Source organism: Glandiceps talaboti, chromosome 16 (genome assembly GCF_964340395.1).
Source record: "Glandiceps talaboti chromosome 16, keGlaTala1.1, whole genome shotgun sequence".
In the NCBI taxonomy this organism is placed as follows: domain Eukaryota; kingdom Metazoa; phylum Hemichordata; class Enteropneusta; family Spengelidae; genus Glandiceps; species Glandiceps talaboti.
The window spans coordinates 1,335,894-1,467,500 of record NC_135564.1 but is presented as its reverse complement, the minus strand read 5'-3'; the positions used below and the strand labels follow the sequence as shown (position 1 = coordinate 1,467,500).

Here is a 131,607-nt window from a genome sequence, read left to right as displayed (position 1 = left end):
TGCTTGTATGTCGAGCAAAAATATCGGTGTTGCAGTTCATCGTCAGGATATATGTGCATACGATTTAAAGTCTGACGAGGACAATATCTACCGTTATCTATCATATGTATCTAACGTCTACCGTGGGATTAATGTCCGCCGTGAATCTTGTAATGTAAACGTTGGATGTCTCTTTCTTCCCCGACTCAAAGGACAGACACAGAACGTTCCAAAGGGTAAACATAGCAAATTGATTCCATTTCTTCGCAAGAAAGTTTATTTATTATATAATATATCTGGTGTATACGTTGTACATAGTGACGTTATTTCATCCTAATTACAGATAAATCTTCGACGAAATAATGGCAAGTGAAAATAAGCAAGTAATATCAAGTCTTTATGGTGAGTGAAATTTATCAAACATCTACGGATATGTTACGTGATATGACGATTTTGACACATTTTGATTCAACAGCCGACAACTCAAAATTGTGGTTTCATTTTTCGACGAGATAAGAAAAAAACATTAATTTGTTAATAATTTCATAATTCGTAAGTAATAAAAAGAGTATTAAAGGTAAAATCTGTCATTGCAATGAAGAGAATATCGAGATGCCGACTCTGGTAATTGAAAGCTTAGATTGTCAAATTACCTGTAAGAACTTTTCATTAAGAATGTCTTTTAAAATCCAGATGAGGCAGTCAACTGTGTCGATTTGGATGATAATGACACGAAAAAAGAATTTACAAAAGATCAACGATTTCTCAGAGATGCAACAGATATGATATTTGACGTAGGTGTTGTCAAAGCAACGGATCGTAGATCGAAAGGTAAGCACGTCATCGTAAAGATTAGTTAAGTTTTGCAAGTCTCTCTCTCCTCTATCTCTCTCTCTCTCTCTCTCTCTCTCTCTCTCTCTCTCTCTCTCTCTCTCTCTCTCTCTCTCTCTCAGGCTCTCTCTATCTATCTAAGATATATCGCTGAATCACAAAACATTGAATATACATTTGGGCTTCGTAAGAAGATAAAATTAAAAAAAAAACGTTTCAAACCTTGATTCCAATAGATATATGTACAAAGTAAAATAAACTGCGTTACAGCTGAAGCTGTAGTGTTGTTTGCCAAGTACGGTTCCAAGTTTTTTTTTTGTATGTTTGATCTTCGAACACGAAGCTTTGAACATAAACTTGGCGGACATTGTTGACCAGGTCGAACAATAACACTAAGATTGCTCACATTCGTATATTATATTATATTCATACATGCTTATATCCATATCCGTCCATACAATTTTTTAATATATTTATTAATTAATTTGTTTATGTATTTATTTATCGGTTTGTTTATTTGTTTATATATTTATTGATTTCTTAACTTGTCTCATCGTTTCTTCGTTCCTAATAGTTGTCGATTTCTACCATCCCCATGAATTGAAAGATATGATTGACCTCGAAATCAAGGACAAAGGAGACAGTTCAGACAAATTACTATCACTGTTAAAGGATACATTTAAATACAGTGTATTACCAGGTATGATAACATTGAATAATTTCATAATTGTTGACATCATTAATCTGACCACAGTTCCAAGGTCTGTGATCTGACTGTATTCATCAAAGGATCAGGTTTATAAATGGCGATATATTGCAATTGTTGTCAATGATAACGACATGAATTTCCAATATGGCCAATTTTAAATTGTTGCATGGTGTCATACAGAAGGCTTAATTCTGTCATTCCAATCTTGAATGCAATTGAAATGTTAAAAATTGGCGAAAAGGAAGAATTTTCCATATTATGGTAATGACTTGATAGTCGGCATTCATGATCATTCCAATTCAGGCGAACAATCAGGTCTGACAGCCAAGTTACTGGGCTAATGAAGAATCGGGAAATTACTAAGTTATGGAGAGATTGGGCTAGAAATGGTGTTATTTAAATTTGGTGCTGCAAAAAACGTGGCATTGTAAGGAAATCAAGGTCGTAGATGAAAGACGACAATCGTCTACTTTATAATAAAACCTCGAATCTTTTAGTTTTTAGAGGTATAGTTCGATAATTTCTGACAAATGTAGTACATAGCAACAAACTCTCAATATTGTTTTCAGCAAACCCAAGATTTTTCAATGCGTTATTCGCTGGTCAAGACGTCCATGGTCTAGTCGGTCAATGGCTGACGGATTGCATCAACGTACCAGCGTAAGTAATTTAAAAAGTAATTTTTTACTTTTTAAAATTAATTCCACCTTTTTTTATTTTTTTATTTTTTTGGAGGGTGGGGGAAGTATGCTATGATGGCTACATCGCTTTCTCACGAAGATGCAATTTCGGTATATACCCGATTTACGCAAACGAGGGCATTACAGTCTTGTCGTATTTGATATTGTTGTAAACTCCTATTCTCCTAAAAAGGAGTTTTAGTGGCAACTATCACTAACTCCATTGCTAGAGCCAGAGAAAATACTTCACAACAAATACACACGACACTCCATCGTCGTAATGCACACAATTATACTCCATCGTCGTAATGCACACAATTATACTCCATCGTCGTAAAATACTAGCCTCTTTTATGGCAACGTCTAATTCACTTGAAGGGTCTTTTTCGTTTCATCAACATACCGTAAACAGTGTGTTCAGACTTGCGAGGATGACGATACTGTAATTATAATAGTGATCCAGTTATCGACAGCTTGAGTATTCGTCAAAATTCAAACTTGTATTATTGTATTTATTGTATCTCATGACAGGTTAACGATATAGCTGTATTTTCTTTCTTTTCATATTTTTCACCTCTAGGTACACATATGAAGTAGCCCCTGTGTTTGTACTTATGGAAAATGAAGTTATCAAACGATTACGTGAAAGTATTGGTTATGTCAACGGAGATGGAGTTTTCACCCCAGGTAGATAAAATAATGGTTACCGAGCATAATATTGGTACTTGGCAATAACCTGGAGAATCATATTTGGTAAAGAAAAGACTCCTTAAGTATGTGAGAAATAAAGACGGGTTTGGTGAGAGACTCGACTATATAGTTGAACGCACAGAATTATCAAGTTTGTTCTATACGACGTTTATACTGTCATGTGCCAGTGGATCAACAACCAATGTAATATTGCTAATGTACAGGTGGATTACCGAACAATATGATAATACAACTGTGTTTGTCTACACAGGTGGATCAACAGTTAATATGATGATATTGTATTTCTTTGTACAGGTGAAAACACAACTAATATGCTAATATCATGTTTATATGCACAGGTGGATCAACAGCCAATATGTATGCAATGAACGTGGCCAGGTATAGGAAGTATGGAGAAGAAATAAAAATGAAAGGGATGCATGGTCTACCAAGGATGGCTTTATTCACCTCAGAACATGTAAAGTGATAGGTTTGAAATTCTGACACGGAAATATACGAAATTTAGTTGGTAATTTATATAACACTCAACCATTCAAAGGTAAAAGATTATTGACTGTAATATAGCGATTACACTGGCAATATCTGTCTCGGACCAAAGATAATTAAGAATAGGGTTATTAATACGATATACACCGCAATATTAAAGCTTAATACAGACACTCTTATGTTCTTCAACATGGTATAAGAAACACTTCAAACGTTTTACTAACAACAGTCACATTATATTCTGCTGACATATGAACATGTTCATCTTTTTCATTATCAGTCCCATTACTGGATCAAAAAGGGAGCTGCCTATCTTGGTTTTGGAACGGATAGTGTTACCATGGTGAAATGTGATGAAAGGTACAAAGAAATACAGTTACAACTTCGATATCGTAGAATTGTTCGCGTTTGGCTGAATACTGGTGTGGATGTGTGGGAGGGGGTATGTGTGTGTGCATGTATGTGTGTGTGTGTGTGTGTGTGTGTGTGTGTGTGTGTGTTATTTGGTATATGAGTGTCTTTGAAAGTTGGCAAGATAGTATGCTTGGTTTTTTGTTTGTTAGCGATTTTCTTTGTTGGTTGGTTGGTTGGTTGGTTGGTTGGTTGGTTGGTTGGTTGGTTGGATCAAACGTGGATACCATCGTTGGCCAACTTCTCAGCCACTGTCAGTACAGTTTCTATCAATCTATTGGTAGTTTGACGTTCTTTATCGACATTTACAGAGGGAAGATGCTTGTCAAAGATTTAGAGAAAAAGATTATTGAAGCCAAAGAAAGGGTAAGAATGCAAATGGTAACATTACGAAATTATTCATATTAAGTCACGTGACGAGCTCTCTGGGTATGCACCAATCGCATTCATTAAAATAGTCACATAACCCCCAATGTATTTAATAATGAATTTACTGATCTGTTTTATTGTGTACTTCATCACACAATTAATCAAGATTGTTACCATTGTAATTGACTTGGTCACTTTTTTTTCAAATTCAATCATTGATGTGAAGAGTTTTCAAACCACAGGTCCCCACAGATTTAAACATCGACAATTTCGAAGCATTAAACTTATAATAATACGAGAGAGCTTTTTACGTAGGTGTTGTAGAACATAAACACATATAAATCAATGTTTGGAATAAAACTTGAATGAAGAATTCAAAGACTTTAATTCTTGACTGAGTAGAAATTATAGATTCATGAGTGTTCTGGTTCTGTCGATATTATTAAGTATTTGGTGATGAATCGTAAAACATAAAATATTTGTTGTAGCTATGATGACTGTGGCATTTCTTTCATAAGATGAATTTAGTTACAAATTGATGTAAGTTAGAAATTATCAATAAAACCCGTTTATTTCTAAACAGGGCGACGTCCCTCTCTTCGTAAACGCAACTGGAGGTACGACCGTATTTGGTGCCTTTGATCCAATTGACGACATAGCTGATATATGCGAGAAGTATGAACTATGGCTTCATGTTGATGTAAGTACGTTGGGTGGGATAGGGTTATGTATAACTTGGACTGTCATGAATGATTTAAGGATGTATTTATAAATTATTTAACAGAACTATAGTACGCAGTCGCAGTTGCAGACGACATTCATTCGCTACTGTAACACTGTTTATGTCAACATTTTATGTCTCGATTTTTGGAACTTTAATAACATATCATCATCATCATCATCATCATCATCATCATCATCATCATCATCATCATCATCATCATCATCATCATCATCATCATCATCATCATCATCATCCGTCGACCGCAGTCGAGATCTCAGACACTCTGATATGCCACCCTGATTTATCTGCCATTGCTCCTTTCAGTTCCTCCAAACTCAGCCCAGTGTCTCTGCAAATTGTATCTTGGTATGTGAGTGGTTTCCTCCCTTTAGCTGGGCATGGGCAATAACATATACGTTTGTTTATGATGGGTTATGGTATAGTTGTACACAAAATACATTAATATTTTCCCATGAAACTTAAAAAGCATAAATAAAAAAATAGATATACAAAAGTCTGTGGCTGAGATATCAACTAAAAGATCTTCTGTCTAATAAATCATACTGCAGCTATAAATGGAATGGTACCAGTACAGTGGTAAGGTTTAGAATCTGGGTCATTTACAGAGACGTGAACCAACTAAAGGCAGTCTTTTAAAATACTCACGTAAACCTTATTTAGTATCACATATGTATGTATATTGAAATGACTACTAACGTCAACACATCATAGCATAGATAGGTTTATGAATGTCCATTCTCCACAATTACGATTTTGACTGTGCCCTGTAGCTGTAGTTGTCATTCAATTGTTATGCCACTGACCTCAGGGTTACTTGTGTTTCAGTTACTACTGTCAATAAAGCAAAATTAACACAGAAAATTGTCCTGTATTCCTTAAACACCGACTTGTTTGTGTTTGTCCATGTTATCACGACACTTTATTTTAATAGTTTGTCTGTATCATTTCTCTGTTAGGGGTGCTGGGGTGGTTCTGTGTCGTTGTCCAGAAAATGGCGACATCTGTTGAAAGGTGTTGAAAGATCGAACTCCATGTCATGGGACCAACATAAAATGATGGGTGTCCCATTCCAGTGTTCAGTATTACTGCTTCGAGACAATGTAAGTTATCACGACTTTTGCTTAAAAAGAATAAAGTAATATTAGTTATACATATGAATTTAGGAATGAAGGGCATCGCGTGAATTTGCAAGTCGCTCTGACAAAATTGCATTTAATTTCGAAGAGAGAGTGCAGACCGTTTACAGTATAACTGGATTATTTTTTTATAAAACTCCAATATAATGTAATTGGGACTTTAAAAACATCCACATGTGTCTGAAATGTCCCATTAAAAAAAGGTTCAGGATTAAACAAAACTAAATATACAGAATCTCTCTCTCTCTCTCTCTCTCTCTCTCTCTCTCTCTCTCTCTCTCTCTCTCTCTCTCTCTCTCTCTCTCTCCTCTCCCTCCCTCCCCCCTCCCTCCCTCCCTCCCTCCCTCCCTCCCTCCCTCCCTCCTCCTCCCTCCCTCCCCCTCCCTCCCTCCCTCCCTCCCTCCCTCTCTCTCTCTCCCTCTCTCTCTCTCTCTCTCTCTCTCTCTCTCTCTCTCTCTCTCTCTCTCTTCTCTCTCTCTATCTCTCTCTCTCTCTCTCATTCATATTAGATTGGACTATTGCATAACACACATTGTGTAGGTGCTCGTTCTTCTAGCTACATCTTCCAACAGGACAAGTTCTATGACGTTTCCTACGATACAGGTGATAAGGTGGTACAGTGTAATCGTAAAGTTGATGCATGCAAACTCTGGTTGATGTTCAAGGCCAAGGGAAATCTTGGATTTGAAGAAGAAACAAACACTAAGTTTGATAATTCAAGGTACAGCCACAATTAAAATAGCGTTTGGATTTGATAATTCAAATTATTTAACTCGATCTTAAAATCTTGTCGAGGTGGGCTAGTCACCATTATGGTCAAATTATTGTTTTCTTCCAGGTATTTCACACAACTTGTTCGGGAGAGGGAAGGTTTCAAGCTTGTGATAGAAGTAAGTGATTTCCTTTATCTTCTTCTAATTGAATGATTTGTTATTTCGAGTAGTGGTTGATATATTGCCGTATTCTCTTCTACATCCGCATTTTCATGCTTTCTCTCTACAGCCTGAATGTATCAATGTATCATTTTGGTATATTCCACCATGTATACGAGAACTACCCGAGGATGATGATTTCAAAAAGTTACTTGAAAAGGTACGTCTTTATTTGCATTACTTTCTTTCCGTAACAGTCATCTTTTCGGAAAAGACAACAGCAAAGGATCAAGGTGTAGAGAGAGACAAATTATCAAAATGTGGAGGGAGAAAATACTATCAACGAATGATTTGGAACACGTTCCCTGAATTTCACCGAAAATTACCTCAATGAAGCGAACCTCTTGACATTTATTTATTGTTCGACGTAGGTGGCGCCAGTCATCAAGGAGAGAATGGTAAAAGCGGGAACTCTTCTGATCGGCTATCAGCCTCTGCTGGATATCCCAAACTTTTTTAGGATTATCTTTAGTAATCCTAAAACGACGCGACAAGATTTAGAATTTGTCATCGATGAAATTGTACGCCTTGGAAATGATATTACGGTGTCAGATTTACTAAACTATTAGGGCGTGTTACTGATGTCACAAGAGTTGGATACGGACAGAATGGTTGATGAAAGAAATATATTTTTGAATTCGCAAGAAAGAACTAATTATTGATATCCCTGCAATGACCTGGTGTCATTTGATGTTATTAGTTGAGAGAGCACGAAATAGTCTTAAAATGCAACAACAAATCTTGGTATTTTTCATACTAGATAGCATTCGCCGCAGTTTACGGTGCCGTAAAAAGGTTAGTAGTATTACGATGATAGGTACGCAGTGAAAATTATCAATACCGTAAAAAGGTCAGTAGTTTTACGACGATAGGTACACAGTGAAAATTAACAATACCGTAAAAGGGTCAGTAGTTTTACGACGATAGGTACTCTGTGAAAATTAACAATACCGTAAAAGGGCTATAGTTTTACGACGAATACTGGTGAATATTATATAAATATAAATGTAAAACTATGTTTGTTGGAGGAGAGGCGAGAAAAAAGTGTGAGTGTGTTATAATTGAGAAAAATAGGATGAAGTACAAAAGGTATCCGATATATATATATATGTACACGAAAACTGCCATGCAGGGTTGAATCGAGGATTTCATCAACTAATGAGTTGATTTTACTTGTGATCAGTGATTTTCAATGTCAGCTTCAAATGAAATAGTAAGTCACATTTGAAATGTGTTTCAAATAAAAACATAATGTTAGAAAATACCGATGGTTTGTTTTGTCTTGATTGTATAACGTGTCCGAATGATGTATTTTATATGGGTATATGATAATGTCAAACTATACTAAGCTACCTCATGTTATCATGAAAGTAAACGTGTTACTGTGGCAACCAGAGCGGTTTCCTGCATTTGCGAAATATTTTATGTGGTCACATTGCATAGCATTGATGACATATATCTGGATTAGCAAAAGCGAGTACGTTATCTTCCCTTGAAATCGAATTGTATTCTTATACTTTGCCATCATGCCAATCCAAGAGAAGTACATGCACGTGCATTGTAGGCGGTATATAATTACTATACATTGGATGTGAAACACAGAATTGACTACTCCAGAAAGGGAATATTAATTTCACGACTTGAAATCATTTTATACCATGTTGTTGTGTGTTCCTTTCCGTCGAGTGAGTTACCTAATGTAACTGGTGACACGTTCAAACAGGTAAGGACAGTTTATATGTTAAGTTGTGTGGATTTTAAAATAGGGGCGTGTAATATTTCATAGATTTTTGCCTTGAATACCTGGTCTACAGACTAAATATAACAACCTTTTGACTATATATTCCTACCTGTAAAGAAAAAGCTCTTTTTTCAACAACAATCTATGAAATATTACACGCCCCTATGGATTTTAAAGTCGGTTTGATTAGGTTTTTTACCATATGAAATCCCTTTGAAATTACTCGAGATTTTATCTTCATTTACATCACATCACCTTTAATCGAATGGTACTATGGTATAACACTAATTACATTTGGTATACGATGTACCTAATGGTACCTGACAAGTTTGGACAAGCATAAACAACTACGTTTTTTAGTCAGGTAGATATCAAACTTGACTAAGATACGCGCACGTCGTGTCGTTCCGTTCTCTCCTTAGACTGTAAGATACGTCGTGACGTTTCACCCTCACCGGCCTCCTCTAGGGGTTGGCCGATGTTTGAGGGCGCCCCGTCACGGCGTACCTTTATTACAGACTACTCCCTCCTCTGTGGGAGGGGTTGACCGATGTGTGAGGGCGCCCCATTACGGCGTAACTTACAGACTGCATTACAGACCATTACCAAATCTTTTCACTATACGAATGCATCTTTCCTTGATCTTGTGACTAATGGTAAATCATCTATAGGCAAGCTAGCACAAACTAAAACTTTTGATTTCGATCTGTTGGCTATCAAAAACGTTGCCTGTATATACATGTATTCACAAATGCAATATTTCAAACGAATTAAAAGAATGAGGAATTTAACAACAATAAAAGGATTATTCCAGAAAGATCAGCTTTTTATAAACTTTTCGGCCAAGAACTTCATTCTATTGTTGTCTAGCTTTGATCGTCATAGTTTCAGTAATTCAACAATTCATCTGATAAAGATTGTAGATCAATGCATGTGAAGAGAGAGAGAGAGAGAGAGAGAGAGAGAGAGAGAGAGAGAGAGAGAGAGAGAGAGAGAGAGAGAGAGAGAGAGAGAGAGAGAGAGAGAGAGAGAGAGAGAGGGGGGAGAGAAAGGAAGGGAGACAAAATTTGTTTCTGAATTTTTTCACGATAAACAGCTCAGAAAAAATACGTTGCAATTATTACAGAAAGTGACCCAATTGCTTTATCAGGGGTTGAAATGACCCGTACAGCAGATGACTTGTGGACTGGGCCAGGTACTTATAGCCTATAGGTACGCAAGTCTCATTGACGTGATGGTGACAAGGTAATCAATTTGCGCATGCGTACAATTGTCTTTAAAATGATAAATATTCATTAGTACGACCCTATCATTTCGCACGAAAGGTCACCTTTCTATCAGCTGGGTGTAGTGGAATATTCCATAGTTCTTTCCCATTCATTAGCATAGGATTTCCTATTGTGATGACTTCAGTGTTGCCACAAGGTCTTTATAGAACGGTGCGTTCATTACCCTCACGTCTATGTCCCATACTGTCCCAATCTGCTGTCAAATTTGGTAGGTTATATTTTCGTCTCTTTTTCCAAGATATTTAAAGAATTTTCGATGGAGGGGTAAATTTTCACTTCACCATTACTGGCATTGACTTTCTCCTGATATCACCCCTATTATTTAACACTATTAGTGCCATCGAAGTTCCGTTGTAGCGTACGCATGAACGTACACACTTTTAGTAACTGAGCGATAGTGGAAATTTCCGTGTGTACATGCACTATCTATCGTGTAGTTTCTATGCCTAACATACCATACTCCCGATTTCTATCATATATATATTAGTACTTGGTTGTCTTTACTAAGGGATTGTAAACATGCGTGTTGCAGCTTCAAGTCCAAAGTGGGGTCCAAAGAGTACGAGTAATCACAAAAAAATCTGGAAAGTTACATCATGGTCAACCAGCTGATGGCGAGATGGCGTCGTCACGGTCAAAACTCTAGTTCCTGTGTAGTAAAATTCACGTCTCCCCCCAAACGAAATTACTGGAAGTCATATTTCCATTCTATTTCAATTCCCTTCTCTAAATTACTTAGCATTTAATACTGTTACAACACTTCGTTGGCGTAATGGATTGCTAACAGAATTGTATGTACCCGATTTTCAACATCTACCAAAGGTTCGCTCTTTTCTTTCTCTGTGCATATCGCATGTCGTACTACTAGTGCTACTGGAAGTATAAACTTATTATTTATTGGTTACACAGTATGCAAAACAAAAATTAATTCCATTCTCTATATTCCAGAAATTATTTTTCAAAGGTTTCCCCCTGAAAGTTCAGCATTTTTAGCCAATATTTTTCCCTCAGCCAACATGTCCACAGGTCACAACGTTCAAAAATTTTACAAGAAAGTTGCAAGTTGGACATTTTTCTTAATATTTTGTATCACTTTCTTTCACTTTTTCATTCTAACTACTGTAAATGACAAAGGGTTTGAAAATATGCTTCGATTTGATGTGCTCAAATAAAATACCGATCTCACGAAGCGCTACCGTATGTTGAGGCCTCGATGAGTAAATACCAACGCATGATCATTTCCTTGGACGCATGTGAATCCCTTGGACGCATGTGAATCATAACACGGCGCAGATATCATATTGCATCATCTGTGTACCCATTTGCCGTCCGTGCTCTATCCAACAACCGAATCATAGTAGGCACTCGTTTAAGTTAACTTTTCGCCAAACCCATAATTGAATTTCACCCAGCAAATGTGTTTTTTTTTGGCATATAATTTTATATTCATTGAGATTGGAGGGGGAGGGTGGGGGTGGGGGGGGGGGTGGGGGTGGAAACCCGCACCGACTCCCATTGCTTAATAATTCTTTATGTATGTATGTATGTATTATTAGCTTTCATAGCTTGCTGTTTTTTGATGATCTTGACAGTGTCATCCACAGACACTTGTGACCCAAAATATGTTTAAAAATATAATGAATTATCTACAATATTGACATATTTGGCAATATTAAGTGACACTGAAAGGGGGTAAAAATTACTGTTTTTTTTACTGTTTGGTTATATCACAACATATAACCATTCATGGAATTTAGTAGGCTTAGAAACAAGCATTATTTACCTTTTTCATGTATCAGTCAAATGCATAATATTGATGATCAATATTATCAATAATTGTATTTTGAAACATACAGGTGTCTGTGGAGTCATCTTATCCCATCATAAGTCGTCATGTAAGGATTTTGACCCCCCCCCCCCCCCCCCCCCCCCGACTTTATTGTAGCAAAAATCATGCAGCGTCAAGGAAAAATTCCAGGGTATTGAAACTCAGTACTGATACTAAATCAACTGAAGGAAAACTTTTGGAAATAAACTTGATGTGATAATATTCAGAGTAAAATATTTCATTTCAAAGGTTAATCTTTATAGATGAAGATAAAATGAAGTAAATTACATGCATGTATGAGGTTAGTATGTATGTAGTCTATAATATTTTATTCTGATTATTTTGTCAACAGGTTTATTTTCATCGACTAAAACAACAATCATGGCTACTGATGTGAAACGAATGAAATCAACCAATCCGTCTATCTATGGTGAGTTGTAGACAAATACATTTCACAAGAAACTACCACATGTTGGTATCATTTCTCTTCTCAAATAAATTGTTAATGCTGTTTTCACGATCGTACCGTGATAGTGTCTACCTGTGAGAGTAATACAGGAATTGAGTATTGTTAAAATATTGTATGATATTTTAAGGAACCTAATTCTATCCCATGACATGATGTTCTCACATTGGTGTTATCAGTGGAGCCCCGTGGATCAGAAATGATAACATTATTCTTTTGGCCTTGGCCAATATTCTTCTATAAAGCTCTGCCAAACAACCTTTTCTTGTCCATATTTTCAATCTGATATGGGCCTTAGAAACAAAAAGCATAACAAAACTCCCACATAAATGGGTGATTTGAATGATTGTTCATTATATAAAATTAATGCAATATAATTTCAGAAATAAATATGTTTTTTCCACAAAAATTGTGCTAGCTCTTTGAAGAATGGGAAATATTTCTGGGTCATTATTCTATAGTGACTTGACAGCTGTTATTTGAGGTCAAAGGTCATATGACAAAAATGATCATCATAGACAATTAGAATAAAGAAAAAAGTCCTTGAAATGTCAGCTTTAGAATTTCATTTTATTGATCATGCTAGAATTTGTGAAAAAGGTGAAATGGCTGTCCATAGACCTGTCTAAACCTTATTTTGTTAACTATTATTACTCTAGTTTATATACATGTATTTATTAATTTGTTTTAGCACCAATACTTATTGCAAAAAATCCAATGAAGAAATGTAGTTTTCTTGACGGATGCTATAAACATTCTTTTCTCGTATACATAAATCATCGTTGCAAACCACAGCCTGTTTTACGGCACTGTTCTTAATGTGCTGCCCCACTTTATTTTGAAGTGTAGCGGAAAAAATAACAGCTCTGGTTTGCAAGAATAACATAAATGTATATAGCCAAACTAGCATCTTATAGTGTATACATTTATAATTATCACATCCAGAATATGAATAGGTAGAATGTACCTCTGGCAAATTTCTTCCATTCTCTCCAGTCTTTGCCATATGAAAGCTAACTTGTTCCTAGTTCTGTAGAAATTACAAAGGAAATTGGTGGTTGCTGTCTTGTTTTCAAAGAAATAGTCAATCTGGTTTTTTCCATAGAATTTTTAACACAGGCACCCAATTCGAGATCTATGAATAAATGGATATTCAATAAAATGATACACAGTTAACAAACTAAATGTCTAATGTTTCCTGTGTATGCATGCCATGTTGTGCACCATAAGAATGCAGTGTTTTATGTGACTTGCAAATGTACACACTGCACTGTGTACGCTATACTCAGCATTTACATAAATTATGCTCCGTAACGAATGAAAATGTATTACCTGAGTGCATGTATATATACTGTAAGCCTTACTAAATGTAGAGTATTGAGTTTTGTATTGTGTTTTTACATGTTCTGCATGTTGTATGTTTATTTACTCCATACCCTATTCACCCTGTCTATATTATGACAGAGTAAAGGTGAGCTATTCATATTATTTGATACCCGGTGGAACTCGTCTGCATAAACTTCAATAACAAAAATTTCTAGACAAAATTCTTCAACTATGACCATAAAACCATCATCGATTAATCAGATAAACAATATATTCAATAACACCCACCATCAACTGACAAGAGTTCAATAACAAGGTATTAAAATAGCAAAGATTTCAGCTACGCTGACCCTGGTGAACGGGTAAAATCGAAATTAGACATGCTATCTTTGACCTCTGAAATCCCTTGCCTGTGATTGGCCAATGACACAAATGTGATCATTATGATTGACACATGGTTGTCAGACTGTTGATACATGTCAATCATAATGATGACCGTGAGTTATTGAATATATTGTTTGATTAATCGATGAACTGGGTACTGAATAATTTGAATAGCTCACCTTTACTCAATGTATATAGACAGGGTGAATAGGGTATTCAATAAATAAACATACAACATGCAGAACATGTAAAAACACAACACAAAACTCAATAGTGTACACTGAGTAAGGGTTATAGTATATATACATGCACTCACACTCAGGTAATACATTTTCATTCGTTACAGAGCATATGTAAATGCTGAGACATTTGCAAGTCACATAAAACACTGAATTCTTATGGCGCACAACATAGCATCCATATACAGGAAACATTAGACATTTAGTTTGTAAACTGTATCATTTTATTCAATATCCATTTATTCATAGATCTCTAGTCAAGTGCCTGTGAGTCTTAATAAACAGTAGTTGGCTGAATTCTAAATTGACTATTAAAATTATGATATGACTGACTTATTTTAAAATATTTGAGAGTGACATCAGATGTTTTTTTATTGATTTTAACTGAAAAGAGGTAGAATTTTTCTTGAATAAATAAAGTTTGAAGAGTTTATCACTGAGGCACATTCTTTGATAAAAATCAATAATTGTTAATACCTATAAATGCAATCCTAATGTTAAAAATCAAAAGGTTGGCCATAACTCAATGTATTATATAACATATAAACAAATAAAAAGATCATCTGTCTAATCTATGTCATTGAACATACAGTAATAGTTCAGAAAAATAATTACTGTACTAGGTATTATTTAATACTCTCTGAGGGCAGGGAAAACCTCCAAAAAACTTATAAAAAGATAATATTATTTTACTACAATTATTAAATAAAACATACACCCATGTCAAACAAGAGCCATATTTTAATTCAAATTTATTACTTATTTTTCCCCAGGGGACATAAGAAAAGTATAGAATTAACCTCTCGCCATACAGTTTATGATAACAAATTTTAGTTTAATTATTATTTGAATCTTAACCATATTTCTATACCTTGGCCATACCTGTAATCCTGGGACTCAGAGTACAAATTTGTATCTGTTATCAGCTATACCGATATCAGCTGTCAGACCTTCCATGCTTGTACCTGAAAGTATTACTGTGTTGAAAGTGATATTGTGCCAGGCTAATATTGTCACTCTTGTCATGATGAGTTGTCAGTTTCTCATTGCTAAAACAACCTGAAATAATGAAAATGAAAATTTAATGATATATTTTTGAAGTTACTATTGCTGATTGTTTTATAAGAATTCAATGGCAGTATTAAATAGTAATCATGCATCACTTCATTTGTACAACAACACGATATGTTAAATCACAATGAATATTGCATCATAGTATGTCATGAAAATTAAGTGGAGATTGCCAACTTGGTGTTCTTGACATCCTAATCTCGAATTATGAAGAGTAATGAATAGTAATGGCTTTTCTGTACGAGTAACAAACATGCCCCAGTTTCTTGTTTTGTCCAAAATTGTATATGTTTATACATATAAACTTTTTGTAACAACACATGCATTCCCAATACATCACACATACCAAATTTATTACCAATATCACCAGCTGCTCATTGTTGTCATGGGTTTTCATAGTATTCAAGGAATCACTGCCTTGTTCACTGTATGCATTAAGTTTGACAATAACCCCCATGAAGTTAGGGGACCTTTAGTCTAGTTCCTACATGTATGCGGTATCGTTACCATTACACCTCCACTAGTTGGAGACCATGTTGGCATCCAGACTAGGGGACCTTTCCCCTGTCTTGCCTTAATAATCATAGGTCACAGGTAGAATGTAAGTAACATAATGTTGTTCAGCCCAGGCTTCAATGAGCACTGGCTGATAGTGTGCCATGAATGTCTGTATTTTACAGACTACATAAGGTTTTAGGATACGGTAACTTACGTAATCGATATAAAGTGAAAAATTAACTCTTTTAAACTTGCCAGTTACAACAATGATATTCCTTTCTGATCTTTAAGTTTCCATTTAGTTGGTGGATAGTTCCATCATTTCAAAACATCTGTGATAATTAAAGAAAGACAAACTTTATCATTAGTATTTGAATGCTACATGATTTTATGACAAAATCCAATATGCCCCCAATGTCCCTACTGAATGCAGTGGTGTGTGGAAAGTTAGACCAGAAGTAATGGAGGTGGGCTTTTTATGGCAATGCTGCAAAGGGGCTTGATGTCTTGAATAAATGCTTGTCATTGGGGCTACACCCATTTCTGCCTGGGCAGAGATTAATTGTATACCTTCTTCAGTGCTTAGGTCAACTTATTTTATAGTACCCCTTAACTATATGAAAATAGTAAACAGCTAAAGTATAAAAGGAATAGTGTTAACTCTTAGAGTACTCAGTTGGTCACACAGTGCATGTCAACAATAACAAAAACCTACTAACAAAATGGAAATTGGTGAGTTTGGTTTATTTGGTTTTAATAATTGTACATATGTAACAGATAAAAAGTGCATTTTATTTTTGTTGGGAGTTTGAATTTAGTAGTGTAAACTGCCATTTAATAGGTAAACTTTGTTCTTATATGAGGCTCAGTGTTTGGAATTCTGTGATAGAACAAGTTATATCATTTGCATAACAAAAGATGTGTTGCAATATAAAAGCAGGATCCTGCATGAGATGCCAATCAGAAAGTGCAGTGGCTGATACATTTGTATCATGTACTGTCTTTTTTCTGTCAGTGCAATTTTTAACCTGAAAATATTTCAGAATGAATTCAGAATATCTCTATAGCAAGATTCTCAGACAGTCAATAGATGGTTCAGTTTAATTTTGTTATGTTTGATGCATGCATTAAAAGTTAACAGACCATAGAGGTGAAAGTATACTGACCTGAGTTTATCCATCATAGTTTCAATATGGAAGTGAAAGTTTTGAAATAAGAAAAGTCTTGCATATTTTAGTACACGTATTCTACACCTACAAAACACCCATTTCCGTCTGGGCTAGCTCCAAATGTGTAGTTTAGCAAATAAGGAAGCTGCTTTAATAAAATTCATACTGTATTACCAATCATAAGTACAACAGTTTTGATCAAAGTTTTTGTGAAATTTTGCAATGTTTGCAGATAGTACATTTATATCCCTCCATTAGGACTATGAATAAATGCTTACTGACTTGTCCTGTTTACTGACCATGACTGAATTTTGACAACATTGTTGATGCAACTGACTAATTCAGTTTGAAAGTACATGTGTTTGTGGGGTAGAAAGCTTTTTTCAAGACTTGTTCGACTGCATATTTTCATGATTTCAGACTTTTAAAGAAAATAGTGTAGGAATTTTTAAGATAATCAAGCTTATAATTTGCTGAGTCATTGTGTATAAAAAAGGAACAGATCAATGATCAACTATTGTCTGAAATTTGAACAGAGTAAAGCAAACAAGCCTTAGGATTAGATTGCTTATTAGATGCTTTGGCCAACCAAAAGAGTTTGGTTACCCCCAAAAGAGAATTGCCCTGTAATTTGACACCTGCAAAAACCCTGAGAATGCCATTTTTAGGTTCTACGGACCAATGAACTAGCCTGACCCACTTTAATACAGTAACATTGTATGCAAATTATATGAAAAGAGAAGAATATACTCATATTGTCATCAGGTGGAAAGGCGTCTCACTTACCATGCAAATTATTGGTGAATATAGGGAAAGTTTTGTCATGATTAGCTGATTGCAAGAGTATTATTACACTGTCATCGTGTAGAAAGGTGTCTCACCTACCATATCAATTATTGCAAGAGTATTATTACGCTGTCGTCGTGTACAAGGTGCATCACCTACATGTACCATATCAATTATTGCAAGAGTGTTACACACTGTCATCGTGTAGAAAGGTGCCTCACCTACCGTATCAATTATTGCAAGAGTGTTAGTACACTGTCATCGTGTAGAAAGGTGCCTCACCTTCCATCAATAAAACATTTAAACATAACTTACTGATAATAAGGAAAAGTTCTGTCATAAGCTTGATTGCAAAGTCATAGTTTTAATTGTTGTGTTGTAATTTTATGTCTATGTATATAATAGATTACTACCCTAACATCGGGGTTAGGTTCAGTTCAAATTTGGGTCAAAATTTGCATGTGAAAACAGATGTCTTTTGGAGCTTAACAAATGTTGGCTGAGAAGAAAGAGAATAATCCTATGTACTTCTTATAGCTCCACTGATCGTTAACTTTAATGCAATGACCTGGTATTGAATCTCCTCACCTTGACCATAGACCCTCCACGTTGGTGGAGGGTCTATGCCTTGACATTGACACTATATACATCATACATGACTGAAATACAATTTCATTTATGTATTTTTAAAAAGTATAGATGAAGTAGTAAACTTATCAATGTTTTACAAACTGGCATTCAATGTACACATTAACAGAAACAGGAAAAGCACATTTTGTCAGACATACATAGAGGACAGGATGTTTCTTTTTGCATAACAATAAAATTTCACCCTTTCTTTGTCCACACAATTTCAAAAACCACATCTGGAGAGGACTTGGCAATATTAAACTATACACCATTTATAGTTGAATAGAATAATAAAAGACATCCAGAAAATTTCAAGTAATTAGGAGTCCATTCTGATGACAATTGTTTGAAAGTCAAACTTTAAAGAGGAAATTATGGTTCATATTTCTTTGTAGTAGCTTGATCAAAATCGTGTGCAAAGAATTTAAAAAGATTCTTTGGTTCTGGTTACCCGACCACACCTAGTTTTTCATGCCAACCCTAAACTTTTTTTCACATAGTCGAGAAAAAATGATAAAATCACGAAAATTGTGTCTTGCAAGAAATAGTGGATGTGGAAACTGACAGTGACATCAACGTAAAAAGACAATATAAAATTTGTTCTTCCAACCAATAACACAGAGACCATATGGAAAACAATGGAAAACATAACTACCTGAACTACACACTCGCATATGAAAAAAATATTATATATATATAAAAAATAAAATAAAAAATCTGCCTACCCCACCTATTCTAAAATGGAACTACATAATTTGTTTTTGTTAGGCCTTACTTATGTACCAGAGATTACTTGCACTGGTGCACATGCATACTAGTGGTATTGCACTGCAGTGCAATACCGCAAGCATTATTATATACCTGTATGCAAATGATATGTAAATGAAGACATTCATTCGTTCTACACAATAGTCCATGATCGTATAGTATAATTTTTATGGAAATTTGTTGTTTTGGATAAACATATGCAATAATAACAGAACCCCCATGCCACGAATCCTGCAAGTGAGAACCATGTATTCTTAGTGTTTTGCAGCAAGATTCACTGGAACACAACAGAAATAATGTTCAATATCTGAATGTGAATCTGATGCTATTTTCTCTTGTTATTCTACTTACAGAACACGGTAAACTTTCTGATGATAGCGTCAACACCCTCAATGTAAGTGACATTGATTTGATGCAGGAATTGACAGTTGACCAAAAATTCCTCAAAGATGCCGTGGATGTCATCTTCAAAGAAGGAGTGATCAAAGCAAGAGATCATAAAACAAAAGGTAGATATAAACATACATCTTGTCCTGTAGGTCCTAGATTGTGTCTGTAATCTCTACAAAGTAAACACCTAAATCAATGCTTAGTTGTTTTTGGCTGTATGGTTACATGTTCTGAGTAGGAGTGCTGGTTGGTGCTGCCAGCATGGCTACAACTCTTCTGTCTGCAATATCATTATTGTACCACATACGGGTCAGCAAGAGGCTTGAGCTACACATATCTTTTTGGCTAAGTTAATGTACAAAGTTAATGTACCAAATTAATGTACAAAGTTAATGTACAAAGTTAATGTACAAAGTTAATGTACAAAATTAATATACAAAATTAATGTACAAAGTTAATGTACAAAATTAATGTACAAAGTTAATGTACAAAATTAATATACAAAATTAATGTACAAAATTAATGTACAAAATTAATGTACAAAGTTAATATACAAAATTAATGTACAAAATTAATGTACAAAGTTAATGTACAAAATTAATATACAAAGTTAATGTACAAAGACTTTGTACATTAACTTTGTACATTAATTTTGTACATTAACATTGTACATTAACTTAGCCAAAAATACAAAATTAATGTACAAAGTTAATATACAAAACTAATGTACAAAATTAATGTACAAAGTTAATGTACAAAATTAATATACGAAAATACCATGAGAAACATGGATATATAGGAATAGATGACCATGAAATTTGTATTCTTGACCCAATTAATGCAACAGAACAGAATAATAATTATTTTAGAAATGTATCCATAACATTATGAATTTAGAGAAATTGCAGATACTTTGGATTACACAGATTATTAGCTACATGTACAGTTCACAGACATTTTCGTTTATAATTACGATATCCTAAAAAATAGAATATAAAGATTATGAAAACTAGGTAGAGACTAAATGTTCAGGAAGCTAATTGATGAAGCAGGAAATAGTTAGTACAGCTTATTAAGTCACTTATTCTAATGTTGTAGACACTGCTATCCTTGAAACTTTAGAAGAAATCAACTTCTGAATGTCTTCAATTCTTAAGTTAAATATACTTATGAGAAATTGAAAGTAGACAAATAATGAAAATGTTTACCCTTTCTGGAATTTCTAGCAGTATGGCTGTCATCAGTAGCCTTCTGTTTGCTAGTGCTGTGTTGAATTCTTAATTTGTTATGAGGCCAACAATAAGGGCTTATTATAGTGTATGTATTTTTCATTGTAATTCCATGGGACTTTGAATATGGAGTAGTCCGTGAAGTGATATCACGATTCATTGACAACAAGCATAATAAAACGGCATTGATAATAGATCACTTTTGAAGGCATCAAGAGTAGTGTGAAAGGAATATGAAATTGAAAATTGGAAAGTTCATGTTTTAATGTCCATAATGTTTCCTTTACTTTGGGTTTTTAAAACTACTTATCAATATGGAACATGCAAACCTGCTATTTTGAATATCTTGAATGGTGCATTATGGGAAATGTAGTGTCAATATCAAATTGATCACTTTCAGACAATGTGTCAATTGTTTGTAACTACAATGATCTCCATGTCGTCTTGGTTACCCAGACCCGTGCAGCAGGCATGTTCTGATTATCCCAGATGAAGTATTGCATTAATTAGAAATAATCCCAAGGTTTTTTGCATCTGAGCATGCTCAGTTTAGAAAATCTCCCAGTCAGGAACTGGTACCAGCTACATGTAGTATATTGATTTTTGTTGAAAACGGTTACACTATCTGATTTGTACAATGTAAATATTTAGTAACAAACCTTTCTACATTTTCTTATTTTCATGTTAGTTGTGGATTACTATGAACCAGACCAACTTCGACAACTCTTTGACTTCAAGATCAAAGATGATGGAGAAAATTCAGAAACATTACTACAGTTGCTGAGAGACACATTCAAATATAGTGTCTTACCAGGTAAAGAGGACTTCTAAGTAATCATACTACAGTCACTACATTTTAGTTTTTTATTTGGAAAAAAGGGAAAGATGGTGATGTTATTTCTGCAATTGTTGTACACGAAGTGTGAACACAAAAAATGAAGTATGCACATGGTTCCGTATAACTTCAACAAACTATCTTTGTCTAGATTTAGAAAAACATATTTTGCATATGAGTTGGAAGAACAGGAAACCATTAAAAAAATTATGTAAATGAGATAGGATGGAATGTTGGTTGCAGAGGTCTCCTTTTTATGACTGTAGATGACATGCCTTCAATAAGTACAACACGTGTATGTAGAACACACTGTAACTTTTTAAAAGCCCAATGTTGAATTCCATGTTCTTGAATTAGTACTCATATCAGTGGCACCATGAAGATAGTAGATAGAATCATTCATTTGTTCAGGACCAAATTCTATATCTCTGCCAGAAAACTGTTTTCGCACCCAAAGTATCATCCTAATCTGACACAAACTTTTAACAAGTGTACACCAGAAGATGATGAAGAATAGTTTTAATTCCAAAAAAACTTGTCAACCAGTTAAGCTTGAATAAATCCCGCCAAGGCTATAGAAAAAGAGTTGTTTGGCAGAGCTATAGAAAATGGTTGTCTATAAGAAAAGAATAGTTTCAACTGTAGGGCTCCACTCACTGATAAGTTAGCACTATCTGAGAACCTGGCCTTGAATCATGGGCCTTTAACTGAGTTGTTTCATCCACATATGAACAAGAAAATTTGGTTACTGCCATGATTGAATTCATCCAGAGGGTCACAGTGACATAAATGTAATAAAATGCAGCCCTGAATGCTCGATACTGTCTAGATTTATCTTGCATAAATTTTTATCTGTCAGAAAGTTGGACACAATGTCCTACGTGCAAAACAGTTCAGTTAATGAAAACATTACAACAGGCCATTCTTGAATTTTTGGTACTAGAGTATATACAAATCATATTGTGCTGTACGTGTAATAGTAAATATTACCAACTTAATTGAGACACAATCTTTTTCTTTTTCAGCAAATCCAAGATTTTTTAATCAGCTATTTTCAGGTCAGGACTCCTATGGTCTTGTTGGTCAGTGGTTGACAGATTGCATTAATTCATCAGCGTAAGTAAACAAAATATCACTCAATCACTCTTACAGTCTTGTACGTAATCCTCTTTCAAGGGGAGGAGGGTATTTATTTGTACACAACAAACAAAGTGGGGAAAAACAGGATTGAGACACCATTTTGAATGACAATAAGTACTTAGTATGTTAAACTAATCTGGTTTTCTTGTTATTTTTGGCTTGAGAGGAGTATAGAATTAGCTCACAGTATTGTTTTGTTTAGTTTTGCTGCCAATAGCAAATATCTCAGTACACCCAAAGAAATAATGTCATCAAATTGTTCGTTTTGATTGACTAAATGCTATTCTACTTTGTTTATGGCTGCATTTACAAAACTTCGTTCAGATATCATCACAGCCTAGTCTATTTAAAGTATACTTAAAATGTACTTGCCATTGACAAGTATACTTTTAGTGTAGAATAAGTATACATTCAGTATACTTTTTACCATACTAGTATTTGTTATCTGCCAATATTTTTCAGGTATTAGATAACACAAGTAATTTATCATATGAAATATAAATGCAGACAAACTTTGGACTTTGCCCCTTTTGATGAAATAGTATCATGAACAAAGCAGTACTTCTTAGCTAGACTGTTGGTCGTCATAACTACAGATGTACAATATATAATTGCTAGACTCAAACAGTCCACCTAATACAATAGTCAGTAGTCATAAAATACTAACATAGAAATATGCACATTTTAAATAAAATACTAACATAGAAATATGCACATTTTAAATAAAATACTAACATAGAAATATGCACATTTTAAATAAAATACTAACATAGAAATATGCACATTTTAAATAAAATACTAACATAGAAATATGCACATTTTAAATAAAATACTAACATAGAAATATGCACATTTTAAATAAAATACTAACATAGAAATATGCACATTTTAAATAAAATAGTAACATAGAAATATGCACATTTTAAATAAAATACTAACATAGAAATATGCACATTTTAAATAAAATACTAACATAGAAATATGCACATTTTAAATAAAATACTAACATAGAAATATGCACATTTTAAATAAAATACTAACATAGAAATATGCACATTTTAAATAAAATACTAACATAGAAATATGCACATTTTAAATAAAATACTAACATAGAAATATGCACATTTTAAATAAAATACTAACATAGAAATATGCACATTTTAAATAAAATACTAACATAGAAATATGCACATTTTAAATAAAATACTAACATAGAAATATGCACATTTTAAATAAAATACTAACATAGAAATATGCACATTTTAAATAAAATACTAACATAGAAATATGCACATTTTAAATAAAATACTAACATAGAAATATGCACATTTTAAATAAAATACTAACATAGAAATATGCACATTTTAAATAAAATACTAACATAGAAATATGCACATTTTAAATAAAATAGTAACATAGAAATATGCACATTTTAAATAAAATAGTAACATAGAAATATGCACATTTTAAATAAAATAGTAACACAGAAATATGCACATTTTAAATAAAATACTAACATAGAAATATGCACATTTTAAATAAAATACTAACATAGAAATATGCACATTTTAAATAAAATAGTAACATAGAAATATGCACATTTTAAATAAAATAGTAACATAGAAATATGCACATTTTAAATAAAATACTAACACAGAAATATGCACATTTTAAATAAAATAGTAACATAGAAATATACACATTTTAAATAAAATAGTAACATAGAAATATGCACATTTTAAATAAAATACTAACATAGAAATATGCACATTTTAAATAAAATACTAACATAGAAATATGCACATTTTAAATAAAATACTAACATAGAAATATGCACATTTTAAATAAAATACTAACATAGAAATATGCACATTTTAAATAAAATACTAACGTAGAAATATGCACATTTTAAATAAAATAGTAACATAGAAATATACACATTTTAAATAAAATAGTAACACAGAAATATACACATTTTAAATAAAATAGTAACATAGAAATATGCATATTTTAAATAAAATACTAACGTAGAAATATGCACATTTTAAATAAAATACTAACATAGAAATATACACATTTTAAATAAAATAGTAACATAGAAATATGCACATTTTAAATAAAATACTAACACAGAAATATGCACATTTTAAATAAAATACTAACATAGAAATATGCACATTTTAAATAAAATACTAACATAGAAATATGCACATTTTAAATAAAATACTAACATAGAAATATGCACATTTTAAATAAAATACTAACATAGAAATATGCACATTTTAAATAAAATAGTAACAGAAATATACACATTTTAAATAAAATAGTAACATAGAAATATGCACATTTTAAATAAAATACTAACATAGAAATATGCACATTTTAAATAAAATAGTAACATAGAAATATGCACATTTTAAATAAAATAGTAACATAGAAATATGCACATTTTAAATAAAATAGTAACATAGAAATATGCACATTTTAAATAAAATACTAACATAGAAATATGCACATTTTAAATAAAATAGTAACATAGAAATATACACATTTTAAATAAAATAGTAACATAGAAATATACACATTTTAAATAAAATACCAACATAGAAATATGCACATTTTAAATAAAATACTAACATAGAAATATGCACATTTTAAATAAAATACCAACATAGAAATATACACATTTTAAATAAAATACTAACATAGAAATATACACATTTTAAATAAAATACTAACATAGAAATATACACATTTTAAATAAAATAGTAACATAGAAATATGCACATTTTAAATAAAATAGTAACATAGAAATATGCACATTTTAAATAAAATACTAACATAGAAATATGCACATTTTAAATAAAATAGTAACATAGAAATATGCACATTTTAAATAAAATAGTAACATAGAAATATGCACATTTTAAATAAAATAGTAACATAGAAATATGCACATTTTAAATAAAATACTAACATAGAAATATGCACATTTTAAATAAAATACTAACATAGAAATATGCACATTTTAAATAAAATACCAACATAGAAATATGCACATTTTAAATAAAATACTAACATAGAAATATGCACATTTTAAATAAAATACTAACATAGAAATATACACATTTTAAATAAAATACCAACATAGAAATATGCACATTTTAAATAAAATACTAACATAGAAATATGCACATTTTAAATAAAATACCAACATAGAAATATACACATTTTAAATAAAATACTAACATAGAAATATGCACATTTTAAATAAAATACTAACACAGAAATATGCACATTTTAAATAAAATAGTAACATAGAAATATGCACATTTTAAATAAAATAGTAACACAGAAATATGCACATTTTAAATAAAATACTAACATAGAAATATGCACATTTTAAATAAAATACCAACATAGAAATATGCACATTTTAAATAAAATAGTAACATAGAAATATGCACATTTTAAATAAAATACTAACATAGAAATATACACATTTTAAATAAAATACTAACATAGAAATATGCACATTTTAAATAAAATACTAACATAGAAATATACACATTTTAAATAAAATAGTAACATAGAAATATGCACATTTTAAATAAAATACTAACATAGAAATATGCACATTTTAAATAAAATAGTAACATAGAAATATGCACATTTTAAATAAAATACTAACATAGAAATATACACATTTTAAATAAAATACTAACATAGAAATATACACATTTTAAATAAAATACTAACACAGAAATATACACATTTTAAATAAAATACTAACATAGAAATATACACATTTTAAATAAAATAGTAACATAGAAATATGCACATTTTAAATAAAATACTAACATAGAAATATGCACATTTTAAATAAAATACTAACATAGAAATATGCACATTTTAAATAAAATACTAACATAGAAATATACACATTTTAAATAAAATACTAACATAGAAATATACACATTTTAAATAAAATACTAACACAGAAATATACACATTTTAAATAAAATACTAACATAGAAATATGCACATTTTAAATAAAATAGTAACACAGAAATATACACATTTTAAATAAAATAGTAACATAGAAATATACACATTTTAAATAAAATAGTAACATAGGAATATACACATTTTAAATAAAATAGTAACACAGAAATATGCACATTTTAAATAAAATAGTAACATAGAAATATGCACATTTTAAATAAAATACTAACATAGAAATATACACATTTTAAATAAAATACTAACATAGAAATATGCACATTTTAAATAAAATACTAACATAGAAATATGCACATTTTAAATAAAATACTAACATAGAAATATACACATTTTAAATAAAATACTAACATAGAAATATGCACATTTTAAATAAAATACTAACATAGAAATATGCACATTTTAAATAAAATACTAACATAGAAATATGCACATTTTAAATAAAATACTAACATAGAAATATACACATTTTAAATAAAATACTAACATAGAAATATGCACATTTTAAATAAAATACTAACATAGAAATATGCACATTTTAAATAAAATACTAACACAGAAATATGCACATTTTAAATAAAATACTAACATAGAAATATGCACATTTTAAATAAAATACTAACATAGAAATATACACATTTTAAATAAAATACTAACATAGAAATATACACATTTTAAATAAAATAGTAACATAGAAATATACACATTTTAAATAAAATACTAACATAGAAATATACACATTTTAAATAAAATACTAACATAGAAATATACACATTTTAAATAAAATACTAACATAGAAATATGCACATTTTAAATAAAATACTAACATAGAAATATGCACATTTTAAATAAAATACTAACACAGAAATATGCACATTTTAAATAAAATACTAACATAGAAATATGCACATTTTAAATAAAATACTAACATAGAAATATGCACATTTTAAATAAAATAGTAACATAGAAATATGCACATTTTAAATAAAATACTAACATAGAAATATGCACATTTTAAATAAAATAGTAACATAGAAATATGCACATTTTAAATAAAATAGTAACATAGAAATATGCACATTTTAAATAAAATAGTAACATAGAAATATGCACATTTTAAATAAAATAGTAACATAGGAATATGCACATTTTAAATAAAATACTAACATAGAAATATGCACATTTTAAATAAAATACCAACATAGAAATATACACATTTTAAATAAAATACTAACACAGAAATATGCACATTTTAAATAAAATACTAACATAGAAATATGCACATTTTAAATAAAATACTAACATAGAAATATACACATTTTAAATAAAATACTAACATAGAAATATGCACATTTTAAATAAAATAGTAACATAGAAATATGCACATTTTAAATAAAATACTAACATAGAAATATGCACATTTTAAATAAAATACTAACATAGAAATATACACATTTTAAATAAAATACTAACATAGAAATATGCACATTTTAAATAAAATACTAACATAGAAATATGCACATTTTAAATAAAATAGTAACATAGAAATATGCACATTTTAAATAAAATAGTAACATAGAAATATGCACATTTTAAATAAAATACTAACATAGAAATATGCACATTTTAAATAAAATAGTAACATAGAAATATGCACATTTTAAATAAAATACTAACATAGAAATATACACATTTTAAATAAAATACCAACATAGAAATATGCACATTTTAAATAAAATAGTAACATAGAAATATACACATTTTAAATAAAATACTAACGTAGAAATATGCACATTTTAAATAAAATAGTAACATAGAAATATGCACATTTTAAATAAAATACTAACATAGAAATATACACATTTTAAATAAAATACTAACATAGAAATATGCACATTTTTCATAAAATACTAACATAGAAATATGCACATTTTAAATAAAATACTAACATAGAAATATGCACATTTTAAATAAAATACTAACATAGAAATATACACATTTTAAATAAAATACTAACATAGAAATATGCACATTTTAAATAAAATACTAACATAGAAATATGCACATTTTAAATGAAATACTAACATAGAAATATGCACATTTTAAATAAAATAGTAACATAGAAATATGCACATTTTAAATAAAATAGTAACATAGGAATATGCACATATTAAATAAAATACTAACATAGGAATATACACATTTTAAATAAAATAGTAACATAGAAATATGCACATTTTAAATAAAATAGTAACATAGAAATATGCACATTTTAAATAAAATAGTAACATAGAAATATGCACATTTTAAATAAAATAGTAACATAGAAATATGCACATTTTAAATAAAATACTAACATAGGAATATACACATTTTAAATAAAATACTAACATAGAAATATACACATTTTAAATAAAATACTAACATAGAAATATGCACATTTTAAATAAAATACTAACATAGAAATATGCACATTTTAAATGAAATACTAACATAGAAATATGCACATTTTAAATAAAATAGTAACATAGGAATATGCACATTTTAAATAAAATACTAACATAGAAATATGCACATTTTAAATAAAATACCAACATAGAAATATACACATTTTAAATAAAATACTAACATAGAAATATACACATTTTAAATAAAATACCAACATAGAAATATGCACATTTTAAATAAAATACCAACATAGAAATATGCACATTTTAAATATATTAATGTTACTGTCTAAAATTACCAAATGGAGTACTATAGAAACAAATCAAGTTTGTCATATTGTATGTGTTAAAAGTGGCGCAAGCTCAGTTTGTAAGCTCTTTACTCCAGTGAAAATATGGTCATAAAGCCTTTATTAAACTATTCTAGTATAGTGTTAATGTCAGTGCATGCCTTCAGTGATATTTAAATTCTTCTCTGGCATTGTTACTACATTTGATGGTGCTGTAGAACATTCCTTGACATTTTTGTACGTATACAAAATTAAGTAATTTGATAATTTATCAGTTTTATCATGTAATATGTATAACCAAGTTTGATTCCAGTCAGTTTGAAGGGATTATTCAGTATGCCTTTAAATATTCTGCAAACAGTACGCCTTAAGAATGTATAAATTCAGTGTCTATGCAATTTGACAAACTCTACTAAAGATGTTTTCCAAAAGTTGACAATACTTACCTTTATAGAAATAGACTGTTGTTTGATTTAATTCACTAAAACATGTTTTCTTGCCCAGAAGGGGGCCAGAAGGACATCATGATTAGTTCTACATATGGAAATGACCATCCATATTTGGAATGTTGAAATCCATATATGGAATGTTTTGATCCATATATGGTAAGTATAGATAGATCCATATATGGCAACATTTGTTTTGTGATTGATTTTTTCATCTCTTTCATTCCTCTTTCCTGTTCCATTAAATTTGACTTTCTCCTATTTTTTTTTGCTAATTACAAAGGTACACATATGAAGTAGCCCCCCTGTTTGTACTCATGGAACATGAAGTTATCAAACGATTACGTGAAAGTATTGGTTATGTCAGCGGAGATGGAGTCTTTTGTCCAGGTACGTTGTTTTGTTTGCTAGAAAACAAAAACGTAAATATATAGTGGCTAAATTGCCCCTTTGTACATGAAAACAATGTACCAGTCAGATTATTAGTAAAAATTAATATCTAAGAGTTAGCTGAAGACTAGAATCGAATCGAGTAGTGAAAATATATAAGCTTACAGTACACATCATGGTATATAGACCTCAACAAAATCCCCAAAATATTATACTGGCACACAAAAAAACAAGCTATTAAACCAGAATCAAAAGTAATCAATGTTTTTATTATGTAAATTTTGAATTTGGAGAAACAGCTTATTACAAATATATTGGAAATTTGATAAAGGAAACTTGTGTAAGCATGTGAAATTTTCATTCTTACAAATTAAATCAGGACTTCACTATCTCCCTCTCTTGAGTGGAAATTACATTATGGTAGTACATGTTTTTAAATACCAAAGTCCTCTATCATACAGATTAACTAATATATCTAAACAGCAGTTTGCAGGAGAATTTGTCTCATTTTGAAAGGTTTTTACATTCTATGATACAAACTGATCGATTTTCAACTAATTAGTGTATCAAGTTACCATCCGACGACATTCACAAACAATGTGTACATGATTCATGACCTGTGTGTTTCTCAGAGCACAGAAAAAATGCTGAAAACAACACCCAGAAGCTAGTGCTCTGAATAGCAGTTTAAAGTTCCCGCATTTGCATAGATTACCCATAATCCTCTTTGTATAGGGTAGTTCTGTGTTTAATGTACATGTGTGTGTCAGTGTATTTTTTAATGCAAATATTGTATATTTGCCTTCTGGACATTGTGTTAAAGATTATAGCCTATGGCTCAACAATTTAAGTCAATAATAATACTACTACTACTAAATAAACTAAGGTAAACTGCCATTGAAGTATTTGTTTATCATATCCATAAAGCTGCTGGTATTATATTCTATAAATACAGAAATAAACATTCCGGCACTAATTGTTGCATGCAAATGTAACCTTTTACATATATCCTCCAGCAATGATATGAAGTGCAAGCTAGAATGTTGGAAAAATTTATATTTTAATATTACATGTATTTTTAATTATTATAATACTGTACAAAGAAGTATAGCTGTGTATGCTTTTCAATCAATCAATCAATCAATCAATCAATCAATCAATCAATCAATCAATCAATCAATCAATCAATCAATCAATCAATCAATCAATCTTTAGTGCATAACAACATGCCATAGCAAGCATGGTAAAGCATACAAAAATAACATACAGAAATAAAGTGAATACAATACAATCCTATAGCCAGCTACTGGAGAACTGTAGGGTCCTTTCCAAGGGCCAAGTTCATTTTGATTATTTGTCCTATTAAAATTAAGTTATGATGATGTTTAGAACATTTTTACCATCAATCATGGTCACATGATTAATGATTGACAGTTAGGTGACAGTGCACTGACCTAGGTCTTTCTAATAGTTCAGCAGAGTTTATTTAAAGTGCAATGTTGTCCAGTGATTGTATAGGGAGTGATATGCCTTGTTAGGTCAAAATAGTGGTATACTTTAACACAGACAATGACACTGCAATGTAACTGATAGGCATACTGAACTCTTTAGGTATTAAAATCAAGTACATTTATATACTAAGGCAAAATAAAAAAAAATGTATTTCCGATACCATGCCTTACCCTAAGCATTTCTTAAAGATTTTGAAAAACATGCAAAATTATTTATGTTTTTAACATTCATGTACATCTGTTTTCTTCCCCAGTGAGGCCTGTACATATTTCATCAAACTATCACAGAAGGGGTATTCTGCCTGGTGTTTGGTTTTGGGTCGAAGCAATATTTTTCAAAAATAAAAAGATAAAATAAAATGTAGTAAAATCCCAACCTTCCTACCCTATTCTCTGAGGCCATGTTATCGGAAACAGACATTTTTTGTCACCTAACCTATGATATTAGATTCAACATTATGTAATCACAATATAAACAATAGCTGTTATTGGTCTGAATAGAATCACACCATAGATACATCACATAGGCTCAAGGACTTGTATCAAAATGTAATATAAATTGATAATTTTTTTCAAAATTTTGTTTTTGAAATCTATTGTATTTTTTGGACATGCTGTCATAATTCCAGTGGTGTTTAAAACCAAACTGTAATCATCTCCAAGAATGGCTATAAAAAATGTAGTTTGCAGATAATAGTTAGATTTTGAAAGAAAAATAATTCAGGTTTTTTTGTTGGAATAAAATATTGCGTATTTTGTTGACATACTGTTGTCATTTTCAGTGATTTCGACTTCCAAATTTGAACCTTGAGTGATTTATTTTTGACAGGTGGCTCCATTGCCAATATGTATGGTATGAATCTAGCAAGGTACAACAAATATGGAGATGATGTGAAAACAAAAGGCCTGTTTGGTTTACCTAGACTAATCAGCTATACATCAGAACATGTAAGTTTTACTCACTTTTTCTGTCAAAATATCTCTGTATACTAGTATTCAAGCTGCAATGGTTCAAATTACTTGCAAACAAGTTAATTTTATTGATATAATTACAGATATTATTTGATATTATTCTATTTCAGTGAGACATATTGCCATTTAGTTTTTCATTCCCAAACTTCAATATCTGTAATGGGGGTGTTTTTGGCTCCGGACCCAATACTAGGTTGGGGAACGGTGGATAGTAAGAGGGAGAGAGAGATGTTACTCCATTTGTGGCAAAATCGGAATATCTTTATTTCCAAAGGAGAATTAACTAAAAGCTAGAGATTACAGGAAGTGAATAACACTTGATATTGGTATTTATAAGGTATATACGCTTGTGTCTGTGTGGATAGATATGTACAACACCTGATGTATATATAAACATTGTCCCCTGAATGCAGTTATTGTGGCTTTATACCCTTTAGGTGTCAAAATGTTGACACAGTATTTGACATGTAATCCTCAATAGCTTTTTAAGTGTTTATTTCTACAAAAGGAAGGCTACAGTAAAAACAACTGTAGTCATGCAAGAAATCTTTCAATAATTTTAAAAATATATTCATGAAAGTTAATCGTTAAGTGTAGATTCACATTCATTTGTTTGACTCATTTTTATTTTTGTTTCAGTCGCATTATTCAATCAAAAAGGGAGCAAGTTTTCTTGGTTTTGGAACAGACAATGTGTGTTTGGTTAAATGTGATGAAAGGTAAGCTAAAAATGATAAAGAACAGTCTATTTCCACTGTTTGGTATTTTATTCTGAATTCATTCCGATGAATATCTAAAGTGTACTGACACTACAAACTTTACCTAACATCATAATGTTATGAAAAATTTGATATCTGAATATTTTGATTTCTGTTTTTGAACTGAATATTCAAATTCTACTTAAACAGCAAATTAAGATATCAGACGTGATACTATGTCTGTATTTGTTATAGATATGTATGATAATGCATAAATATATTTATAACAGAAATTATTTTTTAGTAAAATTCAAAATATTTACATCAAAGTAACATATTTACATATTCTCATTGAAATACCCCCTCCATCAACCCCCTCCCCTCCCCCCAAACCTTCCCTTCCCATGAAAAAAAGAAGAATGTTTGACATTTTTCTGGAATTGAAAAATAAACAATGGCATGACCTGCCTACAATTTGAACAAAGCTGTGTGACAGCGACTTGCATCCAGACATCCTATGCCTTCTAAGTATGTGTATGACCTCTGGTAACCTTGATTGTGTGCAAAATGAAATGTATCACATTACATTAGCAATGCCTTGAGTGTTTTGGTTGTAACCATGACAGCAAGATCTGCATTGTTTGACTCTACATTTTGTCATTTTTGTCCAGCTGCTCTTTCGAAGAATTTAAGGTGAAAGACCTTTATTTATTGCTGACACACTGTTGTCTCCTGGTATAAATAAAATGCAGTCTGGTGTAAATAAAATGCAGTTTTTAATGTATATTGTGATTGTCAATGATTTATGAATATATGTACACCTATTTGATGTTGTGATGTCATGGAATTTTCCGTAGTTCTGTTTTAACATGGCGGCTACAATAATTACATTCTGTAGCAGAAGACTCTATTTTATTAACAAGTCTGCTGTCATGGAATTTTCCATTGGCACATTTGAACATAGTTGTAAAAAGAAGATGTAGCCACCTTTATATATTACACAATTTTTGTACAATAATTAATGTATACAAAAGTGTTTTCATAAATGATATCTAATAGAAATGTCATCTACTTTATGCAGTATTTATTTTTTGATATTAATATTAACTAAGTATGATTAATAATGATAGATATTAAATTATGTCAGTCAAGTCTTATAATCTTGCCATCTTCAGATATTCATAGGATGGGGACAGAGTGCAAATCTTCATTATTGTTAACAGTGTTTTGATATAGAAATAATACTAAAATAAAATTTTGCTGAAAATGCTCTAGTTTTAGACTTCCTTTATGGCATTTATTTACAATAATATTCAGGTAGGATTTGAAACAATAATATTCAGGTAGGATTTGAAAATACTTGTTTTATTAAAAATTAAAATCTTTGAAAATAGATATTCCACCCAAGTGTGTGAAAATAGCCTGTAATTTTGTCCTTTCATGATATTCCAGATGTTTTCATGTATTCTTTTAGGACATCCTGGACTCCAAGTAACACCATATAAACTGTTGGATTGTCTTGAATTTCTCAGTTACTAGACAAAAAAAAAAAATTTTTGGTAAAATATAATATTTCATAGTTGACACCATTTCTTCACATATAATTGGCATGTTTTTTCTAATGTCACTGATTATCACATTTTAGAAATCTATGTATTTTTAAACAAAACAGAAATGGTGCTGAGGTAGATGTTCTATATGATTTATGACTCTCTACAACAAGTGTGATGTCATGGAATTTTCCGTTGTGACTTTTCAAGTCCTACCTCTCTCTGTACATTGTACAAAAAATGTAGCCAAATATATTTAGACGAACATATTCATTTACAACTCTCTTTAACTAGCGTGATGTCATGGAATTTTCCACTGTAACATTTCAAATCTCCACATCTCAGTATTTGTACAAAAAAAGTCGGTTGTTGAACCGATGGCCTAGTTTCTATTAAGGTAAATATGTCATGCTATATGTTAACAAAAATCTAATTTATTTCCAATTTTTTACATGAAGTGTGTTCACCTTTTACACCAAATTTAGATAATAATGTATATGAAATTATTTGCATGATTTCAGTCGAAAAGTACGTCAAGGAATAATGAATAGTTATGAAAATAAAGTGAGCAAATGGCCACAGATCTATCTTCTTGCAGGATCTGTGACTTGATACACCCATTCACTATCCAAGAGTGTACAGTTCCAACAAGTAGACAGACGGGTAGTTCTAAAATAAGTAGTTTGGAATATTGTAATCGCAGTCACCAAAAGCATGGTAGTTCTGTTTTATTCTAGTCTAGTGTTAATAATCTGTGGCATTGGATATCAACATCTCTATTTATAGAGATAATTCGATACCAGGGGTCGATTAGAATACAATACACAAAGAAAATTAACTGCAAATTACACATTACTTAAAAAATTATCCTTTTACAGTCACACCTCAAAAGGTTCAATTTATTTATTATGGAGAAAATAGCTATCTATCTTTTTTTGTATTTTTTACAGAATTGAAAATTTAGCATTCCATATTACCTATCCCATGCCATGGTTTCCATCCCAATTCCCACAGTACCTATCCCAGGCCATGGTTTCAATCCCAATTCCCACAATACCTATCCCATGCCATGGTTTCCATCCCAATTCTCACAGTACCTATCCCAGGCCATGGTTTCAATCCCAATTCCCACAGTACCTATCCCATGCCATGGTTTCCATCCCAATTCCCACAGTACCTATCCCAGGCCATGGTTTCAATCCCAAATCCCACAGTACCTATCCCATGCCATGGTTTCCATCCCAATTCCCACAGTACCTATCCCAGGCCATGGTTTCAATCCCAATTCCCACAGTACCTATCCCATGCCATGGTTTCCATCCCAATTCCCACATTACTGTAATCTTACCACTTTAGCCATAAGGATTACATAAGAATTCTTTGTTCTGGACCAATTTTGTACAGCTTTGCCAGACAACAGTTTTTTACACCTAAAATTTGTAGTCCTAATCTGAAATAAATGTCTTTAAAACGCTATGTTTAAATCCCCTGGTCATCACATTCGTGTTATCTATCAGTGAAGCCATATGGATTACATAGGATCATTCTTTTGTTCAGGATCAATTTTTTCTACACCTATACCCTCAGACCATTTCTCTATAGTGGTCTGAGCTCTGCGTGACTATAGACCCTACACGAACGTGACATGTCTCTGTCTCTGCCAGCATGTCGTTCAAACAAAGTCAGTAATAATCCCTTTTACACCTTGCTAGAAATTGGATTATCAAACCTAATAGATTCTCTGGCTACGATTAAAATCTTGCTGAGTCACGCAAAATCCGTTACACGGTTATGTAAATGAGTATGTAAATGAACTGACATATGTAAATGAATCTTACATGCGGCTGACCCATGTAGGGTCTATGGCCTGACAGGCCCTGCCAGATAACTGTTTTTAGCACGTACGTTTTCATCCTAACAAAACTGGTCCTCTAAAAGGGTCTATGGCCTGACAGGCCCTACCAGATAAGTGTTTTTAGCACGTACGTTTTCATCCAAACAAAACTGGTCCTCTAAAAGGGTCTATGGCCTGACAGGCCCTACCAGATAAGTGTTTTTAGCACGTACGTTTTCATCCAAACAAAACTGGTCCTCTAAAATAAATATAGCATATCCACTTGTTAACATGTGAACAATACCCACAGACTAAGTACTCTGGTAATCCATCATTTTTATGTGACATGTGACATCAAAACGTAATGTCATTGGCTAAATTTAAGTCTCTTAACAACTAATATCTCTAGCCGTAATGTACCAATAAAAAATAATGAAAGTGGGGTATGCTAAGGTTATCCAAATAAAAAGGTCAGATGGGATCACCTGTTCACATAGAAAACTGAAATACATGATGCAATACAACTTGTTTGCACAGTCTTGTTCCAACAGTCTGAATGCAAATAGTCAAATTTGCAGCCAAGATAAAAACAACATTGTATTCCACAGCGCTATGTCAACTTTGAATCTATTCAGTGGATTTTTTGAGATAAAAACAACATCTGACAATGTGTAATATTTTATTTAAATAAATCAAAGTATCTTGTACACTGTAAAGGATCAAATTGTCAACAAGAAGTTTGTAAAAAAAGTGCATTGACAGATAGTAATTGTTAAGTTCTTTATTTACATGGGCAAAATTTGTTGTGTTTTCATTAACAGGGGTAGAATGATTCCAGAAGACTTAGAAAAGAAAATTATTGAAGCTAAAGAACAGGTTAGTAACTCTATACATGCACAGGCTTTGATGAAGCTCGATCTTTATGAGATAGGAAACTTCACTGAAAAAAATATAGTTTGGAGCAAGCGTGTAGTAGTGTGTGTGGTCTTTATTAAGATTGTTGAGTGTGCATCTTTAGTTTGTTAGTCCCCAACGGTTACCGTCCGGAAGGGGATTTATACGTTGGGTTCTGTCTGTGCACTCAACCTAATATCTCTGGCATACACCAACCAATTTCAACCAAACCTGGTACAAAGGTAACAACATACGTCACTTTGTTTTGTGACTGAATCAAATATGGCCGAATGACGGCCATATTTGTTGTTAAATTTCATAATATGCATGATCATAACTTTGCAGCTATAATACTTAGTGATTCCATTCACAGTGCCTACACCCATACTATCAAATGTGAGCTTTCTTTTAAGACATTGATGAACTTGAAAATGACAGCCATATCTGTGATAAAACAGAGAATATTGCAAGGCTGATGGTGACGCATGCCACGATCCGCTCTGACCAGCATCCTCGCTCAATTTCTTTATATTTATCGGCAATGATTTTACTTTTTGCGTCGGCTTCATGAAAATAACAACGGCCTCGAAAGCACTATGAATATTTCATGGATAATTTTATGCAAAGGAAACATTTCATATCATAAGAAGACTCGTTTTGAATGACCCACAGTTCAGCCTGTCAGCCCGCAAAATAATGATACTGTTGTTATCTAAAAAGGTACATTATTTAGAACTTATTTCCCTTTTACCAAATTGTTTAGTCATATTATGCATTCTATATCTTCCCAATTCCTGTCTTACTTTGAAAAGTAGAATTGTTTGGATTGTAATTGTTTACTGTGTAACAATAGAGTTATGTAAGGAAGTGATTGTGATTTCCCCACTAGGTTGGAAACTTGGGGGGTGGGGGGGGGGTGGAGGGGAATAACCTGAAAGATCCAGGTATTCCTTCCACTTGGCATTTATATAATGGGGTAGTGAGTGAATACACAAGTGGACCCATTCAGGGCTCGAAATTAACTTTTTTCTTTGGTAGTCCTAGGGGGCTACCAATTTCAGAAATTGGTAGCCCAAGAATTGTGACCTGTAGTCCCACATTCCTGAACTGAAAACCAATTTCCTCTATTGGAAATATCTGTGTTATTAAAATACTTTCATGTCCGTAAATCTTCCATCCTCATCACATAATCAGTGGTAGCCTGAGGTGGCTACCAGTTGCAAATTATGGTAGCCCCATGACAAGAATTGGTATTCTGTGGGCATGGGACTACTGTTAATTTCGAGCTCTGCCATTATGGCTGATCTTTCAGACTAGGGATGGGGTGGAGATTATTCTGATATAGTTTATCATAGTGGTAAACTTCACTCAAAGCAGTGACTATATGCAGACAGAGACAGTGTATCCTCCACTGATAGCTAAATTTTATTGCTATAGGTCAAAATAATACAAACTGGTATTTCATGCGAGTCTGTCACCACATATTACAAGACAACTGGTGTGTCACTAGAAATTTTTGCATTCGAGTGCCACATGTTAAATGGGCTTAGAGCACACACTGGATAGAGAGTTCCAATTTTGTTGTCATTTTATTTTTCACAGGGCCATGTTCCTCTTTTTGTGAATGCTACAAGTGGTACAACAGTATTTGGTGCCTTTGACCCACTTGATAAATTAGCTGATATATGTGAAAAACATGAGATATGGCTGCATGTGGATGTAAGTATATTTAGTTTTGTACATTTTCTGTAGTCCTATTCTCACATGACTTGACTCAAAACTGATTCAAACTGACTCAACTCAGTTAATTATTAAGTTAATTGGTTTCTGTCTTGCTTTTGTGTCAAGTTTTGTACATTTTCTATAGTCCTATCCTCACATGACTCTACTCAAAGCTGATTCAAACTGAATCAACTCAGTTAAGTTAACTGATTTCTGCCTTGCTTTTGCATTGGTTCTGAACTGATGTACTTTGAATCAGTTGGAAACTAATCCCCTGCTGTGTTCTCAAACTGATTCAATCAGTAAAAGCACATGTGAGGAGAGGAGGAATGATTATGATTTGATTTCAAACCAATTCAACATTCCATGTGAGGAAAGCATTTATAATGAACGCAATAGTTGATATTTATGTGTTTGTCAAAGTCCATTGCATTAGGTAAATAAAGATGCAACCTTGAGAACTTGTCAGAGTATATACTTGAAATATATCTTGACCTCCAAAGTTGAAATGGATTTGTACAAATAAATAACTGATCTTGATGGCATAAAATATATGCTCTTATAATATCATAACCCAGTATTGCGTACAGTGTAATTCAGTGCAGAGCACATTATGCATTTTCTGTGTCAATTTTCTGTACTAATTGCCCAAATATGGCAAATGGTGTGCTTGTCAATATTTGTTCACTTAGTGAGCTGGCTTTGATTTTTTTCTCACTATCAGTATGCCTTGATATGGGTCTTTGCTGACTGCAATACAACACACAGGCCCTCTTGTAGTTTGGCCCTTCCACTGTGCCCTCCTGTAGTTTGGCCCTTCCACTGTACAATCTCTGGTTGCAAAACCATACCTGGGCTGTAAACTGAAGATCTTGATGGTTGAATAGTTACGTTGACTCATTACTATTCAATGCTTACAAAACTTAAACCATGTACTGTTCTACCTCAGTCAAACCAGGTGCCAAGGAAAGCACATAAAGTAAAACCAAATAAAACATGTTGGATTACAGACTGAGTATTTTTGTCTTTGTTTTCTACAGGCTTGCTGGGGTGGTTCTGCTGTCATGTCCAGAAAATGGAAGCATTTACTGAAAGGTGTAGAGAGAACAAACTCATTGGCATGGTGTCAACACAAAATGATGGGTGTACCACTCCAGTGCTCTGCATTTTTAATGCGAGATAACGTAAGTATTACCGGGGGTAGGTTGAATTTGTGTCACAAAGAGATGACATCCACCACTACACAGTTATATACCTAATTTCTGATAAAGACCCATCTAGGATTTGAAGTATCATGGTGTGAAAAACAGTTGTCTGGCAGAGCTATAGAAAAGGGGGATTCAGAAAAAAAATTATCCTATGTATTCCTCATGTTATAACTTTAGATTCAAACATTGGACTTTAAACAAATCTTTGTCAACCTTCAGACATTCTCTCAAAACTCACCTCTTCAACTGCTAATAACTGTTTTTCTTTCTCATTTTATTTAATACACATTACCTTGAATTCACATTTCAATTAACTATTTCTGTATCCACTCTTCCTCTGCGCTTCGAGCTCTTCGGAGATGAGGCGCATTACAAATCATCTTGTTATTATTATTATTATTTATAAAGGAAACTACTGACAGAAAGAAAAAGAAAAAATAAGTAAACATAAAAATAATATTATGATAAATTGAGAAACCTACAAGTGTAAAATATCAGGTACCTAAAAATTTCTAAAAATTGAATTTTCTAATAAACTATTTGGAATAACACTATCCTGAGGATATTATAAGTTTTGTGATTCTGTTTCAATAAATTCAACAAAACTGATCATTTGGTTTGTTTCGTGGTTTTCTTCAACAGATTGGATTAATGCATAGAGGACATAGTGCTGGTGCACGTTACCTATTTCAACAGGATAAATTCTATGACATGTCGTACGATACAGGAGATAAAGTCATACAATGTGGTCGTAAAGTGGATGCATTCAAACTATGGTTGATGTTCAAGGCCAAAGGCAACCTTGGATTTGAAGAAGAAATAAACATCAAATTTGACAATTCAAGGTAAAGAATTGTAACCATGGTAATCACCACACTCTGACCAATGGTGGCACTCTACTGTGTAACTACACCATTGGAACAGTCAAACAGTTTGCACCAAGCTAGATTGTTGTTTGTTTTATACCATCTTTCTTATTTATCATGCCATCTTTGTTTATTTTAGTTTTATCAGAAATATTCAATATTTCTTTGACAAACATTGCATACTAATTTTTAGTCATGGAAAATAATAATTCATTTAATGATACACAATGCCTTTTTAATCATAATTCACATGTGTTTGTTTGTTTGTTTGTTTGTTTGTTTGTTTGTTTTGTTGACACTGATCTGTACAATGTGCTTTAATCCTGTGTATTTATAAAGTCTGCAATGGGTTGTATGCTCCCCAGGGAGTTGAGAAAGTATAAAGGGTTGTTGTGCCGATGCAGATCCATATACACCAAGGGTAATAATTGTAAGCACAGAGTGGGAAAGTACTCTATAAAAACTAACATTATTATTTTATCGGTATTATTATTGCAAGATTTTTCTTCTTCTTCATTTTTAGGTATTTCGTAAAACTTCTAACAGAGAGAGAAGGTTTCAAACTTGTTACACAAGTGAGTATGTTTTTTGAAAACGTGACTGAATCAAGTAGTTTTGTAGTCATGTAGTATAAGACCTCTGATCTGTATTCAGATAGGTGACTAGGGGTGACAGGCTAGCTGTTGTCCTTGACAGCACCTTTGGCTCTGTGACCTGTGGTTGCTTTGGAAGTTAACAGAATTGCCCGAGTGTCTGATTGGAATGTGTAGACTGTTATCAGGAATAATGCATGATGGCGAATTCTGATATCAATTCCATGAGAGTCCATGCATGAATCACTGTAACAGTTGTCAACCTTCTCCTAGCTTGTTTGTAACTAAAGTAATCTAGTCTTGGTTACCCATAGACCTTTGTGCGGGATCCTAGGCAGCTCAAGTTTCCTCCTGATCATCCTAGATTATGTAATTACTGCAACTACAAATAATTGGTTAGTGTTTTGTACCCAAGTTTGTCCAGTTTGAATTCCAAATTGTCTTTTTTGATGGAGTGTCTCCTGAATGGTGACTTTAAAGTAGTTTTATACAGGAGGTATACATATAACATTTTCTGTTACTTTTTTGCAGCCTGAATGTACCAATGTATGTTTTTGGTACACTCCACCAGCATTACGAGAGATGCCAGAAAACGAAGAGTTCAGAAAGTTGCTTCATAAGGTACGGGCCATTTACCAGTTTTGCGAAATGTAGATGAATAGCTAATTATGCTCACATATTTGTTGCATGATTTTGTTTATTTTGGTGATTCTAAACAAAATTTGTTCCTACCACTACATTGATGTAAAACACTATTCAGTTAAAATTTCTCTATCTTGCCAATAGGTGGCCCCAATTATCAAAGAAAGGATGGTGAGAGCAGGCACATTGATGATTGGTTACCAACCTCTTGGTGATTATCCAAACTTCTTCCGTCACATCTTCAGCAATGCCAAGACTTCCAAGCGGGATGTGGAATTCATTGTCAATGAAATTGATCGTCTTGGACAAGACATAACTACGAAAGATATACAGAATTACCAGAGAGAAAAGGAGGAATAAGGGTGCTGCAAATGATGGACTTGTTATGAATAAACTTTCTACGAATAAAGGAATTGATATCACACTAAAACAACCATTCCTCACAGGATAAAAACTATTATTGTGACTAAAACTGCCGACATGAAAGGCTTTTGTTGATGGACTACTTAGTCGGCGAAATTTACATTTTGATAGAAAATGTCTTGGAAGCCCAAATGTTAAAAAAAAATAACTATTGCAGCCAGAGAAAGGTCTATTTTCAGATATTAGAAAGGACAATATAAATGATATAAAATGGATGATTCATATCTAAGTGTCCTTCATCTTATATAATGTAAATGGTGCTAGAAGAATGGTGTAATGTCTGTCTGTATGTCTCTGTGTTTACAAAAAACTTGCAATGACTTGTTGAAAAAGAGGGCCATCATTTCATACATAAATCTTAATAACAGAACCCCATGAAGTGTGCGTGTAAGTGGGATGTACTTGGGGTATTTACACAAGTACTTTCAGCAATCTCTCTGATCTTACTTAGAATACTCATAAAAGTGCATGCACGAGTCCAAATACCCTTGAGTGCCCACACTTGTGCGAATTGCACTCACATAGAATGAGGTTTCTATTTATATAATAACACATGCTAGCAAGGGCAATATTATGTTTTATTGCCCACCTGGGGGATGGTGGTCATGAATGTAATATTGATGATCCCGAGTCATTGATGCTATGTATATATGTCATTATGACGTTCATTTAATTATCTTCAGATTTAGACAATATAGAACAAGAAGTCCATAAAGTGTCTATGTAGAAAGGGTACAAGATAGAGATATTTTGATAAAACATACCAGAATACTAAAAAGACAAATATCATATCATATCAGGAAGAGAATTACATCTTAGTTTCAGAATACCATATAATGAGGAATAGTGATATGGTGTTATGAATATTTATGCTATATTCTAATTGCCCATTTTGCAGTTTTTTCAAAAAATAATCGAGCTTGGTGGCAGTCTAGCTTTAGAAAAAGAGAGGTATTATGTAGTCGTCCCTTTTATAGTCTTCAAAGTAGGTATATATACAAAGTTCACAGCTTCCTAGACAAGGAATGATAATATCTAAGTGAAGATTTACTGAAATTACTACAGCAGTACTGGAAACTTTGATACAGTGGAAGCGCTGTGTGTGACTTTTTCTGTACTACAGCAGTACTGGAAACTTTGATACAGTGGAAGTGCTTTGTGTGACTTTTTCTGTACTTCAGCAGTACTGGAATAGTCGTACTCGCACTTTACACAGTCAAAGCAGTTTGTTGGAACAACCCTCAGAGTGGATGTTACACAATCTTGATTTTCAAATAACTTGAATAGGACAATAAATCATGTCATTCAGCCCAAATCAGCCTTCTCTTTTCAAGAGGGAGAGCTGAAATGATGGCATGGCATATTGTATCCCAATAAACAAGTATGTATACAGCATAATACAATGTCAGCAATAAACGTCATATCAATACCTGAATAACAACACTAAACTACATTGAATTTCAAACGATCTCTAACATCTAAACTACATTGAATTTCAAACGATCTCTAACATTGTATGTTGTGCTGGTGTGATGAAGAACTGGTCATAGATAGTTGTATGCCTCAGGTCATGACCTCTGTGTCCAATATCTACATTCCAGTGAGACATTGTTGTACAAATTTGTTACATATTCTTACAACAGGTACTGGTTTAGTATAGTGTTTACAGCTAACAGAATGCGAACCAAATCTTTGGCAGTTGATGTGATATTCATAATTTTGAGTACAATCTTGCCAAGCATTGACCGCGTCAAACATTTGTTGCATATTTTCATAGTATATATTACTGGTTTAGTAGATAGTATGTTTACTGTATACAGATTGCAAACCACATCTTCGGCACTTGATGTGATATTTGTCATAATTTTGAATAAATTCTTACCCGAAAGCACAAACTTCTCACAAAGCAAAGGTTAGATAAAGTCCATCATCGTAAACTACTTTTGTTGCTTCAGTAGGAAAATATATACTGGGTGTAAATAAAAATAGTATATCCCTCACTGCCTTTCAATGTCGGAATAACCAACTGGAGAAGTAGGAAGATCATAAGACTATAAGGAATGGTGTGTTGCTCCTCCTAAAAAGGGTTGACTTATGTTTGAGGGCGCCCTTCATGACAAACCTTACAGACGAGAAGCTCAGAGAAGAATAAGCATAGTTCATTGACCTTCAACACTACAGACGACTGGACAAAACTGTTGCCTTAGACTAAACCATATAGGCCAAGATCAGACAAACTGTCTATTCAGACAGAACTTGTTTGTCTTGAGTCATCAACATTGAAATAAAATTATATTTACAGAAGTATTAAATGATAACATTTATAACTTGATGTGAGAGTTGACGTTTTAAGTTCTACAGATGTGTGTTTTAAGTATTCAATATATTATACTGTATTTGACATTACAGTACGTGTTCAAGATTTCTTGTTATTTTTAAGATGATTTATCGGTGTTTTTAGTTCACAACGATTCTGACCAAGTATTAACTATCTGAGTTTCACTAGGGTTCCCCACAAAATAAATGGTATAACCCAGGGGGAAACTATGCAAATGTTGTTTCATGTCCTTCTCCCTTGTTGCCAGGGGGCACAAGCCTTGACAACAACAACAACAACAACAACAACAACAACAACACTGTAATAGAATAATAATAGATACTAGTTTTGTAAGTAGAGTTTTGCTAACTTTATCAAATACATTTAAAATCAGCATAGGGGTGGTTTCGTTTTGTGGAATTATTGTTAGGTCAGTACATGTGTCCATGTTTGTACAAATGTATATTTTCCTGGCAAGAAGGTATTTGTCTATTTTTTGAATGGTATAAAACATAACTTAAGTCATGTATGGTGATAGTTTAATTTAGGTAGTAGTAAATTGAAATGTAATGTGTTGACAACTTTGTATCATAGTATATGATCTGTGCGTACTAAACGTGAACCTTCAACCCCAAGCTGTAATCTTTTGCGCTTGAGTGAATAATGAATACCAATACTAGTATCTTAATAAACAGATTTTCTTTATACAGTCTTTATTGTTAAAAGTTGCACATAATTGTTTTTTTAAAGATGCACCAGCTTTATTTCAAAACTTACAGGGTCTTTTATTTTTTGCTTGTCATTTAATTGAAAGTTACTAACCCTCAACAGAAATTATGCTACTGTGACCATGTGACGTCACATGACCATGTGTTATGGTCAACCAGCAAACAATGTTTCCACTTGTTTGTTAATTACTTCAAGATTCTTAATATGGTTTTGCATACCCTAATCACCATGGAAACCAGACTCATATCACATCAAAGATGATTAGGGTTTAGATGACCCCACTTATTTGATTCCAAACTACATGTAGCTGTGATGTTATCAGACACCGTAGTGCTCATGATGACATTTTTCTTCTTTTTGTGATGTGTTCTACAAGCCATAGAGGTTCATGAACATCAAGGGCTGAATTTTGAGGTTATTACTAGAATATATACAGCTTAAGTTATAGTTATTACTATCCTATCTAGTATACAAATTGTAGTGTATTTTGTATGAACAGTTGTAATCAAACTGTAGGTGTTTACTGAATATTTTAAACCAATTACAAATTGGAGAAGTCTGTGTTAAATTGTTGAGTATTATTATGTCAATAAATTGTTACTTTCATGTTTAATGATATGATGTTTAAAACTTGCACATTCAGAGATCAACAGACAAACATGGAAAGAGGGAGGGACAGACAGACAGACAGACAGACAGACAGACAGACAGACAGACAGACAGACAGAAGACAAGCAGAGAGAGGGACTGACAGGCAGAGATAGATAGACAGACAGGGACAGACACAGAAAACTTGGAAATCAGAGATCGACAGACAGATATGGAGAGGACAGAAAGACAAGCAGACAAGCATTCCTTGCAACCCACTTATGAATTTCCTGTAAACTTCCATGTACCGTGATCACGATATCTATTAGTAATGACAATCCATTGAAATCCATGAAACCTCAGACCACTATAGAGTATAGTGGTTTGAGATGAAACAAGCATGAGATTGAACGTAACGTTCTGTTATGTAAACAAAAATTCACATACACACATTCATGGAACAGTTAACATTCTCACCATATAACCAAATCCCAAACAAATGATTATTTTAACACACATTTAATGCAAAGAGCAGAGGAAAAAGACCTGCCATTCGATGGTTACAATAACTCTGAAAATTGTTGCTTTGCAACATCGTAAAAGTACAAAATCGGAAAATGAAGCTGAAAGAGAGCGCCCTCTTTTGGCAGTGCGAGGTTTTACCTCGTTTATAGGCCTGTAACATTCTTATAGAATGAAAGTGTCTCAAGAAGAAACGTTGATCATAAGAAGTAACATTTAATTTGATTTTCAAACTCAAAAGTTTAGGTATTTCAGAAACCCAATATACTTATTGGAATGTGATACGTTGATATGTTCTTCAATCGTTGTGCTGCCATGTCCGCCAACTCGAAAAACGTGATCTACGCTAGCGCTGCGTGTGTGAATATCTCCCCTTACACAATCCATACATTAGAATTTACACACCTAGTCTTAATTTTATCACAACGTTGTAGCGAAAAGTTGGCTATTTTGCCGAATAAAATTTACAATGTTCTGTTATACAACATGAAATGCGGAATTCTTTTATAAAAAAAATGCCAGTTTCAACTTTTTAAGTAATTCGCACACGGAAAACAATGACATATTCGAAACACATTACAGTCCTGAAATTCATTAATTAGTTACATTCCTGTAAATATGACTTCAAGGTTTATTTATATTTTCATGGTATGTTTTGGTAAAATTTGTCAATTTCCGCCATTCTAGATCTGTGTTCTTACACGTACACCACAATGAATGACATTCAGTTCAAAACATCTCTGTATGCAATACATGTGTTGCTATCAATGTACATTTTCCATTTCAACCTCTGGAAGACTTTCTTCTTCATACCCATGATTCAGGAAAAAGCAAATGACCCCACACTCTCCATCCGACACCCCCCCCCCCCTCAAATTTCATCCTTTTTTAAGTGAAGTTCATGAAAATATATGAATTATGTACAAGTATGAGCCACCAAGTTTGCCTTTTCAGGTGCGTGTCATTCTTTTTATAAGTTTTCAGTCACTATTTAAAGTATCGTAGTTTCCTTCCATACACAGCGTATCAACGCTCTACCCATCATTCGTTTATTATAAGATGCACGCAAACTACTAGTCTATCAGCTAGCCCTCGGATGTTCTTCCGATAAAATACGACACACAGCCGAACAACGCTATCGAGGATGCAAGCCCTCACATGCGAACTTCGTTCGCTTATAGTTATAGCATCGAAAGAAATCCCGAACGTCTAGCAGCAAGACTAGCAAACTACTTGCACTACTAGAGCTGACGTCATAGTTCAACTAGAGCTGACGTCATAGTTCAACTAAAGCTGACGTCACAGTACGGTTCGTAACATACTTGTAGTGATCACCCCGGATCCCGGCATCGGATGTTCACATCCGAACGATATGCAGCCTATTCGGGGAATATCGGTAGATCGTCGCCACTTTTTTGATTCTCAGAATGACAACATTACGTATGCCGATGGGTTCGGGAAATATCGACAGTCCTCACTGGCCAGGTATTCACCCGAATGATATGTCAATTGATTCGGGGAATGTCGGCAAATCATCGTCACTTGCTAGTTCGATAATCTCATTTTCTTCCGTTATATCGGAATTGACGGATTTCATGTATCCCCTTGCACTATTATATCTATTACGATGACTTGGACTGGCAATATCAGGTTTATACATTCCACTCTCGTCACTAAAGTCCAATGACGTAATCGACTTTTTACTATTTCGGGGTACTTTGTGAGGGCTATGGTTAGGACTACTCAGGCTGGTAGAATCGTGTGATGATGTCACTTGCGACACGGATGAAGCCATGCCGGAATCAAAATCGTCAAGTAATCGAGTGTCTTCTGTAAATATATCGAAGTCTGCATCGTCAAGGCGAGAAAGATTACAAATCCTCGATTCGACACACGAGGCTGTAAGTCGTGCTTCGGGATCATCATCCCAACAATCAACCATCGTGTCCACCAATACTCGCATACCCTGTAAAACAGAAGTTCGAAGAGTGAAAATCTTGTAGTTAGACAGACCAAGCCACTTAATAAATTATTTTTTGTATAAAAAGAAATCATACTGATGACACGTCATAATAAGTAATCGTAAATATTGACATTACAAGTATCCACACATTCACGGCAACTTTCCACAATAGACTACAGTTTGGCATATTCTTAGACCAAAAATTGCCGTCAGATAGTACTACGTAGGTGAAAATGAATTATTGCTATGACCCTTGAAGGAAATGGGGGGCAAGGGGCGAAAGTGGGCGACTAAGAAGGTCTTCCGTTTTTATTGAACTTCGTTTCATTGACCTATAACATAGTGAGTAGTGATTTCCTGCTATCCATTCACCAATAGATAATACTTTCCCGCCAAAAAATGGTAATTCTTTGTTCAATCGAATCCAAACCAAATAGTCAAACTTAGTGTATCGATAAAGATAAATGTATCATTGTTCCACCAATATACTTTCCCGACAAAATTCAGTAATTTTCGTTCAACTAGTACTAAGTACACACCAAACATTTCAATTGAGTGTAAATATGTTATTGTCCCACCAATATAGACTACTTTGATCGCGCCCCAAATCGGTAACTTATAATACGTTCTGAAGTCAAAATAGAAACGAAATGTACAAATTTCAATTTGATAAAAGTCGATCTCTCCTATGGAAACACTGATTCAAATAAAGTTCATTAGTACACGATTTGGCACAAAATATCAAATTTGCAGGAACGTACTGCAACAACCACTCTTCCCAACTAGCAAACCTTCAATTCCATACCAAAATACGTGTTTCCTCGTCAGAAGTCATCGAAAGAAAGTCTCACCTTATGCTCCGTCCAAGAGGGTGGTATATCTGGTCGGTATTTATCTCGTAGCAAGACACCCTTCATCAGTTCTATCGTTGGGTTATTTCGTACACGGTTACTAAACGGTAACTGATAGTCGCCAACATCTGGAATACAACGAATGTAAAACGTCACTTTAAAATAAAATCCAAACCAACAACTTAAAAATGTCGAAAATAACAAAATTGTGAAAGAAATTTTTCAGTTACAGCTACTTGAGAAGAAACAACAATTTTAGAAAATAGTTTATCGTATTCTTTCTTACCGGCTAGAATGGAGCATCTCGACAGCATCTCCCACAACACCAAAGCCAAAGCATACATATCACACTGCTTGAACGATTCTATATCATTCAGGTTTACCTTTGAATCCAAAGCTTCTGGCGCCATGTATCTGGGCGTGCCAACCTGTTGATAAAAGGAAAGAAATTAGGATGGGAAGTGGTTAGTACTTAAAAACAGATACTAGTAATACACAGATGCCGTCCATGATTTTTCACATGTCTGTCTGTCTCTGTCTTTCTCTCTAACTCTCTCTATATGTCTCTGTCTGTCTGTCTGTCTGTCTGTCTGTCTGTCTGTCTGTCTGTCTGTCTGTCTGTCTGTCTGTCTCCTGTCTGTCCCCTCCCTCTCTCCCCCCCTCTCTCTCTCTCTCTCTCTCTCTCTCTCTCTCTCTCTCTCTCTCTCTCTCTCTCTCTCTCTCTCTCTCTCTCTCTCTCTCTCTCTCTCTCTCTCTCGTATTTTAAAAAAAAACCTACCTGTCCGCTGTTCGCCAGTTCATTTATAGAAATACTTGGGTCCAATTTCAGAGCCAGGCCAAAGTCAGATATAGCACAAGTTCCATCAATTTTAATCAGTACATTTGCACTTTTTATGTCTCTGTGTGCCACAGGTATCTTAGGAAGGTAGTCCTGACCTACCGCATATGAGTGCATGTAGGCTGCCCCAGCAAACAAAGTTTTTCCTAGGGTACACAGTTCATTCCACGATATAATATTTTTGCACAAATAATCTCTCACCGATCCCTGCTCCTGAAATGCCGTCACTAACCAATATTGTTTCAGAGATCCCCTAGTTCTTTCCTCGCTTCCGATAAATTCTAAAATATTAGGATGTTGAAGGCATACTGATATATCTGTATAAAGGTCCGTCTCCTGAGTCCAACTTTTGTATTCGTGGGCGGGAAAAATCTTCACAGCTACTGATCTTTGGAAGCCGTCTTTAGCCAAGGTACCTTTCCATATTTTGGCAAACTGTCCCTGGCTTACGAGTGCTTGAAGTTGAATTGTTAGATTTTGATTCGAATCTGCATCAGTGCTGTCACTCACAGTGAAATCGGACATTTGAATATTTTCGCCCATTCCAATCTTAGACTCCGATTCGAAAGTGAAGTCGACGTAACTACGCATGTCATGACTGGCGCTACCTTTACGAAACTCTTGATGTTCCTCTATCTTCTGTCTCAGTTTTCTGAGTTTCTGTTTGTGAACACACGAAATGACTGTTACAAGAATTCCAAACACAACTAGAGGGATAGTCACTGACAATGTTATGGCGACGATGAAGTTGGTTTCCATTGAAGAAATCGTTTGTGTTGTTGTGTTATTATCACCTAAAAAGTAATCAATATTGATAGTTATTCATTTGAGACGTTGACGTAAAGACGTAAGTACTTAACTTGTGCATGGACCAAATTCATGCGATTAAAGTATGCAAATTAGTTCATCATTATGCATAGCTGCTCTAAATTACTGCTGGATGCCAACTTTTTCAAACCCCATCGACAAACGGGTAAAACAAAATAACGATCACAGGAAAATAGGTAAGAGCAGTCCTCAAACTTTAGGACACAATGTCTTATTGGCGTGGATCGAAATCATGCGATTTTAGTTTTCAAATATTAAAGCTCATGGATATGCATGCATGCAAACTTAAGCTTTGTAGGAACTGCTGGTTGCAAACTTTCAAACACTGCTATAAAAAGTGAAACAAATTAAAGATTACAAGAAAAGATAGAAAGTTTCTGGGAATTACAACCAACAATCAGAAGCCAAGGTTATTGGCTGGAATTTAGAAAACATTTCACAGGATGAGTAATAATAGTCCAAATAATCTTTCCCATATGTGACCTTGACTTCCCTGCTTTGAGTGTCTAATCTGAGGGATGAGTTGGTGATACACAGTACTCCACCGTCCAAAATGACGGTGCTCCGAGCTCCGTTGTTCAAGTTACAGCCGTATTGTTTTACAAAACTGCATTTTAATACGTACGCGATACGGTGTTCTCAAAGTGGATACATGTCAAAGTTTAACTGTGGGGGCGTCTCTCCCTCGAGGGGAGTACATTAGAGTTTTAATTAAATAGACATTTCAAACTTTTAAAGTAGTTTTCTGAACAGCGTCGATTTCATGCCTACAACCACAAGTAGTTCCTGTTTGCTACAGGCATGCAATACGATAGTCCTGGTAAAGTAGGCTTGACATTCTGAAGGGAGCTCGCACTCAATGCAGGACGATTCTTGCCTTGGTAAGAAGTGGGACTGACAGATATGGCTAGGGTTGCTTTTAAGAGTTTTCAAAAACTGTTCTCTGTATTACTGTTTTAGTCAAACACCTTTGAAAAGTACAGGATTAAATTTTCGAAAAACACAACTCATCTTTTTCGAAAAATGATGTAGGGAGCGTGCGTTATCGTTGCCGTAAAAAGAACAGCGATTTATCATGATGAAAGTAAATTAGCTCAGTAAATATTCTTGCATTCGAATCAGTCAGTGTATCGACCACGAAATGTGATGATAGCGCGTGTTTTTAACGTGTACTTGCATCGAAAGCTGACGTTAGTATAAAGTGCGCGCATACTGTGCAAACACATTCAAATCGCACGGTCAATGATTGAGTAGTACATGTATTTGTGATTCGATATCAGAGATTGTTGAAGGCAAAATGATGTGATGATATATAAGGTATGATATCCTTAGTATTGTTTTCGTGATACTTATACCTGTACCTGTATCTGTATATGTATCTGTACCTGTACCTGTACTGAGACCTGTGTGATTGTGTGTAATTGTAATTACATCAGGACCATTGATTATTCAGGGATTTACCTTTAGGAATTCTGTTTTAAGTTTACTCAAGGCAAAGTGGTCTGATGCACATTCAAAAGCCGAATTAAATAGTCTTGACAACTATCTAAATTTTAAAGATTAAATATGAGCTATTTTATCACCTGGACTATACTGATTTTAATATGTAAATGAAGGCTAATCTTAAATTCATCTACACAAAATTGTAACGACTAACTTTTATAGCATATTCATACTTGAAGTGGTCTTAGACCAACAATTTTACCATACTGTAATATCTGCCTATTGTTAAACAATGCATACTGGTGTCATGATATGATTTGGATGCCAATGTTAGTCCAGAAGAAGAATGGACTATTGAAATACATTTGTTGGTAGCGCTCCTACAATCAAGAATGAGAGATGTGCTACGAACAAATGCATTTGTCGTCTCGACTATAAGAGCGCCACCAATGATAAAATCTTGCAGTCAAAAATATGTAATATTTGATGGGCAAGTAGTTTATTATAAATTCAAAAATACAACTTTCTTTCTCAAAGCATGGGAGTAAACTAGTCATCAAAATTACCATTTTCAGTTGTAGGGTACATTTCCATCGGTGAAGAACCGTTGCCGTAATCATAGGTGACTGCGGTCTCATTCTCTTCTTTGAACTCTGGCAAGATTCCATCTGGTAGATAGACAACCTTGTTGCAGTTGTCGGTATTACATAGACAGGTGAGGGCGCCCTCTTTTTTGGTAGCTTCACACCTTGATCCATATATCCCAGGTGAAAATTTTGCCGGGAAACACTGGTAGCTGGCGAAGGCTTCTGATTCGGTGGTGTCATCAATCCACCATGTCACCATGCACAGATCATCATCACTACAGGTAACTGTGTTGTCACAGGTAAGACAGGATTTCGTTTTCGGATCGCATGTTGGCGTCGTTTCACAACTCTTGCAAAGAAGTGTGTCTCCCACTTTACACCATAAAACTGAAAACAATAGTAAATATTATAATTATAATTAATACAATGTCTTGAATTGTTATACAAGTTCGCCAGTCAATTTTTCCTATGTTTCTTTCTCAACTTGAATAAAAAAATATTTCTGAAATACTGACTTCTGTGTTTTTATTGTACCTCCATCACGGATGTTATCTTGCGCTGAGGGCGTTCTCATGATGATATTTTAGCTTACGGCGTGAAAAGAACATTTGAATTATTTCATGTGCAATATAGGGAAGTTGTCAGTTCTTGGCGCAAGAATAAACCTTTCATACGAAACAGTTTCGTTTCAAAACAAAACGAAAATACAAGAATGTTTAATGAATGATTTAAAAAAAATATTTGAAGAAAATACAGGAAATAGAGTTTGAAAGGGGATCCGTCCACACGGCGTGTCATTTTAAACGGGTATCAACGAGAGGGGAGGACTTGCTGTGTTTTAATGAGAAATTACAAGCATATCGCACCGTGCCTGCAGTGCCGTAATCAACTACACAATACTCTGATTTCAACAAACATAGCATCACAGGGAGTCTGGTGACCTTTGACCATTTATTTGAGGTTGTTCCGCGTAGGAGTTGCACTCATTCATTTTTGTTCGATGACAAGTTTGGTACATGATGAAATAATGAAACCATTTAAATTCATAACGTCGAGTCGAATTTCCAAAAATGGACAGTTCGGTTCAAAGTTGCAACAATGATTAAAAATTGTAACATTTTGTTGAAATGTATCCGAGATACTAAAATAGATATTTGATGTTCCTTTTTTTCATATACCATTTCCACTAATTTAATGGTATGATGCTATCTCAATGAAGAGAACAATGTTCTAAAGAAGAAAAACATCGTTTTGTCAGTGAAATTACAAAAAAAACATCTCTTTAAAATCCACGAAGCGGTTGAAGAGGGAACTGTTCACATTTCATTAATAACTCAGTGAGTGAGTGAGTGAGTGAGTGAGTGAGTGAGTGAGTGAGTGAGTGAGTGAGTGAGTGAGTGAGTGAGTGAGTGAGTGAGTGAGTGAGTGAGTGAGTGAGTGAGTGAATGAATGAATGCAACTCAATTACTCAGTGGGTGAGTGAGTGAGTGAATGAATGAATGAATGAATGTGTTAACAATCGACCGAACAATGAACGAAAGAGAAAGAAAGAAAGAAAGAAAGGATATCTTCAGACTAGTGGCCTGTGGAATGCTTGCAATACTTGCCAACGAGACAGGCGATTGGTATGTGTCCGCAGTATTAGTAGTATAGATTTTAAAATAAATATTTACACCAACCAACCAACCAGCCAACCGACCAGCTAGGCAACGTAGTGTATGCAGACTTGACCTTGAGAGTTTGTGTTTTTACTTTCCGTAGTCCGTGTGAATATGTGTTTCCATTTAGACACTTCTACCAGGGACTTTAACTTCACCTTGAATTTTTAAAACTGATCGCTTTACCATCACCAAATTATTCAATGATCTACGTTATATTTTCTTTAAATTCATCGACTCCCGCCTTCTTCAATTTTCATCTGGGCGTTGACTCAGAAAAGAATCTCATGTGCCATGTAATTTCAGATTCTCGTATCTATCTGTGCGTACATTTTACAATTTTCTTAATAAATTCTGAGTTTGATAATAATATTAAACTAATTGTTTGAAAGAAATTACTACTGATTCCTCTTGCCTACCAATGGATTTGAAGTCATCAAATGACTTCGACTTAGCTTTGAGGAAGTTTTATGGTTCTCTTTTCTACTTTCGAACAAGTTATACGTGTTTTTTTTTATTTCGTGGGGGAAAATTGTCATGATGGCCTTAAAAACGTAACGACTCTATTTTATTGACATCGTTCAACCGCAACACCATTATTTATGGTACATATGGGTGTCAAGGTCAAAAAGCAAGTACAAGAGTATGTGTATTAAGCACACAGTGATAAGATAACACATGAATATCGGTGGGAAAACACATTTTCATTTTTAAATGGAGAATTTGTGCGGAAATATAGCGATATGACGTATCATTTGAGTAACTTAGGTGACAATACAAGTATGTAGAACCTGACACATGGAATCAATTTTGAGTGACCCCGTTCGGGTGGAATCGAGTACGGGGGTCATGACATATGATGGGTGAGTCACTACACCCAGACATCATGCAGTTGAGAACGTAACTTTACTCGTAAACTATGCAACATTCTTTTATACTGACTTTGCAATGGAGACGACTGGAACTTTAAAAGAGAAGTGCACGTTTTAAAGTAAAAGGAGATCTGTTGTGTGAGAGAGTGAATATCATAAAAAACAGTGAAACATGAAACTGACTGTACTGCTAGTAAATGCACACTTGAATAACAGTACGATGTGTACCATGTTCCTAAATGATTCCCTTCAGTGCATATATACAAGGCCACTCGATGTCGGCCATGATGCGTTTTTTACTAACTAGTACAACGTACTAATATAAAGTTTCATGAACTAACAACGTCTCTCAACAGACACAATCTATTATGTAACTGTTACACGTAGAACAAACGTTAGATTACCTGTCTGGTCCCTTATAATGGCTGTCACCTGTAATTACAAAGATCATTTAATTGCTCAAATGTCCTGTTTCTATAGTAATACTGTGTTCCCCAACTTAGTCAAGTTGTCCATTTATTTTAGATTTTCACAAATGTTTACATGACTATTCCCACTCCCAAAACACCCACATGTTTAACGTTGCTGTACATGCTATATGTAGACTATTAGTCTCCGTGTCAAAGTGTTAGTTTCACCTATGTCAATTTCAGTCTGTCTGTCTGTCTGGCAGTATTTAAGAAATAGTGTATGTGAAGTCTCACCTGTAATTAACAACACCTTAGATAAATGAGCTCCTACCACGTCCATATTCACAGTCAGTTGTCAACACCACAACACTATACAGTTACAAACCACATCGACATGAACAATCGAGGAAATAGTACGTATGAACGCAAAAACTTGAACCAAATCTCCGGGTCTTCGCGGAAGTCACCGTTCAATGGAATCACAGTAAAAATCCCATGATGTAATATTCAAGTACACATGTACATAAATCCGATTTTTGTTATGATACTAGTACTTTTCTAGCGTGATGGAAGATTTCTAAACCCCAACACACTCTTCTCACACCTAAGTCTTACCAGAAACTTAGAAAGTTTAGTGAAAACTTGTTAGGCAATTATATAGGCGTAGGTGTATCACTGGACGAAACCATTAGTAGGGGACGTACCTTATTCTTTGAGGGGCAGTACACGCATAGATCTTCGAAGCTTTACAGATCTTTTTGATACGTGCATTTTGGGTAGATATCAAATGAATTTTAAAATCACAATATACTTGGATATTAAGATTTATTACTGTAGTAAAAATTTCGTTAGAAAAACGAAAATCTACATTTGTTTCATTAGAGTGCCACCCCTGTGCGGGGGTGGTCGACATGTCCCATTTCCTGTTATTCAACTTTGGGTTGTATACCCATTGTGATTCCGATAAACCATTGCAGGTACCTACGTGTCTACGCATAGAAACTAATTGAAGAACTTATTATACATTATCCATGGCGTCCAAATTCCAAGGTGATGACAAAATGTACATCTTCGTAGCATCCATTAATGTTTTACGGATATCTGATACGAAATGTACAAACTTTTCATTTATTTTCATGAAATAGACCAGCTTGGGTTTCACATGGACATCACTATACTCTTAAACCTTGAAAACTCTAGAGATTTCTGCAAGCTTGTCTTTTTCCGTCTGTTTTTCAATTAACAGATGATCTAATTTGACAAAACGATACCATATAGCTATAGATATTACTGGCTGGTATGCTTCTATCAGTGATATGTGACACATTTGTATAATGAAATATGATCACATATGGCCGAGTGCAATGCATGACTAATGTATTGTTCGTGTTTTAATGGTGACTTCATTCATTCCTAATAGACTGTGTCAGTGAATAAAAAAACCCCGGACCAAGACTCCAAGACGTTCCTTTCATTTTACTGCATTCAACACATTGTGACTATACATGTATTCCTTCAATACTTGACTGTGGGTAATGTGAGTTTGAGAAGCATATATTGCAAGTTCACACCGAGTTCATCGTTTTTGAGGAAATATGATCATTTAAAAAAGTCGTAACTAGGCAAAATATTAACCCTTTTCATATGTTTTCGATTCTCACATCTTCCATTCCCCTCACTAAATTCCCTTCACTTCGTTCTCTTCAAAAATTCAGACAGACGGACGAATTGAGTAGCGTGGCGCTCATCATAATGTGAGCGTGGGATGTTATAGTGTACACTTTCAAGATGAAATAAAATGGCATTTGAAAAACTCGACGAATTATCTCTTCGGTTTACTATTCCCTTGTGTCCCCTAATCCCCTCTCTACCCTCTCTATTCTATCCACTTGTTGCTCTTCCCTCTTGAAGTTGAAGTTCTTCCCAAATTTACAACAGTTACTATGGAAGGATCATGCATCATTTTACCTCCACGCCTCAACTGAGTTCTTCCCGGACAAACCTGACAGTGATACACGAACCATGCTGCAAAGTACCTATCCAGTTTCTCTATTGGTCAATACATACCATTTACACACACTAGACTTAGCTTTTCTACACTCATATTGACATATTGAACCATGAGTATTCTACATTACTCCGTCTCTGTGACATGCCAGACAGACTTATTAGTAAATTCCACCACTGTCTGGGAGTAGAAGTAAGTACTTTGAATTACCTGAAAACAACCAAGTCCATTTAAAACACTCATTGTAATTTTTAGCTTCACTTAAAATATAAATGTCTGACAGTGTTAAACTCAAAATTTGGAAAAGTTTCTCTTCATCCCGAGATTAACAGAAACCTCGTACTCTTAACACGGAAGTATTGACGTTTTAGCCTTGGACGTACATAAAAAAATCTCTTTCTGGTCAAAGCCACATTTGTAAAGTTGTTTGCCAAAACCCTGAGAAAAAGTGGGTACCCTTGAATGTGATATATTTGTAAACAAACATGCTTAGATTCTTCAGAGCAAAACTGTTTGGAAAACAATCAAGTACTTCATTCAATGCGTGGTCAAAATAATCATGGTAAGCGTGGGCTTTTATTCTTTCAAAATACAAGTTAAATAAACTTATCACGTATTTTGTGATTGTCTATTCCTAGACTGGAATTCGTTTTATCATTGTTGTCTTTCAGTTGAAAGAATGGGGTTGAATCGTTTTTGAATTGGAGTGGGTTCAAAGCTAAAACTCCAAGCCTCTCAGCTTGCGAACATCGATTTGCATACCATAGATGCAAATAAGTGGAAATGTGTATATATCTGATGGCATGCATGATTGATTGATGGCGTGAATCGATGGATGAATGAATACACGAATGAATGAACGAAGTAGTTAGTTAATTAATTAATAAAATAAGAATGAATGAATAAATGAATCCATGAACGAACGAACGAACGAACGAACGAACGAATGAATGGATGGATTAATGGATGGATGGATGAATGAATGAATGAATGAATGAATGAATATCCTTGCTGGTAAATAAAAAGTACGTCATTTCCATTTATGATTCTGAATTTACAACGATAAAATTGACTATTCAAAATAAAAAATAAAAAAAATCCAAAATCTCCAAAAGTCTACCAATAAACAAGTCTTTCACGAGGACGTATTTAAAAAGTCAACTTTCTCATCGGTGTCTTTCCTAACTCCATTGAGTCATCCTTCCTGCCCAATGCATGCTATGACGAACCTGGGGTTACGCCTAAAAATACAATAGAGTAGAAAGAGTCATAACATTAGCAAGGTCACCGGGACTCAGGTCATGCCTCAAGTGCCGTAAAACATATGTTTATTTACGACGCGTCGTAAAGTCAGCCTTGGAGAAGCGCCCTCAGCTTTGGTGAACGAGTAAAGGCCAACATGGCGTCTGACGAAGATACCTACGTTCCAGATTTTTTACCAGAAAGAAATGGGGGCCAAAAAAGAGATCTCTTCCAGTATTTCGGTCGGGTGAGTGTATCATGATACAATGGGCTATATTTCGCTATTGATTTTTTAATTACTGTATCGTCCGAAACCGTTTATATCGCAGTGGTCGCTGTGTGACAGTCGTGTGCCAACTTTTCACTGCTCTGAGTCGTTTTATACCGAGATTATGATTGAAGTTGAACGTAACACACAGCTCGCTCAAAACATAGAATAGATCGGGGTACAGTCTATATTTTTTAAAGTGGGCCTTTCAGTCTGTGTAAACAGTCGTGTTCTTCAGGGGGAAAACGTTTTGTGATGTTTTTACCGTTCCGTCCTTTGTTCGTGATTTCAGTGTACACAGTGTTGACTGTTGACAGTCAGTGGGCGTTCACTGTAATAATGTACTTTATACTATACTGTCCTGAACAAAATGACAGGTCTACTAATAGTATTATTTTTAACGTCATTTTATTGTTCATAACTGTCATAAAGTATATGTATTTGTAAAGTTTCTCTCTTTTATCTTGTCTCTCCATTTGTGCAATTTTTTTAGTGTATTTTAAAACTTTGAAATCCATTTGAAAACCATATAGACATAAATTATATTTATGAATTATAATGAATCAAAGTCGATTGACAGGTTGAAAAATTGAAAATTTTGAATCAGGTGATATATTTCTCCTTCAGATTTCATAAGTATTGTCCAAATCATAGCCTACTAATGGACTGCTAAGTTTTATCAACCTGTACATAATTTAATGCATAGATATATAATTCAAATATAATATCATGAATATATGCCACTGTTCTAGCCATGCATTTGTTAGTTAATTACTATTTTTGTCACAGCATCTTTGCAAAAATGGTCTTTCTTTCTTTTTTCCCCTCGTCATCTCTCTGTCTCCAAAACTTTGTCGCTGTTACAGAGAAAGAGTTCATTAAAGTTGTTACTTGCTAAACAGGTACATATTGTTCATAATTTTTCCTTTTTCTGATAAGTGTGTCTTGTCAACTGTATGATTGCTCACAGGTAAATAGCTATTTTGTGAAAATAACTTTAAATAAATGGTGTGCTTTTAGTGACAGACAAGATGTTTTCATTTTTAAGAACAGCTACTTGTACTGTATAGTGTTGAAACTGCCATATAACTGAAGTGGCTCTAAAATCTTCTCTTGCTCTTCAGCTTTAGAAAAACATGCAAATTTATTCATGAATATGCAAATTAAACAAAAACTTTCAGAGTTAATTGTAAAAATGATGTCAGCAAACTTTTTGATCAACATCATGACTTTAAATTGTTCTTGACTCATCCTAAATCCTTCTTCATTGAAGAGAGTAAGTCAAATTGTAAAATGTATTATTATAAACATCTTAGTGTCTCTTCATTAGCGAAAATATTTGAATTTCAAAATGTCATCACATACACGAGAATTCTTTTGTGTTGTATTTGTGAAAGTATATGAAATTTGAAGCTTGCATACATGTACTTAAGCTTGTATACATGTACTTAAGCTTGCATACATGTACTTAAGCTTGCATACATGTACTTAAGCTTGTATACATGTACTTAAGCTTGCATACATGTACTTAAGCTTGCATACATGTACTTAAGCTTGCATACATGTACTTAAGCTTGCATACATGTACTTAAGATACATGTATTGCCTAGTTATTGAGAATTTTTTTTTATTAATTATGCAAATGAAACATTAACATTAATATGTTATATCAACAATCTTTGAAGAGCATGTACTTCTTTGCCATCTATGCATACTAAATTATCTAAAATTTAAAGCTTGCATTCTAAAGATATCACCTAATTACTAAAACCTCAAGTTATGCAAATGACTAATTAACATTCTTTGGATGTTTACCAAAATCTAATCAGTTCATGTCATTATCATACAGAAGAGATGCAGAAAGTTTCATTAGAATCGATGCAGCTGTTTTTGAGATATGTCCACAGACACACACTCACAGACAGATAGACAGACAGACAGACAGACAGACAGACAGACATACAAACAAACAGAAGTAAAACCTAATCTCCCTTTAGAACATCAGCCAATTCACAATACAGTTATTATGTCAACAAAAAATATTATGGCAGGCATGTTTGAAATTTAACAAGTGTGTGTTGATTTTATGGGTCACTTTAGCAATGGCAGTTGCTAGATAAATTTTAACTTCAAAAATTGTGCTTTATAAAAAGACAGTCAAGGAAAAGACTTGTATGTGTGTGAAATAACCATTAACATGTCACACTGATTGTTCACCATTGTTGTACTATATTATTTATGTCAGCTGTTATAATATTCATAATTATACTAAACCAATTCATTCCATGCTATTTACCTGTGAGCTAATGTAATACTTCTACACCAGATAACAATAAGTTCCAGCCTGTTAATCCATACTTGAATACACTGCAGATCATTCTAAATTATTAGTAAAATATAATTGTAGTTTGTAGTCATGGTAATGGTATGTCATTGATAAGAGTACTTCTGTCTATATTTCTATCTCAATATAAAATGCATCCTGGATTAGTTAGACTGTAAGATGCACAATGAATGATACTTGCTGGATATTGCTTTGTATCTGCTCACATCATCAGGAAAGTGCTACGTAATTAAAAGTGGCAATATAGTTGAAAAGTGGGTATTTATTTTGGAGTTTTCATTTACAAGACAACTTTACTATATTTTACAACTTGACAAAACAATGGAACAACATGCGCCAAATCTGTGTTTGTAACTCAATAAATTGATAAATAACTAAAATTGCATAAATAGTTTGTTATTGTACATAAAATGACAAACATTTTACACATTAATTCAATGTTTTGTATTTGATTGAGTTACAAACAAGGACTTGACATGTTCTTTCACATTGTATTTCCAAGTAAAAAAAAAAACATAGCAGAGTCGTTTTGTCAATTAAAAATCCAAAATAAATAGCCAATGTTCATCTGTATGGCCACTTCAATCACTTCAATACAGATTTCCCCAGAGACTTGTCTTGGTGTTAAAGTGGCCATATGGATAAGAATTTGGTATTTATTTTGGATTTTTATTTAATAAAACAGCTTCACTATGTTTTTCTACTTGAAAAAATAATGTGAAATAACATATACCAAGTCTATGTTCGCATCTCAATACATTGCAAAACATTGTGTAAAATGTTATTGTACGTACAATAACAAAACTTTTACACTTTTTTCTTTTCTGTGGTAAAAATTGAAATAATACCAATAATTTGAAAAATTAAGAAAATTGCAAGTTAAATTATTTCATTTCTACTCAAAATTGACTAGACTAAACAAAGATGTAGTTTGTCATGTGCATGTACATTTTCGATTGATAGCAGATTTTAAAAACAAAATGGCAGTAAAACCTATTGTTTTCTTGCTCTGGAATCACATTTTGCAATCGCAAAATAAAAGACAGCAATACTGTTATCAATATAATTTACTACTAATTGTGTAGACAACTTGCAAGCTTACAAATATTAAAGTCTTAATTTTAATATTTTAGATTAATTTTATCCAAATCAGTGCAACCAATCAGGGTGCATTCTAACTTGAGGTGTGTCTGTAACAATGCAAGCAACCATTTTGTACAGTACATGTAATTGTAAAAAAAACATGATTCAACTATTAGCTGTACAGCACTGGAACTCAATTCTATCTGGTGTAACAACTTGTTGTGTGTTTAGAATTGTGTGTAAATTGTGAAGTATTATTGTGTTGTACTAGTAGTCAATGTTGTTTGATGTTAAATATTTATGTCAAGGTGTCACATTTATTAGTAGCTACAGCTGATGATGATACATTTATATCATCACAATATAATATTTCTGATTTTTTAATCCCCTGTTACTAATTAATGTTTTAAATTTCAGGTATACGATGGAGTTTGCACACCCAATGAATTTGTTTTTGTTTACCTGACTGTCAGAATACTGTACAGAATTATGTGCAATGTGGCATTGACTATGTGTCAAATCTTGGTACCTGAAATAGCATTTTACCACCAATAACAAACATTTGGTGTCTTGATTGACACCGTGGCTTTTGCACGAAACACTATACATGCATTACTATGGTATATGTGTGTATGCGAGAATAAGTCAACATGTAGTTTGACCCTCTAGCATGAGGTAAAATACCACACAGTTACCACATTATGAATCCTAGTCAACACCATGACTTCCATTCTACACACCACACACTATACATGTGTTACTATAGTATAGTTGTGTATGTGAGAATAAGTCATCCTTTTTGAACTATTTTGACCCTCCAGCATGAAGTAAACTACTATACAGGTACCAAATTATGAATCTTGGTCAACGCCACGACTTCCATTCTACACACCACACACTGTACATGTGTTACTACAGTATAGTTGTGTATGTGAGAATAAGTCAACCTTCTTGAACTATTTTGACCTATAGCAGGAAGTAAAAATACTATACAGGTACCACATTATGAATCTTGGTTGACACCACGACTTCCACTCCACACACTACATGTGTTACTATAGTATAGTTGTGTATGTGAGAATAAGTCATCCTTCTTGAACTATTCTGACCCTCCAGCATGAAGTAAACTACTATACAGGTACCAAATTATGAATCTTGGTTGACACCACGACTTCCATTCTACACACCACACACTATACATGCGTTACTACAGTATAGTTGTGTATGTGAGAATAAGTCAACCTTTTTGAACTATTTTGACCCTCCAGCATGAAGTAAACTACTATACAGGTATCAAATTATGAATAATGAATCTTGGTTGACACCACGACTTCCACTCCACACACTATACATGCATTACTATAGTATAGTTGTGTATGTGAGAATAAGTCATCCTTCTTGAACTATTTTGACCTATAGCAGGAAGTAAAAATACTATACAGGTACCAAATTATGAATCTTGGTTGACACCATGGTTTCTGCACTATATGCTACCTACTCATACGTTACTATATGTGGACATGAGATTATGTCAACCTTCTTGTTCTATTTTGACCCTCTAGCATGAAGTAAAATGATAGCATATACGTAGAATAAGTCAACCTTCTTGTTCTATTTTGACCCTCTAGCATGAAGTAAAATGCTATGCAGATTCCGAGAATAAGTCGACCTTCTTGTTATATTGCGACCTTCTAGCATAAGATAAAATGCTAGTACAGATACCGAGAATTGTTATGATCGTATAATTTATATTCACACTGAATTGTTCCTGGAGACAAACATGATGTATGGGTCCATACTCAATATATTTGGCATTATGTTCTAAATGCCATTGTATAATATTCAAAATATACTTTTACAGAATGTACAACATCTATGATATGTAAACTGTCCCCAGTGCTCCAGTTACAGATATTAATCAGCAGTTTTTATAAGTTCCCCTGGAAAATAATGAGATGGGATAATAATAAATCATATTTCATAAAAGTATAATATGATAAATAATAGTGATATTTCAGACAAAGATATGGATATTTTATTATAATTGATAGCAGTTTGATTTATGAAGTCAAAAAAGGTATACATTTCAAAACACAAAATAGGATATTGTCAACAAAACTCAACAAGTTTAAGATACCAGTATAGTATAGTAACTATACACATGTAGTCATTTTCTACAATCTCAATTTTGAATTGATAGTAACATTTTGAGCAATTATGCCATTGCTACCAAATAAATGGGTATACATTGAATTTGTGTGTTGAATGGATAGTAACGTTTCCAGCAATTACAGTGCTATCGCTACCACCCTCTCTCTCTCTCTCTCTCTCTCTCTCTCTCTCTCTCTCTCTCTCCCTCTCTCTCCCTCTCTCTCTCTCTTTCTCTCTCTCTCTCTCCCTCTCCCTCTCTCCCTCTCTCTCTCTCTCTCTCTCTCTCTCTCTCTCTCTCTCTCTCTCTCTCTCTCTCTCTCTCTCTCTCTCTCTCTCTCTCCCCCCCCCCCCAGCCGGGGAAAAATGATAGCAGGATTGCTAGACTATTAACACCCATATGTGTAATCTGTTGTAGTTTTACCCTTGTGCATAGAGGATCTTCATCTCAGATAAGATCATATATTAGTTGTACATTTTGGTTAGTCATTGATGATCAAAATTAATATTGTGCATAAGTAAGTTAATAAGTAGTTGCGTTTTGAATTATTCCATGATGTAAAAATACCAGCCATACGTAAATTGTATGACTCAAATGTAGTAATAGTATGAGGTATCATATAAAAACACCACAGCCATACATAAATTGTATGACTCAAATGTAGTATGAGGTATTATGTAAAAACACCACAGCCATACATAAATTGTATGACTCCAATGTAGTATGGGGTATTATGTAAAAATACCACAGTCATAGTCTCATACATAAATTGTATGACTCCAATGTAGTATGAGGTATTATGTAAAAATACCACAGCCATACATAAAGTGTATGACTCCAATGTAGTATGAGGTATTATGTAAAAATATCACAGTCATAGTCTCATACATAAATTGTATGAGTCCAGTGTAATGTGATGTATGATGTATCAATACACAGAAATGTTGTGTATTTATATATTTATGACTAATTATATTTTGTATGTCCCAGTAGTTCCAGAATGAAACACTCTTTGTAACCCCTGGGTGTGGGTATTAAGACAATCTCAAACTGGGACATTGTGACTTTGCTGTGTGATTGTATAAATACTGTCTGAGTAATAGATTAGAAGATCAAAGTTCTACAGTAGAAGTAGTCTACCTAGACTGGCAAAGTGTGTTCTTTTATTATTTTGGTGTATCAGTATGTAGATTGGTATGAGGGTTTTCAGTGATCCTTTCAATAAAATTTCAAATGAAAACAGATTTTTAGATGACTACAGAATTCAGTATTTCGATAGAAATGAGAGATTTCAGTGATCTTTTAAATAAGTCTTTGAAAGAAAACAAATCTCAGGTGCAAAATTGAGAAACAGTGTTTAAGAAACTACAACTGGATATACTAGCAGAGTCTGAAATTTTTTAACAAATGATTAGATAGATTAGAGTGGTGAATTGTCATATGTAATTATGTCAATTCTATTACTCATCCATTTATGAATTATGTATGTTGAATCAATCAGTTTGGCACTGACAAGGATGTCCAGTTGTGGGGTTTTTTCACAGAAACTCCTTTGGACACAATTATGCAACATTTTGTGTTCACCCCAGATTTTGCTTTTAATTCAATCGCTGAAATTTTCATAAACAAAAATACAAAAATTATCTCTGTCAGTCTATGGTTAATCTCCCATAACATTGAATAATATAAGAACAATGAACATTGAAAGTTACAAATTATATATTATAAACAGAATATTTTTATCAAAGGCAAAATTTTTCAGTTAATCCATGGATTGATAAAAATCATGAAAACGTGTACTGTAGTTGTTAACTGTAACATGTATTTTGTCACCACTTTGTACATTAATAAATGCATTAGTTTCAATAATGCACACACTGTAGTCTCTCGGTGTCTATTTGCAAATAAAAAATTTACAGACTCTTCTAAGTTCTAGTAGGGCAAATGTCAAGGTTTAAACAATAGGGAACTTGCAAACCTGCCATGTTGAATGTTGCATCATGGGAAATGTAATAATAAATACAAATGAATTGGTATTGTATATAACACTGTTACATTGTTTGCAACCATGAATGATCAATTCATATTTACCCTGACAATTTTGGGAGGTTAATCTTATCTGTAGCTCCAGATTAGGTATTACGATAACCACAGATAATCCCATAGTCCTTTGCATCTGAGCATGCTCAGTCTGGATTGCAAGTTCCCTATTTATATGTTTTTTATCTGACATGAAATATGATCCATATTTGAAGTAATAATGTCAGAAATTGGCAAAACTCGTATTTTCTTCACAAAATATAATGTTTGGAAAATATGTGATTGTGTAAATGAAGTCATTATGTAAATGAACACTTGTTACTCAGATGAATACAGGAGTTATACAAACATTGACATGATTTACCTAATTAATGGGCTAATATTAATTAATATGTAAATTTGTACAAACTGTTTTTTACAGCCATTGGGGTTTGATAAATAAACAGATTAATTTGCTACTGGTATTAGCACAAGTTGATATTAGACAAGAGGTAGTGTAGCCATGAGATTCAGTGCCATGTACATGTAGTTTAAATACAACTAATTTGTAAAACTAGTGTGTATGTCAGACTGAGTATCAACATCATGTAATCTTGTACCTGTTCCTGCTGTTTAATTCTAAAGCTATTATCGTATGTGTTAAGTCTTGTATCCTTGTATTAAACATGACAGGAAAAAACCAATTCTAAAATCAGGCCGATTCTAGTTATATCTTTTACAATTTGTCCAAATAGAAATTATGACGTAGGAAATTACACATGGAATGTACTATTACAAAGTTTTCTTTGTTATTTTCATGGCCTGAAGCCAAATGATCATGGTTTATATCCTAGCTGTTGTAACTACTTAGTACTTGTACTGTACCCAGGTTAAGTATTACTAGTTTAGACTATATACAGTGTATTTTAATTTAGCAGAGAAGAAATTCTCCCTGCAGCAAACTTTCAGTACATTTGAGTGATTTTAACGAAACTAATCTATGTGTGACATTCTTACTTTGCCTTAGGCCTGGAATCCATTCTCATTATATGTGTTTAATGTAGAATAGAATGTAGACTAAAATCCTGTTTTCCCAACTTATATGTTTGTGTCACTGTGTGCAAAGATACATGTATACCCCCCCCCCCCTCCTCGTCCTGGTAGAAAGAGGATTATAATGGAGTGAAAACAGAACCCAATTTCTGAGCCAGAGTCTTGAATCATCATGCCTGCATGATTACCATGAGGAATGCATGTACTGTATGTTTACACATCACAGAAAGTTAGTGGTTGTTGATGTAAATTTTCAGCTACCATGATTCCAGCAAAATATATCAAAATATAAAATATAAGTAATAGTGTATTAAAATATCAGAGAATTTGTGGTTCATGATGTAATATTTCAGCTATCCTATACATGGATGTGGTTCATGGTAGTTCATGGTATAATTTTCAGCCGTCAGCAAGTGAATCTGTGTTTACTAGTACTGTATGTCATTGGTTTAATGTGTAATTTGAACTGTAATGATGTGTAATACTTAATAATTTAGTCATGGCCTTACACATATATGTTTACATTTATAAAACATTAAGTAATCCATTCCTTTAATAATGAGCCAGATTGGTTTTTTTTTCTAGTTATCAAGTATACAGAGAAATCATCACATTTTCAATCCCAAAAGCAATTGTGCAGATTTACATTGTACAATGATTAAACCATATAACTGCATTTAGCCCCCCCCCTCCATTACCATTATGACTACATTAAAACTAACTGTTTTGAACTGGTTTGCCCCCCCCCCCCCCATCACCCCATTGCCAGATAACTGTGGGTGTAGTTCCCCTCTTCTCCATTGCCAGATAACTGTAGGTAGAGTTCCCCCCTTCCCCATTGCCAGATAACTGTGGGTGTAGTTCCCTCCCTCCCCATTGACAGATAACTGTGGGTGTAGTTCCCTCCTTCCCCATTGCCAGATAACTGTGGGTGTAGTTCCCTCCTTCCCCATTGCGATATGATTGAACTCTTCTGATTTTTCTTTCAGGCATAATTGTTAAATGCTGTGGAAATCTGTGTATACATGTATTCCCCTCCCCCATTGCCAAAAGGCTGTGTGTGTGTGGTTCTTCCTCCCCCCATTGCCATATAACTGTGTGTGTGGTTCTTCCCCCTCCCATTGCCATACGACTGAACTCTGCTGATTTGTCTTGTAGGCATCTTTGTTAAATTCTGTGGAAATCTGTGTGTCAGAACCTGAAAAAAGAAGTACAATATCGTCCGTTGGAATCAAAGACACATATACTGTATATTTAGTAGAAACTAGGTAAGTTATCATCATGGGGAACAAAATTAGGTTTTTAGTTCCTGATAACATGAGAAAGAATACATCCACTATGACTAATTATAGACTGGAAGTTTTGTTGTTGAAACTTCTCATTCAGTACAGTGATTATAAAAGTGTCCAAAACAACATTTTTTTTTGGTCAGAAATAATTTTATTACAAGTGTAATTATATATTGGGCCATCCAACAAGAACTTCTGATCAGTGTTCTTCCTAGGATAGATTGCAATGATGATGACTAATTTGCACAACATCAGTAATTTACAAACTAATTATGCAGTATTTTGCATATCGGCATATACAAATGTAATGATATTTTTGTCTTCAACATTGAAGCATACATAAATAGACATTGAAATCAGCTATTTTTCTTCAGGTGAAAGAATTATTATAATATTGTCATTCAAAGATTACTAAATCTCAGCTACTCAAGAATGGTTGAACATATTCTGTTTGTCATTCACAGAATTAAAGATACTGGTAATAAAGGTATTGTTGATGCACCGACATCACTATGGAGAAGATACAGTGAATTTGAATTACTTAGAAATTACCTTGTAGTTACATTTCCAGCGATTGTGGTGCCACCGCTACCAGAGAAACGGGTATGTACATTGTATTTTGAATTGATAGTAACATTTTGAGCAATTATGCCATCGCTACCAAATAAATGGGTATACATTGAATTTGTGTGTTGAATGGATAGTAACGTTTCCAGCAATTGCAGTGCTATTGCTACCACCCTTCCCCTCTCTCTCTCTCTCTCTCTCTCTCTCTCTCTCTCTCTCTCTCTCTCTCTCTCTCTCTCTCCTCTCTCTCTCTCTCTCTCTCTCTCTCTCTCTCTCTCTCTCTCTCTCTCTCTCTCTCTCTCTCTCTCTCTCTCTCTCTCTCTCTCTCCCCCCTCTCTCTCTCTCTCTCTCTCTCTCTCTCTCTCTCTCTCTCTCTCTCTCTCTCTCTCTCTCTCTCTCTCTCTCGCTCTCCTTCCTCCCTCCCTCCCTCCATACCCTTTCTTCATGGGACTAGTTTCTCATCTAAATACCAAATGTAATGTCATTGATATGTGTTAAAATTTCTAGTCATCAGAATCCCACACTATTTATTCCATATTTTGCCCCCTTCAATATCCTACCTACTCTTTCCATATTTCACCCACCTCTCTATCCTACCTACTCTTTCCATATTTCACCCACCTCTCTTATCCAACCTACTCTTTCCATATTTCACCCACCTCTCTTATCCTACCTACTCTTTCCATATTTCACCACCTCTCTTATCCTACCTACTCTTTCCATATTTCACCACCTCTCTTATCCTACCTACTCTTTCCATATTTCACCCACCTCTCTCATCCTAACTACTCTTTCCAAACCCATTTCTCCTCTATCATCTAAACAGACTTAAAATCTCTAAATTCTTCATCTTGTTTCACCAGGGAATTATTCACTGGCAACAGTTCACAACAGCTGATAATTTTGATCCTGACTTTATCGAGAGAAGACGAGTAGGATTAGAGAATTTTATGTTACGAGTTGCGTCACATCCAACGTTGTCACAAGATAAATTATTCCATGCCTTCCTACAACAAGAAGAAAATTGGAAAGAAAGTGTGTATGAAACAGGATTCCAAGCAAAGGTAAGACATTTTCTATTTGATTCTATATTAAGACTTCATTGGAGTTGTTGATATTTGTGCCAAGTTTGAATGAAATTGGCTGATACTGCATGACTTAAGAAATGGCTGTGCACTTATAAATGAACATACATACGCATGCTTTATGAAATAAACCACATACAGAATCCCTTATTGCTATGCTGTATGATTTGGATGCAATAACAATTTTTTCCCAATCACCATAAAACAGCAATATTTTTTCCAAGAGCAACGTACTGGACGGCAAATTCTGTTTGCCTAGTAGGGATACAGCTAATTGAAAAAATATATATGCTTTAAGTTTGACCAATGTACTCATGTCATATTGCACTGCATCATGTCACATAGGAAATTACCACCAACCCTCGTCTTGTGTTTATCAATCAATATTTCTTATTTCTTTGATGGTTGTATACATACATACATACATACATACATACGTACGTACGTACATACATACATACATGCATGCACACACACACACATACATAAAGACAGACATAAAGACACACATTCATAAAGACAGACAGACAGTCAGACATCTTTGTATCTTGAACATACCGAAGGACAAGTTAGCTAACTGTTTGGTTTATGTTTGTCTCTTGAATACACCCACTGACTTTGTCCATATCCATCTCTGATATCTTGCAAACAAGCCACATTCAATGTGTCAGTCAGTAATTTGAAAGTTAATTCATCATTAGCTGTACGGTAAATTGCCTGCATGTACTTGCTGACGTCATTTTCACTTATACCACTGGCTTATTCATTGAAAGACACAATATCATGAAAAAGGCTGTATTTGATTTGAAAAGAAGATTTAGTGACATATGGTGAGAGCTTTACTGACAACATCAATAGGAAATATGTGACTGAGGGTAATGCACTTCTGATTTGCAATATTGGGTATTAGTGAAAGATGATAAAGAGAAAATCATGGGTATAGATAATATGGTGTAGAATCATTCATCATCCTTGTATTATACAATGTGTTGATGTGTTTTGATGAGCTGTATGAGAATGACATTCCCTAGTATTCATACCTAGCTGTATGAGATTCCGTTGTATTCATACCTAGCTGTATGAGATTCCGTTGTATTCATACCTATCTGTGTGAGATTCCCCAGTTTTCAAACCTGTCTGTGTGAGATTCCGCAGTATTCATACCTAGCATGTTAACAAATACCTTTCTATTTGTGCTTTCCATTCTTTTTTTTTGTAAACGCACTACACAGCTTCAGGACCATCACAAAGATGTATGTAGCTATGGTAACCATTTTCTTGTCTCGTTGTTATAGTAACAGTCATTTGTTGAGTTTGTTGTTTAATTCCTCTTGTATATTACACTGTGTGTTGACTTCAAGTTTTTTTTTTGGAATTCTTGTTCTGTCTTTATAATATATTGTGTAATTATTAGATGATGAAAATAATTAATGGTTTTCAGCAAAATATGAAGGGAAATGAAATGAAACATCAAAGAAATTAGTTATTAGAGTCATCAAAATCAAATTAATTTTGCTTTGTTATTTACACAAAGGGAATTGAATGTTTTGTATAAAAGAGATGTTAATAACTGTACAAAATGTGACTCGCCTGTCAAGTCTGTTAAAACCAATACAACAAAAATCACTTGATGCAGAGTTGTCAAGATACCCAAATTAGTTTTGTGATTTTTCCCACCAAAATAATATTTTCCCACCAAAACTATATTTTCACTCCTAAACTATGTTTTCATGCCAAAACCGTTATTTTTTCACCAAAGTAATCAATATCAGTAACAATATGTATTCTTTAGTAAGTATAGTCAAACATGTATTTTCCTGTCTGAACCATATTTTCCAACCAATCCATAATTTCCTGCCAAAACCCCATTTTCCTGTCAAAACCCTATTTTTTTAGACCAAAACTTTGTTTTTACCATCAAAACCTTATTTTTCTATGGAAACCATATTTTCCGTCCAAACACCATCTCAAAAGTCATTGTACTTTTACATTGCTGTATACATTTAGAACTTACTTACAGTTCAAAGTTGACCCAAATGTCCAATCCATTTATCCACATTGAGAATTTATTTTAGGATGAAAAGGATTTGAAACATGAAAATATTAGAATATATCTGCAAGATCAGTAATTAAGGGAATGTTTTGTATCCTGTTTAATTAAGTAGAGTTGTACCCAGGAGTTATCTGTTTGTGTATTTATGTTTCATGTGTCACCAGTATGTGTGTTTATGTTTTCATGTGTCATCAGTTTGTGTGTTTATGTTTCATGTGTCATCAGTTTGTGTGTTTATGTTTCATGTGTCATCAGTTTGTGTATTTATGTTTCATGTGTCATCAGTTTGTGTGTTTATGTTTCATGTGTCATCAGTTTGTGTATTTATGTTTCATGTGTCACCAGTATGTGTGTTTATGTTTTCATGTGTCATCAGTTTGTGTGTTTATGTTTTCATGTGTCATCAGTTTGTGTGTTTATGTTTCATGAGTAATGTTCTTGATTAATTTCAAGTTTTACTTCCTCTGTAAGTTTTGGCTTGCACTTGATATGAATGCATGTAAGTGCTTATTTGTGTGTGATGATGACGGACATGTTTAAATGTGCAGTCCCCGGACAAATTATTGCATGGCTTGTATGAAATAGTGGTTTATTCATGTTAAGGTCAGTTGTCATAGTAATGTAGCGTACATTTCATGTAGATAACATAAACTCATCATTTTGACATTAAAAAATATTACAGAATGAATTATACATTCCCGAGTGAAAATTTACTATTACAATTAGTTAATTATATGCATGAAATATTTAGCTTTTTGAGCACATTCTAGCTTTAAAAAATCAAGGACTAAAAAGTGTACACTCTTTCTTTGAATATTGGATCAAATCAAGGAAGTCATTCTCTTTTTTGTTTCTATATTCTTAACACTACTCAGCTCAATGTATAGGAGAGATTCTCCTATTCTAAATTCATAAGGTCATTCAGGATGATAAAGTCGATCAATAACACTCAAGTTTTTGTATCACTTGGGAAGCAATGTCTTTTGTCACTCAGGATGGCTTGTACTAGCTGTCTTGGGAAACAATGTCCTTTCTTGTCACTCAGGATGGCTTGTAGGTGACAGTTACAGTCTTATCAAAATACAAACAAATTGAGAAATTAAGTTGAATGTTTTTCAAAAAATTGCATTGCAAAAAGATGCACAAAGTGTTAAATTGTTATTGTACGTACAATAACAAATATTTTACACATTGTTTAATGGTTTGCAGTTTATTGAGATGTGAACATGGACTTGGTATATGTTATTTCACATTATTTTTTCAAGTAGAAAAACATGGTGAAGCTGTTTTATCAAATAAAAATCCAAAATAAATACCAAATTCTCATCCATATGGCCACTTTAAATATTGATGATTTTCTTGAAAACAATGCTGTGAATCTCCAAATTTTGTTTTAGTATTATTTCAAAAGGACCAGGAACAAGCTTATGGCAAAGTTTGGAAAGAATTGAAGAACTCTGATTTTCAGGGAAATTTGTGAGGAGCATTCCATGTTAAGGAAAAACAGATAAAAACTTTTGTAAAACACTGTACACTCACTGTATGTAGTAAATCTCAGACAACCATGTTTAGTTAGGTGAAGTGAATTATAGCACTGTACTTGATCAATTGTTGGTCTTAACATACAGATATTGATTTATGTCCAGGGTTGATATGCTCCTGGAAGGTCATATGAACACTGATGTGTCAGGGTAAGCTTTGGACCTGTGCCATTGACATAAAGAAATCATATCCTGTATAAGGTGACAATAAGTTATGACAACCAAGGTCAAAGGTCATCACAGAAGTCAGGATGTTACTTGACACACTTTATCTTTATGACACAGCTTCTGAATGTCATTTATGATAGTGTCCTTACAAAAAACAATCATCATAAACTGTTAAAACACAGTTCAATATCCACATTTTGTGATAAATGTCCTTTAAAAAATTTAAAAAGTTCAGACGGTTTAGCAATTAAAAAGTATACAAAAAAAGTGACAAAAATTCGTAATTTTTAAAAAACAAAACAAACAAGAGTGTTGTACTGTGTACAAGAGGAAAAATATGATTTTTCTATGAAGTAATTCAAATGATTATGTAGGAAGTACAGATGATAGTAGATTTGATCATACATCTGTCAGTTTCCTTATCTAGCCAAATCAATGAAAAATCTGACTTCTCAAGTGACAAATCAATCATTGACATCTTGTTAGCATTTGTTTGCATATTCTAGCTGTGTTTGTTGTAAAATATATCATTATTATATGACTTAGTGATGTACATAAATTTTGGGGAAGGTTTTGCATTTTCTGTTGTTGTAACTTGAAAGAACGAGTATAAAAACAAGTAAGGAGAACGTACAAGAAAATAATAAGAATGGTGAAGTGTGATGACCTCGCTTGAATAGTGAGGTCAAGGGTCATACTTGAATAGTGAGGTCAAGGAGCAACCAGTATTGATGATGCCCATTTGTGTATACTGTGTTGTCCTTCGCTGTCACATATAGCACAGCTGTCAGGAAATGCTGTCATTTAATTGTTCCTTTCTCTAACTGAAGCTAATACCAGAACATTTCCTGTTTGTTTGTTATCTACAGAGTGATTCCAGGTTAAAAAGTTTAAATGCGTCTTTCCGTTTAAAGAAGCCTGACAGGTACGTGCTTAACCTTTGACCCTATTCAAATATATCATTCTCATTGAAGAAGCTTAACAGGTCAGTCTTCCTACCCTCATTGTGTTTTCCCACCAAAAGTTGGTACACGTTATAAATTTGACAAGGGTATCATTCTCAGTGAACAAAATGAACAAAATGGTCTTACAACTTCACTGTTTCCTGCCAAAATTTTATACAAATTATAAATTTGAAAAAGGTGTCAATAATCATTCTCAAAGAAGAAAAGGAAAAGGTTGTCGATCTCTTCAACTTTTACTGTGTTTTCTTGCTAAAATATGTTACAAATTTAAAACTTTTAAAAAAAAGGTATCATTCCTGATGAAAACATTGAACAAAATGTTCTTTCAATTTTCACTATTGTTTCTGAGTCACTACAATATGTTACAAATTTGAAATTTGAAAAAGGTATGATATTTCTCAGTAAATACATGTACAAAATGGTATTTCCAACTTTCACTGTTGTTTCCTGCCAAAATTTTGAAAAATATTCTTGAGGAAGAAAATTAAGAGGTTAAATATTGGTCTTTCAAATTTTACAGTTGTTTTCCTTGCCAAAAGTTAGTAGTAAATGTTTTACAGGTCTGCCACTTTTTACAAATTATAAATTTGAAAGTGCAATTCTAATTGAAGAAAATAAACAGGTTGTTATTTCAACTGTCACCGTTTCTTCCTGCTAAAATGTGATGTAAAATAATTCATTCTTCTGCCATGTTTAAAATTTGAAAGTATCATTCTAACAGAAAAAGACATGATTAGGTTGGTCTTACAAATTTTACCATGTTTTCCTGTCATAAATTCTTGCAAAATATGTCATGTTTCTGCCACATTTCACAACTTAAGATTGTGAATACGTTATTGAGAATTCAATATGCTTACATTTCCATGAACTAGATGGTATAATTTGGAAGGGGATAATTGGGGTTTGGGAGGGGTAATGGGTGGTGGGGGGGGGGGTGGTGGTGGTGGGGGGGTGTTGAGATAAAATACAAATGTTATTGTGATAAGTAGTCTTAAAATACATAGTCGCTTCAAGTACTAGATTCTAATAAAGTAACTTCACTATTTCTAAGATAAATTAGTTTGGTAATCATGGACACCTAGTCTAGAGGCTATCCTTGGCTTTGAAGAGAAGTAGTGAGGAGAAATCTAGATTTGAAGAGAAGTGGCGAGGAGAAATCTAGATTTTAAACCAAAGATAGCCCACAGACTAATAGTGGCTGGGTGGTGACACTTGCGAGAACAGCCAAGATGGCTACCTTAGTCAGCAGAAATACATATGCAATAGATAAACAATGAATGTTCATGGTATTTTCACTGAAGGTAATAAGCACTTAGGAGTCATGAATATTCAGTGTTCACCTATTGCATATATATTCTGCTCACTCCTGTGAGGCAGTGTGGCCCATAGCAAAAATCTCCAAATGAGGTACATTTTCAAATTGGCGTTTATGTAAAATCACATGTAATGTCACATTTCAATCCTAATCCCTAATATGGGCTTTAAATAGATAATGATTGTAAACCATGGTTTAGTGGATTTGTAAGTATACTGCTAATCCTGCACATGTCAAACACTGAGTCAACATTTTGACAGCTAAAGGGCATAAGAATTAAGTAAGCTATTTGTCATTAGATAAGGACAAACATATCAATTGATAATTTATATCTAAACAAGGATACTCAGGAAACCACCATACTTCCTCAACTCCATAGTTTGTCAGTTGTTCACTTACAAACTGGCTTCTTTCCAACTGTACAACGATGACTCATTTTGCCTTTACTTGGGTAGAAATGTCAAACTTTGTAACACTAGAAAGGGATACATCCTGTTGAAATTATGTCAGAATGTTTTAATAACTTCTTATCATGGGGAATTCTGTTATCCATCACATGACATGAAAACACTACAACACTAAATGCGAGTAAAGAACAATTCTGGTGAATAGCCCCCTCTATTGACAGCGATGGAAATAGCAAGGATACAATGTCTGTAATCATAGATGTTGGAGTAGTATCTTTCTGCAATTTAGAATTAGAAGAGAATTATAAGTATTCTTACTCTTCAATGTTTAACAATCCAATATTGTAGTACATATAGTGGTGTTTTAATAGCACCCTCTGATAATGTTACTGATAGAGAATGGATCATTGGTATAATTTGACTAGTAATATGATGATGTACTGTACTCTCTCAAAATCACCAGTGAGGGCGTTTTAAAAAATAAGTCAGAGTTTAGCACTTCATATAATGTAAAAGTAAAATCATTGAACCTCCCTAATGTGATTTCTTATCATAAATTCATTTCTGTACCTTTTATGGCATAAAAATGAGTTATTTACTGGACAATAATGTTTCATATTCAAAGAAATGAATGGACTACATTTCTTGAGAATTCCTCTGAAAAATTGAAAGACCTCAGAGTCATTCCCTAGGAAATGTGGGATAATAGCAAGGAAGATATTCCATAGGGAAAATTGAAAGACAGCATTCCCTAGGAAAAGTGGGATAATAACAAGGAAGATATTCCATAGGGAAAATGGGAAAATTGAAAGATGTCATTCCTAGGAAAAGTGGGATAATAACAAGGAAGATATTCCATAGAGAAAATGGGAAAATGGAAAGACAATTTCAGTGAAGACATGTAGATATTTTTGAAGTAGATAAGAAGTACAATCGATTAAAAAAACTAATAGTGTTTAAATTTGTTTTAATTTGTTTCACCAGGCAATTTGAAGAAGTTAGGAATTATGGAGCAGATTTACATACAAATATTTCTAATCTACTGAAAATAAGAGCAGTAAGTATAACAGAATACTTGTACAGATTTGTGAAGTTTAAAGTGGCCATATGGATGGGGATCCGCTATATATTTTGGATTTTTAATTTATAAAACAATTTTATCATGGCTTCCTACTTGACAAATCAATGTGAACTAACATAGACTAAGTCTGTGTTTGTCACTCTGTACATTGTAAGAAGGTAAACAATGTGTAAAACATTTGTTATTGTACGTACAAATAACAAACTTTTTACACATTTTAAAATCTTTTTGCAATTGATTGAGTTATAAACAAGGACTTGGCATATGTTGTTTCACGTTGATTTTTCAAGTAGTAAGCCATAATAAAATTGTTTTATAAATTAAAAATCCAAAATAAGTATCCAATACTCACCCATATGGCCACTTTGAAAAATAGTAGTAAGTAAAAGTAAAACTACTTCTGTCTTAAATGTTGACAAAAGTCCAGTGTTTGTTAAATTTAATAGAGCCATGCAAATGAAGGTCTGTGGAAAAAGTACCTGTTGACACATTTTGAAAAGTTGAATGTAGATATTATGAAATTCACAGATATTGAAGACTGTGTTTGTATTTAAGAATGGTAAGTAGGTAAAACCAAACTGAATGTGCCAAATGTTTTACTAGTAATATAGAGTTCCTCAAATTATAATGCAAATGTACAAGATCTGAGAATCAAAGTAAGTTTTACCCGACCCCCCACCCCCACCCCAATTATTGCCAAGGTTCCCAAGCCATATCACAAGTATTGCAGTGCATTTACAGCAAAAGTACAATGAGGGTATTGAGTTGAACATTATTTCTAGAAATGAAATTAGAATTAGAAATGAGCAAAAAGATGGTTGTATGGTATCCATAAAATTCATTCCTTGTTTTAAATTTAGAAATTAGCAGAAAGGTTATATGGTCTCCATAAAATCCATGGCAACTATGGACGTGTGTTCAGTGAATGGAGTGGCATTGAGAAGAAGATGGGAGATGGTTTACAGAGTGCAGGACATTACATGGATGTGTAAGTTGATAAAGTCGTCACCTCAAGGCCTCATTTGTGTTCTTAGAAATGATCTTGAAAACATTATTTGCTGAAGTTTGGTTTTGACAATTTTGTCATATTATGTATAATCACATGTAGTGCGCACTTACCGTGTGTGTGTGTGTGTGTGTGTGTGTGTGTGTGTGTGTGTGTGTGTGTGCGTGCATGCGTGCGTGCGTGCGTGCGTGCTTGTCTGTCTGTGTCTTATAAATACCTCAAGAACAGGTGAATGGATTGCAGTAAAACTTACATCTGAGACAGATAGTATATTGACCTCAATCATCAACTAATTGTAACAGCATGTTGTATTATTGTCACACAGCTATGCAGCCAGTATAGACAGTCTGTTAGAGGAGGAAGAACAATATGCTGACCAGTTAAAAGAGTATTTATTCTATTCTGAGGCACTCAAGTAAGAAAGAATTAGAACTGATACCAATAATGTCTCAAAACTAGACTGAGTAACATTTGACCCATCATAAATGTTGTGTACCCTCGAGTGGTTTAACCCAAACCAAGTAACATTAAGATTAGGGATGTTAGAGTACCCACTAGGGCAAGAATGAAGAACACTTGGCCCAATCTCTGGGTTGTAACCCCAAACTGGCCATTTGTAACCCAAACAAAATGAAGGAGATAGAAAAAAACCTCGACATATTGTAAAAGTAAAAAATGTAGTAAAGAAATGAGACATTTGAACATTTCAATTAAAGGTTATTTGTTAGATCAGTGTCACACTTTTTGATGTACTTTACAGATGTGAAAAACAAAATACAATTCAAGACACAATACTGCTATAGTGCCGAGTTGTTCATCCACCATATTTGAAAACACATTGAACATTCAGCATGTTCAAAATTGGGTTATCGCCACCCCTTTACAATACAAAAGTCAAAAACCAACTACAGGATGAAGAAACTGACTGGTCCTTTTTCTACCACTTGGTGGCGCTGTACAGTTCATAGTTTTATTGAAAGTTGAACAAGATACATGTATTCTGTAAAAATCGAAAACAATTCTCATCTCAAAAAGTGTTGATCACAATTATTATTTGTGTTCCATATTGATGTAAGTTAATCCTAATTCAAATAACATGTTTTCTATTTATCAACCCCCTATAAATTCAAGTAACATGTTTTCTATTTATCAACCCTCCCCCTATAAATTCAAGTAACATGTTTTCTATTTATCACCCCAGGTCAGTGTGTAGGAAACAAGAAGTAATGCAATATGAACTAGAAAAAAATGAAGAAAATCTCAACGCTAGAGTCAAACAGAAAGAAGAATTAGTTGTAAGTATTAGATTCATAGTAACAAATAGTCAATTCACACGAATTCAGGATTCCATGCCACAAAAACCTAGCTGGTATCCCAGAGCAAAAATTGATTATATGGTAAATCTTTCTTTCTGTGTTTCTTCCAGTCTGGCCAGTCAAGTGGCTTTTCCTTCAAAGGCGTGACCAAATTATTTAAAACAGAGACACCAGAGAGTAAAGAAGCCAAATTGAAGCAATTAGAAGAACAAGTTGATGAGGCTGAAGAAACTGTAAAGAAATCACAGGAAGAAGTCACGTAAGTTAGCTAATATACTGTGATAATTTAGTAATAAATTTATAGAATAATCATTCGCACAAAAACTATGAAAGGTTGTCAGAATAAGATTTTTACATTATCATAGCAAAATTTTATTGGTTTCAAAAAATTAGTACATACTTGCATTCTTAGAAGTGAAATTTGATTGGTTGGTTGGAAGACAAGTACATGTATTTGCATATTAGAAAACGAAATTTGATTGGTTGTCAGCTACATATATTTGTGCAGTGAGAAGCAAATTTGAATGGTTGTTTAATAGAGTCACTAGTAGTACATGTTTTTGTACATTAAGAAATGAAATTTGAGTGGTGGAGGAATCGTGGTCAGAAGATGAGTACGTATATCGTTGTGTCAGTGCAGTAAGGTTGTATCTGCGTATACAGTTGCATAGCAGATACAACCTTACTGCACTGATGCAACGATATTTGCTTATTAAGAAATGGAAATGTTATTGGTTGCTGAATGTTGTGTTCTCCTTATTACAGATCTTTCCTAGACCATGCATTGAAAGATATTGAAAGGTTCAGGAAGCAGAAAGTGAGAGATCTACGAGAAATTTTTATAAATTATGCTATATTGCAGATCAAAATGGCCAAAAAGGTAAGTAGTGAACACGTTATCTCAGTAACTGTGCTGCTAGTACATGTTTGCTGATTCCCATGATGCAATGTGTGTCCACTGAACAATGTATGAGGAGCAAGTTTTAATTTGTGTTTCACAGCAATCACATGCAATGTAGGTGGTGTAAAATTGCTCATGAAATTACTGTCCAGACCCAAAGTTGATGAACAATGCCTTTATTTTGTGCTATGGTTTTAAATCTCATATTGTCTTACTTACAGGGTATAGCTGTATGGACCAATGCAAAAGAATGTTTTCAAAAAATGTAATATTTCCATAATTTTGGTTACAAGAAGAAATATCCCCCCTTCCAGAGTGTGAGAGGTGAGGTATAGATAACAAGGTGAAACAGATTAGATCGGCATCCCTGGCACAGAGTTGCACTTTGTTACAGTGTAACAGATACACAGGTTGTAGTAACAGAGTTGCAGTGTATAGAAACATTGCTGTTTACAGACATGGTAGTGGACTCTGTAGAAACTAGTACAGTCTTCAGACTTTGAAACAGGACTTTTATTTGGGGAATATGTGCAAATTATCAAAAAAATAGTTCATCAATTAATACCCAGCTATTCGGTCGATGTAGAATGCCAAACATGAGACATAGAGGAGAATATGATTGATGGTAGCTTGAAGTGAAGGTGGCCATTGCTTCAAGTGAAGTAATAACATCAGATGAATCACTTCAGTGTATAAGCTGATCAGTACCTTGCACTTTCCCACCAAAACAATTGGAACAAAATTCTTGTGTATGTGTCACTTTTTGCCGAATTTGAATTTTATTTTGTACTGAAATCAAAGAAATAATAATTCTTTATTGACCAGTAACAAAATAGTTCCTGTCACAGCTACTGGTGCTTTGTATGTAAAAGTTGTCAACAATGAAAGTAAATGTAATTTCAGCACAAAATGTGTTATATTTAAATTTTGCTCTTGTCAGTTATATTGAGTCACCAAGCCTTCATTTGGTGCAGAATCCCCATGACCTTTGACCTTGTAGCACAGCAACTCTATTGGTTGATTTAGCCAAGATTGTGGACAGCTTACCTTTCTTTGTGAAACTATTCATAAGAAACTCATTATAATAATGTATTCAGTAAAGAAACTTGTTGCAGTAGCTCTGAGGAAAAGTTATACTTCAGTATTCAGAAATAATTGTTGAACTAGCCATGAAATGTTGTGAGTGTGATTTATAGACGGGAACACATCCAATGTAGAATATTTAATCTTTTTGTTCAAAAGTTAAAAAAAAAATTGACATCAAACTCTTGAATTCTCTTTGTATTTTATTTGTCATCTCAAAACACAAAACAAAAACAGTCGCGATTTTTTGCAAATAAGTATTTAGCGTATGACTATGACATCATATGCTAATTCACTATTAGCATACCCTTGCATGGGCTAAAGCACAGACACCACCATCCTTGCAAACCATGACCGTTTTATGATACCTTTCTTAATGAGCCAGTCCCTACTTTGAAGTGTAGTGGAAGAAATAACATCTCTGGTTTGTGAGAATGAGCCACCACATTTCAAAACATACGTGTTTAAAGGGGCTATGATATGTTTGTTGCAGGTAGTTTTCTTGTGCATAGTAATTAAATGGTACCATAATATTCTACTTACTGAAGCATACTTAACCATCACTCAGAGAAACGACACCTTAAGGCATAATATCTAAACAATCTAATGACTTATTATACACATACACTGAGATATCCAGGAAACACTATTATGCCATCAACTTTGATAACAACACTAGATTATTATAGTTTTGATGCCATTGAAAGCATACATCAATATTTACATTACTGTGTTTCATGGAAATATTTTTACTCAAGTGAAAAATTTATAAACTTGGCTTGTGCCACTTTGATGTCATGTAATGAGTGAAAATGTGTCTTTTGTGACCACATATATATCGTTGATTTAAAATGTTTGGTTTAACTTGTGTGTCTTTCCATAATGAGACTTCCTGTCCATTGATACAAGTTGAGTGTGCTTAGTTGTTTCATATGCAAGGTTTCACTATCTTAAAGGCCCATGTCAGACAAGGATATTTGGATGAGAAAGTTGTCTGTCAAAGATACAGAAATTGTTTGTTGTCGCCAAAAAGAGTGACCCAATCTAATGTTAGTATCTTCACTGACAAGATAGCATTATATAAGAACCAGGGATTGAATTGTGGGCCTATAAGTGTATTTTCATATCTACCATAAATAAACCAGAGACATCTGGTCACCTTCTTCCCACCATAGACCCCCCCCTCCCCCACTATCTCCACCCACCCCTCACCACTACTATTTCCCGACCACACTACATGTAAGTTAATCTTTTTCTATTCACTTTCTGTCGATGTATTGAAAGTTAAGATTGTAAATATACTCCATGTAAATTGTGAACCAATACTAATTCAGTAAACTTCATATTGTATCTCAATATATATTTATTTAGATTGGTACAAGATTGGAAAGTTGGTGTTCAATCCAACAACAGAAATGTTTTCAAAGTACAGGGTTTGTTTTAATTATATTTAAATAATAACACATGCCAGTGAGGACAATAGTCTATTTAAAGAACATCATGTGATTTGATTCTGACCAATGACAGCTTGTGTAAGAACATTTAGGTGTAATAAACTATGATAAAGATATGACAGGCATCTAACATGTCATATTTATTTTGGCCAAATCAATTGGTTTTGAATTGTTTCACGATGCTATTAGCTGTAGAACATGATGTTGTCACAATAATGCCCTCAACTGTAGTGATAATGCCATGAACGGTAGTGATATTAAATACCGTGAACTATTGCAATAATGCTCCATACTGTAGTGATAATGCCTTGAACTGTAGTGATATTGCTCCAAACTGTAGTGATAATGCCATGAACTATTGCAATAATGCTCCAAACTGTAGTGAAAATGCCTTGAACTGTAGTGATAATGCTCCAAACTGTACTGATAATGCTCCAAACTGTAGTGATAATGCCTTGAACTGTAGTGATAATTCCCCAAACTGTAGTGACAATGTTTCGAACTGTAATGATAATGCCCTGAGCTCTAGTGTTAATTCATTGAGCTGCAGTGCCAATGCCTCAAACTGAAGTGATAATACCATGAGCTGTAGTGATAACAACCTTAGCAGTCATAAAGCCACCCTTTGCTGTGATAGTGGTGCCTTGAAATGTAATGATAAAATACCTTGAGCTGAGGTGATAATGTCTAAAGGTGCCATGATAATACCCCTACTGTGATATCTTGAGCTGTAGTAGTAATACCTTTGCAGTGATGCTAATTCCCTTGGCAGCAATGATGGTGCACTGAAATGTAGTGATAATGCACTAATAGTACCCAGTGGTGCTGTGATAATAACCTTGGTAATAGTGATAATGCCCTGATCAATGGTGATAATATCCCATGCTGCAGTGATAATGTCCTTGGTACTAGTGATAATACTAATGTCTATAGTGATAATATGCTGAGTTGCAGTAATAATGCCCTTAACCTTTGCAATGTGTTTAATGACATGCACTTTAGTTCCTAAATACCTGCTCTATTATGCTTGTACCTTTGGCAATAAAAACATTGCCTTGAGCTGCAGTGATAATGTACTTAACTGTAGTAATAATGCTTTTAGCAGCAGTGATAATGCCTCTATCTATAGTAATAACACCCTGCACTGCAGTGATAATGTTCATAGCTGTGTTGATAATGTCCATCGGAGAGATAAGTCTTAGCATTTTTGTTCATGATGATTTATATGTTAGCCTGCTGTGCTACAGTGGTAGCAGCCATGTATTATTCCTCAGTAGTTGTATACTCTATAATTTTCAGATACACTATCAGGAGTGGACAACAACAATAACAAACTTCCAACAAATTTACACTTTTCAGAGTATTGTAGCCATTTTGTTTTGTTGCATGTAAATTATAGAGAATTATTAAAACACCATTTTATATAAATATGATATGGTTATATTAGTCAGAAAACCCTATTAATGTATGCATATTACATAATAAAAGTTGTATTGTGATTTGTGTTACAGTATTTTCAATGAATTACTCTGGTACATTTGCATGTGACATAATTTGGGGTATATTTTCTTTTCAATCTATTCTTCTGTTGTATTTTTTCAAAACATACGAAGTACAATGTTTAAAGAGGGGAAATATCTACTACTGCAGAGAACATGAAGAATGTAGAAAATGCCACTGCCTGGATTGGTTTTCATTTATAATTTACATATTGTAATCTTAGTGCTATAATAGTTATTTCGTTTTAACAGTTACAGTTACAGTTAATTAAATAATTTCTGTTACTTTTTGATCAAGAGAACTATTCTCAGTTCAAATGAATGAAAAATATGTGGGGTCTCCCAAACAAATTTATGTACAGGCTGTATAAATAGAGGTGAAATGATATCAAAATTCATCCATTTTAGAATCCAATATGGCCACCATTTTAGAATCCATTATGGCTGCCAAATCCAATATGGCTGCCGCTGACTGCTCGAGAAGAAATAAAAGATTGTTGGTTTCCTTGCAAACAATATGCTGAACAAGCTTTCACATGGCAGAATTTGGAATTTTGTCAGTGAGGTGCATTCTACCTTAAAATGGGTAACGTGTTTGTGCTTGACTTATCCAAAGTAATGCTTTGACGTTAATGGAGAAAAACAAAATATTTGTATAACTGTGAAAAAGATTTGAAATATTTTCCATTCCATAAAAGTACATCTCTGAATTCATTCCTCTTTAAGCAAATGGTCAGTATTGTGCTGCTGTCATCAACCATAGCAAACTTAGGGGGGGGGGGGGGGGGATGCAAATGAGGTAGCCTTCTCTTGTACTTTCATATTAATTTAAATTATCCTTGTAGAGTACAAACTCTGTTAGCAAATTTGGGGAGAGGTAATACATCCAATGACATGCAAGCATTTACAAGTGAAACTTATACAAACTTGGAAAGTAAACAGTTGAAATGGATTTATAACACTTGGCCCAGCATGTTGAAAGTTCAGAGACAAGTATGGCTTGATAAGAATAGATTTATGGCCTCTTTACATGTACATGAAATGCCAGGGGTAATTGAAATTCATCTGTGAATGTGAGGTATTGTGTAAAAAGGCCATACAACTGTTCTTATCAAACCATGAAATGTGATACACGTCTTCCTTCTTCCAATATACCTGCCAAGTGTTATTAATCCAATTCATTTACTTTCCCTGTTTGTAGCAGGTTCTACTTGTAAGTGCTTGCCTGTCGCTGATTGTATAAGGAAAATAGTTAACTGGTAATTTTGATTAAAAACACCTGATGAAATCAATGAACATTAAGAAGTATTATAGTAGTAATAATAGTGTATAATATATTATACCATGCACAAGCCAAGTTGAACAAAAAATATGGAATATATACTCTGGTCGTTCTATGTCACAACAATGCGCGTCTATGTCACCACAACGCAAGTCTACATCACTGATTCTGCTGTGTTAAAAATGTGAGTTAAAATGTTCAAACTTGTAAGTACTTTCCCGGATGTTTCTTTGATATTACTGGTGCTGGTATAATTATGTTATTCCCAGTACTTTTCTTCATTCAGCCCGAAATTTCACATGACCTATGGATTTGTCACTACTCATCGAGTGACTTGTAGTGACAAAGCCCCTTAGGTCACTCATATTTTCCTTGGCTGAATGAAGAAAAATATTTGGAATAGTAATATGTAATTAAAATAGTAAATAATAGTACTGTATTATATACTTTATTATACATGCCATTTGTATTTGAAATTGGGATCATTTGATTTGAGTCTCCAGAAAATTACAACAACAACAACATGGGATCATGGATTTCTACTCTGTTATAAGAATTTTTACAGCTGAAGTGCAATTTATTTCAAATTGACAAAATGGTATTATGATAGTTATCTCATAAAATCTATCTAAAATTCTATGTTTACGTCATTTTTTTTTGTGTTTTCATATATGTTATTCTGTATCCAGTATGTTTGAGAGAAAACGAAAAAGTTGCCATGCAATTATTTGCAAAGTTTGCTTTGCTTTGTTCAATGCATTATAAGGTATGTATTTTACTGTAACTGCTACTGTTGCTATGCACATGATTGCAAGTTAAGCAAAAGTATTGACATATTCATGTTTTGTAGACAGTGAGAATTGATCGTGAACAGTTGAAATTATATAGACTCTATTCCATTCAATACATTTATTTGAACGGTTCCTCTTTCATGATATTCGATATCTTTAGACTTACTCAGAATAATGTTTTGTCCATACAGAATATGGCAATAAAATATATTCAAACATGAATTAGAAAGTTGCAGTGATTTATAAGCTGCATGTGTACGATTGTGTGTCTGTGTTCTTTGGGGTACTCAAATGTCTTGTGCAAGAGGGATATTTGAATTCTGTCAGCAAACTTGAAGGCAGACAGACACGCACGCACATGCATGTTATAACTCCCTCATAGATTGATTTTGGAAACCCATACTTTGAAGGTGTGTAGGCATTGGTGTCACATGTGCCAACTTTAAACCATGAAGTACTGCAACATATTTTCATTAAAACTAAAACTACATCAACAAGCTGTTTAGTACATGTGTACTTTGTTGTTATCAATGTATGTGCCAATTGTATGAAATTTTAAAGCAAAATTCTTGAGACACCGTCAATAATACAGTATGCAAAGAAATCATTAAATCTCAAAGGACATAGATATTTATCAACATCTAATCAGTTTCTGCCATTCCCACAAAGAAATTGTGTACCAAATTTTATTGGAATCAATGCTGCAGTTTTTGAGATACCGTCTACACATACAGACATACTGACACATAGACAAACATACACAGACAAAGTATTACATAACCCTTCTTTACAGCAGGTAAAAATGATGATGCAATGATCAATGATTGAATCTGGTTTTTTTATTCATTGTATTTCATATCTGGGCATGCAAAATATGAAATATGGACATATAATGATTTACTTTTATTTAGTCCAGAGGCTTAACTTTCATCTCGCTTGTTTTGAGGGAATAGTAATGGCCGTTTTTAGTAAACTTGTCCCACATAACACAGCCGTCATTGTCTGGTACTTTGCCCTGACGATAGCTAGAGTTCAGATTTGAATTAATACATGCCTTGTACCACCATCCACCATGACGTGCCACAGCACAGTTGTTACTCCAGCTATCATTGTCAGCATCCATTGTAGTAAAGCCCATGTTTTTGTGATAAGATAGGGAGTCACCTGTTACAAAATAATGTAATACAACCCATTAATGGTTGGCTAACATAACAAAAGGTCAGGAAAGAGATATAAACCTTGTGTACATTCATAGATCTGCATGTCATAAAGTACATATAGGGCTCCTTTACAAGATTTCAAAGCTGAATAAGATAAAGAGATGCTGTTTGACCAATACAAGTGTACTAAAGACAGAAATAAGTCTGACTGGACTTTTCCTTTAAGTTGATAGCAGTAATCAATACAAGTGTACTAAAGACAGAAATAAGTCTGACTGGACTTTTCCTTTAAGTTGATAGCAGTAATCAATACAAGTGTACTAAAGACAGAAATAAGTCCGACTGGACTGTTCCTTTAAGTTGATAGCAGTAATCAATACAAGTGTACTAAAGACAGAAATAAGTCTGACTGGACTTTTCCTTTAAGTTGATAGCAGTAATCAATACAAGTGTACTAAAGACAGAAATAAGTCTGACTGGACTTTTCCTTTAAGTTGATAGCAGTAATCAATACAAGTGTACTAAAGACAGAAATAAGTCCGACTGGACTGTTCCTTTAAGTTGATAGCAGTAATCAATACAAGTGTACTAAAGACAGAAATAAGTCTGACTGGACTTTTCCTTTAAGTTGATAGCAGTAATCAATACAAGTGTACTAAAGACAGAAATAAGTCCGACTGGACTGTTCCTTTAAGTTGATAGCAGTAATCAATACAAGTGTACTAAAGACAGAAATAAGTCCGACTGGACTGTTCCTTTAAGTTGATAGCAGTAATCAATACAAGTGTACTAAAGACAGAAATAAGTCTGACTGGACTTTTTCCTTTAAGTTGATAGCAGTAATCAATACAAGTGTACTAAAGACAGAAATAAGTCTGACTGGACTTTTTCCTTTAAGTTGATAGCAGTAATCAATACAAGTGTACTAAAGACAGAAGTAAGTCTGACTGGACTTTTTCCTTTAAGTTGATAGCAGTAATCAATACAAGTGTACTAAAGACAGAAGTAAGTCTGACTGGACTTTTTCCTTTAAGTTGATAGCAGTAATCAATACAAGTGTACTAAAGACAGAAGTAAGTCTGACTGCACTTTTCCTTTAAATTGATAGCAGTTGTCAATACAAGTGTAGTAAAGGCAGCAATAAGTTTCATATTTTGTTAATTCTAGTCTTTGCAAAGGGCAATGTCTATGGCTCTATGGAAACTGCACAGATGGGTTGTCTGAACTCGTGAAACTAGTCTCTCCCTGAACTGTCCCCCCTCCTCTTCCCACCCCACGACAGTGCCCACAACATAGTCATCATTATTATCATACCTGCAGTTCCAGCATAGGTTCCTATGGAGAGCTTGTATTTGCTCCGACTGTCACCAACTTTGAAATTGTGATAAATGGCGTACTTCATATTGCCTTCCCAGTCTTCCAGATCAACTCTCAACTGATAAGTTCTACCTGGTTGATTGGTTAGTTGATGGATCTTTTTATTACCCAACCAGAATTCCCCGGTAACGTCACCAAAACCATGCTCATATTGGACCCAATTTCTATAGAATTCCTCACTGCCATCCTGTCGTCGTTGGAAGACCTGTACCAATATGAGTGAATATTGCATTTTTAATTGTTCAGCCCAAGGAGTACCCTGGATCAGGGGAGGGGTGCTTGGTAGGAGAATGGGTACAGGATCTAGGAGTGATCAGGGAGGGGAACTTGGTAGAATAATTGTACAGGGGTGCCTTGGATTGAGGGAGAGGGATATGGGGAGTACTAGGGGGGGGGGGCATCATTATTTATGACTGGCGCAGTGGGGGGGGGGATTTAGGGTGGGGTAACTCAAAACCTGGGGAGTGAAAGGGGGGTTACCCAAAGATTGGGGAGTGAAAGGGGAGGGGCTGCTCAAAATTTTACATGTTAAAAGAGCACCAGAAAGCATTCTTTTAGTCCTTAAAATTCAAAAATGTATGTATGTATGTATGTATATGTATGTAGGTAGGTAGTTAATGAGTTATGATGACGATAAAATGGTGTGGGGGGGGGTGTATGAAAAAAAATGTGTCGGGGGGGGGGTTACGAAAAATTTCAAGCCAGGGGGGTCACTCAAATTTTGTGGATTTTCGAAGCAATTCCTCCAACCCCCAACCCCCCGGTCGTAAATAATGACGGCTCCCTAGGTAGAAATGTTGTTCAAAGTACTCTTGATTGGGGGGGGGGGGGGTTTGGTAGAAGAATATTGTACAGGAGTACCCATGATCGGGGGGGGGGGGGTACATGATAGGAAAATGGGATTCAGAGTAGTGCTCTGAGGGATTCAAAACAAAAGCACAAACACTATCACGATTCAAAAACCGGGAATCAAATCGGTACATTTTGGCCAACAAATGATAGGGTTATGATTCGAGTGACTACGAGTATGCAGTTTTAACAGCGCCACCAACGTTATTAATCAGGACTCCAGTGACCCGAAAATCACTATACAATCAAAATATACATGTGTCCAAAGGAGGGGGCGGGGGAAGGGGGGCGTCAAACCCTCATTAATGCTAAGATAATCAAGTGGAAATTATCATAATATATAAAATCCTGATACTTTAATAGTCTAGTCGTTATTTCTTTTCGCTCATCGTCGTAAACAACACCCTCTTTTACGGCATCATCCAAGACGCACTTTGTATTTCGCAGTGTCGCGGAAGAAATAACAGCTCTGGTTTGTAACAATGTTTCCGCTTTGATTTCGATTTTTGTTTCTTTCAAATTGTTTTAGTACATTTTCATATGCAGGACGTGATACTCACAGTCCATCCTCCAGACCCTGTGTCCATGTCACAATATACATTGAAAGCTTCATCACTGCCTTCTGGTTGAATGGCGTAAACACCACTTGTTTGGGATGTAGTTTTCAGGATATCTGCACAGTCCTTTCCAATAGGTTTCAAATCTACAAATATAAATAAACTATTTATCAATACACACATACTAGCTCAGGCAACTGCGTTGATTCTCTGAGATACTATTAAACAGTGTAATACAATTTTCAAACCTTTTTTGTTTGTTTGAGCGTGCAAATTTGCGTGCACACGCTTTTACAAGTATGAATTTGTATGTATCTGTGTGTGTGTGTGTGTGTGTGTGTGTGTGTGTGTGTGTGTGTGTGTGTGATTTATGTATGTAATATTTGTATACTAGCTGTTGTGTGATTGGCTGTATATCCGCGTACACCTGTTTACCCTTTGATTTAATTTGTCTCGACACGTGTACAGTGAACACATTTAAATCACCCCTAGTTAGATTTAATGGCGGAGAAGTTAGCCACGGATAATTCGAGTTCTACTCCTCTGTATACCTGGTGTGATGACGTCTCAGTATGTCGGAAGTCAGCAACAGTTGCCAGTTTTATTTTGTGGCCTCTGGAGATGCTAATACGCGTACGTAAGGTGAGGAGTTTTGTGTTGTTCTACTCTTAGACTATAATTTGTACCGAGTCAAACGCTGTCTACAGTCTGTAGTCTGAACGTAAAAATTGCTGCACATAGATTCTTATAGACCGAGGAGGCTCTGACTGAGTACAGAGTCAGACAGTCTAAACGTGGGACAGTTGTCTCATGATATGTCAATATTTTACATTCAAAACAGAAAATAGCAGTCTGGTTTGGCACAATGTTCACAGACATCGTGAAGAAATTTGATGCAGGTTTATGTTAAGGTCAAAGAACGATATTTTACTTCTAAGCAAATGTAATGTCACAGTTTTTAAAAAAACACTATTGCCTAGCTACATCCGGGCACTATGTCATATATACATACACGAACACATGCATGCGCACGTACCCCTCTCTAAAAAAAATAAAAAAAAATAATCACTGACCTTCAGTGCAGTGACAACATTCATCTACCGTCTCCTTCAGGGAATCTATCTGGTCTTGGAGATCTTGTTTAGTCAAAGCTCGTCTGTTCACGTCAACAGTGTTGTCTCGCCCATCAGTCCCAGTGTGACCAAGCGAGAAAACGAGGGAAGCTAACAGTAGAATGTACGGTGTCATTATGCCAACGAATTTTATTTCGTTTGTCTGAAATTAAACGCAAGACAAAGGGATAGATAAACATAGGGTACATCTCACTGAGATACTCAGTGTCACATCCTCTAACACGAATTTGTAACATTGACGTTTATTTTCTGTTATGAAGCTGATTCGTTGGTATGAAAAAGTGTGTACATTATGAAACACACTTTGTAACCAGTAGTCAGAAATTGCATTAAAATGAAGGCAACTTTTAATATCGTCGCATGCACAGACGCATTGGGCCGAGAGAATAACATTAAACAACCTTGTAACCAACATTTACCATTTGTTATCAATTCTTACGAGTCCTACAGATATGACTTTAGGTCTTGTATGAGTAAGAAATGGCACAAGATATGCAAATGAAACACCAACAGAAAGAAGACATGTAAATGAAACACCAAAATAAACCAGATATGCAAACTAACTAACTAACCTCTTAGGGCGCTATTGACAGCCGCCAAAAAGCCAAATTCACTTAACTGTTGTTTTAACAAGTAAGCGTCACACACACACACACACACACACACAACTCCGCCGTTTATAATAACCAGTGTCAATTATGCTTATATTACCGTGCAAACAATAAAAAAGAAGCAACGTGTTTAGTCTTTTATTTCATAAACGTGACAGGCAATATTAGACAAAAGGAGAAAGAAAATAAATAAATATTACTATTCACAATATGTTGGTGTTTTTTTTTAAATTACAACAAATATATGACACCAAGTTACAAGAATCATGGATAATGAATTTGGTTTCGGAGTGGTTTAATAGTGTAAAATAGATCAGATAAATCCCCCCTCCCCCCAAAAAAACATTAAAAAAACTAACTGCTTCGTATGTTAAAAATCGCTTGATTTGGGACCTTTGTGTTGGGCCATATAATATAACAGAGGAAGATTTCCCTCGGCAGATTTTTTTTTCAAAATATGGTGAGAAATGGTTCAGTGAAATATATGAATACTTACCGAATTGAAGAACCAGACAAATTATAAAACGGAATTACGGTACGTCGAACAACTGTAACACTGCACTTCTTTGCAAACCAGATTACTTTGCAGTGGTAGGCAACAAAATATATACCTTTCTTATTACACCTACGTGATCTTTCGTCCAATCACGTGATGCCAACTGTTTCATTTCATTTAAACAAATAACATCTATTTCCTAATCAACTACGATGCGGTTTATACCAGCACAGGAAACGCCCTACCCACGTTAACAATTTTCTCCACACCATGTTTTCAATGTCTGGATATCTATCCCGTGTAGCATTTGACTCTTTCCGTTTATTTTATGTTAATTTAAATTAATTTACTTTACATGGCATTTCTTCAGTGAAATACATAAATCTTTTTTTCATTTACACATCAAAGTATACAGTAACACAGTAATGGCTTGTTCTTTGCTGAGTGGTTAAACCACTTGCATCTTACATATTTATTTATTTGCCAGAAGTCGAAAAGAAAAGAAAATTGACATATCAAGTGAGGAAAGGAATTAGTTTCATAGTAAATACATCAGCAATGAATATATATTACCACTGCTGTCGAGTTCGAGCCCACTTATACAATTTGACCACCGAACGGTTCGATTCTAACTAACAACACATGGTTTCTCCTGAATACTTCATGCCTGTTTGTATATAAAACAAATAATACCTACGTTTTTGTTTACGTTATATATCCAGATACACTAAAAGGTTTTTCAAAAAAAGGAGACGAAATTTAGCTGATAAGAGTTACAAAATAGGAAGGCAAGAATTATACATTTATTGAAATGGTAGGTACATTATAGGGCAAGGCTGTACTAATAAACTTTGCGGCTTTTTGTTGTTAGTTTTGTTTTATGATGAAACGTCTTATTTCATTCCACCATCTAAAGATACATTGAATTAGGTTAACTAAACTACCTAATGGGGTAAATAGGGTGTGTGAGATATGATCTATGACGACATCATTAAGACATTCTTGGGGTACCAAAATTCGAATGAAAACGTCAACCTCTTGTATACTAAACCAACTATCACACTATGTCGATGCCAATTTGCTTTAATTTGAAATTTGTATTTTGTCTGTTGACTTTAGCCGAAAATAGTATGTAAGTAAACGGAATGTGACAATTTAATAACTATATCAGGTTTTTACTCTGTGGAATTGATAGTGTTATGAAGTAGTATAGTATATGTCGCAAGCTTGTACGATTAATAACGTTTGGCATTTAATTATGAAAAACATATTAATGTAAATAACACAAAACTGTAATAACGTAAAACGAGTGATATTGAAATACCAGTAATAGTAGTAAATGAATTTTAAATTTGGAAAGCAACAACAAAGTAAACTTAATTAATTCATAGATGTCTATAATTAATCATATTACAATGTGCATTGGGTTCTGATACTGGTCTTGAAAGCGGGTTGATGGTTCATGCTGTGGTGGGTAAGGAAAGAAAACCAGAGTCACGTAATTCTGTTGATGTCACTAAATTCAAAGCACAACCAATAATACAAAGAGTGTGTCAGATTATTTGTTCTTGTTGACTGTTAAACAAGAACATTGTAATGAAAAAGGGGCGATTTGTTTTGGTAAAATAACCATAAGTAAAATGAAAATATAATAAGTAATACCATGTGTACTTCACTTTCAAACAATTTCCTATCATGCCAATGTCTATTCTTAATTAAAGTGAGAAGCAATAATTGATATCTTACGAAACACATACCTAGTAGATATAAAGTTAGATTATATGATCACACATTACTTATCAGACAGGAAGGATAAAAATGTCAAGATTCAGACATATTCCCATCTTTGCTTACAATGATGATATCTGTATTGTATACAATTTTGACTTGGTCTTTGTGACCAGGTACGCGTATTTCTGGGTCTTGTAATAATTTCATGACAGTGTCAAGATGTTCTCTGTCTGCTGTCTGCCTAAAATTTACAACATGGCAAATGTTGTCCAACAGTCGACTACCAGTATCTGAATCTTGTTGGAGGATAGGTGTTATATCACGTGATCCTTTTACTTCAGAGACTTTTACATTTGCCTTGATACCCTTGAAGCATGCTACTACTTCAGTTGTAGTTATCCTTGCAGGGGTGAACTTCTGTAGAAAATGGCAATTCTTCCTCACGTAGTCGGAGCCATTGTTCTCTGTGAGAAAGGAACATAACGACAGTTGATTCAATAATACGCTGTATTCATACCTCTCTCTTTTATAGATTCACGTCTGTATTTTTGTACAGGAGAAGTAGAGTATCATTCTCATTCTAATTCCCTAGGTCAGAGGTCGATGTCAGGTTTAAATCTTATAATGATACCAAGAGAAACATCACCACATACTTACATACATACATACTGGAATGACGTACCTCACACGATACGTAACATCACCAACAGAAATGCTTTCAAATCAGCGATTAAAGAGTACTTTCTTATCAGACAATAAACTTGCATATTCTGTAGACATTACCAGTCTTATCAAATTTTGGCCTGTGGATGCATCAAACTATACCAGATGTTGCAACATTCCAAAGTATATGTATAGTTTTATTATATGTTTTCCTTCCACCTGTTTTATATCTTTTGACTGAACAAATGTTTTTTTTTCTTGTGTAAATACGGTATTTTGTAATTATTCCGTACTTCATAGTTACTGTAGAGCCATTGTATTGATATTTTACATTCTTCTTTTAGAAAGCCCTCATTATTTCTCATTGTACTACGAATTGTAAAGTACCAAACTCGGGAAACAGATTTTTACAAGCTACACTTTAGCTTTTCCCTGTTTTCCGGCCATAGAACTCTCAATTGTATTCTATACTGTTGTGTTGTGCAATTTCTCTAGTTTGTCAATTTCTGTATATGTATGGCATACTGTGACAAATTCATTCTTTCTATGGCAAATAAACGGTATTGCCTGGATATGAGGGCCCTATTAAGTAGATGTCTATTACCACAAGGGCTGTTGTGTAGCAACTATTTCCCGAGGTTGTAATATGACCTCTACTAGTGCCCAAATAAGGCCAGGCAATAAGTGTTTCATAACACATCACATTCCCGGGCACATATTCTTTGCATAGTCAAAGCAAATCTCGATATGACTTTCGAGCAACATGAATATTGCCCTGGAGAAAATAGAACGTGACTAGTGCCCCTATATGCAAATTGAGGTCACCATAGGTCAATACCATGTGATACAGTCTAAGCCAATCACTAAAGGCTATATGAAAACAATGTGTTATATCTGTATCTGTATCGTAGACGTACAAGCACCAATACTGGTTGTCTCATACGTAGTCAAGGGTCGCGCTTTGCTAATACCATCAAGGTATTAAGGAGCCCTAGTGGTGATATTAATAATATGATGATTCTTGGATTGGGTTTGCACTGTGTATAATGATTGCACAGCAGTATGCTTTAATATCCATGGATTGAAACTACATGTATACCTTACCAACATAAATTACTGGTATATGTGTGAATATTAACACTTACCTGAAAGAATATTTAGAACGATAACACCATGCTCAGCAAGTTGTGTATAAAGGTATCGCATTGTTGTCATAGGTTCAGAAAAGTAAGTTATCACACCAAGGAGTAGAATGCAATCAAATGGACCAACTGTCTCTTTATCACCTACATAGTCCTCCCATGTCATCTGTTGCCATTCAAACATAACACCATCCAGACTAGTGTGATTCTCACCAACATTTCCCTTGAATTCAGCTAGACTTTCAGCTGCAGGTTCAACAATTGTGGCATGGATATTTGGGAATGTTTTTCTAAGGTGAATCAGAGCTTGTAGTTCCGCCTCTCCTATAACGGAACCCCAAAACAATTTACATAGTTATTTATTTATTTATTTATTTATTTATTTATTTATTTATTTATTTATTTATTTATTTATTTATTTATTTATTTATTTATTTATTTATTTGTTTGTTTGTTTGTTTGTTTGTTTGTTTGTTTGTTTGTTTGTTTGTTTGTTTATGTTTATTTTTTATCTATTTATTTATTTATTTATTTATTTATTTATTTATTGCATCCCTTTTGTATCAGGGTCTAACTAAGCATGTTAGAAGCAGCACTAACAGAAAATTAGAATACATACACTCCTAAAAAATACTTGTTATTTGGTGAATCACACAATTATATCATACAATTTACCTATACACATTTCATCGGCGTAAAGGATGGACCTTTTTATGGTACCGTTCACAACGTACCCGGCAAAATAAGCCCTGGTTTGCTAGAATGGTTTGGCTATGCTATAAAGAGAACATCAAGCGGATTATACAAAAATAGTTTCTTACCGCTGCCACTGCCCAATGACAGTAATCGGAGTGTGTCCGATCGTTTGGTTTTAGGATCAGACAGGACACTGTCACAAATAGCCTGTGGAATTGTAGTGGAACAAGCTTGCTTTAATTTCTGGACCCTGTCAGTGTGATTTGTATGAACAATTTGGCATCTATGGTAATGATCTCTATCGTCGGTTAGAGGTATCATCTCTTTGTCCATGATGCTGCAAACGAGAAATAAATATATCCCTAGAACTGTTTTACTCTGCAATATAATTATAAACGAGAACACCCTCGTTCAGTGTAAACCATAGCATGGATTCCCCGGAATCTGGAATGTGAAATCCGGAATCGTAATTGGGAACATTATCAGTATACTCAGAGACAAGGCCGTTTTGTTTTCATATTTATTGGTGTCATATTTTATTAATCATAAAGAAACACAAAATAATAATACTCCCAATCATCCTGCAAGTTTGGTTGCAAAATTTTTATTCTGGCATTTTTAATGATTTTTTTAATACAACAAAGAAATGGGGGAAAAATAGCCTTTACTGCTACCTTAAAAGAAAACCTGTCATTGTCAGTAATTCTAATGTAACTACCGTAGAATGATATTTGTATATGTTCTAGTTCTTGTTAGTGTTACCTGTTCCACATTTTTGCAGTAACCTTGATTATGTATGTAGAATTTCTAGTCCCTCCCAGAGTCCCATCCGTAAATAATGATGACCCCTTAAAGGCCTGTTTACACGGGGCGACGCATGAAGCAATTCGCCAGGAACTAATTAATGCAACTAGTCCCTGGGGACTAGTTTCCCCTGGGGGGGGGAGAGACTGTTTTGGTGTGACTGGTTAGTCCCGAGGGGAAACAAACGTACGCTATCACTGTATCAGTCAACATATGTACACTGTTGCACATATGTAGACATATAAAAGTTGTAAGGTCACAGACTCGGAGGTCAAGTCGTTTAGCGGCAGGAACTTGGAAGAAACATTATAAAATTGCTAATATTACCAACAAAGTGACTGAAACTTGTAGAGGTATCGATAGTAGCAATCATTTTCTAAGATAGCTATCGTGCCAAAAACCCCAAAACACACGAAACTGAGCTCGCAAAATTCACGCCTCCAGTCAGAGGAATGCTGGAGGGCACTGGTGACAGGCGCCTGTTGAGACTTGGGCCAAAAATTAATTAATCTGTCTCCAGACTGTTTATAAAAAAAAAAAAAAAACTTGCTCACTCACCAAAGTTATCAGTTCCGAACAAGTCCAAGTTTTGTTAAGTTTTCAAGTCTCTGGACTAGCAATATGGCGTCTTTACTTTCCTGAACGGAGTACTTCCAATTCAGTTTAATATACGCGTTGTCATGGGTCACTGCACATCACTGGCTCGATCGCTTTTTAGAGGCACTTATACTACTGCTAGACCGACTTGGCCAATCAGAGGCCTTGATTTCGGTTGAAAGAGCCATAGCGAAGAATACAGTGCCACCGTGACTAAGTTTGTTCCACGTAGCCGCCTTCAACACTCGACGAACTCGCCGTCCTCAGCTCTGTACTCGGTTAAAGTTTGTGTGCACCACCGGTAAGACTAAAAGTCGCGAGTCAAGTCGCCAGTCAAGTTTGATAACTGAACATTTTGATATATAGAGCATTTGGAACCCTTTTAGTTTATAAGTTTGTAAACCCTGTAATATATATTCAAGACTTATTATATAGTATATTTTGTTTCATTACAACTTAATTAAATAAGATAATTGTTAAGTGTAATGCTGTGTAGTGTCCTGTGTTTGACCGTTTGTTGTTTCAACTGGAAGTTGTGGGGAAAGTATTTAATTTGGCTTCTCTAAATTTTCGGTTCGTAACACTATCTATTACATATTGCAGGATTGACGTGTTAAAGTGGCCATATCGATGAGAATTTGGTATTTATTCACATAAAACAACTTTCCCATATTCTTCTCCTTGAAACAACATATACCTTGTTTGTAACTCAATAAATTGCAAAAAAAGTGTGTAAAATGTTTTTTATTGTATGTACAATAACATTTCCCCTACACATTTTAGCTTTAAATGCACTTGCAACAAAGTTATGCGATCAATTTAGCTTTTTCTAATTTATTGAATTACAAACATTTACTTTATTGATATTGTTTCACATTTATGCGTCCAGAAAGAGTTGTTTTATAAATGAAATAAATAACCATTTGTGTGTGTGTTATCCATATGGCTACTGTAATATGTGATATTGCAAATCTTTTTGTTCTGCCATTGACACAAATTTCATAGTGCAGCACTACATAAAAACCACAGGGACACGTAATCTTGCTCGTATGGGTGCATACATAGAATATAACGTACATCTTGATTGTATGGACGCATACATAGAATATAACGTACATCTTGATTGTATGGATGCATACATAGAACATAACGTACATCTTGATTGTATGGACGCATACATAGAATATAACGTACATCTTGATTGTATGGATGCATACATAGAATATAACGTACATCTTGATTGTATGGATGCATACATAGAATATAACGTACATCTTGATTGTATGGGTGCATACATAGAATATAATGTACATCTTGATTGTATGGATGGTTCCAAAAAAATAAATAACCATTTTTATATATATGTATAATTTATACACTAACCAGTTTCATTTAAATATATAGATTAAACAGTAAAGTGTTTCTGGCCAAGACGTTTCACTCAGGCTTTGCAGAGCAACCTCAGTAGGCTCAACACATCATACTAATTATCAGGTATGTCCAGTTACGTGACCCAAAATGGTAATCAGAACAGCTGCTATTGTTTGCAGTTTATTCCATTTTTTCCGTATGCATTGTTTTTGTCCAGAAGCTTTCACGTGTTAGTCTGTATGATTTGTTCTTCAGTATCTTTTCAAGTCCTAAATATATATTTGTGTGTGTGTGTGTGTGTGTGTGTGTGTGTGTGTGTGAGAGAGGGGGAGGGAGGGAGGGGGAGAGAGAGAGGAAGGGAGGTTGGGAGCGAAGGGAAAGATATATATATATATATAGAGAGAGAGGGAGGGATGGAGGGAGAGAGAGAACGCTTCAGACTTTTGGTTTATTTTTGGGAAAACAGGGAAGGGGATAGGTAATAATCAATGTCGATATGGGAGACACCGGGGGAGACACTCCCATTTAGTGATCGCAGATTCTTAGTAATCGCGGTCATGACAAATGATCTCTTATGTTATTAAAAGAAAATGAAATATCATTTTTATCTCTTGTAAGGGGAGGTTATGTCATACTTGTGTGTGTGTATGTGTGCATGTGTGTGTGTGTCTGTGGATACAATATCTCAAAAACTACTGCATCGAGTAATGACAATTTTATTTGAGAGGTTTGATTGCTAAGCATATTTGCATACATTTCTTAGTCGCCCCCCCCAAAAAAAAGGGGGGGGGACTATTAATATGTTTCTTCTGTGCATCCGTCCATAATAACTAAAAATCATTGATTATGGAAATTACTCATAAAAACTATAAGCTACATTAGGAAACTCTACAGGACATGTGCGCTTTGTTATGGTTAATGTACCAAATTATATGAATTGGATTGTGCAGATTGCGAGTCGAAGTCATGGTGAAGAATGTCTTTAATTTTATCATTATTTATCAGAAAGGAAGGATAAAAATGTCAAGATTCAGACATATTGCTATCTTTGCTTACAATGATGATATTTGTATTGTATACAACATTGACTTGGTCTTTGTGACCAGGTACGCGTATTTCTGGGTCTTGTAATAATTTCATGACAGTGTCAAGATGTTCTCTGTCTGCTGTCTGCCTAAAATTTACAACATGGCAAATTTGGTCCAACAGTCGACTACCAGTATCTGAATCTTGTTGGAGGATAGGTGTTATATCACGTGATCCTTTTACTTCAGAGACTTTTACAGTTGCCTTGATGCCCTTGAAGCATGCTACTACTTCAGTTGTAGTTATCCTTGCAGGGGTGAACTTCTGTAGAAAATGGCAATTCTTCCTTATGTAGTCGGAGCCATTGTTCTCTGTGAGAAAGGAACATAACGACAGTTGATTCAATAATACGCTGTATTCATACCTCTCTCTTTTATAGATTCACGTCTGTATTTTTGTACAGGAGAAGTAGAGCATCATTCTCATTCTAATTCTCTAGGTCAGAGGTCGATGTCAGGTTTAAATCTTATGATACCAAGAGAAACATCACCACATACTTACATACATACTGGAATGACGTACCTCACACGATACGTAACATCACCAACAGAAATGCTTTCAAATCAGCGTACTTTCTTATCAGACAACAAACTAGCTTATTCTGTAGACATTACCAGTCTTATCAAATTTTGGCCTGTGGATGCATCAAACTATACCAGATGTTGCAACATTCCAAAGTATATGTATATTTTTATTATATGTTTTCCTTCCACCTGTTTTATATCTTTTGACTGAACAAATGTTTTTTTTTCTTGTGTAAATACGGTATTTTGTAATTATTCCGTACTTCATAGTTACTGTAGAGCAATTGTATTGATATTTTACATTCTTCTTTTAGAAAGCCCTCATTATTTCTCATTGTACTACGAATTGTAAAGTACCAAACTCGGGAAACAGATTTTTACAAGCTACACTTTAGCTTTTCCCTGTTTTCCGGCCATAGAACTCTCAATTGTATTCTATACAGATGTGTTGTGCAATTTCTCTAGTTTGTCAATTTCTGTATATGTATGGCATACTGTGACAAATTCATTCTTTCTATGGCAAATAAACGGTATTGCCTGGATATGAGGGACCTATTAAGTAGATGTCTATTACCACAAGGGCTGTTGTGTAGCAACTATTTCCCGAGGCTGTAATATGACCTCTACTAGTGCCCAAATATGGCCAGGCAATAAGTGTTTCATAACACATCACATTCCCGGGCACATATTCTTTGCATAGTCAAAGCAAATCTCGATATGACTTTCGAGCAACATGAATATTACCCTGGGGAAAATAGAATGTGACGAGTGCCCCTATATGCAAATTTAGGCCACTATAGGTCAATACCATGTGATACAGTCTAAGCCAATCACTGAAGGCTATATGAAAACAATGTGTTATAACTGTATCTGTATCGTAGACGTACAAGCACCAATACTGGTTGTCTCATACGTAGTCAAGGGTCGCGCTTTGGTAATACCATCAAGGTATTAAGGAGCCCTAGTGGTGATATTAATAATATGATGATTCTTGGATTGGGTCTGTACTGTGTATAATGATTGCACAGCAGTATGCTTTAATATCCATGGATTGAAACTACATGTATACCTTACCAACATAAATTACTGGTATATGTGTGAATATTAACACTTACCTGAAAGAATATTTAGAACGATAACACCATGCTCAGCAAGTTGTGTATAAAGGTATCGCATTGTTGTCATAGGTTCAGAAAAGTAAGTTATCACACCAAAGAGTAGAATGCAATCAAATGGACCAACTGTCTCTTTATCACCTACATAGTCCTCCCATGTCATCTGTTGCCATTCAAACATAACACCATCCAGACTAGCGTGATTCTCACCAACATTTAACTTGAATTCAGCTAGACTTTCAGCTGCAGGTTCAACAATTGTGGCATGGATATTTGGGAATGTTTTTCTAAGGTGAATCAGAGCTTGTAGTTCCGCCTCTCCTATAACGGAACCCCAAAACAATTTACTTACTTACTTACTTACTTATTTATTTATTTATTTATTTATTTATTTATTTATTTATTTGTTTATTTGTTTGTTTGTTTGTTTGTTTGTTTGTTTGTTTGTTTGTTTGTTTATTTTTTATTTATTTTTTATTTATTCATTGCATCCCTTTTGTATCAGGGTCTAACTAAGCATGTTAGAAGCAGCACTAACAGAAAATTAGAATACATACACTCCTAAAAAATACTTGTTATTTGGTGAATCACACAATTATATCATACAATTTACCTATACACATTTCATCGGCGTAAAGGATGGACCTTTGTATGGTACCGTTCACAACGTACCCGGCAAAATAAGCCCTGGTTTGCGAGTATGATTTGGCTATGCTATAAAGAGAACATCAAGTGGATTATACAAAAATAGTTTCTTACCACTGCCACTGCCCAATGACAGTAATCGGAGTGTGTCCGATCGTTTGGTTTTAGGATCAGACAGGACACTGTCACAAATAGCCTGTGGAATTGTAGTGGAACAAGCTTGCTTTAACTTCTGGACCCTGTCAGTGTGATTTGTATGAACAATTTGGCATCTATGGTAATGATCTCTATCGTCGGTTAGAGGTATCATCTCTTTGTCCATGATGCTGCAAACGAGAAATAAATATATCCCTAGAACTGTTTTACTCTGCAATATAATTATAAATGAGAACGCCCTTGTTCACTGTAAACCATAGCATGGATTCCCCGGAATCTGGAATGTGAAATCAGGAATCGTAATTGGGAACATTATCAGTATACTCAGAGACAAGGCCGTTTTGTTTTCATATTTACTGGTGTCATATTTCATTAATCATAAAGAAACACAAAATAATAATACTCCTAAAACAATCATCCTGCAAGTTTGGTTGCAAAATCTTTCTGGCATTTTTTAATGATTTTTTTAATACAACAAAGAAATGGGGGGAAATAGCCTTTACTGCTACCTTAAAAGAAAACCTGTCATGTTCAGTAATTCTAATGTAACTACCGTAGAATGATATTTGTATCTGTTCTAGTTCTTGTTACCTGTTCCACATTTTTGCAGTAACTTTGATTCTGCACGTATGTAGAATTTCTAGTCCCTCCCAACCGTAAATAATGATGACTCCCTTAAAGGCCTGTTTACATGGGGCGACGCATGAAGCAATTCGCCAGGAACTAATTAATGTAACTAGTCCCTAGGGACTAGTTTCCCCTCGGGGAAAAGAGACTGTTTTGGTGTGACTGGCTAGTCCCGAGGGGAAACAAACGTACGCTATCACTCTATCAGTCCAGATGTGCAGACTGTTGCACATGCGTAGACATATAAAAGTTACAGGTCACAGAGGTCAAGTCGTTTAGCGGCAGGAACTTGGAAGAAATGTTATAAAATTGCTAATATTACCAAAAAGTGACTGAAACTTGTAGAGGTATCGATAGTAGCAATCATTTTCTAAGATAGCTATCGTGCCAAAACCCCCAAAACACACGAAACTGAGCTCGCAAAATTCACGCCTCCAGTCAGAGGAATGCTGGAGGACACTGGTGACAGGCGCATATTGAGATAGACTTGGCCAAAAATTAATTAATCTGTCTCCAGACTGTTTATAAAAAAAACTTGCCCACTCACCAAAGTTATCAGTTCCCAACAAGTCCAAGTTTTGTTAAGCTTTCAAGTCTCTGGACTTCCAGTAAGTTTAATATACGCGTTGTCATGGGTCACTGCACATCACAGGCCTCGATCGCTTATTTTAATAGGAACTTATACTACTGCTAGACCGACTTGGCCAATCAGAGGCCTTGATTTCGGTTGGTTATATGGAGCCATAACCCACTCTTTCTATAAAGGGGTGTGACCTATATTACGCGGGGTAGAGCAGTAGTCGACTATATGATTGTGCCTCATGAATATTTTATGCAATGTGATTCTTTTAGAGTTACCACTATGTCGGATTTTCTGAATGATTATAATTTAATGCACCTGCTATCTGAGCGTTGTAAAATTCCTGACCATTCCTTACTTGAAATAGTTTTCAACGCTCGGTCTTTTCATAGTATGAATTTGAATATCAATTGCAATGGTAGTTCTTCGGTTTCGCATGAGCGGTCAAGAAAATATAAGCTTGATAACATTCCTGGGTCATTTTTGAATTCGCCTATCGCACGTGGGGCAATTCGTAATATCATTGATGTCATTCAAACCTGTAATGAGACGCAACTAAATGTAAATAATGTATATCAACAGCTGTGTAAATGTATTATAGATGAAATGAATATGCATGTCCCCATCCATCGTCAAGCAAGTCGGAGGTGTAGTAAATTATGTCATCAAAAACCGTATTGGAATAATGAGCTACAGGAATTGTGGAACGTAATGCATATTAGGCAGAGGCTTTATCTTAGATGTAGGTCTGTCAGAGTTGCTGAAAAACGAAGGCTTCTTTGTGATTTTAAGACGGCGCAAAGAAGTTTTGATAGGAGGTTAAGGTTTCATGAAAGGAGGCATAGAAAAGGGCTTGTTGGCAAGATTGAGTCAGTTTGCACCGATGATCCACGTAGATTCTGGAATCATATTCAAAAGCTCGGTCCAAAACGTAATAGTTGTATCCCAATGGAGGTTTACGATGATCATGGTCAGTTATTAACAGATAAAGATATAGTTCTTGCTGCCTGGAAAAGGGACTTCTCATCTTTATACAATAATCCGGATGGGGATTATGATGAAGATTTCTTAAATCAGATTATACATCATAAGGGTGTTTTAGAAAACAACATGATCGACCCATTGTACGAGAGCAATGTCGCATTAAATCAAAATATTTCCTTGGAAGAGGTTGAAAAGGTTGTTAACAAGGTCAAGCGAGGAAAATCTGTCGGTATTGATCGCATTCCAGGTGAAGTCCTAAAAAACGATGTATCTATTTCAGTGTTGCATAATCTGTTTCAATTGTGCTTTGACAGTGATTTGATACCAGATGTTTGGCGTTTTGCTACAATCGTACCGATTCCTAAGGATCGTTCAGCTGATCCACGTATTCCGTTAAACTATCGCGGTATTAGTTTACAAAGTGTCATATGCAAGCTTTATTGTTCAATTTTGAATGCTCGTTTAATTACTCATCTAGAAAATAATGACCTCCTGGTTGATGAGCAAAATGGTTTCAGGAAAGGTCACTCATGTGAAGACCATATTTTTGTTCTAACTTCTGTTATTCGTAATAGACTTGTAAATAACTTGCCCACTTTTGCAGCCTTCTTAGATTTGCGGAAAGCGTTTGATTGTGTGAATCGTGAGGCGTTGCTATATAGGTTATTAATTAGTGGCGTTAACGGTAAATTTTATAACTCTATAAAGGCCATGTACACTGACACTAGTGCTGCCGCCAATCTGAATGGGCACCTGTCTAGTAGTTTCCCTACGAATAGTGGCGTCAGACAAGGAGACAATCTTTCACCTACTCTATTTTCACTGTTTATAAATGATTTAGCTGTTATTATTAAGGAATCTCCTCCTGGTATTAGAATTGGAGATATAAAGTTGAATATATTATTATATGCAGATGACATTGTACTTCTGTCCGATAACGAGGATGGTCTTCAGGAAATGTTAAATATTTTCTTTCCTTGGTGTAAAAATGGCGATTAAAAGCAAATATAGTGAAGTCAAAAGTAATTCATTTTAGAAAGAAAGGCACTGTTTGTACTGGTTTTAACTTTATGATCAGTACTGAAACAATAGAGATTGTTACTAAGTACAAATATTTGGGTATTGTTTTGCATGAATTTCTTGACTTTTCTATTACCACTAATGCGCTTGCTGAGTTGGCTGGTAGAGCTTTAGGTGCAGTCTGTTCCAAATTCAGGTCACTGAATAATATGGGTTTTAATACATTCACTAAATTGTTCAACGCATCTGTGGTACCAATTCTTGAATATTGCTCGGGTATCTGGGGTTTTCAAAACTTCTCGTCGTGTGATTTAATTCAGAATCGGGCAATAAGGTTTTATTTGGGTGTTCACAAATTCGCACCTACTCTCGCCATTAATGGAGACACTGGTTGGGACTCGTGTATTGCGAGTAGGTTGGGTAATATGGCCCGGTATTGGAACAGACTTTGTAACCTTGACAGTGATAGGTTAACTAGTAAGATTTTCTTTTGGGACCATGCGCTGTGTGTCGGCAATTGGTCTTCTGAAATGTATGACATCTTTGAAAGTCTAGATACTGATGAGTTGATTCCATGTAATACTGGGATTGTCAGATTAGTAAACATTCGAATTGTACTGAAAACTGGTATATGCATGTTCGTAACAAACCGAAATTACGCACGTACAGTATCTTTAAAAGAACATATCGCCGTGAAAATTATTTAGATTTAGATTTGTCGAGAGCTGAACGTTCTCTTTTTGTTCAGTTACGAGTAGGAATACTTCCACTCAGGATTGAAACAGGTCGTTTTAGGGGCGAGGTGTTACATGCTCGCCTCTGTGTGTTATGTAATGCAGATTCAACTGAGGATGAATCTCACTTTTTATTTCACTGTTCATTCTATCATGATTTAAGAACACATTTTTACAATATTATACTTGAGTCTAATCCAAATTTTGTAAACTTTAATGAGACTGAGAAATGGAACTTTATAACGATCAATATGCCTAGAGCAACTTGTAAATTTATTCACAAAGCTTACACCAGAAGGTGTAATCATCTTTATATAACAGTGTAGTATGTTACTTTTCTTTACTTGTTATGACTGTCCTCTTTGCACCCCTTATTTTTAAGTGCTTTATACGAGCAATTCAGTTTTGTAGTGACTAATAAGCCTGGTGGGCTGGGTGATGTGTTTGCTTTCTGATATTGTTATTGCCAATTTGTAAAATGTATATCACATGTCACTATAATAAACAACCTTACTACTACGCTCAGCGCTCAATTCGCATGCAACAAATTACAAAACATTTTGAAAAATATCCGTTTGAGCCAATCACGCCGTAGTATAAGTAAGATAGACAACTCGTTCGGTAGGGTTTAATATGTGCCAAAAACTCGGGGCTACGCCCCCTCGTTTATTGGCTCATAACCCTCCCGAACTCGTTGACTATCTATTACATATTGCAGGATTGACATGTTTAAGTGGCCATATCGATGAGAATTTGGTATTCATTCACATAAAACAACTTTCCCATATTCTTCTCCTTGAAACAACATATACCTTTTTTGTAACTCAATAAATTGAAAAAAAGAGTGTGAAATGTTTTTTATTGTATGTACAATAAAATTTCCCCTACACAGTTTAGCTTTAAATGCACTTGCAACAAAGTTACTCAATCAATTTATCTACTAATTATCACGTATGTCCAGTTATGTGACGCAAAATGGTAATCAGAACAGTTGCTATTGTTTGCAGTTTATTCCATTTTCTCCCTATGCATTGTTTTTGTCCAGAAGCTTTCACGTGTTAGTCTGTATGATTTGTTCTTCAGTATCTTTTCAAGTCATATATATATATATATATATATATATATATATATATATATATATATATATATATGTGTGTGTGTGTGTGTGTGTGTGTGTGTGTGTGTGTGTGTGTGTGTGTGTGTGTGTGAGAGAGAGAGAGAGAGAGAGAGAGAGAGAGAGAGAGAGAGAGAGAGAGAGAGAGAGAGAGAGAGAGAGAGAGAGAGAGGGGGGGAGAGAGAGAGGGAGGGAGGGAGGGAGGGAGGGAGGGGGAGGGAGGGGGGAGGGAGGGAGGGGGAGAGAGAGAGAGAGAGAGAGAGAGAGAGAGAGGGAGAGGGAGAGGGAGAGGGAGAGAGAGAGAGAGAGAGCGCTTCAGACTTTTGGTTTTATTTTTGGGAAGACAAGGAACGGGATAGGTAATAATCAATGTCGATATGGGAGACACTCCCATGGAGTGATCGCAGATTCTTAGTAATCGCAGTCATGACAAATGATCTCTTATGGTATTAAAAGAAAATGAAATATTATTTTTATCTCTTGTAAGGGGAGGTTATGTCATACTTGTGTGTGTGTGTGTGTGTGTGTGTGTGTGTGTGTGTGTGTGTGTGTGTGTATGTGTGTCTGTCTCTGTGGATACAATATCTCAAAATTAAAACTACTGCATCGAGTAATGACAATTTTATTTGAGAGGTTTGATTGCTAAGCATATTTGCATACATTTCTCAGTCGCCCCCCCCCCCCAAAAAAAAGGGGGGGGGGACTATTAATAGATTTCTTCTGTGCATCCGTCCATAATAACTAAAAATCATTGATTATGGAAATTACTCATTAAAAACTATAAGCTACATTAGGAAACTCTACAGGACATGTGTGCTTTGTTATGGTTAATGTACCAAATTATATGAATTGGATTGTGCAGATTGCGAGTCGAAGTCATGGTGAAGAATGTCTGTAATTTTATCATTATTTATCAGAAAGGAAGGATAAAAATGTCAAGATTCAGACATATTGCTATCTTTGCTTACAATGATGATATTTGTATTGTATACAACATTGATTTGGTCTTTGTGACCAGGTACGCGTATTTCTGGGTCTTGTAATAATTTCATGACAGTGTCAAGATGTTCTCTGTCTGCTGTCTGCCTAAAATTTACAACATGGCAAATTTGGTCCAACAGTCGACTACCAGTATCTGAATCTTGTTGGAGGATAGGTGTTATATCACGTGATCCTTTTACTTCAGAGACTTTTACATTTGCCTTGATGCCCTTGAAGCATGCTACTACTTCAGTTGTAGTTATCCTTGCAGGGGTGAACTTCCACAGAAAATGGCAATTCTTCCTTACGTAGTCGGAGCCATTGTTCTCTGTGAGAAAGGAACATAAGGACAGTTGATTCAATAATACGCTGTATTCATACCTCTCTCTTTTATAGATTCACGTCTGTATTTTTGTACAGGAGAAGTAGAGTACCATTCTCATTCTAATTCCCTAGGTCAGAGGTCGATGTCAGGTTTAAATCTTATAATGATACCAAGAGAAACATCACCACATACTTACATACATACTGGAATGACGTACCTCACACGATACGTAACATCACCAACAGAAATGCTTTCAAATCAGCGATTAAAGAGTACTTTCTTATCAGACAATAAACTTGCATATTCTGTAGACATTACCAGTCTTATCAAATTTTGGCCTGTGGATGCATCAAACTATACCAGATGTTGCAACATTCCAAAGTATATGTATAGTTTTATTATATGTTTTCCTTCCACCTGTTTTATATCTTTTGACTGAACAAATGTTTTTTTTTCTTGTGTAAATACGGTATTTTGTAATTATTCCGTACTTCATAGTTACTGTAGAGCCATTGTATTGATATTTTACATTCTTCTTTTAGAAAGCCCTCATTATTTCTCATTGTACTACGAATTGTAAAGTACCAAACTCGGGAAACAGATTTTTACAAGCTACACTTTAGCTTTTCCCTGTTTTCCGGCCATAGAACTCTCAATTGTATTCTATACAGTTGTGTTGTGCAATTTCTCTAGTTTGTCAATTTCTGTATATGTATGGCATACTGTGACAAATTCATTCTTTCTATGGCAAATAAACGGTATTGCCTGGATATGAGGGCCCTATTAAGTAGATGTCTATTACCACAAGGGCTGTTGTGTAGCAACTATTTCCCGAGGTTGTAATATGACCTCTACTAGTGCCCAAATAAGGCCAGGCAATAAGTGTTTCATAACACATCACATTCCCGGGCACATATTCTTTGCATAGTCAAAGCAAATCTCGATATGACTTTCGAGCAACATGAATATTGCCCTGGAGAAAATAAAACGTGACTAGTGCCCCTATATGCAAATTGAGGTCACTATAGGTCAATACCATGTGATACAGTCTAAGCCAATCACTGAAGGCTATATGAAAACAATGTGTTATATCTGTATCTGTATCGTAGACGTACAAGCACCAATACTGGTTGTCTCATACGTAGTCAAGGGTCACGCTTTGGTAATACCATCAAGGTATTAAGGAGCCCTTGTGGTGATATTAATAATATGATGATTCTTGGATTGGGTTTGCACTGTGTATAATGATTGCACAGCAGTATGCTTTAATATCCATGGATTGAAACTACATGTATACCTTACCAACATAAATTACTGGTATATGTGTGAATATTAACACTTACCTGAAAGAATATTTAGAACGATAACACCATGCTCAGCAAGTTGTGTATAAAGGTATCGCATTGTTGTCATAGGTTCAGATAAGTAAGTTATCACACCAAGGAGTAGAATGCAATCAAATGGACCAACTGTCTCTTTATCACCTACATAGTCCTCCCATGTCATCTGTTGCCATTCAAACATAACACCATCCAGACTAGCGTGATTCTCACCAACATTTCCCTTGAATTCAGCTAGACTTTCTGCTGCAGGTTCAACAATTGTGGCATGGATATTTGGGAATGTTTTTCTAAGGTGAATCAGAGCTTGTAGTTCCGCCTCTCCTGTAACGGAACCCCAAAACAATTTACATAGTTATTTATTTATTTATTTATTTATTTATTTGTTTGTTTGTTTGTTTGTTTGTTTGTTTATGTTTATTTGTTATTTATTTATTTATTTATTTATTTATTTATTTATTTATTTATTCATTGCATCCCTTTTGTATCAGGGTCTAACTAAGCATGTTAGAAGCAGCACTAACAGAAAATTAGAATACATACACTCCTAAAAAATACTTGTTATTTGGTGAATCACACAATTATATCATACAATTTACCCTTACACATTTCATCGGCGTAAAGGATGGACCTTTTTATGGTACCGTTCACAACGTACCCGGCAAAATAAGCCCTGGTTTGCGAGTATGGTTTGGCTATGCTATAAAGAGAACATCAAGTGGATTATACAAAAATAATTTCTTACCACTGCCACTGCCCAATGATAGTAATCGGAGTTTGTCCGATCGTTTGGTTTTAGGATCAGACAGGACACTGTCACAAATAGCCTGTGGAATTGTAGTGGAACAAGCTTGCTTTAATTTCTGGACCCTGTCAGTGTGATTTGTATGAACAATTTGACATCTATGGTAATGATCTCTATCGTCAGTTATGGGTATCATCTCTTTGTCCATGATGCTGCAAACGAGAAGTAAATATATCCCTAGAACTGTTTTACTCTGCAATATAATTATAAATGAGAACGTCCTCGTTCAGTGTAAACCATAGCATGGATTCCCTGGAATCTGGAATGTGAAATCCGGAATCGTAATTAGGAACATTATCAGTATACTCAGAGACAAGGCCGTATGATATTTAAAAAAAAGAAAACCTGTCATTTTCAGTAATTCTAATGTAACTACCGTAGAATGATATTTGTATATGTTCTAGTTCTTGTTACCTGTTTCACATTTTGGCAGTGAAGTTACTTCTCTATGTAGAATTTATAGTCCGCCCCCAGCCGTAAATTTATGATGACTCCCTTACTTAACGGTGATCTGACAATGTAGTTGTAGCAATCAATTACTAACATTACCTTTATAATTGGTGTTTGATCTCCCAAGCTAACGAACATATTTTTTATATCTTTTAGTTACTTTCATGGAAAAGATATTAATGGAAAAATAGTGTGTCATAATTATAGAAAGATGTCGATATGTGGAAATATTCCACAGGTCTATTAATAGGTAGAGTAGATGCTATAGCATCATATGCAAGCCAATGTCGTTAACACTACATGCATCTGTTTATGGTCAGCAATCATTTTGTAACTGTAATTAATAATTACATGTTGGACAACCATATCTTAGAACAAGTGAGGGACAATCCATACCTCGGAATCACCATTAGTGAAAACTTAAAGTGGTCCACACACATAAATAACATTTCAAATCGTTCAAATGCGGTTTTAGGACTTATCCGTCGCAACCTGAAACATTGTTAAAAAATCTCAAAGTAACAGCCTACATATCACTAGTCCACTCTATCCTAGACTACTCGTCAGTGGTTTAGGGACCCCTACCTTAAGAAGGATATTGATCGACTTGAAGGGATACAACGTCGCGCAGCCAGGTTCGTTTATAATAACTACAGCAGACACAGCAGTGTTACTAAAATGATACATGATCTTCACTAGCAACCCTTAGTAGAACGCAGGAGAGATCAGCGTTTAGTGCTCCTCTGCAAGATTGTACAAGGCCTTGTAGCCATTCCTGCCGGCACGCTATTTTCATTTAACACTAGACCATCTAGGCAATCACATTCAAAGGCAATTAAAATACATGTGTGTAAAACTGAAACATGCAAACATTCATTCATACCATTAACTATTGTAGACTGGAACCGGTTACCGAAAAACATTGTCATTAGCAACAACAGAACAATTTAAGACTGCACTAGCAGCCCACAGGGACTAATGACTGAGCGCACTCACTTACCCTGGAAAAATTTTGCTCACTAGTGAGCTAGTTTCCAGTATTTATACAGATACAGATACAGAACTGCCTTTTGAAAGCTGCGAGAATGGTTCACATTACCATATTTATTGTGAGTTAAAAATATCTCGGCTTGACTAAGTCAGAGGAATAATTCAATATTGCCTGTCAAGCATTCAAATTGTGATGAAAACGTGTATTAACATGATTATTATATTCCTATAATGTATACAGGTATCATCGATACCCTAGAATCAGGAATCATAAATGGGAAACAACATTATCATTACATATTATCATTACTCAAGAAAAAACCCCACACCAGCATTACTTTATTACATGGCACCTTGTAGGGAAAATGCATTTGTAAAAAGCGGAAACAGATGTAAAAGTAAACAATAAACAAAAGTAAATATTTGTAAACAAATAATTGTAAACAAGTGTGGCCATTCCAAGCCCTGTGCCTAGACAAAGTAAATAGTCATGCAAAAATCGGTACCTTGTCAAAGGTCACGCCTGTTTAAAAATTTTCAGGTTGCGAGAAGTATCATCTGTCTCTCTCTGCCAGAATAAAGTACCATCGGCGTGTTACTCTCCATAGGCGTGTTACTCCTAAGGTGTGTCCAGATCCAGATCCAGATCCAGACAAAGTGTCTGCTGAAAGTGTCTGCTAGCTTCCACAATAGTGCACATAGGTGGACACTCGTATTAGCCTAGAATCCAGCCAGGCGATTGGGGATTTTGAATTTTGATTTCAAATGATGGGGAAATAACGAATTCAAATCCCCCATCGGCATGGATTCCAGGCTAGGGGCATACAGAAAGCTTTACATTATAATATGTATCTGTAAATAAATTATCATAATAATCAAAATAAACTGTCCTTGGTCCTCACCAGAATTTTATTTTGTCCTTAGACGTTGTATTTTTTTTCTCTTCCATTTCTATATATTTATTCAAATATGTCGCAGATTTGGTCGCAGATAAATAAAGTCTATGTTCCAGTTATACAACATACATCGTCTCGTATGCAGTTTATCCTTTCACTACAAGACTGGTTGACCAAGACTGGCTGATCTTAGGAATATTATAGCGTTGTAGCACAACTGTATTTGACTGTTGCTATGGGCGTGGTCTTGTTGCTAGGCATATTTGCTTACGTTTGGCATCTTTATTCACTTGCCTACCCATCCCAGGTTTCATCTTTGCACTATGCATCATTTGGTTGTTGCTATGGGCGTTGTTTTGTTGCTAGGCATATTTGCCCACATTTTACAAATCTTTATTCATGTGCCTACTTAAGTCCTATCTACAGAATACATATTTCAAATTCCTCAAAATTTGGTACATATAGCAACTATAGTAAGCAAGCATGTCTTCTAAAGTCTCTTGACTTAGTATTTAGTTTTAATGAGCAATTTGCATAATTAATGGGTTTGGAACTATAAGGTTATATATTAAGAATGCAAGTTTCAAATTCAATATAATTTGGCACAGACATCAACCATAAGAAAGCACACATATTCTACAAAGCCTGTTGGCATAGTTTTTCAATTAATGTGCATTTTTGGTAACAAGGCTTTATCTTAATAAGAATGCATTCCAACAATATGTGTAGGAGCAAAAACCTATGGTTTGCCCTTACAGGAGGCTTTCAGTTTTAATCTGTTTTGAATATTTATTCACTTACCTACCCTACCTATATACATGTGATGGAACTTGAACACGCCTCAAAAATGAGCAAAGATGTCTTTATATACATGTGATGGAACTTGAACACACCTCAAAAATGAGCAAAGATGTCTTTATATACAGCTGTCAGTGTTTTATAGATGTTCAAATATTTTGCACTTGAACATGCACAGATTGACTTGACCCACAAGTGACTCTGGTCACAGGTCGCTTTGCTTGGCAAGACACATACACACACACACACACACTCACAGACACACACACACACACACACACACACACACACACACACAAGCTTCTCCATGCCAATAGTGCAACTGAACCTTTGTTAAGTGGTGCTAGAAAAGGAAATCACAGAAGCTAGATTAAAGAACTGCAAGTGAGTAATAACTTTGATGTTTATTCAAAATAACACCATTCAATATTTTATTAAAATATTAGTACCCAGAAACCTATCCTATTGTAGTACATTCAACACTAAAGTTTAAAATAAGAATGAAAGATTCTTGATACATTTATATTATACTTGTGTCATACTTCTAGATTTATTTACAATTGTCTTTATCAGTAAATTTGTTGTTGTTTGTATTCTATTGTTGACATTTTACCTTACTATACCTACTGCAGGTATACTTATATCACTCGATTAAAATGTCCCCCCCATTGTTTTTGTTAGATTTATGACAAAGCCATTTCAACTGTGTCTATCACTCAATTCTTAATAATCAAATAAATATTCAATCTGCATACTTTATAATATTCATTCATATGGGTGGCCTCACTTATATTTGTTCAATCTGGCAAAATAAGAAAAAAAATGTTGATTCCAGGATTAGAAAGAATCACACTTTACACTAACAGCACTATGGCGACCTCCATTAGTGCATATATGAATGAAAATTACACTTTATTACTGAAATGTGGGAATTTTGTTAAAACTCATACACTACGTTTTTTAATTCTTGTTTTTTATTTTTAACCAACCAACCAGCCATCATTTTTACGGTATTACAATTGGAAACATAGAACTCAGAAGTTGATAGTACATAAAGGTAATATGTAAACATGGTAAAATATCAAAAGTACTTGCATTGATTTGGCAATTTATTTCAAAATGTAAATGGAGAAAAATTCAAGCAAAAGCACCCATGATAAAATTTTAACTCAATTTATAAACAGTTGTAAATGAATAGTTGTTGAATGTATGAAGGATCTATATATTAACATACAGTAAAGTTATGAAACTGAAAAATCAAAGCAAGTGGTATTCATTCTGTTAAAAGCTGCACTAGCTGCAACTGGAGCTTTTTTTAAAACTGATATGTTAGATATAATGACTTCTTCAGTATAATATAGTACCCCATCACAGTACTGAATCAGCTGTTGACTTAATTATAATATAGTACCCCAGCACAGTACTGAATCAGCTGTTGACTTAATTGTAATATAGTACCCCAGCACAGTACTGAATCAGCTGTTGACTTAATTGTAATATAGTACCCCAGCACAGTACTGAATCAGCTGTTGACTTAATTGTAATATAGTACCCCCAGCACAGTACTGAATCAGCTGTTGACTTCATTATAATATAGTACCCAGCACAGTACTGAATCAGCTGTTGACTTCATTATAATATAGTACCCAGCACAGTACTGAATCAGCTGTTGACTTAATTGTAATATAGTACCCCAGCACAGTACTGAATCAGTTGTTGACTTAATTGTAATATAGTACCCCAGCACAGTACTGAATCAGCTGTTGACTTCATTATAATATAGTACCCCAGCACAGTACTGAATCAGCTGTTGACTTAATTGTAATAAAGTACCTCAGCACAGTACTGAATCAGCTGTTATTATCCGTGAATAGTTTCATCAGGTTGGACAATGTCTTGAGAAAAAGTTATATTTCACAACCAAGGTAATTTTTCATCCCAGAGAACGTTGACGTTTCGACTACCATCGGCAGCCATCTTCAGAACTGTTTGCCTCGCAGTGGTATCGACGAAAGTAGACCAGTCCACACGGTACTCAGGTTGTAAGCCCCCTCATCCCTGTTCATGGTGGATCCCCTCTTCTTTATGCAAATCGCCTCTAATCCATCTTTGGTATCTGTCCGTTTCTTTTTCAATCTCATTAATTTTTGGATTTGTATCCAAAAATCAGCACCCCACTGAATCACAATTTCAACTTATTACTTTACTACTTATTGATAAAATAGTCCTCTAAATGATATGTACAATGTCTAATTATTGTTTTTTTAAACAATTTTCAGCGAGTATATTTATATATTCCCCAATATTTTTCTTTATTCAGCCAAGGAAAATACGAGTGGCCTTTGTCACCACGAGTTGCTAGACTCGTAGTGACAACTGAATGAAGAAAATATTGGGGAATAATATAATTATACCATCACCAGTAATATAAAAAATGGGAAAGTTATGGCAATTTTAAAAGTTTTGACTCATATTTTGAACACAGCAGAACCATTGATGTAGACATGTGTTGTTGTGACATAGAATGACCTTAGTATATATTCCATATTTTTTGTTGAACCTGGCTCGTACATGGTATAATGCTGGTTGTCTGATCAACCCCCCCCCCCCCCAAAAAAACAACAACAAAAAAAAACAAAACAAAAACAAAACAAAAAAAACCCAGTAACAGCTAATGCAGGTTTAAAGGTATGACACAATCAAACTAGTGACATATATATCATAGAGTCTTGGTCTCAATATTTCAATTTAATATTATATTTGTTTGTTTCTTCATCCTACTCGGCCTTTGTCTTCTTCCCATTCATGTTTCTGATGCCCTCTACCAACCAGATTGTTGCCGATAATGTGAATAGTCCACGGAATACCTGTGCTTTGGTTGATACCTGACCAATGCCAAGGATTGGTACATACGTTGCAGACAATGTAGCATCTAATATTAGATACAGTGCACAACGACTGAACTCAAACAATGGAGCATATGACCTGAAATAAGAGAATGTCTAATATTAGATACAGGGCACAACGACTGAACTCAAACAATGGAGCATATGACCTGAAATTAGAGAATGTCTAATATTAGATACTGTGCACAACAACTGAACTCAAACAATGGGGCGTATGACCTGAAATGAGAGATAATGAACATCGAACTTTAGGTATAATTTGTTACTGACATAGTCCATGTAGTGTCAGTCTATCGTCATTAGTTTGCATCAAGTGATTATTTTGGCTACATTGTATTGTATAGAAGTTTTAATGTGAAATACAAGTCAAAAATAAACTCTTAAAACATTTCCTGTTACTCAAGAAAACTCCAGCCCATTCTCAGTTAAAATCAAGAATAAAGATCAGGGGTCACCACACAAATTTTTGAAATAGAGGTCAAATATCAAAATTTACCAATTTTAGATTCCAATATGGCTGCCGAATATTCATGTAGGCATATAAAAGATTGTAAATTTTCTTGAAAAAAAAGATGGTGAACCCAAAATTTCTTAACTATTTCAAAAGAATCAGAAGGAAGCTTCCATACGTCAAAGATTGGTGAAACTTGAAGGAGTTTGATTTTCAGGAAAATTTGTCCCCAAAGGTCACTCTACCTAAACCTGTTATCATCAGGAAATGTATAAACTGTCTTTATCATTAATGATGGTCTAGATGCCATCTGAGGGTGTTATCATCAGGAAATGTATAAACTGTCTTCATCATTAATGATGGTCTAGATGCCATCTGAGGGTGTTATCATCAGGAAATGTATAAACTGTCTTCATCATTAATGATGGTCTAGATGCCATCTGAGGGTGTTATCATCAGGAGGTGTATAAACTGTCTTTATCATTAATGATGGTCTAGATGCCATCTGAGGGTGTTATCATCAGGAAGTGTATAAACTGTCTTTATCATTAATAATGGTCTAGATGCCATCTGAGGGTGTTATCATCAGGAAGTGTATAAACTGTCTTTATCATTAATAATGGTCTAGATGCCATCTGAGGGTGTTATCATCAGGAGGTGTATAAACTGTCTTTATCATTAATAATGGTCTAGATGCCATCTGAGGGTGTTATCATCAGGAAGTGTATAAACTGTCTTCATCATTAATGATGGTCTAGATGCCATCTGAGGGTGTTATCATCAGGAAGTGTATAAACTGTCTTTATCATTAATGATGGTCTAGATGCCATCTGAGGGTGTTATCATCAGGAGGTGTATAAACTGTCTTTATCATTAATGATGGTCTAGATGCCATCTGAGGGTGTTATCATCAGGAAATGTATAAACTGTCTTTATCATTAATGATGGTCTAGATGCCATCTGAGGGTGTTATCATCAGGAGGTGTATAAACTGTCTTCATCATTAATGATGGTCTAGATGCCATCTGAGGGTGTTATCATCAGGAAGTGTATAAACTGTCTTTATCATTAATGATGGTCTAGATGCCATCTGAGGGTGTTATCATCAGGAAGTGTATAAACTGTCTTTATCATTAATGATGGTCTAGATGCCATCTGAGGGTGTTATCATCAGGAAGTGTATAAACTGTCTTCATCATTAATGATGGTCTAAATGCCATCTGAGGGTGTTATCATCAGGAAGTGTATAAACTGTCTTTATCATTAATGATGGTCTAGATGCCATCTGAGGGTGTTATCATCAGGAAATGTATAAACTGTCTTTATCATTAATGATGGTCTAGATGCCATCTGAGGGTGTTATCATCAGGAGGTGTATAAACTGTCTTTATCATTAATGATGGTCTAGATGCCATCTGAGGGTGTTATCATCAGGAAATGTATAAACTGTCTTTATCATTAATGATGGTCTAGATGCCATCTGAGGGTGTTATCATCAGGAGGTGTATAAACTGTCTTTATCATTAATGATGGTCTAGATGCCATCTGAGGGTGTTATCATCAGGAAGTGTATAAACTGTCTTCATCATTAATGATGGTCTAGATGCCATCTGAGGGTGTTATCATCAGGAGGTGTATAAACTGTCTTTATCATTAATGATGGTCTAGATGCCATCTGAGGGTGTTATCATCAGGAAGTGTATAAACTGTCTTCATCATTAATGATGGTCTAGATGCCATCTGAGGGTGTTATCATCAGGAAGTGTATAAACTGTCTTTATCATTAATGATGGTCTAGATGCCATCTGAGGGTGTTATCATCAGGAAGTGTATAAACTGTCTTTATCATTAATGATGGTCTAGATGCCATCTGAGGGTGTTATCATCAGGAAGTGTATAAACTGTCTTCATCATTAATGATGGTCTAGATGCCATCTGAGGGTGTTATCATCAGGAAATGTATAAACTGTCTTCATCATTAATGATGGTCTAGATGCCATCTGAGGGTGTTATCATCAGGAAATGTATAAACTGTCTTCATCATTAATGATGGTCTAGATGCCATCTGAGGGTGTTATCATCAGGAAGTGTGTAAACTGTCTTTATCATTAATGATGGTCTAGATGCCATCTGAGGGTGTTATCATCTATTTACCACCGTCTAGCTCATTTATGAGAAAACATATACCAAATGTTGTTCATGTAAATGAGCAAATACCCAACTGTTAGAATGATGTAAACAATTTGATTGTTGCTAAGGGCACAGTCTTGTTGCTATGGGCATAGACTTATCGCTATATACATTTGTAAGCTGTGGGTGGAGCTACAATTAAGAGGTATGTAAATCTTGTTCATCAGTACAGGGTATCAAATGGACAAGAAAATAAAATATTGATGTCACAAAACATTTCCTAGATTATACTTAGACTTACTTTTTGTCACAGATCGTTCCAATAGTTGTCAGTGTCAATACAATGTATGCCATACCACACAATACAACAACCTGTGACATCACCTGAAAGAGACCACAAAAATAATGACATCATTAAAATGTGTGTCATACCACACAATGTAACAAACTATGACATCACCTGAAAGAGACCACAAAAATAATGACATCATTGATGACAACATCTCTAAATGAAATTGTTTAAAATAGTGTAAAGGGAGTGGTATTGTAACTGGTGTGGAATCCAAACTGTCAAATGGTTACCATGGTAATTTGAGTTGGAACTATTAGTTTTTCACTTTTGGGTGGAACTCTCCTTATTTTCAATTTAGTGTACCCGAGTAAATATTGAATTTTACATTACACAGCTTTATGCTACTTTCCATACACTATCAGCATACGTCTGTCTGTCTGTCTGTCTGTATCTGAGTGTATTGTCCTGTTTTAACAGTAATTAATGTAATCATATTTGTTTAAAACCAGAGTCCAGTATATTTTAATTACTTACGTTGATTTGCTTAGCGATATCGTCAAATGCAAAGTAAATCAATAAGAAATGCAACACCACATAGGCGTCTGCCCATGCTGAGTATCTACTATTGTATTTCTTCTCTGGATATTTCACCTGAAAAACAGATCGCTGATAAATCAATCAATCAATCAATCAATCAATCAATCAATCATCTGATTAAAAATCTGATCCAAAGGGAAAAGATAACCCATGAAATCATGACTGTTCATATTGTTTGATAAACACTTTGCCACTAAGAAGATAAAATGCATTGTTCTCAATAACTTCCATTATCAGTACTGAGCTGGCATAGATCCAAACTTATATATGTAGAAGTGACATATGAGACTTGCAAGGCAATTTCTCTTAAACATATTGTCGACTGCAGAGTTTCTATCAGCATTGTAACTGTAATAAGTTTTGTTAAGTTACATTATGTATGTGTCCTGTTATTGGTGGAGCTTATTCTCTTAATGATCATTTGCATAAATGATGATTTTCGGTAATTAGGCAATATCGGAAGTTTGCAAGCTTCAAATTTCATATAGCTTGGTATAACTGTTTTGCCCATTAAGGTACAATATATATTGCTAGCTATAGCTCAAAATGTTGCATTCCGTCAAAGCATTGCCTTATGGAAGGTTTTCAGTTTACATGTGGTATAAATGATAGAGAAAGTGTCATTTTGTTTATAAATGATGCTACAAGTATATACTCTACCATAGGAATATCTTCAATGCAACCCAGTCTTGGCTTTCCTGGTTCCCAGCCTGGTCCTTTAAACAGTACAGATAGCTTATTACCTATTCCAGGTGTACTCCAGAATGTCTTCCAAATATGAATAAAGTGACACATCTGAAATCAACATAGAAATACATCAATGTGCCACTCAGTGTTCTAAATTATGCTGCTTTTTTTAACACTTGTATCAAATAACTACTAATATTCGTATGACTTTGAGTGATCAAAATGCACTTTGGTAATGTTATTAAAATCTTGTAAAGAAGCTCTACTGCTCTTGACATGTGTTCAGTCATTTTGAGGATTTCCTGCAAGGGTTTATGGGAAAACCTCTGGTAATGACCTCATCATATCATTGAACACTCTAATCTCATTGTGTAAAGAAGTGATACTGCACTTGACATGTGTTTAGTCATTTTGAGGATTTCCTGCAAGGATTTATGGGAAACCTCTGGTAATGACCTCATCATTGAACACTCTAATCTTATTGTGTAAAGAAGTGATACATGTACTGCACTTGACATGTGTTCAGTTTTTTGGGAACTCTCAGGTTTAATATGACATTGTTAATAATACCTATCTTGACACATTTTGTATTAGGCAAGATGTGACTTGACTTTTCCTGGAACAAAAACACTGTTATAGCCCGTTTTAAGCGAGTGTTCACTGATTCTATTTGCTCTTTGGGCCTGTTGCCTTATTGTTCTGAAATAAACTGATTGATTGATTGATTCCACTGCTTTGATCTCTTCGATACAACCATGCAAAAACCAATAAGAAACTGCACATGCTATGCTTTAAGATAGCAAGATTAAACGAATATAGTTTTTTTGTTTCATATTGTCTTAAAATAAAATGAATAAATGTCTGCAGACATCAAAATGTGTGTGTCAGTGTCTAGTTGTAGCAAGAAATTGTGATCTTGCTAGCTCAGTGTAGAATGTTCAGTTTCTTATTGGTTTCGGCATGGTTGTATCAAACAGAGCCAGTGAACTGTAACTTGAAACTAGCTGTATCAAAAGGGGCATACAGAGAGATTGGTGAGGGGGAAATCAACATTTTTGAAGATATGATAATTTTACCTGAGTGTAAATTGGATCCCAAGTGTTTATAGGATGTGTTACACCATACACTACACGTTCACTTTCAGGTTCAAATGTACCTGTAAAATTAAATTATTTTTTTAATATTCGAAAAAGAAAAGCAGATTGGATAAGAGAATGTCTTGTTAGTGTTTATTTGTGCACTTGTTGAGTCATATGGTAATTGGGCTACTTCGTAACAGTAAGTATAAACATTTTGCCTAAAGCTACATTCAAAATACTTGAAACTTGCCTCGAACCTATTTATATGTTTGTCAAACCTCGGAGGGTGGGGTGGGGGTTGGGGTTACCCACAGTCAGTAACAGGGTATATACATATACAGTATTAGGTTTAAATTGACCCCCTTTTTGACTTGTGTAGACTTTTCACTCTTTGATTTTCGACCCCACTCTTTGTATACCTTAAATTCAAAAAACACTTACCAAACATTCTATCCCAAATAATCAAGGTCCCTGCATAGTTCTTGTCAATACAATATCTGTTACGACCTAAAATGGAAAAATGATAAATTTCATATGTCCCAAATACATACACTAGGGAATGACCAAAGACGCCATCTTGAATGGTGAATTGTGGGAAGTATGGTATTTAGTAAGCTGCAATCAGCTACAGCTCAGAGAAAAATATTACCAATTCTACAGATTGAATTACTTATCTAACTATCAAAGCACTGATACATAAATGTAATCCAAGTAATTTGTACCTATGTACTAAGTACTTACCATGATGAACTCTGTGATGACTGGGTGTGTTTAATATGTACTCTATGTACTAAGTACTTACCATGATGAACTCTGTGGTGACAGGGTGTGTTTAATATGTACTCTATGTACTAAGTACTTACCATGATGAACTCTGTGGTGACAGGGTGTGTTTAATATGTACTCTACGTACTAAGTACTTACCATGATGAACTCTGTGGTGACAGGGTGTGTTTAATATGTACTCTATGTACTAAGTACTTACCATGATGAACTCTGTGGTGACAGGGTGTGTTTAATATGTACTCTATGTACTAAGTACTTACCATGATGAACTCTGTGATGACTGGGTGTGTTTAATATGTACTTGATGAACTCTGTGATGGCTGGGTGTGTTTAATATGTACTCTATGTACTAAGTACTTACCATGATGAACTCTGTGATGACAGGGTGTGTTTAATATGTACTCTACGTACTAAGTACTTACCATGATGAACTCTGTGATGACTGGGTGTGTTTAATATGTACTCTATGTACTAAGTACTTACCATGATGAACTCTGTGATGACTGGGTGTGTTTAATATGTACTCTATGTACTAAGTACTTACCATGATGAACTCTGTGATGTCTGGGTGTGTTTAATATGTACTCTACGTACTAAGTACTTACCATGATGAACTCTGTGATGACTGGGTGTGTTTAATATGTACTCTATGTACTAAGTACTTACCATGATGAACTCTGTGATGACTGGGTGTGTTTAATATGTACTCTATGTACTAAGTACTTACCATGATGAACTCTGTGATGACTGGGTGTGTTTAATATGTACTCTACGTACTAAGTACTTACCATGATGAACTCTGTGATGACTGGGTGTGTTTAATATGTACTCTACGTACTAAGTACTTACCATGATGAACTCTGTGATGACTGGGTGTGTTTAATATGTACTCTACGTACTAAGTACTTACCATGATGAACTCTGTGATGACTGGGTGTGTTTAATATGTACTCTACGTACTAAGTACTTACCATGATGAACTCTGTGATGACTGGGTGTGTTTAATATGTACTCTATGTACTAAGTACTTACCATGATGAACTCTGTGATGACTGGGTGTGTTTAATATGTACTCTACGTACTAAGTACTTACCATGATGAACTCTGTGATGACTGGGTGTGTTTAATATGTACTCTATGTACTAAGTACTTACCATGATGAACTCTGTGATGACTGGGTGTGTTTAATATGTACTCTATGTACTAAGTACTTACCATGATGAACTCTGTGATGACTGGGTGTGTTTAATATGTACTCTATGTACTAAGTACTTACCATGATGAACTCTGTGATGACTGGGTGTGTTTAATATGTACTCTATGTACTAAGTACTTACCATGATGAACTCTGTGATGACTGGGTGTGTTTAATATGTACTGTATGTACTAAGTACTTACCATGATGAACTCTGTGATGACTGGGTGTGTTTAATATGTACTCTATGTACTAAGTACTTACCATGATGAACTCTGTGATGACTGGGTGTGTTTAATATGTACTCTATGTACTAAGTACTTACCATGATGAACTCTGTGATGGCTGGGTGTGTTTAATATGTACTCTATGTACTAAGTACTTACCATGATGAACTCTGTGATGACTGGGTGTGTTTAATATGTACTCTATGTACTAAGTACTTACCATGATGAACTCTGTGATGGCTGGGTGTGTTTAATATGTACTCTATGTACTAAGTACTTACCATGATGAACTCTGTGATGACTGGGTGTGTTTAATATGTACTCTGTACTAAGTACTTACCATGATGAACTCTGTGATGACTGGGTGTGTTTAATATGTACTCTACGTACTAAGTACTTACCACGATGAACTCTGTGATGGCTGGGTGTGTTTAATATGTACTGTATGTACTAAGTACTTACCATGATGAACTCTGTGATGACTGGGTGTGTTTAATATGTACTCTATGTACTAAGTACTTACCATGATGAACTCTGTGATGTCTGGATGTGTTTAATATGTACTCTATGTACTAAGTACTTACCATGATGAACTCTGTGATGTCTGGGTGTGTTTAATATGTTCTCTATGTACTAAGTACTTACCATGATGAACTCTGTGATGACTGGGTGTGTTTAATATGTACTCTATGTACTAAGTACTTACCATGATGAACTCTGTGATGTCTGGGTGTGTTTAATATGTTCTCTATGTACTAAGTACTTACCATGATGAACTCTGTGATGTCTGGGTGTGTTTAATATGTTCTCTATGTACTAAGTACTTACCATGATGAACTCTGTGATGTCTGGGTGTGTTTAATATGTTCTCTATGTACTAAGTACTTACCATGATGAACTCTGTGATGACTGGGTGTGTTTAATATGTACTCTATGTACTAAGTACTTACCATGATGAACTCTGTGATGGCTGGGTGTGTTTAATATGTACTGTATGTACTAAGTACTTACCATGATGAACTCTGTGATGACTGGGTGTGTTTAATATGTACTCTATGTACTAAGTACTTACCATGATGAACTCTGTGATGTCTGGATGTGTTTAATATGTACTCTATGTACTAAGTACTTACCATGATGAACTCTGTGATGACTGGGTGTGTTTAATATGTACTCTATGTACTAAGTACTTACCATGATGAACTCTGTGATGTCTGGGTGTGTTTAATATGTTCTCTATGTACTAAGTACTTACCATGATGAACTCTGTGATGGCTGGGTGTGTTTAATATGTACTCCATGTACTAAGTACTTACCACGATGAACTCTGTGATGACTGGGTGTGTTTAATATGTTCTCTATGTACTAAGTACTTACCATGATGAACTCTGTGATGACTGGGTGTGTTTAATATGTACTCTATGTACTAAGTACTTACCATGATGAACTCTGTGATGACTGGGTGTGTTTAATATGTACTCTATGTACTAAGTACTTACCATGATGAACTCTGTGATGACTGGGTGTGTTTAATTTGTACCCTATGTACTAAGTACTTACCATGGTGAACTCTGTGATGTCTGGGTGTGTTTAATATGTACTCTATGTACTAAGTACTTACCACGATGAACTCTGTGATGACTGGGTGTGTTTAATATGTTCTCTATGTACTAAGTACTTACCATGATGAACTCTGTGATGATTGGGTGTGTTTAATTTGTACTCTATGTACTAAGTACTTACCATGATGAACTCTGTGATGTCTGGGTGTGTTTAATATGTACTGTATGTACTAAGTACTTACCATGATGAACTCTGTGATGTCTGGGTGTGTTTAATATGTACTCTATGTACTAAGTACTTACCATGATGAACTCTGTGATGACTGGGTGTGTTTAATATGTACTCTATGTACTAAGTACTTACCATGATGAACTCTGTGATGTCTGGGTGTGTTTAATATGTACTCTACGTACTAAGTACTTACCATGATGAACTCTGTGATGACTGGGTGTGTTTAATATGTACTCTATGTACTAAGTACTTACCATGATGAACTCTGTGATGTCTGGGTGTGTTTAATATGTACTCTATGTACTAAGTACTTACCATGATGAACTCTGTGATGTCTGGGTGTGTTTAATATGTACTCTATGTACTAAGTACTTACCATGATGAACTCTGTGATGACTGGGTGTGTTTAATATGTACTCTATGTACTAAGTACTTACCATGATGAACTCTGTGATGTCTGGGTGTGTTTAATATGTACTCTATGTACTAAGTACTTACCATGATGAACTCTGTGATGTCTGGGTGTGTTTAATATGTACTCTATGTACTAAGTACTTACCATGATGAACTCTGTGATGACTGGGTGTGTTTAATATGTACTCTATGTACTAAGTACTTACCATGATGAACTCTGTGATGTCTGGGTGTGTTTAATATGTACTCTATGTACTAAGTACTTACCATGATGAACTCTGTGATGTCTGGGTGTGTTTAATATGTACTCTATGTACTAAGTACTTACCATGATGAACTCTGTGATGACTGGGTGTGTTTAATATGTACTCTATGTACTAAGTACTTACCATGATGAACTCTGTGGTGACAGGGTGTGTTTAATATGTACTCTATGTACTAAGTACTTACCATGATGAACTCTGTGATGACTGGGTGTGTTTAATATGTACTCTATGTACTAAGTACTTACCATGATGAACTCTGTGATGACTGGGTGTGTTTAATATGTACTCTATGTACTAAGTACTTACCATGATGAACTCTGTGGTGACAGGGTGTGTTTAATATGTACTCTATGTACTAAGTACTTACCATGATGAACTCTGTGATGACTGGGTGTGTTTAATATGTACTCTATGTACTAAGTACTTACCATGATGAACTCTGTGATGACTGGGTGTGTTTAATATGTACTCTATGTACTAAGTACTTACCATGATGAACTCTGTGATGTCTGGGTGTGTTTAATATGTACTCTATGTACTAAGTACTTACCATGATGAACTCTGTGATGTCTGGGTGTGTTTAATATGTACTCTATGTACTAAGTACTTACCATGGTGAACTCTGTGATGACTGGGTGTGTTTAATATGTACTCTATGTACTAAGTACTTACCATGGTGAACTCTGTGATGACTGGGTGTGTTTAATATGTACTCTATGTACTAAGTACTTACCATGATGAACTCTGTGATGACTGGGTGTGTTTAATATGTTCTCTATGTACTAAGTACTTACCATGATGAACTCTGTGGTGACAGGGTGTGTTTAATATGTACTCTACGTACTAAGTACTTACCATGATGAACTCTGTGATGTCTGGGTGTGTTTAATATGTACTCTATGTACTAAGTACTTACCATGATGAACTCTGTGATGACTGGGTGTGTTTAATATGTACTCTATGTACTAAGTACTTACCATGATGAACTCTGTGATGACTGGGTGTGTTTAATATGTTCTCTATGTACTAAGTACTTACCATGATGAACTCTGTGGTGACAGGGTGTGTTTAATATGTACTCTATGTACTAAGTACTTACCATGATGAACTCTGTGATGACTGGGTGTGTTTAATATGTACTCTATGTACTAAGTACTTACCATGATGAACTCTGTGATGGCTGGGTGTGTTTAATATGTACTCTATGTACTAAGTACTTACCATGATGAACTCTGTGATGACTGGGTGTGTTTAATATGTACTCTATGTACTAAGTACTTACCATGATGAACTCTGTGATGACTGGGTGTGTTTAATATGTACTCTACGTACTAAGTACTTACCATGATGAACTCTGTGATGACTGGGTGTGTTTAATATGTTCTCTATGTACTAAGTACTTACCATGATGAACTCTGTGGTGACAGGGTGTGTTTAATATGTACTCTATGTACTAAGTACTTACCATGATGAACTCTGTGATGACTGGGTGTGTTTAATATGTACTCTATGTACTAAGTACTTACCATGATGAACTCTGTGATGGCTGGGTGTGTTTAATATGTAC

General features: G+C 34.4%; 9 protein-coding genes across 11 annotated transcripts in view; 3 read left to right on the top strand and 6 right to left on the bottom strand.

The window, feature by feature from the left end:
- LOC144447657 (cysteine sulfinic acid decarboxylase-like) overlaps nucleotides 1–7,558 on the top strand; it is a 26,007-nt gene extending 18,449 nt beyond the window's left edge. Inside the window, exons 2-15 of the mRNA XM_078137733.1 lie at nucleotides 323–381; nucleotides 673–810; nucleotides 1,385–1,510; nucleotides 2,089–2,179; nucleotides 2,780–2,886; nucleotides 3,249–3,367; nucleotides 3,677–3,756; nucleotides 4,119–4,173; nucleotides 4,760–4,876; nucleotides 5,878–6,021; nucleotides 6,567–6,778; nucleotides 6,896–6,947; nucleotides 7,060–7,149; nucleotides 7,361–7,558. Coding sequence (XP_077993859.1) covers nucleotides 342–381; nucleotides 673–810; nucleotides 1,385–1,510; nucleotides 2,089–2,179; nucleotides 2,780–2,886; nucleotides 3,249–3,367; nucleotides 3,677–3,756; nucleotides 4,119–4,173; nucleotides 4,760–4,876; nucleotides 5,878–6,021; nucleotides 6,567–6,778; nucleotides 6,896–6,947; nucleotides 7,060–7,149; nucleotides 7,361–7,558 — 1,569 coding nt within the window. The 5' untranslated portion in view covers nucleotides 323–341. The remainder of the gene's footprint in view (nucleotides 1–322; nucleotides 382–672; nucleotides 811–1,384; nucleotides 1,511–2,088; nucleotides 2,180–2,779; nucleotides 2,887–3,248; nucleotides 3,368–3,676; nucleotides 3,757–4,118; nucleotides 4,174–4,759; nucleotides 4,877–5,877; nucleotides 6,022–6,566; nucleotides 6,779–6,895; nucleotides 6,948–7,059; nucleotides 7,150–7,360) is intronic.
- A 2,558-nt stretch (nucleotides 7,559–10,116) lies between these two features.
- LOC144447305 (cysteine sulfinic acid decarboxylase-like) lies at nucleotides 10,117–46,899 on the top strand. Its single transcript, XM_078137233.1, has 15 exons — nucleotides 10,117–10,227; nucleotides 12,200–12,277; nucleotides 19,538–19,693; nucleotides 21,492–21,617; nucleotides 22,664–22,754; nucleotides 30,265–30,371; nucleotides 32,712–32,830; nucleotides 33,494–33,573; nucleotides 37,758–37,812; nucleotides 39,433–39,549; nucleotides 40,593–40,736; nucleotides 41,403–41,605; nucleotides 42,150–42,201; nucleotides 42,751–42,840; nucleotides 43,006–46,899. The coding sequence occupies exons 1-15, from the start codon at nucleotides 10,134–10,136 to the stop codon at nucleotides 43,219–43,221; spliced, it is 1,728 nt and encodes a 575-aa protein (XP_077993359.1). The 5' UTR covers nucleotides 10,117–10,133; the 3' UTR covers nucleotides 43,222–46,899.
- Nucleotides 46,900–47,436: 537 nt separating this feature from the next.
- On the bottom strand, nucleotides 47,437–57,536 carry LOC144447274 (uncharacterized). Its single transcript, XM_078137191.1, has 6 exons — nucleotides 57,185–57,536; nucleotides 53,930–54,337; nucleotides 51,033–51,886; nucleotides 50,541–50,682; nucleotides 50,255–50,382; nucleotides 47,437–49,406 (listed from the first exon to the last, which is right to left on the bottom strand). Exons 1-6 carry the CDS (start codon nucleotides 57,228–57,230, stop codon nucleotides 48,930–48,932), a joined length of 2,055 nt encoding a protein of 684 aa, XP_077993317.1. The 5' UTR covers nucleotides 57,231–57,536; the 3' UTR covers nucleotides 47,437–48,929.
- Nucleotides 57,537–60,274: 2,738 nt separating this feature from the next.
- Nucleotides 60,275–89,071, top strand: LOC144447029 (sorting nexin-4-like). 3 transcript variants are annotated; one of them, XM_078136896.1, is made up of 14 exons: nucleotides 60,287–60,387; nucleotides 61,275–61,310; nucleotides 70,215–70,324; nucleotides 70,810–70,948; nucleotides 71,776–71,976; nucleotides 73,230–73,250; nucleotides 76,629–76,684; nucleotides 79,431–79,503; nucleotides 80,388–80,515; nucleotides 80,859–80,948; nucleotides 81,735–81,828; nucleotides 81,960–82,108; nucleotides 82,615–82,729; nucleotides 82,972–89,071. In XM_078136896.1, the coding sequence occupies exons 1-14, from the start codon at nucleotides 60,298–60,300 to the stop codon at nucleotides 83,017–83,019; spliced, it is 1,350 nt and encodes a 449-aa protein (XP_077993022.1). In that variant the 5' UTR covers nucleotides 60,287–60,297; the 3' UTR covers nucleotides 83,020–89,071. The 3 variants fall into 3 exon arrangements, with proteins under 3 accessions (XP_077993024.1, XP_077993022.1, XP_077993023.1); XM_078136898.1 differs by lacking the exon at nucleotides 61,275–61,310 and having other exon boundaries at nucleotides 60,275–60,387; XM_078136897.1 differs by lacking the exon at nucleotides 73,230–73,250.
- A 612-nt stretch (nucleotides 89,072–89,683) lies between these two features.
- LOC144447030 (techylectin-5B-like) lies at nucleotides 89,684–95,160 on the bottom strand. Its single transcript, XM_078136899.1, has 5 exons — nucleotides 95,043–95,160; nucleotides 93,876–94,077; nucleotides 92,806–92,948; nucleotides 91,334–91,601; nucleotides 89,684–90,023 (listed from the first exon to the last, which is right to left on the bottom strand). The coding sequence occupies exons 2-5, from the start codon at nucleotides 94,048–94,050 to the stop codon at nucleotides 89,767–89,769; spliced, it is 843 nt and encodes a 280-aa protein (XP_077993025.1). The 5' UTR covers nucleotides 94,051–94,077; nucleotides 95,043–95,160; the 3' UTR covers nucleotides 89,684–89,766.
- Nucleotides 95,161–96,863: 1,703 nt separating this feature from the next.
- LOC144447656 (histamine N-methyltransferase-like) lies at nucleotides 96,864–99,607 on the bottom strand. The gene is made up of 3 exons (XM_078137732.1): nucleotides 99,400–99,607; nucleotides 98,582–98,902; nucleotides 96,864–97,237 (listed from the first exon to the last, which is right to left on the bottom strand). Exons 1-3 carry the CDS (start codon nucleotides 99,605–99,607, stop codon nucleotides 96,864–96,866), a joined length of 903 nt encoding a protein of 300 aa, XP_077993858.1.
- A 3,462-nt stretch (nucleotides 99,608–103,069) lies between these two features.
- On the bottom strand, nucleotides 103,070–105,394 carry LOC144447654 (histamine N-methyltransferase-like). The gene is made up of 3 exons (XM_078137731.1): nucleotides 105,385–105,394; nucleotides 104,772–105,092; nucleotides 103,070–103,443 (listed from the first exon to the last, which is right to left on the bottom strand). Exons 1-3 carry the CDS (start codon nucleotides 105,392–105,394, stop codon nucleotides 103,070–103,072), a joined length of 705 nt encoding a protein of 234 aa, XP_077993857.1.
- A 6,172-nt stretch (nucleotides 105,395–111,566) lies between these two features.
- Nucleotides 111,567–114,230, bottom strand: LOC144447653 (histamine N-methyltransferase-like). Its single transcript, XM_078137730.1, has 3 exons — nucleotides 114,023–114,230; nucleotides 113,281–113,601; nucleotides 111,567–111,940 (listed from the first exon to the last, which is right to left on the bottom strand). Exons 1-3 carry the CDS (start codon nucleotides 114,228–114,230, stop codon nucleotides 111,567–111,569), a joined length of 903 nt encoding a protein of 300 aa, XP_077993856.1.
- Nucleotides 114,231–119,891: 5,661 nt separating this feature from the next.
- The window catches only part of LOC144447652 (alkylglycerol monooxygenase-like), an 18,012-nt gene continuing 6,296 nt past the window's right edge, over nucleotides 119,892–131,607 (bottom strand). Inside the window, exons 7-12 of the mRNA XM_078137729.1 lie at nucleotides 125,800–125,865; nucleotides 125,356–125,435; nucleotides 124,253–124,387; nucleotides 123,530–123,646; nucleotides 123,005–123,087; nucleotides 119,892–120,201 (exon numbers count right to left, since the gene is read on the bottom strand). Coding sequence (XP_077993855.1) covers nucleotides 119,994–120,201; nucleotides 123,005–123,087; nucleotides 123,530–123,646; nucleotides 124,253–124,387; nucleotides 125,356–125,435; nucleotides 125,800–125,865 — 689 coding nt within the window. The 3' untranslated portion in view covers nucleotides 119,892–119,993. The remainder of the gene's footprint in view (nucleotides 120,202–123,004; nucleotides 123,088–123,529; nucleotides 123,647–124,252; nucleotides 124,388–125,355; nucleotides 125,436–125,799; nucleotides 125,866–131,607) is intronic.

Coding starts and splice junctions, on each gene's coding strand:
- LOC144447305 (XM_078137233.1), top strand. CDS start 10,134: ATGACTTCAGTGTTGCCACAAGGTCTTTATAGAACGGTGCGTTCATTA. Junction 19,694..21,491: donor AAGAGATCATAAAACAAAAG/GTAGATATAAAC, acceptor TTTTCATGTTAG/TTGTGGATTACTATGAACCA. Junction 39,550..40,592: donor AGATATGGCTGCATGTGGAT/GTAAGTATATTT, acceptor TGTTTTCTACAG/GCTTGCTGGGGTGGTTCTGC.
- LOC144447274 (XM_078137191.1), bottom strand. CDS start 57,230: ATGGACGTGGTAGGAGCTCATTTATCTAAGGTGTTGTTAATTACAG. Junction 50,683..51,032: donor AACTGGCGAACAGCGGACAG/GTAGGTTTTTTT, acceptor TTTTATCAACAG/GTTGGCACGCCCAGATACAT. Junction 49,407..50,254: donor CCTCTTGGACGGAGCATAAG/GTGAGACTTTCT, acceptor TCTGTTTTACAG/GGTATGCGAGTATTGGTGGA.
- LOC144447029 (XM_078136896.1), top strand. CDS start 60,298: ATGGCGTCTGACGAAGATACCTACGTTCCAGATTTTTTACCAGAAAGA. Junction 73,251..76,628: donor TTCAGGACCATCACAAAGAT/GTATGTAGCTAT, acceptor TGTTATCTACAG/AGTGATTCCAGGTTAAAAAG. Junction 80,516..80,858: donor GCAGGACATTACATGGATGT/GTAAGTTGATAA, acceptor ATTGTCACACAG/CTATGCAGCCAGTATAGACA.
- LOC144447030 (XM_078136899.1), bottom strand. CDS start 94,050: ATGACACCGTACATTCTACTGTTAGCTTCCCTCGTTTTCTCGCTTGGT. Junction 92,949..93,875: donor ATGTTGTCACTGCACTGAAG/GTCAGTGATTAT, acceptor TTATATTTGTAG/ATTTGAAACCTATTGGAAAG. Junction 90,024..91,333: donor AACCTATGCTGGAACTGCAG/GTATGATAATAA, acceptor ATTTTGTAACAG/GTGACTCCCTATCTTATCAC.
- LOC144447656 (XM_078137732.1), bottom strand. CDS start 99,607: ATGGACAAAGAGATGATACCTCTAACCGACGATAGAGATCATTACCAT. Junction 98,903..99,399: donor GTCATTGGGCAGTGGCAGCG/GTAAGAAACTAT, acceptor GTTCCGTTATAG/GAGAGGCGGAACTACAAGCT. Junction 97,238..98,581: donor CGTTCTAAATATTCTTTCAG/GTAAGTGTTAAT, acceptor CCTTTCTCACAG/AGAACAATGGCTCCGACTAC.
- LOC144447654 (XM_078137731.1), bottom strand. Junction 103,444..104,771: donor CGTTCTAAATATTCTTTCAG/GTAAGTGTTAAT, acceptor CCTTTCTCACAG/AGAACAATGGCTCCGACTAC.
- LOC144447653 (XM_078137730.1), bottom strand. CDS start 114,230: ATGGACAAAGAGATGATACCCATAACTGACGATAGAGATCATTACCAT. Junction 113,602..114,022: donor ATCATTGGGCAGTGGCAGTG/GTAAGAAATTAT, acceptor GTTCCGTTACAG/GAGAGGCGGAACTACAAGCT. Junction 111,941..113,280: donor CGTTCTAAATATTCTTTCAG/GTAAGTGTTAAT, acceptor CCTTTCTCACAG/AGAACAATGGCTCCGACTAC.